Raw genomic sequence first — 140,524 nt, forward strand, 5'->3', positions numbered from 1 at the left:
CCCAAACATAGTTGGCATAGGAAATCACCTACGAGTTGAAATTTCACGCAACCATTTTAACAGTACCTATGTAACTCCATTAGTTGCATATAACTAGATCATTTTAACTTTTTGCATTAATTTTATATTAATTTTGATTGTGTCTTCTTACTAATTTGCATAGACAAATGTTATTATATAAATGCTATTATGCAATGAAAAGGTTGAATTGGTTTTATGTCCAAGTTCAAGTTATAATCTTTTTAAGATTTACTAATAAATAATTAAAGACTAAAAAAAAGGTGCAACTTATTTAAAAATAGAGGAAATAGTTATATGGAAAAAGCTAACGAGTGCCCATAGTTAAGAGAAAAAGGAGAGGAAGGTAGGTAAGGGGAAGGGAGGTGAGGGAGGGAAGGAGGAGGAGACCTTTCATTTTCCTTCCTAGAATTTCCAACAATGGAGGGATTCCCTTTATTAAAAGGGGAAAGAAAATGGATCTTTCCAATTTCCTCCTCTTCCCTCCTTGCATTAGATATCCAAATAAAGAATGATGTATCCCTTATTAAGTATTCTCTTCTCTTCCTTTCCCTCCATTTCTTCCTATCCAAACATAATTAAGCTACAAAGTCTATCAAACTTAGCATGTCGGGCTTTCATGTTATAGTTAGTTTTAAAATGGGCTTAAAAAATTATTATTTCCATTTTCCAACTTGCTAACGTAAAGTTGCACAAGCCTGGACACATCTCCCCTCCAAAGCCTTTAAAAAAAAGGAACCTAAACCCTGATAATACTCCATTGGATGCCATTGTACAACCTAAATTGTGATTGGAGGCAACAATCTTTTTAAAGGTAAAAGATAAGGGTAAGAAACCCACTTGTCATGCATCTTTATTAGTAGACACATGTTATGCATTGACTATTTATGTTGATTTGTACTTGAGAATCAACATAGTTATGTGGATCTAATTAGATGTGTTATATAATATGCTCCGTACTTTTTAAATGTCAATATTTTTTTTTTATCGTTAACTTCTTTATGTTTAGTATTATTATGGTTAAAGCTAAACATTAACAAATGTTAAAGTAGAAAGGTTGTGACTAGAAAGGAGAAATTATCTCCCAACTTAAATGTTACAATCTTGGGATGGCCCATTTGTTATGACTTATGAGGTCTTCCCTCATTATATTCCTAACTTGTGACATGGGCCATGACCATTATAAAAGTAACCATTACTTAGCTTTCCTCGTAAAATCCTTCCAATTTGCATAGCTCCATTCTAATCACAACCCTCTTTCTCTCTCTTCCTCTTCTACTTTTCATTACACCATCTCTTTTATGGGGAAATTTTTTGTTAGAAGACCTGTAGGCTGCTTTTAGTTTGATGCCTGATGCCTGATGGCAAGGGTATACACTATATTGTTGATTTGTTGAGTATCATGTTACATACCTTCCTTGGGATGGGGGGTCTTGGGAAATTGACTTTGATCTATCGTATGTATGGGACATCATAGCTTCTGATAGAACCTAATGTGGTTCACTTGGAGGTTAGCTGGTTTTCCTATGTAGTTTTGGATGGCTCAAGGGTACATATTAATTTTTTATTTTATTTTAAGTGATGGGATACAAGGTGCAAAATGCATGACTTGATGCAATATATTCTTAAAAGTATATTGCGAGATGCACGATTTAGTGCATGATCTTGTAATTCCATCACACGAAATGCACTATTTAGTGTAAGATATGCTTGTGTATGCAGTGTAAAATGCATGATTTGATTCAATGTCTTCAAATTTGTAGCAATACACGATTCAAGCATATGTATAATTTATGTTCTCATATAAGGTCATCTTCTTATTATTAGGACGTGTAATGTGTGTTATCTAATCCAAGAGATTTTATGTTCATTGATATTTTTCATTATGAGATTATTGTTCAATGTAATCTGATTGTTGTGCGGAAATTTGTATTTTTAATCAAATGATCACACTTTGATTTTTTTTTTTTTTTTTTTTGAAGAGACTTTGATTATTTAAGTCTTCAAGTGTTGTTTAAAAGTCATGAATTCATGATCAGTGGCTGGAGATAAATTTGCTCCCAGATATGTAATTTTTTGTTTTTTACCCTATCATTTAGATCTCAATTTTATGAGTTCTTTTTATTTGGATTGACTTTAAAAAATATATGATATATCTGCCGTTCTTGATTAAACCCTTGGCAAAAAGCAACCTGTGAAGCTAGCCATAAGCCAGTAATACAACTCCCACTTGTTAATTGCTATACTCTATGTCCGACATTGATACGTGTAAAGTGACTGGCTAAATCAATAATGCTGCTCAATTATATTTTGGGCTTGTTTGGTAAATGACTTTTCATTGGCTTTTTGATTGACTTTTGGCTTTTTCATTTGGTCAGACATCCAAAATTTGTGTTTGGTAAACGGCTTTTTTAGCTAGCTGAAAAGCTGGCTTTTAAGCCAAAATGAGAAAGCTACTTGGAGTAGCTTTTGGCTACCTAAGTTATTAATAACATCCAACAGTCAATTTTACCAAATATGTTTTTAGACTAATAAAAAGTCAAACAACTAACAAAAAAGCCAATACAAACAGCCAGTTAAACCAGCCAATCAAACCAGCTAGCAGCCAATAGCCAAACAAGACCTTTGTCTATTTTTATCTTAGGGGTAGTAGGGTTTTTTTTTTTTTTTTTTTTTTTTTTTTTTTTTTTTTTTGAAAAAGGGGTAGTAGGATTTAATTCTTAACAATTTATTTAAATTTAAATTATGGTAAAGTACTTTCAAAAATCAAAAGTAGCCTTGGGCTTTTAGGTCATGCTCTCATGATTCGTGGACACTTTGGGGCACACATGACACATTACATGAAATTACTAGAGTGCTACACAATGTGTTGTGTGGTGTACTGGTGTGGTGTGGTGTGGTGTGGTGAGAAATATGTGGCTAAAGTTTCACATGCATTGCAATCACAACTATGGGACCCATTCCAATTGAGAGGACTAATGCCTTGTGCTTTTATTTCAATATATTCTTGGTTTATAAGTTGAGTTAAGTATAAAACAGGGGACTCAATTGTTGCAAAGTATGGGAAAAGGGGACTCAATTTATTTTATGGAGGAAAAGGGGACCGAGGTTAAATTTCCAGTTAAAGGGGTGTTTTTAGGTGACTTAACTCACATTTAACCCAAGAAGAATTAAGTCCCTTGTAAAGAATTAAGTCTCTCATTATTGTCTTGATTAAACCAAATGAATTTAATACCTTCATTAATCATTTTTTTTTTTTTTTTTTGAAAGAAACGTGAGGCTTAATATTAATCAAGGAGTTAAATTACATCCAGGTCCACAATAGTGGATACACTATGCGGAAAAGAACTCAGAAACAATTGTTCAACCCCACCCATAGAAACTAGCCTGGCAACTAAGTGTGCAACAACATTCCCCCCTTTCTTCAAGAAAAGGCATTAAAGTTACCATTCAAAACATCAATATCTTTTTTTTGAAATATCAAAACATCAATATCTTCAAGAACTAGATCAGTAGGAGTTCTTCCATTACGAGATAACACTCCCCTCGCTGCACAGTGCACACTCAGCTCTTACACCTCCATGTCCACCCGAGACAACAACATTATATGATCTGAAATATAATCGTTTGAAATTAAGAGAGTGCAACAACAAAAGCTTTGTTTTTTTAAAATTTGTTATCCAAAAAAATAATTCTTTCAATAATAATTTCTTAACAAAAAAAAAAAACCAAAGCATGTTCTTCATCTTCATGGTTATAGCTTATTTGTCTTTCTTTTGTAGCAGAAGCACACATCAGTAGTTTCAATAGATACTTGCAGAGCCCTGAAATTAAAAATAAATTATGGACTGTATTAAAATAAAAAATTAGGGACTCAATTCTTTACAAATTAAAATATTAACAAAAAAAAAAACATACTTTTTTTTAATTGGTTAACCAAAGGGACTCAATTGTTTAACCAAGGGGACTCAATTCTTTCCCCTTAATTAATTAAAACCCACCGATAACCCAAGCCCGTTCTAGCCCAGTCCCCTTTTCCTCTTTAAAATAAATTGATTCCCCTTTTCCTATATTTTGCAAGAATTGAGTCACCTATTTTAGACTTAACTCTTTATAAGTTTATACTTGTACGGAGTATTTTGTATGGTGTATATGAGCCTATTTGAGGGCCAATTTTGGAATTTAATTTTTGTTGAATATAATTTTTCATTTTTTTTTTACATATTTAAAAGCAATACTTCCTCCGTTCTGTTAATATTGCAACAAGGAGGAAATTACACATCCCAAAACAGATTTTATATGCTAAATATCTATAATTGTGTAAGAGTAAAAATTATAAAAAGTTGATATCGTGAAAGTATTTTATGAGACGAATCCAACAAGATTCCACATGACTATATTTTGCTTAACGTATAAATCATATTATATGGTCAAACAAGAGTGATGAATAGTGTAAAAAGTCTATTGTTGCAATACTAATAGAACAGAGGAAGTATATGTTTATACTTCACGTATATATTACATGATGATGGAGATTGAATCAGTATTGAGTATCGACTCATTAGCGATATTACCTATAACCCTTATTGTTATCACAAAAATTCTAGACATAATAGCGACTTTGTTTAAAGGGATAAGGGGTTTGGATAACGATTACTATTCTAAAAATTGAACATGTCCCTTACTTTTATTTGTGGGATTGAAATGAGGATTAAAGTCCAGATTATCAAACCAAAGTAAAAGGGTAGACAAATTTGTGTGGACTATGATTCTATGAACAAGTGTATACCACTAGATTCAATTATGTACCAAAAGAACATGTCTATTATTAAAAAATCATGTCTTGATAAAATAACATGAGATTTACGAAGCTTTAAATATTGTTTCCTTCATACTTTCGTAGTATGATTGATTAGAAATTATGAAATACATATTTTAAACAGAACTCGTGTTCTGTTATTATAATTTTATGTTATTAAATCGAAACATATGTGTTCTTTTGGTGCACACACAATGTAATCATGTCCAAAATGACTATACCTAATTTAGTAGTTTTTCTAGGGTTATGTATGTTACTAAATCAGGTCAATAAGGCAGGTAAAGAATCCAAAACAATGGGATGAAAGGTCTACTAGTGTGAAGAAGATATCCAAAAACATGAATAGTGTATATACACGTGTAATTGTGTAGTAGTGGGCAACCAACTGAAACCCTAGCTGAACATGAAGTGGAGTATATATTAATCTCCTCAAACAGCAGCCGCAACATTCCATTTCATTTTTGGGAGTAATTCATGAGAGTCATCTTTGTTGATCAGTTTCTTAAATGCTTTGTTATTTTGTTTGAATCTGTCTATTTGGTATGAGGGATCTTGGGAATTCGGCTACCGGGTTGTTGACTACAATGGTCGCTTGCTAGCGCACATGGCAATCAAGATTATCGTTTGCTTTCAAAACTCGTTATAGAAGCTGCCATACATTGTTCAATTGTATGTTACATGCTTATGTCTTTGGTTAAGAGGTATCTTAAATGTTTAAATATCGTCTTTCAATGTGGTATTTGTTTGATTGATTTTAGTTTCTGGGTTTAGTAGGGGTATGTTCATAGTGGAATATGATTCACATGAATTTTCATTTTTGCATAATTATGCTGTTCTCTAAGAATTAAATCTCTAAGCAATTATGTGTTCTGGTTATTACAGCTTGACATCGTTACATACGAAGTAAAATTTACCCGTACACAGGCGTATGCATCATGTCAAGGTTAAATTATGAACGGTACCATTTCTTCGTGGCATTTAGCGTAATTTTCTCGACTTGACTAGAGACCGAGTTGGTCTCTTAAGGGATAATTTTGGGTGAGCTGTAGAAGGGCGTAACATTTGCATATCATTTACAAATCTCCATGATTAAAGGAAACAAAGTGTTCGTAAACCATTAACTGTATGAAAGATTGTTGCATAAAAGCAAATGCAGCAACATGGCCAAAAAAGTTGTTGCCAAATGAAGGATAACATTTAAACATTTTTTTACCTCTTCTGGCATGAAAAACTGTTACAAAGAAAAGCCTTAAAAAAGAAGAGAAATAAAGATGACCACTTTTTTTTTCTTTTTGGCGTTTTATAGAGTTTCTACACTAACAATTTTGATAACGAACAGCAAACCAAAGTTAATTTTGATAAGCTTTATGTTCAGCTCTCTTCTAAAAACTCCTTCAAATGTCAATATATAGAGCAGTTCTGGGATATAAGGCATTAATACAAATTGCAGTTGCTACATTATATAGACGCGATTATAGATGTAATACATAAAAAATATGACAGTAGACTAGATGATCAGATTTACAGAACAGCTTAAAATGGCAGAATCAAACACTAATGAACTTCTTTTCGATCAAGCATTCAACAGCGTCTTTGAGGCTGGTTTTCAGGGGAGTGTATTTGATGCCTAAGCTTTCAACCTTTTTCTTACAAACCTTGTATGTTGGATCAAAAGGCTTGTCATCTGCAGGCCTGAAATCGTTCAAAGAGTTTTTTTTAGCAGTGAATGAGGATACTAAGCTCTGAAATGCTTAGAAGAATGAACGAACTTACTTGGTTGGAAATTTGAGATCAGGGTAAAGTTCTTTTAAGATTTCTACAACTTCTGAAACATGATTCACACTTTCATTTAACAGATATCTCCCATTTGCTGAAGGAATCTCGAAAGCTAGAATATGTGCTTCAGCTACATCTTTGACATGCACCCATCCAAAGGTTACATTTTGGTAGGTTTCTGATCCTGAAATAACTCAAAAAACAGTTGAATATATTCCAATAAGTTTCATATAAGAGCTATTCAAGTCCAATTAAGTTCAAAGTGCTAAGTTTTTCATGCCAATAAGCGAGATGGTCATACCATTAACCAAGCTTAAAACAGCAAAAGAACTAGCATTAACTGTTGGCTGCAGCAAAGGGCCTATTACGACTGCAGGGTTTATCGACACCATATCGAGGCCATATTCTTTGGCAAAGTTCCACGCAGCTTCTTCCGCCAATGTTTTTGACAGAAGATACCACTTCTGCATAATAAAACCTGGTTTCAGTTGGTCATTTTCCATCTTCTATACCAATTAGAACATAAATTCTCATCAGAATTTTATGGTAAGTATGCAAACCATTTGTAGTTTCTCACAGACTTCTGGGACAGAAAACCATGTTTCATCAACTACAGTTTCAGGAGTCAGAGGTCTACCAGTGAGCAGAACAGCAGCCATTGAAGATGTTAAAACAATGCGTTTAATGGTTGGAATCCTAGCACAGGTTTCTAGAACATTCAATGTTCCATTTACTGCTGGATCAATTAGCTCAGCCTGAAACAAGATTAGGTATAATAACGGTTCGTTAGAACTGCTAATTGCTATAGTTTATGCATTTGCAAGTATTGTAAACAAAGACAGATGGTATGGTATTATCCAAGTGAAGCAAGCTCCAGAAGTCCAGAAACAGCACAAGTGATCAAGGGATTACCTGAGGATTCGGAACATCCAGTTTAACAGGAGATGCAGTATGGAAAACACCGTCACATCCATGAATGGCAGCATCAAAGGAGCCTTCTTCCAAGAGATTAGCTTCGAATAAGTTAAGTCTATCCTTTGCTCCATCCAATGCAATCAAGTGATCTACCTTCTTTGGATCATCTGTACATTACAACAAAACAATTGTAGAATTAGGATTATCCTACTTGTATATACTACTACACTATGTTACTAAGACATGGAAACAACACATCTCAATCAAACATGGGATTCAGGGTTCATGTCCAAGTGTCATATTTGATTATTTTTTAATAAGATTATATGCTTTTTAGGTCCAAATTTAGTGTCAATAACCAAACTTGATGACATTTAATGGCTGAAGTTTATGCATACAGGTAATTCAGAATGTATCATGCATCTGTCTAGCTCTGGCAAAATTTATTCATATTGAAAACTTTGGATCTTGAACACAATAACTTAATCATGAAATTGGAAATTGAAATAACAAGAAATTAAACAACTGAAAATGGTTGACATGTATTTTACCCAATGCCTAAACTACGACTGAACTAAAACCAACCTGATCGACCAATTTGCTACTTAGCTAGCCATGTCTCATGACACTCAATTCTTAAGCCAAAGCACTTAGATAGTTAGATACATCGTAGGCATTCGATGCTGAACCACTTACGAAATATAAAATCGACAAATTGTAGATATTTTTGCTAGTGATTGTCAATTCAATCCATTTTTGAACACCCACAAGGCAATTACTTTCCTTCGTCCATAACCAGGGCAAGAAAAGTTCGTTACAACAAGTAAATTTCCAGCTAGAAACTTCTTGGGACCATCAATCAATTAACAAAAGAAAGATGATTATTGCCATAAAGTACCACTATACTCAACAACCAAAATTCCAAAAAAATGAAACAATACTATACTAATTAAATTCAAAAAATTATATTTGAACTACTTCAGTTGTAACAACAGTAAGTCAAGAATTAAACGAAACCTACCTTCATGCAAATGATATGTTTTCCTACTTACGTACGAGGAGTGTTTTCTTTTATTTAGAGGATCCTCTTCGGTTACTAAACCATCTAATTAATTACGAGATGATGAAGAGATTAAAATTAAAAAGAAAAGTTCATATATTCCTAAAATTTCACTTTTAAAATTGGATGGTCTAGTAGTTGATGAGCTAATGAGCATATAAAATTAAATTAAGATAATGAAAAGAATCTCGATTTTTTCTAACTAGCATATTAAATTCATAACTCATGTCTCAAATTTCACCCTTGAATCCTTGATCAATACGAATATACCAAATGTACAAAAAGACACTAAACCTATAGGGAAAACATCTAAAAATATTTTTATACACGAAAAAAAAAGAAATAGAAACCAATGTAACATAGATTTATTGATTCTACTTCTACCTACCAAAAGGGCCGTAAGAGTAAATCTGTAAATTAACATACGTACTTACTTAGACTACGAACAGTGGCATTAACTGTGTAACCGCGATCAAGCAAGAGTTTGACAATCCAAGAAGCAATGTAGCCTGAAGCACCTGTAACACATACTTTCTTCCCTTCTCCTGATTTTGAATTCATGATTAATTAACTAGCAATTATATCTTCAATTTAATTATTTTTCTACTCACTTTATAAACCTTTTTTTTTTTTTTTCCCTTTAATGTAAAGTATGAAAACACGAGTTAATATATAAACAAAAGAAGGAGAAGAAGACGTTTATATAGGAAAAACCTAAAAAAGGTTGTATTGAAATATTATTCGTACCAAAAAAAGAGAAATACTATTCGTACTATGCATGCACCCAACTACTAAAAGGTATTTTTACCAAGCTAAGCTTGGTCTAGTGGTAAGATTGTCGCCTTTCAATTTTGAGGTTGGGGGTTCAATCCCCACTGGAGACACTTTAAGGGTGAGGATCCTTTATAATTCCCCTCCACTTTCAAAGTGTCTGACCCATAAATACGAGACAAAAAAAATCGTGAGGGTTGAAGTATGGTCAGAGTCTTTCTCCTTACCTTAAAAAAAAAAAAATATCAAGCATTGAATAATTTTCTAACCAATAACGGCGTTTATAATTTGATTACTGCGTGGAAATTGATGGAATTTATGTAGGGAACTACTATTAGTACTATGAAAGTGAATTGAACGACTTGAAAATTTGAGAGTGACATGGGATTAATGTTGGATTAATGAGAATAAAAGGAACATCTTTTGAATAGGAATGATCAAACTATTTTTGGTCTTAAATTTACCTGCATTTCTTTCTTTTTTTGAAAAACTACCTTGTATATAATAATAAACAGAAAACATACTTGTAACTTGTTTGACATTATTTTTGGTTTTCATTTTCCTGTTTTTTTAAAAACCAAAAACCAAAAAACAGGAAACAAGAAAAAGGTGTTTTTACTTTTCTGTTGTTAGTTTTCAAAATTATCATGATTTTAATAAGTTTATATAATTTTTGATTTATTATGGGACATATATCATATAATTTTAAAAAACAAAAAACCAAAAAACAGAAAACCACAGCAATGCTAAACGAACCCTTTTAATTGATATGTTTTGACTTTTTTTTTTTTTTTTTTTTTTTTTTTTGATTAAAGATATGCTTTGACTTTTAATAAGAGTAGTATTTGAAAATCTTAATTTTGTTTAAAAAATATTTGATTCAAATGTAAAGTTTTTTTTTTAAAAAAAAAATCAATTGATTCATTTTGTCTTTCAAATTGGATCTATATGTAAATGTTATTGTTCAACAAGATTTCTTTCTGTATAAGCGGATATACATATTAACCCAAAAAGTTTTTTAACACTACCCGACGGAGTTTTCTTCAAAGTAACGCATCTTTGGGTAAATTAAATCTACTATTATTGTCACAAAAAAAATCTACTATTAACTTATCATAAGCACTTGTAGGAGTAATGAATAATTCTCCATAATTCCCTTTAGCACTTAATCTGTATTATAATTTTTTTTATTTATTTTATTTATTTTTTTTAACAAGCACTTATTATGGTGATATAGACAATGAATGTGACACCTTCATTTTATTAAAGAAAAGTTAGGCAAAATTAGTGGATTTTCTCGTAGAGTTGTGTAATGCTGGTAGAAAGTGATATCTGAAACAAGTAGGTTTGCGTGCACTTTCAAGCTATTCAAACTCACAGAATAACAGAAGCTTTTAATGTGTTACGATGATTAATAAAAACACACCCAAAAAAAAAAAAAAAATAACTACTTGTACTCTCTTCGTCCCTAAAATTTTGATCCTTTTGACCTAATTTTAGTCCCAAAATAATCGACCCATTTGCATTAAAATACCCACTAATTTACAACAATATTTGTGCAAAATTAGTTTCCTATATAAAATTTTGTTTTTTTATTTATGTATTTTTAATAATTTATATCTCTACTTGTTTACAAACCCATGTAAATTTATCTTTCTAATATGTTTTTATTTCTTTTTATTTAACTTTTTTAACAACTGCGAAATCAACTAAAAAAAGGTCAAAGTTTTGGGGACGGAGGGAGTAATACATTTTATTTTTTAAAAAATTTTGTTCAGAAACTGCAAGGATTTTACAACTCTTCACTCTTCAGAGTTGAGTTCTGCCACAATCTGAAGGTCCAAGTACTAAACACGAGATTCTTGTTCAATTTCATTTATTTTACAAGTGTGAGTAATCTTTTTGGGAGTTCGAATAAGCCACAAGAGCAATTACATATTATTAATCTCTAATTAAAAGTAGAGGACATTCAAATTTATAACATGAACATTAATGGTGTAAGTATGTTTAACGGAATCTCATGTCACTAAAGTAAAGATGATAAGGAGTAACAAAACTTTCATTTAACTATTTGTAAAGACAACAAACAACCTAACACTTTCCCTTTTTTTTTCTTTTTTTATTTTTATTTTTATTTTTATTTTTTAGTTTTTGCAGAAACTCTATTAATGAACCAACATATTTGTTTCCGATCAATCAATCATAGAAGCAATCTTCCAACTTTTCAATTATTGTCCATAATAATACTCATCTTATTGGCTAAAGTATAAGCAAAATTATCATATAGAGTAATTATAGCAAGTATGCTTTTATGTTCTAAGGTCCAAAATTTAATCATTGAATTTAATTACCATTCTCAAACAATCAGGCCCATCCCACATTATTACAGTAGATAATATCATTATCATAGCTACCAATTTAACAATCAATTATACCAACAATTAGAAAGGCATTCCTTTACTGTTGCAAAAACCATTCACCCTCAGCTGTGGTTGTAATGTTGAACTTCTCCTTTAAGCACTCTACGGTTTCCTTGAGCGCGATTTTTAAGGGAATGAACTCAATCCCTAAGGTTTTAACCTTTTCATTCGAAAGCTTGTAAGTCGCCTCAAGTGGCTCATCGTCTGCACACCTGAAAACAAGAAATGTAGGTTCATATTGCATAAACTAATTAACCTTAGGATAACAATCGTGCTTGTTATTTGGATTATAACGAGGAGCTTTTTACTTTATCTTTCAATATAGGACAATTAATTCGATATCTCACTCACATTTAATTTCTACCTAGCAAGTGACAGCACTAGTCACAAAATTTAAGGAGGAAAACATGAACTTACTTGTTAGGGACTTTTAGATTTGGGTATAGCTCGCGCAACAACTTGACTAAATCTGCAAAATGTGCAACAGTTTCGCTCAATATGTACCTCCCATTAGCAGTAGGGATCTCAAAAGCTAGAATATGTGCTTCAGCAACATCCTTGACATGAACCCACCCAAAAGTAGCATTTGAATATGTTTCTGACCCTGAATCAACTATAATATTAGAAGCAATCTAACATTGAATCAAAGCTCTTACAACACAAACTCAGAAAAGGACACTTAAATAGCAAGCTAAAGAAGTTATCATACCATTAATCAAGCTAAAAACAAAGAAAAAGGTAGTAATATTCGTGGTTGGCTGCAACATTGGGCCGATAACAGCTGCAGGGTTCATTGATACCATGTCAATGCCATTCTCTTTGGCGAATTTCCATGCTGCATCCTCGGCTAAGGTTTTAGAGAGTAAATAACATTCCTGTAAAAGACGATTATAGTAAGTACATCAGAATAAGTTCCTAGCTAATTCTACTGTGTAACAGAATCATACATACCCCTTTTTTGCCCTTGCAGCTCTCAGGAGAAGAAAACCAAGTTTCATCAACTACGGTTTCATTGGTAAGAGGTGTACCCGTGTGTGCTATTGCTGCAGTAGAAGATGTTAAGATCACTCGTTTGATAGACGGGGATTTTGCACACGAAGCAAGAACATTAAGAGTTCCTTTCACAGCAGGATCAATCACTTCTGCCTGAAATATCAAAAATTACAGAGGACTTGTTAATTTAATATGTAACTACTATAGGGAAAGTGCAACATCTCTTGCTAAAGAACATTCTCAACGCGTAACAAATTAACAAGTACATGTTCATTAATCAAATGAAACAATACTGACAACCACAAAAAAATTACAGAAACTACTTCTGCCTGAAATATAAGATATTACAGAATCGAAACAGAAATAATTCTGCTTATTACCAGTAATTTGTAAGTATTGTAGGTTGTGCAACATGTTTACTTGCAAAAGAACATTCTCAACGCGTAAGAGTTCCATGTAACACTGATCAAATGGAACAATACTAACAAAGTAACAAGTTACTCATCAAAATTAGAATTATTCATTTGTTAGCAATACAAAAACCAGCAGTTAAGTGACTTATATCAGCAATTAAGTGACTTATATCAGTGAAATTAGGAAGTAACAAGAACATGTTTAAAGGCTATAGTTGAACTTGAACCTCAGAGTTTTCCGAAATAAATTTAATGGGAGTTGCAGTATGAAAAACACCGTCACATCCATGAATTGCAGAATCAAAGGAACCTTCCTCGACAAGGTTTGCTTCAAACAGGTGCAGCCTATATTTAGCACCATCCAATGCAAGCAAGTGGAACGTTTTCGTGGGATCATCTGTATGTCCAACCCCAACAATATTAAAAACTAGCAACACACACATATAGTTTGGAAACTCAGCTTTCATATAATCTAACCAAATGTGTGACTTATTCTACCTCCGTTCATTTTTTTTTACAATTTTGGGGTATTATTTGTGAGATATAAAATATTATAAGGTTGTAAAAAATATGAAACTGAGTTAATATATTTTTAAATGCAATTTCGAACACCAATGAATAAGGAGCAACTTCTTAACACTTTTATCATAGTCCTTTAATTTTTTTTTTTAATTTTTTTTTTTTTGAGGAAATAGTCCTTTAATGTTTTATTAAAACTAAATTCGAACGCAAAAAAAAAGTGACAAATAATATTCCAACGATTTTCTGAAGTGGCAAAATAGCATTACACTAGTATAGCAACAAACCCATTTTCACAGAAATAATAAATGTCTATAAAACCTTAGCAATACATCCTACTAATAACACAATAATTATTGTCAAGTAATATTTTCTAGCTAGCTATGTGTACTCGTAATAACTAAATCCGAACAGAGGTAGTCAATCAATCAAAGCCCTTAATCCCATAAGTGATTATTTCGAACAGAGGTAGTACGAACTAAAAATCAGAAAAAGGGGAAGGATAAATACTTAGATTGCGATTTGCGAACAGTGGCATGGACAATATAACCTCGTTGAAGCAAGAGCTTGACAATCCAGGAAGCTATGTAACCTGAAGCACCAGTTACACACACTTTCTTTCTTTCTCCACTCATACTATTTTCCATACAGATTTTTTTTTTTAATTTTTAATTTTTTTTTTATTTTGTTTGTTTTCTTTGGAATTTTTGGGTTTTAAGGAGCTGTTTTTTCAACTCCTTATCCTCATATCGCCTAATTGTGATAGATGATAAGTATTGCCTTTTAAAGGCTGCATATGTAATTTTCGTTATTTTTAACATCAATTTATATTTTATCATTATTAACAAACCCTTTCTATTTACTAATAAAAATGTTAATTGTGTTTTATTACTCTATATTATAATTAATACTAGATGAAATTTTTTAAATAATTTTTAATATATATATATATATATTTATGTGCTAAAATTTGTTATATATTTAGATAAAATTCCTGATATCAAATGATAGTATTTTATATTTAATTAATTTAAAATGGAAAATCTCATTCGTCAACTTTGCTTACAAGTCATTTAAATTATTTAATTCTAAAAGAAATTAATAATCTCGTATTTAATTGGCTACCACTAAAATTTATCATCCTACATGGCGTTCTGAAAAAATTAAATCTTACGTGGCTCTCTAAAAACTCGGGCAAAAAACTCTCCTCTATATATATACTAGTTTTGTGCCCCGTGCAATGCTCGGGTTGTTTATTAAATTTCGAGATAAATTTTTAATCTATATGTCAAATTTCAAAATATATCTCTAATACAAAATTAGTTCGGAATTGATGTGTTTTTACGACGATTTAAACTATGTAGTAGACATGTAAATGACTAATAATAATATTGGTATTTATTTTAGAGTTATAATCTAATTTTTTTTGAATAAAATTATAATTCAATTTATACATATGAAATACTGGTATTTAATCGAAAATAAAACTCTCAACTAACAATTTTATCTTAAAATTCTATCCAAATTTGATTGAAAATAGAATTCTAAACTAATTTTTTTATCCTATGAAATCTATCTAAATATATCCAACGTGGCGCGGCACTTGGCGAAAAATTAAAATACCAAGTGTCGCTGTCTCATGGTCTGGCTAAAAATTTAGCTTTATATATTAGTTATATGATATTAAATTATATCTTTTTTTTCTTTTTAATATATCAATATAGTATCTGACTAACTAAAGAGTGGAGTAATAACTGCTTTATACTTCGTATTAATTTGTGGACGTAACACACTAACACATACTACGTATGATGGTAAATTGGTAATGGATAGAACAGGTTATCATTTTTTTTTTCTCTTACTCATTGTAAAATAAGTTTGTCTTCCCCGTCAACCAAAAAAAAAAAAAAAAAATTGTCAAATTTTGGTCATTTTTTGAAAACAGGACAAATGCAAAATTTTCAAATATAATTTCAGTCCAATCAACTTGATCCATTTCTAGCCAATTCTTCAATCTACTGAGGGCAGGTAGACCCAAACTACAGGGGCTTCAGGTGAAAGCTTGAACTAGTAGGTCCAGTCTACAGCTAACAAACCTCTATAGTTGTGATAGATAGGACTACTCTCTCTATTTCAACCCAATCTAATCGAAATATTTGTTAAGGTATAATTTTAATTAATAATATATGTAATTGATAAATATGAATTATAAAAAGTTGGTATTTGGAAACTATATATTTAGACTATTCAACGGATGTATCTAAAAAATGCAAAAGTTAAACTAAGACATTTATTTTAAAACGGAGGGAGCATAAGAGAGTGTTCCTTTAATATTTTAGAAAATCTAATTCAAAGTTCAATTACAAATTTTTTTTTCCTTCCATATATTCTAGGTCCTAAAATAGGCTAAAGATCCTTTTTTTTTAGTTTCTAGCTTAACTAAACTTTTTCCTTGAAAATAATGTTTAAAGCTCTAAAAATAATTAATAATTGCATACAATCGACATGAAGATAATAACATCTTGCATGACATGAAGATAATAACATCTTGCATCGATACATTATATTTATAAATTACGTAGTAAAATACATAGTCAAAGCTAATAAATGAATAAATAGTTCTAAATTCAAGCTATACAATTAGAAGAAAATAGAAGTAGCATAATTTATAAGTGGCATCATTAATTGAAGTTTCACAAACTAAACAAATTTCAACTCCTTCAGATTTTCCACAGTCTCTTTAAGGCTTACTTCGAAAGGTATATACTCAATAATGCCCAAACTTTTGACTTTAAAGTTTGAAAGTTGATAATTTGTTTTTGGTAGAGCGTCACCAACATCCACACACCTGAAAATAGTTTCAAAATTTCAAATCACATGATCTAAAATGTTTAACATCTAACCTTTAGACAAGAGGTGGTGTCTTAACAAGCTAAAACATCCCTTTCTTGTCTAGAAATTAGAATATTAGACATACAAAATTACTTAAAGTGAATAAAGTTTTGAAGGATTGAAAGAATTAGGGAGTAATAAATAGATAAAAATCTCACTTATCAGGAAGCTTTATAGAGGGATAGAGCTCATGCAATATCTTCTTAACATCAGAAAAATGTAACACCCTTTCACCTAAATTATATCGTCCCTTAGCTGAAGGAATTTCAAATGCACGTATATGAGCTTCCGCGACATCTTTAACATGTACCCATGGACACGCATAGTCTGGATAATATTCAGACCCTGATAATCGTCAAAAAAAACCAATGAAATTGAGATGACAAACTATGTCACATACATGTTTACCAAATCTAGCAGTCACTTGATGAAGTGTAAAAGTATCAATACCAATGAAATGTACAAAGAAATTAAATCCTATGAATTTGCCTATAAGAATTTTTGTTAAATACCTAAGACATTCCAATTAGAAAGGAGGTAATTTTTCTCTTTTATCGACCAAACAACACAGGATATCGAACTTCATGCTATCTACGAGTATTTATATGTAACCATCACTTAATTGAAGATCAGAAAGAGACTAACATACCATTAATTAAGTTTAATATTGAAGCTACACTATCATTAACAATTGGCTGCAACATAGGCCCTATGACCATGGAAGGATTGATAGACACCATGTCGATATCATTCTCTTTGGCATATTTCCAAGCCGCTTCTTCGGCTAATACTTTTGAGAGTACATAATACATCTGTACACAAAAACCAATAAGGTGGCGAACCATGATTACGAAGGGTGCAAAGTCATGAGACAATGAATGAATTAGATGGTTCCGATTACCAAATAGGCCTCCCTAGCCTAGGGACCATGGTCTTATGGAAAGCATATGAAGGATCGGACCTTGATGCCTAATTTTATTGGATTAAAAATGTTCTTCAGAAAGGTTATAATACACGAAATAAGACACGTTATAAAGATTTAATACACGAAATAAGACACGTTATAATGATTTTTGGGACATAATGTCAAAAAATTCAAACATTGGTGGGAAATGCATCTGGGAGTAATAAATTGTTGTTTGGAACCACATACGCCAACTAGTTGGTAGCCCTAGGTCAGCGACAGGGGGCATTTCCATGATTGGTTAAATTGATAGATGAACAGGGAGCAGAGTTTAAAAATTATATTGATGGGTTGTAGTAAAAATGCACCTATATACAGATACAAAGGAGATAGGCTTACCAGATCTGAACCCTTGCATAATTCAGGATCAGAAAACCAAGTTTCATCAACCACCACATCAGGAGTTAAGGTTCTACTAGTAAATATAGATGTAGAAATAGATGAAGTTAAAACCACTCGTCTTACGGTTGGAAACTTCTTAATGGATGCTAGAACATTAAGCGTTCCCTTGATAGCCGGGTCAAGTAAATCGGCCTGTATAAAATTTGATCAAAATATGTTATACTCCCTCCGTCTGAATGTAGTTGTTAAGTTACAAGTTTAACACGACTATCGATCTGATTCCGGACATACTAGAGGGAGATAAAATGCAAGTAATATATGGAGAGGAGTAGAAAATAATAAGAAAGGACCTGGGGATCTTTGGGACTAAAAACAACTGGGGAAGCAGTGTGAAAAACACCTTCACATCCAACAATAGCGGAGTCAAAGGAGCCTTCTTCATTTAGATTTGCTTTGAAAAAATGTAACCTTTCTTTTGCACCTTCCAATTTCAGCAAATGTTCTGTTTTATTGGGATCATCTAAATTGAAAAGCCAAAAAAGTCAACGATACATAATTAACTAACCAAATTTTACAATACTGTAGTAACAGTGTTCAAAAATCTATTCTTCTATGTCTACACATGTTATCATACTTACCTAGCACTGTCAAAACGGTTTGACAGTTCGGTTTCGGTTCGGTTTGAAATCGATTCGGTATTAAATCGGGTTGGTTTGAAATTGGTTTAAGTGTCTCGCGGGTCGGTTCCAGTTCGGTTTAAATAGTTATCGGTTCGATTCGGTTTCGGTTTATTCTTGAGCGGTTTTAATTCGGTTCGGGTTGTAAACAGTCCGAGTAGTAAACGGTTCGGTGCAGACGGGTTGCAGTTTGTTAACGGTTCGGTGTAAATGGTTTTTATCCCGGTTCAAACGGTTTCGGGTTAGAAACAGTTCGGTTCTTTTTCGGTTCAGTTTATAACTAGTTCGGTTCTTTTTCGGTTCAGTTTATAATTGGTTCGGTTCTTTTTCGGTTCAGTTTATAACTGGTTCGGTTCTTTTTTGGTTCATTTTATGGCAGGAGGATTTTTAGTGGCAGGAAGATATTTTATACTATGATAATAATTTGGCAGGAAGATATTTTATACTATAATAATAAATTTTCAATAAATATTAATTTGGCAGGAAGAATTTTTGTACTATGATAATTAAATTTCATTTAAAACACCTTTTAACTTGATTTTAATATTCTCTTTATAGTAAGTAGTTTGTAGCTGATTCATTTATAAGCGGTCCGGTTCATAAACGATTCGGTTTGCAAGCGGTTCGGTTTATAAGAGGTTCGGTTTATATACAGTTCGGTGCAAACGGGTCGCGGGTTGTTAACGGTTCGGTGTAAACGGTTTTTATCCCGGTTCAAACGGTTTCGGGTTAGAAACAGTTCGGTTTGATTTCAATTCGGTTTAGAACTGGTTCGGTTCATTAACGGGTTCGGTTCTTATACGGTGTAACGTATTCGGATCGGTTTGATTTCGGGTTCATTCACATACGGTTCGGGTCGGTTTTCGGTTTCAAAAAAACGGTTTTTAATTGGTTCGGTTCTCATTTAAATCGGTTTGTTTCGGACAGTTAAACAGTTTCGGTTTGAAATTTGACAGCACTATACTTACCCATTTATAAAATTCAAATGTACGCAATCAAACATATTCGACATCTTGTCTAGCAACCACTTATTAGCTCGTGCATGTGATTTTGTTTATAAGACAAAAGATTTTTGTTATGTCGATAAGTGATCAAAATCTTTTGACACTTAGCTAAATTGACCATTAACATAATACTTTGTACTTCAAATATATATATATATATATATATATATATATTACGTAGTAGTACTAATAGTTAATTAAGTGGGAGTTTCATTTAATCTCTAAGATTAACATCTTAAATCAGAACTTTATGCATTTTTTCCTGTGCCACTTTAATATTTTACTTTTATGATTTAGAAAATAAAACTAAAACAATATATTATGGGAGAAGATATATTTCCATACTTGAATTTTCCCGTTAAAGTTATCGAAATTAAGAAAGAAAAGAAAAGGATGAAGGACATACTTGGGTTACGAACAGTAGCATTGACAGTATAACCACGTTGAAGCAATAATTTGATAAGCCATGAAGCTATGTAACCAGATGCTCCTGTTACACACACCTTCTTTTCTTTTGCAATTTCATCCATCTTCTTCTTGTTTTTAGTTAATAGAAAGAAGATAGAGAAAAATAGACAGGCTAGCCTTTTATTTTGAACAATATTAACCAATTGTTTTTTTTGAGGACGTTTTTTTTTTTTTTTTTATTTATTTATTTTATTTTATTTTATTTTATTTTAAGACACTAAAAAAACTGTTAACCAATTGTTTCCAAGGGGCCACAATTAAGACACTAAAATTTTGAAAAGTACGATATCAGTATACCACTTCCACACGTACAAGTAAATCTGGTGGTAGTCTGGTAGATGGTTAAGTGTTAATCAAGAACATTTAAGACTATAGATTATTGTATCGTACATATTTTTCACCGAGTACATATATACTACTCCCTTCGTTTTTTAAGGAGTGTTTTGCAAATGGCTTTTGGTCATTTGGTGGCTATTTCATCAACTTTTGGCTTTTTATCTAAGTCAAATAACTTAAAAGGCGTTTGGTAAATGACTTTTTATTGATTAAAGGTTTTTTCAGCCAAAAATAAAAAAAAAAACTTACTACCTTTTACTCCGTAAGTATTGATTTTTGGCTTTTCACCTTTAAAATAACTTTTTGCACGGTTTACATAATCTACTTTTTTTTTTTTGAATAGTTACATAATCTACTTTGATACTTGTTGGAATCGTCATAATGATTAGTTTCCTAATATCAACTTTTTATAATTTATATACTTATTTAGAGTTAAATGAAAGGTTTCAATGTATGCTTTTAATGACTAAGGTCTTATACGAGTGTAAATAAGAAAACCCTTCTTTTCTGGACATGATGGAAATGCTTATTACTCTTCTTTGAATATTTAATAGTCATACATAAGCAAAATGACTCGTACCAATACAAAATGACTCATATTCAAAACTAGTTATTGATCGACTTAAATGCTGATAAACCCCTTCTCCTTCAGGCTTTCAACAGTCTCCTTAAGGCTTGTTTTAAGAGGAATATAATCGATGCCCAAACTTTGAGTTTTCTCCTTTGAGACCTGGTAAACAGGCTTCAATGGACTGCCGTCTTTGCACCTGAAATTATTTGGCGGCTTAAAACGTTACCAATAAGGAAACAGCTGTACTCTCTGAAGAGAAGGTAAGGTGCCTAATAGAAGGAATACTGAAGATAGAAACAACTTACTTTGAAAAGAGTACCGCGTTTGGATAAAGCTCTTTTAACACCTTAACTATATCTGAATCATAATGTGCAACAGTTTCAACTAAGCAGTACCTTCCTTTAGCTGAAGGGACTTCAAATGCCAGGATATGTGCCATGGCAACATCTTTAACATGTACCCAACCAAAAGTCATGTTATTAAATGTTTCGGAACCTGCATTATTGCAATAAGCATACATGTTAATTGCTGTAGTTTAAAAGGCTAGCTCAAATTGTCTTGCAAAGGACAACAGAAATTTCTCACATGACGCGTACCATCAAATAAGCTCACTATTATAGCAGCGCTTGTGTTGAGTGTTGGCTGCAGCAATGGTCCGATAACCACTGCAGGATTAATAGTCACCATATCAATACCCTTCTCTTTCACAAACTTCCAAGCAGCTTCCTCGGCCAAAATTTTAGAGAGCACATACCACATCTGTACCAACTCAAAAGACTTACAATTCTGAAGATTTATATGATGTTTAGATAATAAAACAATATTAACCATCTTAACACTAAATGCAAGCAATCAGCTGGCATTGGTTCATAGTTTCTATAATCCATTTTACCGGATCACTTAAATTAGTGATGGAAGTAAAAACATAAGTTTGATTACATGTCAAAAAAATTGCACACCTTTGATTCCCTAACGAGATTTGGATCAGTAAACCAGGTTTCATCAACCACCACTTCTGGAATTAGAGGTCTACCATTATGTGTAACCGAGGCCATTGAAGATGTTAGAACTACTCTTTTAATTGATGGGAATTTTGCACAGGATTTGAGGACGTTAAGTGTTCCTTTCACAGCAGGATCAAGCAATTCAGCCTGGTATGAAGAAGTGAAGAAAAACAGGTCAAGAAGAAAAGAATCACCTATAAATTAAACAAACACAATCAAAACATTACTGCTTAACATAAAACACATGCACAAAAATCAGCTGCCAATGCTATTCTGTTTCAACAAACTACTTGTGAGCTCCATCTACCTAGCTAGTAACACCGACAAAGCTAAACAATAGTAATAGTCTCTAATCGATCACAAAACTACAATAATACGAGTAACAATGAATAAAGCCGTAAAACAAACATGTACAACTACAATTCACCAAATAACCAATGTAGGTCAGTTTTATACGAGGCAACAGGACAGAAATGTTATTTATTTCATGAACCCCCTACATACACCCCTGCAACAACAGACCGTTACAAATCCGAATATTCTAAATGACCAGGCTTACAGAGAGCTAGTTGAAATAGAAACAGATGTTACGTACACTCGTGTAGTCCATAGGGCATTCATGCATTACAGAACACAGGTAAACACGACAGTGTCACCACATACAATATGCAATAGCATGGAAAGAATAAGAAAAGAAATGTGAAAAGGAAAAGTTGAACCTCTGGGTCTTTAATATCGAGAAAGAAGGGAGAAGCAGTGTGAAAAACACCTTCACAACCTTCCAATGCAGCATCAAAAGATCCATCCTCCAAAAGGTTCGCCGTAAACAAGTGAAGTCGGTCCTTAGCTCCGTCTAGTGAATGTAAATGCTCAACTTTCTTAGGATCATCTGCAAGAAAAAGCAATATTTGTCCATAACAAAGCTATTAAAAAGAACGAGAGAGAGACCAATGTTTCTTTGCAAGCACCAAGCAGTTTACATATTATATACTTTGTAAATAAGAAACAAACATACCAAAATTCAAAAATCGATTAAAAAAAAAATTATTTAAGAAAAAGAAAAGAGAGAAAGAACAAACTGAGATCACGAACGGTGGCATTGACAGAGTAACCCCGTTGAAGAAGAAGCTTAACCAGCCATGAAGCTATGTAACCGGATGCTCCGGTCACACACACCGTCTTCCCTGCTCCGCTCATTCTCTCTCCTCTCACTTGATGCTACTTTGTTGAGTGACTTTTACGAGATGATCAACCTTCCATTGTTCCGTTTATCGGTTGTTTATTTAAAAGAATAAAAATACAGAGTACATGTCAAACTATAACATCATTAGTGACGTGCTTATTTATCACTACCCGAATTCATGGGAGGTCACTGATGACGTGTTAATAAGGAGTTTAATTTGATTGTCATATTATATAAACTCATGATTACAAAGGGAGTGTGCAATTTCAAGTCAATGCATGATATTGACAGAAATTACATGATAAGATAAATAATAATGGATGAATTTACCATTTTCCATGACACTATTTTTTTTTTCCTTCCTACAACAAGATAAATTATTGTGTCCAAAACATGTCAAGGGATCCACAATTGACCATTCCACTTCACTAGTGACAATTTTTTGAAAAAAAAAAAAGGGAAATCACAAGGGAGCCCCGGTTTTATCACCTTAAAAACCGTAAATTAATTAACAAACATGTAAAAAATTAAAATATGTACTTGGTTAGCAAATTATTTTAAAATTAAAATATGCACTACAATGCTAGAGCTATGTATCTAGAATTATTTGGAAATTAAACAAACACATAATTAAATCACCTACCTTTTTTTCTTTTGGTGAAGGAGAGGGGCTAAGTGGCCTAAGTCCCATTAAATCACCTACTTAATGTGCAATTAATATAATAAAATGTCAACTACAAAATACGAGTCCTAATAGAAATTACAGAATATATATATATATATATATATATATATATATATATATATATATATATATATATATATATATATATATATATATATATATATATATATATATATATATATATATAGATAGATAGATAGATGCCATTAGACCTGGCAAACAGGTCATTCGGGTCGGGTTCGGGTCGGGTCAATTCAGGTCGGGTCAAGTTCGGGTCAACAAATGTTCGAGTCGGGTTCGGGTCGAGTCGGGTCGACTCGGGTTTCGGGTCAAATTCAGGTCAGCACTTCGGGTCAAGTTCGGGTCAGGTCAAGTTCGGGTCGGGTTAAGTTCGGGTCGGGTCAATTCGGGTCGAGTCTTTTCGGGTCGGGTCAATATTTAGGATCAATTTTCGGGTCAATTTCGGTCGAGTCAACTCGGGTCGGGTCTATTCGGGTCAAGTTTGTGTTGGGTCACCAATATAAATTCACTTAAAAAAAAAATAGTTGGAAAATAAAGTAAAATCGTTAAAAAAAAAAATCGTGAGTACCTATTACTTAGAAAATAAAGAAGCCTTAAAACAAGTAATTAACCATTTCATCCTATTCTCTTATTATTCGGGTCAATTCGGGTCGGGTTGATTGGGGTCAATCAATTCGGGTTAAAATTGGGTCGGGCCACTTCGGGTTTCGGGTCATTTTGGGTCGGGTCAAGTTCGGGTTTCGGGTCAATTTCGGGTCAGGTCATTCGAGTCGGGTCACTTCGGGTCATCGGGTCATGTTCGGGTCAACTCCATTTCGGGTCGGGTTCAGGTCGGGTCGGGTTAGTTCGAGTTCGGGTCATTTTCGGGTCAATGATTTCGGGTCAACTTCAGGTTACGGGTCGGGTTATTCGGGTCGGGTCAATCGGGTCGGGTCAGGATTGCCAGGTCTAGATGCCATACATCCCTGATCTGTGTATGGTGAGGATGTTAAGACAATTATGAAGTAATGTAGAGTAACCCTTACTATAAATGCATAAAAAGTTTCAAGACAAGTTTTGAGAATAATATCCAGGGGTACTTGCTAAAGTCATGCATAAGCAACATGACACACCAACACATACAAAGATCAATCAAAAGCCTCTTATTAAAAACCAGCTATTGATTTCTTGTGTAACTTAAATGCTGACAAACCCCTTCTCCTTCAGGCTTTCAACAGTCTCCTTGACGCTTGTTTTGAGAGGAATATAGTCGATGCCCAAACTCTGAGTTTTCTTCTTCGAGACTTGGTATAATGGCTTCAAAGGACTGTCATCTTCACACCTGAAGTAATTTGGAGGTTCAGAAAGTTAGCAATATGGAAACAAACATTCTCTCCTATCTGTCCATAAGATAGGGCACCTAACAGCAGGGATACTGAAGATGGAAATAACTTACTTTTCAGGGAGTTTGGCATTCGGATAAAGTTCTTTCAAAATCTTCACAATATCTGCATAATGGGCAGTGCTTTCGACTAAGCAGTATCTTCCTTCAGCTGAAGACACTTCAAGTGCCAGGATATGTGCCATGGCAACATCTTTAACATGTACCCAACCAAGAGTCATGTTTTTATAAGTTTCAGAACCTGCAAGATAGGGAATAAAAAAATTATCAAAAACAGCTGTATTTTAAAAAGGATCAGCTTGTCTTGATAGGAACAAAATAATTTCTCAAGACACATACCAAATAATTTCGCTATTGCAGCAGCACTTGTGTTGAGTGTTGGCTGCAACAGTGGTCCAATAACCATTGCCGGATTTATAGTCACCATATCAATGCCCTTCTCTTTCACAAATTTCCATGCCGCTTCTTCAGCCAAAGTTTTAGAGAGCACATACCACATCTGTATCAGCTCAAAAGATTTAGAAGTTTGAATATGATATTTTTAGACAAGGAATAAGTGCTTGGAATGTATGTGTCAGCAAACCGAGAGAATAAGCATCATAGGCCATAAACATCACCGTAAGAAATGCATGCAGCAAAAATATATGGGATTTGATCCAAATCCACAGTCCTCTTAAATTATCCTCTTAAATTAAAAAGTTGACATGCACAACCAGTGTTAACTATCCTAAGTTCCTAACATTGATTACAGCTTCAGTTCCTACACATCGAAGACTCAGCAAGCAGCTGGCATTGGTTAACTTACTTCTATGATCCCTTCCCAAGTCAAATTTAAAGCAGTTAAGCAGCAAAAGGTTGACATTTACGCACCTTTGTTTCCCTACTGAGATTTGCATCAGTAAACCAGGTTTCATCAACCACCACTTCTGGAGTTCGAGGTCTGCTATTGTAAGCAACTGCTGCCATTGAAGATGTCAGCACCACCCTTTTGATTGATTGGACTTTTGCACAGGCATTGAGAACATTAAGTGTTCCCTTCACAGCAGGATCAAGCAATTCAGCCTAATAAGAAGTAAAGAAAACAGGTCAAGAAGGAAAGAATCATCTATAAACCAAAGAAACATTAACATAACTGCTTAGCACGGGGCACTAACAAACTATATACATGCTACTTGCCAGCTCTGTTTACCTAGTAATCTAGTAAGGCACACAAAGCAATACAATATTAATAGAAAGATTATACATCATAAAAATGACAATGGGTAAAGCCATAAAAATAAACATATACAGACATGGTTCCCCACAAAAATGATGTGGGTACCAGGTTTATACTCGTACAAGGCAGAAAAACAACAATAAGTTGGTCTCGTCTTGTAAGTACTACTTGCAATTACATGAAACCCTCTATCCCCACAACAATGACCACTACAGAACGGTGTATTCTCAAAATTACGGTAGTTTCAAATGAGCAGACTTACAAAGAACCAGGCTAGCTGGTAACAGATATATAGTCCATAGGTCACTAGTACAGAACATAACGTGATTCTACAATCAAAGGCCTACTACCAATATGCCATATGTAATGAACAGCATGCAAAAAAAGAACAAAGAAATGTGCAAAGGAAAAGTTAAACCTCTGGGTCTTTAACATCATGGTAGAAGGGAGAAGCAGTGTGAAAAACACCGTCACAACCCTCCACAGCAGCATCAAAAGATCCCTCCTCCAACAGGTTTGCAGTAAACAAGTGAAGTCGCTCCTTAGCTCCATCTAGAGAAAGCAAGTGCTCAACTTTCTTCGGATTGTCTGCAACAAGAAGCAACTCTTCCATAAAAAAAAAAGCTATCCAACTTCAGTTACAAAATTGAAAAAAGAAAAAGAGACCATTTCATCTTTTCAAAAAGTTGATGAGCTGATAGAGAACAAGAGAAGATAATCAGGTTTGGGCATATCACACAACAATCTCAAAAAATTAGCAATATATGTGACCTATTCCTTCAAAAAAAAAAAAAAAAAAAAAAAAAAGATGCCAATGTACTCCCCAGTCTGCTAGATATAGACAGAGCATTGAATACTTTTTACAACTTGATTCTTCCCTCTCCAGCACCTCCCCAGTCTATACTAATTCAGTGTAGGGAGTGTATGACTAAATGAATAGCCAATGCAGATGTATTTGCTCTCTCAAAGCACACTCTTTGCATAGAGTTATCGCATTTAATACTTACATTCACGAATAGACAATGGTTTGCAGAAACTTTCATTTGCAGTTCCTGCACATCAACACCAGAAACACTTACATACTACTTCCCATTTCCCAATACCCACAAACCCAAGTAATCATAAGACAAGTCTACATTTGAACACTGTCCACTTAAGGGTAGTTGGTAGTATAGTATTAAGTAGATTGAAATACATGTTGGGATACTTTAGTAGCACCCTAACTGAATTGGGTATTTGGGTGTAATATGGAGCGGAAAAGCTAGTTAGTGATGGTGACCAAAAATATATAAACAAAGAGCTGGAGGAAAAGCAAATTTTAGGGTGTGTTGATTTTGCAAAAAGGGGCAAACAATAATTAGTATAAAATAGGATAAGGAAGTGCATAATTCCCTTTTCCTTTCCCTTTCTCCTTTGCTCTTTTTGTAGACCACAATAAGTGACAAGGGATGATACAGTTCAACTACAAGCTTAGATAATTTTCGGGGTTGTGTAAAACAAAAATCGATTGAATCAGATTATAAACGAGCTAATCAAGTTCAAGTCGATCAATTTTTTCTTTTCTTAAGTTTGATTAATGACCGAAGGTTCAGAAACCAGCATCTCTATGATCCAAACCAATCGGTCACCACTAAATCCTTTGTATAGGACTATATACAAATCATTTTCGACCTAATCTTCGACAACAATCAGCGTTATCTTCACTTCTTCAAACTACCTCCCACAACCCAAAATAATTTGACAAACAAAATCACAAATGAATGCAGAAAAGTTAAATACCCCTAAAATCATCCACAAAATTCAACAAAAATATCCCTAACAAACACAAAATTAATCCCAAATTACGAACAATACACACCAAAATTCAGCAAATGAAAAGCATCAAACGCAATCATCACCAAAAACCCTCAACACAATTCCAACCACAACACAACTCAAAATTCAACTACATCATCGATTATAAATACGTAACACACCCACCAAAATTCAATAATCGAAAAACAAAAACAATGAAATTCTGGAAAAAAAAAAAAAAAAAAAAAAGGAGAGAGAAAGAAACAAACTGGGATCACGAACGGTGGCTCGAACAGAGTAACCGCGCTGAAGAAGAAGCTTGACTAGCCATGAAGCGATATAACCGGATGCTCCGGTGACACACACCGTCTTCCCTGCCCCGCTCATTTTCTCTCTCCTCTTTCTCTCTCTAACTTGCTGCTATTTTTTCTGGGTGTGAACAACTGTGAACAGTGAAGTTGGTTGAAATGAAACTATTCACCTTCTAATTTTCAGTTATTTTCTTACTATAAATAAATGCAACAGAATTAATTGCGATTACGAGTAATCAAAATAAATTTGTGTCGGTCAAAGATGGAATGTTGTACATAATGTTAAGACCACATCATTAGTGACGTGTGTGTTTCGATAATTATGGTGAGTTGGTGAGGTTAAGATGTTGTGGTTAATATTGACAACCACTCCAATTAGGTTTTTGGCTTATGTGATCCACGGGAGAGAATCCGAATGTATCACGGTGTTCACCCGAATGTATTCTATATGATAAAGGCATAAAACCCTGTTTACTTCATCTTAAAAAAAAAAAAAAAAAAATATTAGTTCAGAAAAAATAATTTCAGTTCACTAAAGTTAAGGTGAAGTGAACGGGGGCCTAACTATTAGATGGAATCACGATGCAAAAGTGCATGAATATATTTCGGTGCTCATCCGAATGTACCCTACATTAATAATTGTTAGATGCAAAGGACATTAGTAGCAAATTTTGTAAGGAAATAAATAATTATGCTTAGGGATTAGGCATAATTATGAGTTTGGAAAAATTAAAAACTCAATATGTATTGATTTATTTGTAGATAAGGAGAAAGCGACCTATCAAGATAAAAAAGAAAGCGACTTATCAAACAGGAATCTCTCACGAGTCAATTCAGTTCGGATTAGCGAAAAAGGTTTTTTGAAGAGGTTTGAGAAAATGTAGAGAATTTTCGTTTCAAGTTGCCCCTCGTATTTATTTATACGATTCTTATCAATTGTTTGATCAAATATGTATGTAATAAAAAAAATAATGATAAAGATTAAAAGTGGTAGTACTTTATACTACAGATGTGAGAATGTGACACTATCACACTAGTGGTTTAAATGTTTATTAAGTCTAGTTGATCCATTAATAACATCAAAACTCAGCAATAATAAGCACTTGATCCATGATAATTTCAGCTCAATATCCAAACTAGCACTCACCAATGCAGCATACAGATACAATCACTCATAAATTACATTAGTTCAACATACACTCGAGGCCTTTCATATACTAGTTTATAATCTTCAAATGAATTTCAGAAGCTGATAAACCCCTTCTCTTTGAGGCTTTCAACAGTCTCCTTGAGGCTTGTTTTGAATGGGATATAGTCGACACCCAAACTGCGAGCTTTCTCCTGCAAAACCTGGAATGCCGGCTCCAAAGGACCATCATCTGCACACCTGTAGAAATTTGGTCCCTGAGATAAGTATCAGGAACAAGCAGAATACAGTAGGACACCTGACAGAAGAAGGAAACAGCTTACTTTTCAGGGAGTACGGCGTCAGGGTAAAGCTCTCTTAGTATCCTCACTGTTTCTGAGAAATGGGAGACAGTTTCAGCTAAGTTATATCTTCCATTAGCAGAAGGTACCTCGAGTGCCAGGATATGAGCATTGGCTACATCTTTGACATGAACCCAACTGAATGTTATATTAGGATAAGTTTCTGATCCTGCAGAAATCGCAGAATTAGTAACTATATCAGTCATTTGGCGAGCAATAACAACATGATTCTCTTAGGCATCAGACAGACTTATCAGTCCAATACCAGGGCAATTTCCTGCTAAAATCGGGAAGATTTAAACATGTAAGGAGATTACTTTGGGAGTCTGAAACACGATGCTTACCACTGAACAGTTGTGCAAATGCAGCAGAACTTGTGTTCAGCGTTGGCTGTAATAATGGTCCGATAACAACTGATGGATTTATCGTTACCATGTCAATACCCTTGTCTTTCGCAAACTTCCAAGAAGCATCTTCAGCCATTACTTTGGAGAGAGCATACCACTCCTGCAGAATAACCAGAGCACTCTGTCACATGTATACTCGCAATTTGATCAAGCTTCAACCGGACTAGTTAAGGATCGGTTTTTTAAAAGATTAGTAATATTAAGTACAAAGTAGATGATATTATGATAAGCACCTTTGATGTCCTACAGAAATCGGGATCAGAAAACCAGCTTTCGTCAACCACCACCTCAGGACTTAAAGGTTTGCCATTGTATACAACTGCTGCTATTGAAGATGTCAGAATTACTCTCTTTATTGATGGAACTTTTGCACAGGAGTTAAGGACATTAAGTGTTCCCTTCACTGCAGGATCAAGCAACTCAGCCTGATATAATCCGAAAAATAAGGAAGATAATTTATAAAAGAATGAAAGAAACAATAGAATCTTCTCCTGTTAAAATCAGGCTTTATCATACAATACACAAAGTTTACTACACAATTCAGCTACCATCAAGCCATTTATTCATGTCACTTTCTCCATATATATATAGCCAGTATACAACAATAAAACCGACTATTAATGGACTGTTTTAGGATATAGCCTGTATACAACAAACAAAATGCTTGAGAAGGTAATATAAAGCGAAGGATATATGTATAAGTACCTGTGGATCTATAAAATCGTAGGTTAAGGGGGATGCAGTGTGAAAAACACCTTCACAACCTTCGACAGCAGCATCAAAAGAGCCCTCCTCCAACAGATTTGCAGGAAATAAGTAAAGCCGTTCCTTTGCTCCGTCTAGAGAACGCAAATGCTCTACTTTCTTTGGATCATCTGCAGTAAATTAAATACAGTTTGTTACAGCTTAAAGAGTTGTCCAATTTTAGTCATTAAAATCATAAGAAATACTCTATAATCTCAATTCATCAGCAATCAGCTTAACCAAATTTAAACTATTTTGTAAACGAATAAAATGGTATTTATTAGGTAATGTCTTGTATGTTTTGGCCTTGTTAAACATCAGCCTCATCTAATCTTAACCCTTTTTGTAATATGATACTTGTATGATACAACTTATCAATATGATATTTGTATTAATATGTTGGACCGTTTTTTAATAAGAATTTGCACAATATGAGAAAATAAAATGGAATTTAGGAGGATATAATGAAAGAAAGAAAAGGGAGGAGAAGGAAACATACTAGGATCGCGAACTGTGGCTTTCACGGTGTAACCACGTTGAAGAAGGAGCTTCACTAGCCATGAAGCAATGTAACCGGACGCTCCAGTGACACAGACTACCTTACCTTCTCTACTCATTTTTCTCTTCTTGCTGCAGTATTAGGAGTTCAATTTTGATGTATAAGCGAGAAATTCAAATGGCTAGTATAAACAATGACGTAAATAAAGGTGACATATATGACTTTTCTTAGACAGGGTGCAATTTTTGACTTATGAGAGTTGTAGTAAGTGTGAGTTGGTGCACAAATTCTAAACAGGTTTTAATATTTTTAAAGAACAAAATACATGATACTTCACTGATTAAAGAGGATTTTTTTTACTATGAACGCCTAGTCTAGTCCATGGTGGAAATCCAAGGCCCAAAACACGGTAGAATCACAAAGGCATGAGGTACTCAAATACTGTAATCATTTACTTTTATGAAAAATCGACACGGGCTTGGTACAACACAACTTTTTCTTAATTAGGGTGTGCGTCCTTGCTATTCATGTTTAAGAAATCTTTCAGACTTTCAGTTTGATCTTATATTGTATCACAAATTTAGTTGTTAGCATTAATGAGAGAAAATATGTAAACAAATATTTCTAGCGGTATAAAAATCCGTATACAATTTTTAAAAGTTAAAAAATCTTGGGTGGACCTAACGTTTATATTCACGTAACTAAGGTTATATTAAACATAGTGACTCTTAATTTTAACATAGTCACCTTATTTTTAACATAGTGACATTTTTTAAAACTTGTGTACCTTTTAATGTCATTGTGAACCTAAATTACGATGTTTACGTTGAATAGTAACCCAATTTCAACATAATGATCTATATAATTCATATTGACCATTATATATTAAAAATTTCATTAAAAAAATATCACAATAAATTTTATTTTAACATAATGACCTTTATTTTAATATAATGACTTTTTATTTTAATAAAACAATCATAGTGTCTCTAATGTTGTGGTTTACAATAAATTAGTGTAAAGCAGGTCTATTTAAGAATTTATAATTAATATTAATGAGAGCAAATAAGTAAATAAACATTTTAGAGGCTATATAATTATCCGAACACTATTTATATCTGTTGTCTCAACCTTTTTTATAAGGTAGAGATTCGTCACATGCATAACTCAGTTAAGCACAATACACGTTCACACAACGCGTGAAATTACACTGCAAAGCCCAAGCCCAGCTTTTAAGTCATCCCATTTCATAACTGTCATAAATGAGAAATTCTAAAAGGAGATGAATCATGCACAAAAAGGTAAGCAATTATGCTATTTGATACTCCCTTCCTTTTTAAATATTTACTTTATTTTTTTATTTAGAAAGTTTTTGCAATATTTAATTAATTTCTCTCACCTATTGGACCCACCATAATTCATATTCTATTAATTTTATATTCCCTTTTCTTCAATTTTCTTCACTACTTTTATTTTTTACAATTTTTTATTCTTCCACCTACCCCTCCACTTCCATATTTTATTATTTCATCTAAAACTCCGCGCATAGAGAAATTGAGCAAGTATTTAAAAACCGAGAGAGTATCTCACAAATGGCAAGAAATTGTGTAAATCTTATTTGATAGTGCATTATGATTTTACACTCAACTAAGGAAACTAATCACTATCATAAGTAGTAACATTTTAATCTTGATTCATTTATAACTTAATATATTATTGCACCCAAATAAAAAATAAAAAAACAAATTAGAGTTTAATTAAAATCATGGAATTTTCAGGGGTGAAGTTGGTGATAATGTGGGTGGTGGTGTTGGTAACGCTAATGTTTGGTGGTGTTAACGGAGAGCTAGTGACTGTCGGAGGTAACGCGGGATGGAATCAAGGCATCAACTACACGTATTGGGTCTCTCAACAAACCTTTTACATTGGAGAATGGCTATGTAATTCTTTCTCTCTATATTAATGTATCTTGGCGTTTACAACTTTTGCTTTCTTCAATTTTATGTATTTGTTTCAAATATTGACGTTTTTTTGGCAATTCAGAGTGCGGTCCAAAATTATGATTTAGAATTTTGATTAAACCGAGGTTTTTGGTTTAGATGCGATTTTCTAAACTTTTTAAATCAAATCACGCTGCTGCAACCATTAAATAGCTATTATAAATATTTAATTTTATGAATATGTATAAAATATAAAATCTTAAAATACATTAGCATTATTGTACCATTATAAGAATGTTACCGAGTATATACTTGCAATCATAGCTGATATGTAGCGCTTTTAAAGATTTAAAAACCTAATTTATTTATTAATTTGTATGTTTTTTTTTTTTTTTTTTTTTTTTTTTTTTTGCGTGTGAATTGTGATAAGGCTTAGACTGGAAAAACTTTGTTTTGGATTAGTTGACTGGTTTGAGTTTGCATAAAACTATGGAGTAAATTTAATGGAAACTCAAGTTATTAGAGTCATTAATGACTCAAATTATTAGTGGCAAAAAATTCACGACTCAAGTTATTAGAGGTAGAGAATTAATGAATCAAATTCTCTGCCTTAACTTTTTTATTTTTGAGGAAATTTTCTGCATTAACTTGAGTTATTAATGACTCTAATAACATTTGTTACGTAGTTATAATGCTCACCACGGGAAATGAGCTGGAAAAAAGGTCATTGAACCACCACACAATCACCACTTATGACCTTTTGCCCAATGTAGGCAGATAATTTTATTAAGTGTAACATTTTATATTGTCAAAGTCATATGAACTAATGGTTGTGTTTCGTGCAAAACTAAAATGTTACACCTTTTAAGATTTTTTTGCTATCTACTAAACATGTTTGGGTTAATTTTTTTTTATCAGTATTCAGGTTTGACAAGAACTATTTTGATGTACTAGAGGTGAACCAAACAAGTTATGAGAATTGTAATTCTGGGAATTTTATTGCAAACATAACCAAAGGTGGCAGAGATGTTTTCCAGCTCACAGAGGCTAGACCATATTATTTCATTACCAGCAAAGGGTACTGTTGGGCTGGCATGAAACTCGCAATCGACGTCAAGAACTCGCCTCCTCCTCCTGCTTCTCCTCCTCAAGAAAACTATGCTATTGGTCAATCCATGTATGCAGGAAGCATGAATGTCATGCCTGTTTTGGTTTTAGCAATTTCAGTGTTTGTTGTTCTGTTTGGTTAAATTGAAATTGTAACTTAGTCATCAATTAGTCTGTGTTAGATGATCATTCTATAACGTTACAAAATGATCATTGTTGATTCAACTAGTCTGTAGCCTTGTACTACTGTTCTAGTGTACACTTTTGAGTTGATTTGGGTTTAATTGGTTAAGCTGATAATTGAATGTTTGCTAATTATATATGTATAATGTATGGGACTTTTTGCTAGATCATCATTTAGATAAAGTATAGTCTTATACATGCATAATTAGGCCTAATACAATTTGTCTCTTCAACAAGAGCTTATAGTGAGGGAAACTAAAAAACTATTAACATAAAATCCGGGATTAACAAATTTCACAGCTTTTAAAAAGTTAGCAACAAGATGTAAGTAAAAAATACTCCGTAGTTTTGATTAATAAACCGAAATTATTTCAGATTTGTAAAAATCAAGTAAAGAAAATTAATTTTAAAAGAGAAACTCTGAAAGTTGTCTAATAAATGTTTATAAAAAAAAAACCATAATACCATATGAACTATGAAGTGTATGAATCTAAGCATCCAAAATGAAATATGTATCAAAGCGTGACAAACTGAGTAATTAACTGACAAGTGACAAGCGTGAACAATGTTGAATATGCGACCTTCACATTCAGATAATCAAATTGATCCTATAAACCTAATCATGAGGTAGGATTTAATTGAGACAAACAATTTACTCAATTTAAATGGCCCAACTCAAGCATGTCTAGGATCTCAATAAATCTAAACTCGACATTGACACTTTGCAAGCATTAACATCATACCTAATCCCAACCAAAATTAATCAGATAATTGATGATCAACTCTATTTAGGGACTGTTCACTTCATCTTAATTTTAATTCAATTTAGCTCCTGATTTCTTTCTCTCATAAAATATTCATTTAACCACTATTTAATTCATTTCAGTTCCAATTAGTTCTGTTTAGGGCTGTATACAGTTTGGTCCGGACCGTAACCAAACCAGACCAAACCGTATTTTAGAGGTTTGGTTTGGTTTACGGTTTATAAAATTATGGTTTGGTTTCGATTTTTTTGTAAATATGTTTTATGGTTTGGTTTGGTTTTGCAAAAATTATAAACCAAACCAAACCGTAAACCAGTAAACCGTATTTTAATATTAATATAATTTTTAAATTAAAAAAATTTAATTATCATATATATTAAAAAAAAATAAAAATACATGAAAAATAGATAAAAACTATATGTTCAATACTACTCTATTATTAATTACTATAATAATGTAATACTTCATATGAATATTTATTTTTTGACAAATGTATTATGAATTTATGATTGTTATGTATTATTTTTATCACGTGTTAGCACTTGATTAGTGGATTGTTATTTTTATTGTAACTTTGTAGTACAATTTAATCGATTTGGGCTAATTATTTAAACTTTATTATAAATTAATGAAGTATAATTTGACATTTTTTAGAAAAAAAAGTAATCTCATCATAAACCGTAAACCAAACCGCACCAAATCGTATTATTACGATTTGGTTTGGTTTGGTTTCAATACTAATATAGTTTGGTTTGGTTTGAAAAATTGACCAAACCGTATTTTGTGGTTTGGTTTGGTTTGAACACAAACCGCACCAAACCAAACCATGTTCACCCCTAGTTCTGTTTTGTTCAATAAATATGAACAGACCCTTATTACGGATTACTCCAAAACTTCGAATATTATGATTATGCAGTACTTGTACTCCTACAGTCCTACTCCGTATGAGATTCATGACTTCGCGCGATATTCAATTGCTCTAAACATGAGAGAGAGCGCTCTCGCAACTTCGCAAGAGTCGCAACGGCAACTGTTACGCCGGCAATTGAGGTAATTCATCTCCAATAAAAACTCCAATTGATGATTTTTTTTCCTTTGTCTTCGATTTTTTATGGAAATGTTAAATTCTTCTGATTTTACTTATTTATTTAGTAAATCAATGAATATTAATGCCGTCTGTAATGTCTACTTCGATTCACTGATTATCACCCGAAATTTGGCGCCAACATTGTTAGGGTTTTTCAATCAAATCTTCAATTGTGACTGATTGTGAAATTTGATGTAATTTGAATTGGCTCTACAATGGTGAATTGTTTAATTTTGCTTAACTATGATTGTGCGGAAGCAATGTAATGTTACTTCGGAGTTGTTAAAAAAAAAAAAAAAAATTATTTCTTAGATCAATTTGGTGTAATTGACGTTTCTCAAAATTCATGAATTGCTAACAAAATCATACGGAGTACAATTGAATTTGTGTTTTTATTTAGATCAATTTGGTGTAATTGATGTTTCTCAAAATTAATGAATTGCTAACAGTATCAAACGGAGTACTATTGAATTTGTGTTTTTATTACCCTCATTTTATGCTATTTGATGATATATAGCCTAGGTAAAACAATTTTTTAGGTGGTGTGTTTTCTTGTCCAATACGACATATATATCTCGTGCACTTATTTAAAGTTTACTATAGAAAGAACAAAAACAAGTAATTGAAACATTTAAAATTAGGAAATGAGGCAAGTAATTTGAGATGATGAGAGCAATTTTTTTTTTTTAAAAAAAAATGTCCCTATCACATGTATACTTGTATCTATATCTATTTCAAAAAATATGTACATGTGTGATCCTAATGTGTAACCTTTTTGCTCATGATGTTTGTTAAAGGAATATAATGTTTGTTACGTGCATTCAATTATTCAAGGACAAGGATCAGCCGAGCACAAGCTTAGTGCGGATTAAAGGCTTAAATCCTTCTAGTTTCAGGTAAGCATTTATACTGTGGTAGTAGTGTTCTTCAATATTGGTGCTTGAGCTTCATATTTGGTTTGGATCTGGATACCAAAATGTATTGTAGGTTTTTGGCATTGGGGAATTAGGATTGTCTTTTTGTGTTGAATGTCTTTGCTGATTGATGGTCTTTTACTCTGAATTTTAAAGTCAAAAGCACATACAAAAGTTACAAAACAAATATATGTACATTTAATGAAACGACTGATTAAGTTATACATTACTTCTTTTGTCTAAGAGGAGTGGCCTTGGTTCAATTCCGCAATCCTTAATGCACCCGGCCCCTGTCCAAAATTAGTTACTCGTATCAACTTGTCAATTGCAACACTGTCCAAAATTAGTTACTCGTATCAACTTGTCAATTGCAACACTGTCAAAAATTAGTAATTCATAATATGACATGAGCTCTTTAATATACCCTGCATAATTTGTGTTATTTCTGCCCTTCCCTTATTACTTAATCTGAATAAGAGCAAAAGTCTTCTTAACCAACAATACAGTTCATCACATCAGTGTTCTTGCACACGTTTATGTCCAATGCATAGTTTCCATATCTAAAATCTTTAGCTCTAGTGTATTCTCCCCTTGGATAGTTTAAACGACTCTATTCGTACTCAAGTGGTTGTGTCCATACTCCATATAACAAGTATGGCTCAACTAGATATCCAATGATACCCTACTACCCTTTCAATTTTACTAGCATAATCTATGTTTAGTGTTGCAGTGTTAACCTGATTTAGTAATTGTGTTGGGTTGAACTTTGGTAGGGACACCAAAAGGTTGTATTACGTTATCAAATTAGGAATTAATGATTTCAAAGAATTGAAGAATAAATCGTTTGTTACATCTAATATAATATCCTTTCATAGTTACATGCATTTCATTAATTTATACTCAACAACCTAGCTTACAATAAGGGGTTGGTGGAATCTTAAGCTAAGAGTAATATGTTAATGCAATCATGGCACTAGTTTCACTTATAAGTTTTTTTTTAAAAAAAAAGTGCAATTTGTTTTGATGTTTTGTATATTGTGATAATGAAATTTGAATGGATATCAGGCAATGTTGTAAAAGATGGTGGCAGTTTGATTCTATGCTGAATCTGCTGGTCATACAACATGAGGGAAGCATGGCTTGAAAGCTTCTCTTTTTAAAAAAGGTACGCTCCACTTGTTTTTTTTTTTTTTTTTTTTAAAGCTTACAGGCAAATTTTGACTTTTACAGAATAAAACTAAAATGCACTCACATGATAGTAGGGTAAGCTTGAGATCATCATAACATCATTGTCCTGCGCTGACATTAGAACGGCAAAACCTTTTCAAGTTATGAACACATATCAAAAACTTACTCATAACTTGGAAATTGTTTTAAACTATTTGTGAGTGGTTTCTTGTGGGGATTCTTGTTAGCCAATCTCAAATCTTTTAGGACTATGGCTTTGTTGTTGCATTATGGTAGGGTATTTACACAGTGAAAAGAGAAAGATGAGAAAACATTAGGTAGAATAATTAAAGTATTGCAATGCAAAGTGTAGTAATTGAGTATACATACGAATTTTATTAGCTAGCAATGCAGAGTGTAGTAATTGAGAATACATACGAATTTTATTAGCTAGTATAGCCAAACTGAAGGTTGGTGGAAGAATTTTGTAGTGCTACAATTAATGATGACAATGCAACATGGTAGACATACAATCGTTGATGGAATATAGGTGGTCCGGATGGAAGCATTTGCACCTATGTGTATGGTTTTAGCGATCATGAGATTTGTTGATTTTCTTTAGTGTTACCAAAGTATAGATAGAGATTTAGTGACGTTTATGGTGTTCATTGATAAATTTAGGTCAAACTATTAAAATGGGAATTTTCTTTTTAAGCATGATTTAAATGCAAAGATATGAGCCTTTTTTTTTTTTTTTTTAATAAAAAAGAAAATAAAATAAAATTTTAAAAAATAAAATAGCTTGATTGTTTACCCCCTGGCCCCTTCCGAGGTTCCTTGAAGGTCATTATTGTGCTAGTTTTTGAGGTCAGGATCATATTGACCATTGAGACATGCGTTGCATAAAAAAGAATGTAGAGTAGAGGCGTTAATATCTTTTAACTAAAGCAAAAACTTTTTTAAACATCTAGAGTCCAAAAGCTAGGTGTGCAGTCATTTTATTTGTGTGAAAATACACCACTAATCTTTTATGTTTATGTGGGATATAAATTGGTAATACCAGTAATACAAACGAGATTTGACTTTAAACCCTGGAAACCACTAAGATTTTACCAAGCAAGTTAGCATTTACAAAGGAGTTATTTAGTGTTTTATCTGAAACGTCAATCCTTTTCCATTTCACTTTCTTTCCCTAATAACTACCAATAGGCAATAGCTAGAGTTACATTCCCATTTTAAACTCTGTTGGCTGTTTGGAATCTTTGGATGGATGGTCATGAAATGCAATAAGGACTTCATGAAAAGGTGATTGTTGGGGCCAACTAGATTGTAACTTGGTGAGAGGCCTCTTCATTGTGCGTGATTAAAGGTGGGCATGGGCTGTGGTGGCACAAATCCGGCACGGCACGGCGGCCCATTATAGGCCGTGGGCCGTGCCGTGAACAAAATTTTTGGACATTGGCACGGGCACGGCGGGCAGCACGGTCTTCGGCTTGTGGGAAGGCCAGCCGGCACGGCCCAACATGGCATGCGGCCCGCCGGGCACGGCACGGCCCGTGCAAATGTAGCCGTTAGAGAGGAGAAAGTAGTCGTTTTCCCCAACAACCATAAACGACTACTTCTTCAACGGCTACTTCTCCATTTTCCCACCCAAAACTCCCTATAAACGGCTACTTCTCCAACGGCTTGTGATATTTTCGCTATTCAAGTCTCCTCCATTGCCTCCAAAAAAGCTTTTAGTGCGTCGGGAAGGGTTTTAGACGATAGAAGAACAAGATTAAAACCCGAAACACTTGAAATGTGTGTTTGATTCAAGGATTGGTTGAATGTCGAAACTCGTTCCCAAGATCGTACTTATGCACAAAACGACAATGAAGGAACGTCGGGTTCTACTAGTTCTCAATCAATTCAATTGGCCGGTGAATTTGAACAAGAAGAAGACGAAGACGAAGACGAAGAATAATAATTACCTTACATATTATTGTACAATTTTGTATTATCGAACCCCGTATTCCGTATAATAAAATGAAGTTATTCACCAATTATCGTACGATTTTTAATTATCATTACAAATTATTGTATTATCGATTTATCGTACTGACATATAATAAAATAAGTTATTCATCAATTTTTGTGTTATTGGCTTATCACACTCGTAAATTTTTTTAATTACATGCATTGTTGTTTTTTGCTAAATAATACGGAGTAATATAATAATATAAAAACATAAACATAAATCAATAAAATTATTTATATATTTTCAACTTTAAAGTTGTTTAATATATATATATATATATATATATATATATATATATATATATATATATATATATATATATATATATATATATATATTAAAAAAATAATAAAAACTTAAAATTAAAATACCGGGCCGGCCCGCTGCCCGGCACGTGGGTCATGCCGTGGGTTGGGTGTGTCAAAAATTGGCACGGCCCGGCACGAGCCACCCCCAGGTACGGCCCGCGACGGTCTGACACGGCACGATGCCCATGTTTATGCGTGAATTATGGATTTTCCAAATCTGAGCAGTGTACCATATGAAGTCCTACTATAAAATCTGACTTGTATGCTCAAAAAATTTTAGCATGTGAAGTTTGATTTAGTTAGAATTAGCACGTCTCTTTTTAGGTACAGATGGTAGCATTTTGTAATTTTTTGTTGAGATTTTGGACCATTGTTGAAGAAGATTGGAAATCGTTGTTTGGGTCAGTAACAAAACATGCTGTAATCAAGAATAAATCCAAGATTCCGAAGAGTCATTAAATGAAAACATGTGATCAAGATGCAAAGGCTTGATTATTACGTGATAAACTTGTGCAATGCGAATGTTTCGAATCACCATAATTTATTCTTGGAAGTCAAAATAAAGAATTGCAAGAAGATTCAATTTATTTCTTCACATTCAAAAAAATTTGGAGGCCATCTCATATTAGTCATTGACTCATCGTAAATAACTTCTAAAATATTTCACTCAACAATATGAGCCCCAGATGAGTCCAGTACATTAAGTAGATTGGGGCATGTACGTCACTCTAAAAACCTGATATGAATCACACATATTGACATATACACAAATATCTCTAAAATAGGCATTTAAACAAAAAGTTACTAATGTATATTCTTAAAGGGGAAGAGATGTGTTCATGCAATACAAAGTAACAGATTGTTTTTGCTGTTTGTATGCATCTGTATTATGGTATCTATCTATATGCATGATGTGTTTAAACATAATTCATTCATTAGAAAAACTTTTGTGTTCCACCCTTATCTCTTACGTGCTACTGTCCACATCCTTCCTACTGTACATTAATACTAATAAATATCTTTGGGAATTAATTTACCTTTTGAATCTTTAAACAACCCTGGTGCTTTCTTCCTCATCAAACCATGATGTCTCACCATCATGCTTATGTGCTAAATTATACTTCTTCCAAGATGATGACATTTAATTCCTTTTTTCATGTACATCTCAAATTAGGTGCAATATTCATTTACGACCCCTTTGAGAGGTATTAGATGAAGGTAATGAGAATGAGTGTGTTGTTATGTAAGAGGAGTCATATATTAATGTCCATGATAATGCTAATTCATCTCAAGCATCTCATTTTATTCATTTTTGTCCATTATCACTTGGAAAGTGTTATGGGGTGGGATATAAGTTTGAAGATGAGATGATATTACCATGAATATATTTATGTTACTTTTCTTGCAAAGTTACACTCGAATTGATTCCCATTAGCGTCATTTTTATCAATTACTAAACAAGATGTTAGTGAACTTTTGCTTTCGTGTTACTACTTTTAATTTGTTGCAATAGACGTGAAAAGTTTAATGCAAAGAACAAAGCAAAAACTCACATAGATTTACATAGTTCACTATTTACTTTAACAGGCTTTGAGAGATTTTTAATGATCTTGAGGATAAAATAGATTAAAGGGATATCCTAACAAACCCCTATTAGTGTCAATATAAATTATTTTGGGTGGTGCTAGTGTTATGTTTCATTTGAAATTCTTTGCAAATGACGTCGGAATATCAGATGACAAAGATGTGATCGTAGTGAGTTCCTTGTATCTAAGGAGTCGTCCATTGTTTTTTGCAGTTTGCTACCATTGAACGTGAAGAATTATTATTTCTACACGTTTTTGTGTTGTTAACATCAACGAACATGTCTATGTTAACTTTAATTGTTACATTAAAGAATTTTTATCATAAACTACCTAAGCTAATAAATACTAAATTTTGTGAGAAACTACCTAATAAAAAAAAGTTTAAGAAAATTACCTAATAAAAGGTAAATGTTTGGTCAAAATTTCACGGTTGACCTAATTTTAAAGCGTTGACCCACCTCAAAACACCCTCAAAACCACCGTGGGGTTGGTTTTCAGGGTAGTAAGGTTATTTTCAGGGTGGTTGGAGGATATTACGAGTTGATGAGGGTGGTTTCGTGCTTCATGATGGTGGTTTATGGGGTTAGAGGTGGTGGTTTAGGAGTAGGAGGTGGTTTCGGTGTGGTGGAGGCAATTTCAAACAGGTTGTGTTATTTTGGGATGAAAGCAGTGGTTTCGAGGGTATTTTGAGGTGGGTCAACGGTGGAACTCCAGCGGAGGTAGTATTTTACAACGTTTTTATCTTTTATTAGATAATTTATTACAATATTTTACCTTTTATTAGGTGGTTTCTTATCACATGTTTTTTAAAAGGTAGTTTCTCACGAATTTTGGGTTTTATTAGATAATTTCCGACAAAAAATTCTTACTTTTTAAAACTTGGTAAAGATGAAAAACATATAGCCACCCATTTATTGGATAAAAACTTACTAAATACGGAGTATATATGAAGTATAGTTTGTCTAAATTTATTCATATTTTACCATGGTCGAGATAAGAGGAATTGAATGTTGTCATTTTTGGTATTGTAACCAATCCCTAGTTTCCTACCATAGTACCGTCTTGATTTGTTTGAAGCTTCAATAATGGATGTACCTTACACATAGGCCAGACCAAGTGAAGACAACCTAAGAGTTGGCATTCATTGTATTTTGGTTGTTTGGGTACTCCTAAAAAGCAAATGAAATTGGACCATTTTCCTTGTTCACATGACCATCCCTCCAATTAGTGACAGTTTGACTTTTCAATACGTTTTCATTCTAGTCTTCATAATCTAGAATATGATATGGTCTTAAATTATACTCTGTAGACGTGCTAATATGATTTTCTGTAATTTCACTTAATTTAAAACGTGACTTTTTAAAAAACGTTGTATATGTTACTACTTTTGCCCCTAAGTTTGTTTGGCTTAAAGTTTGTCATGAATTAAAATAATCATTTCTGGGACTATTCAGTAGTTTTTACATACTCTGTATGATTTTTATCAATCAAACCTCATTATTTACTCCACCTTTAATTGTATTCATCTGTAACCAACCAGACCAAACTCTAATTTCTTCTTTTTTGATGCATCTTTAATCATTAAACTTAACTACTATGTATTTATTTCACCTATCTAAACATGTTTTTTTTTTTTTTTTTTATTTGCCTATCTAAAAATGTGTAAACATGACATATTTTTTTTTTGAAGAAACATGACTTATATTTGAAGAAAGATGAAATGTTATTTTTGAAAATCTAGAAAACTTTTCAAAGTTTTTATAATAATGATATATGTGAATGTGACAATTATTCACTACGAAAGTAGCAAGTGTTTATTAATACAATAATTCGGATGGAATCATAAGCCTTGTTTTACTGTAATTTTTAAGCATTACTTCCTTTGCCCCTTTCTTATTGTTCCCTATCCTCATAATAAGATTTGGGTAAAAAAGCTGTATCATGTATTTAGATTGGTCTTTCCGTGCACATAAGGAGAGAGAGAAAGAGAGCTAGTAGGAAACATACTAAAAAATACAGAGTATTGAGATAAATTAAAGAGGACACCCCACACTAAAAAATACGAAATATATGAGGTAAATTAAAGAGGACACCCCACAGTAAAATACGTGACAATCTTTAAGAGATGATCCATTTTATGTTATGTTAAATTTTGTGGATCTCAATTAATACCAAATACCAAGTACCAGGCTGAACCAGCAAAATCTCTGCCCCAAACTTGGGAGTCATAAACTGACACGTTTAACATGAGGATCGCATTTTCATGTAGGTAAATTTCTACTTCTAATACTCCACTAAAAACTCATTTTGTAAGTGAGGTAATATTTTTGAGCAGGTAAAATAATGAAAGGAAAACGAAATAATCATGGATTCATGGTACAGTAATAGATTACTGTTTTTTTTTTTTTCTTTTTGCAAGAATCAGGTGAAAATAATTTTAGAAATTAGCTTCGCCAATTTAAGAACTATGCAGGACCTTATATTAAACATCTACTGTTTAATTCAACAGGGGACTGGTTTATGTAGGTAAGGCTTGATATATACAAGTAGCAATTTTATCGGTCAACATAGAGATGATTACTGCCTTACTGGTTAGTACTTATAACCCTTTCTCATAAGTTTTGTGCATAGTGCATACTCGTCATATACTAGGCAATGTGTTGTTTGGCTGAATGATTGAGCTTTTTTGTGTAGCCTGGCCAAAAAGCACATGTCCAATTTTTTTATTCTTTGGTCTGCTCGGCCTACCAGAACGTTTTATTTAGATGTTTTCCGACCCATAATCAACTCTACATAGTTATCACTTCCTTCGTAAATGGTTTCAAACTTAAAAGACTAGGATGTGCGCCCTTTTAAATTATTTTTCTTGTATTGTAGCCTTGTAGGCTATGATATGCCTCTGAATCTCTGATTCATGAGACAGTTATTCCACTCTCCAAAACAACATTGAAATTTAACGAAAATGTTACTAACTTTTTTTTTTTTTTTTGAAAGGAAAAAAATGTTTCTAACTTGAAACTTCTTGGAAATGGACTTGACTAAAATGTGATGGCGTTTGAAGATTAAGATGTTTTAGTTAGAGGTTAGACAAAAGTTTGTTTTTTCTTTGTATATTTTATTGTGCCTTGAAGAACTAGTATAGTATTTAGTATTTCACTTCTTTAGAGAATTAACCTAATTATCAGCCAAAGTCCCATCACAATAATATTACTTTGTGATTAATCAAATTAGATATCATTTTCACAATTCCAGATGGCATCATGGGTAAATAAATTGCTACTCCATATTGTTTGGCAACATTCTAGAAAAAAAAAAAAAAAAAAAAAAAAAAAAAAAAAAAAAAAAAAAGGATAGTGAAAAATCTTCTGAAATGACATTACTATTATGGGTAGTAGTTTTTTTTTGTTCCTTTCTATTTTTGGGATATCCTTATCTCATTGAGTGGCTAGATTTTAAAGATTTCTCACTAAAATCAACTTGAATCATTTATTATGTAACCCTACCATGCTAAAGTTTTCTTCAAGAAATTTCTTCAACTCATTGTGAAGTTATGGAGTATTTTGTACTCCGTATAACTAAATGTTGTCCTTTCTTATTTCATGTATCACATGTTTTTTGTCTAGAAATATTTACTGTACATATTTACCTTAATAATAATGATAGTGTGAGATATTATTATGTTGCTTGACTTGCTTCTGAATAATTTCTATAGTCCATGTTGCTATCAATGTTGGACCACTTTTTCTTGACATAAAATATGTGGCACTCTTTCGGTCTTTCCTCTCCATCTTATATAATAGGCCAAAATTTCATAAATTAACGTTAGAGATGCAATTTAGCTACACTTTGTAATATTTGTACAACATTATTAGAGCTCTTAGCTGTTATAAAACACTAGTTTAAGCTAGTATAAACTCACATATTTTCCTATTCTTTATCTATATTTTATCCTTTCATGGCTTGTCTAATATCCTCTCCTAACCTTGTTCAAGGCATGCTAGTAGAACAACCTTCCCACAATCAATTATTCTCCCATGCATGGAACCTAAACAAAACCTCAAATCATGGCTTGTTTTCTAAAAGATGCCGCTTGCCAGGACACCGTTCCTCCAAGTCTAGTAGAATGGTAAGAAGTGCATTAGTCGAAAGGTTACAGGGATCGTCGTCTGTAGAGGAAGAAATAGAGAGTGAGTTTATTCGTGAGCTGAAGCAAGACCTTCAAGCAGAGGAAGATCCAAGGCTTTTGCGAGAAATATGGAGGGAAGTTCAAGGACTCAACGATTGGGAGGGGCTACTAGACCCCTTGAACTCCAATCTCCGGCAAGAGATACTGCGATATGGGGAGTTTGCTCAATCTTCCTATGACTCCTTCGACTTTGACCCTCACTCCAAGTATTGTGGGTCTTGCAAGTATGGACGTGCAGAGTTCTTTGAGAAGATGGACATGGCACATTATGGCTATCACATCTGCCGGTATGTGTAGTAATAGAAACTTTTTGACATAAACGGGTAAAAATTGTTTTATTTTAGTCCTTGTTTTAAACTAAAAATCATCTTACGAATATTTTGCACATAAATATGGCTTAATTCTTTGCCTGCATCAATTTTTCAATTTATTACCGTATCAGTAAAAACATACTAAAAACACTTTTTCTTTGAGATGTTGGTTGTCTATCAATTGAAATTATAATAGGGTTGAATTATTGTTATGAGTTTTGGAAGGTTGTATGAAATTATTATTGTAGGTTGTCTAAAGGGTAAATTATAATTATGTGTAGAAGGTGCAGTGGTTGCAACTTAATTTTTATTTTAGCTAAGCATGTTGATTAATATGTTGGTTCCTGTTTCATCTTGTTTATAAATGAATAAAATGATTTTGTGGATGTTATATAGTTCTAACCTCCAAACTTTTTTGCAACAAACAGATACCTTTACGCAACCTCAAACATCAACTTAGAGAAATTTTTCCGAAGATCATCAAGCATCAGGAGCATATGGAGCCCCCATGCAAACTGGATGGGGTATGTCGCAGTCACCAGTGATGAAGAGGAGATCAAGAGGCTTGGACGCCGAGACATACTCATTGTGTGGCGGGGCACAGTCACGTACCTAGAGTGGATCCATGATCTGAAGAACATACTCCGCCCTGCCCACTTTAGAGATAACCCACATGTCCAAATTGAATCCGGATTTTATGATCTATACACCACCAAGGAGGAAAATTGCAAATTTTGCTCATTTTCAGCTCGTGAGCAAGTCCTTTCTGAGGTAAAGCGGCTTGTAGAGCAATTCAAAGGTGAGAAGCTCAGCATAACAGTGACAGGGCACAGCTTAGGGGGAGCCCTCGCGCTACTTAGTGCATATGACATAGCCGAGATGAGGCTCAACATCGTTCGAGATGAGAAGAAAAAAACCAAGAAAATACCAGTGACGGTATATTCCTTTGCAAGCCCTAGAGTTGGAAACCTTAAGTTTAAGGAAAGGTGTGATGAGCTAGAAGTTAAACAATTGAGAGTCGTCAATGTCCATGATAAAGTCCCTACTATGCCTGGCCTCATTGCCAATGAGAAGAACAAGCTACAAAAATATTTAGAGGACACGGTCCATTTCCCTTGGAGCTATGCTCATGTTGGGACCGAGCTTGCCTTAGACCATGCCCATTCACCTTTCCTCAAGCCCGCGGCAGACCTAAGTTGCGCCCACAACCTTGAGGCGCACCTGCACCTTGTTGATGGCTACCGTGGAAAGGGAAGGAAATTTAGCCTGGCCAACAAGAGGGATATTGCCCTTGTTAACAAAGACTCTGACTTTTTAAAGAATGGGTATGGAGTCCCACCTAGATGGAGGCAAGATCACAACAAGGGAATGGTGAGGAACAGTGAAGGCCGGTGGGTAGTGCCCGATCGAGCCAGGGTCGAGCACCACCCACCCGATACAGCCCATCACTTTTCCCTTGCCATGAAGGTTGCCCATGACCCACAATTCAACGTCTAAGGGCCCAACAACATGGTGTATAATGCATGCTAATTTGGTGTTACACCTCATATGTGGTTTGTGGTTCTTATTATATGGACAATATTACATTGGTGATGAACATGCTACCTACTGAATGAAATACTGACAAACTTTGGCTTCGGAATTTCTGATGTATAGATATAATATTAATAAAACTAATAACGTTGTCAAATGTCAAGTTGTATTGGTTTGATGGTCCTTAATTTTGAAATGTTGCCAAAAAGCTTTTGAACTGTGCATATGTATGTAATGTACAAAGTAGAGATTCCTCAGCTTTCTACTCAGTTGGATGTAGATGCTGAAAATAGCAATTACTCGTACAATAAATGTTTTAGTTACACTTGTATACTCTATCCATCCCTTAAATATTGTCCTATTACCTATGATTTTTTTTTTTTTTTTTGCCTCATTGTATATAAATATAGGAAACCACTAATTTATGAAAAACCTCCTTATAAAAGCATTTTTTTTTTTCGCAAAATTATACCTAAATCAATTTATTTTTTTTTGCGATATTATACCTTTATGCCAGAAAATGGGATTTGACTCCTTTTTCCAGCGTTGACCACCTTAATCCATCCACAAAACCACCTCCCTCCCCAGCCCCACCCACTAAACCACCTCCCTCCCCAACCCCACCCACTAAACCACCCTTTTCACGGCGTTGGTGGGGATGAGGAAGGGAGGCGGTTTCGTGGGTAAAGCTAATAAGGGGGTGAGTTTGTGAATGGGGTTGGGGAGGAGGGTTTCGTGGGTGGGGTTTGGGCCTTTGGGGTAGTCAACACCAGAAAATGGGGTTTGACTTCGTAAAAAAAAATAAATGATTATGGTATGACTTTGCAAAAAGAATTTATAAGGAGGTTTTTTAAAATAAAATGCTTTTATAAAGAGGTTTTTTTGTAAAATTTCCTAAATTATATTATGGTCCCTTTATCTTCTCAACCAATTCACATGCTTCACCTTCGTCATCTTCCTAAAAAGTGTACATAGGGTCATGAGGCTATTTTTGAAGATAGAGAGAGTACATTGTACATTGGCACTACTTATTGCTATATACATACGTCAATGACCATATCGATGATGATGTGTGTGAATAGACGTGTGCTATCTTTACAAAGATCTGAAAATAAGTTGCAATGAGCAATCAAATAGACATGAATAGGATATAACTTTGTTAATTTTGTCTTATCTTTTGTTTTCACTATCAGAGATGGTTCATACTCCATGATAACACTTTGAACCTTGAACCTTACTTACCTAAGGTGGTGATCAATATAATGATTCAACCACTGACTTTTTAGAATTTGAAACTAAAATGCTACGGAGTACGAAGTACCGAGTACTATATATTTTTATTTGTCAATCTCATCTGAATCATTTCACGTGAATTTGGTTTTTTTTTTTCATATATGTACAAAGTACTTTCTTTGGCTGATTTAGACGCATAATTTATATTGGAAAATGATAAACATAGCCCAAGGCTATGTATAAGAAGCTAAAAAAGGAAATATTAAAGATAAAGTAACATTAATTACACAGATCAACACGTGATTTTGTCATGAATTTCCAACTTAATTCCATTTTAGGAAATATATTAAATGCTTATATATATAGCCTTAAAGGTTACATATATCATTACCCATTTATATTTCCTCAAAATAAAAAGAAAAAAATGCATAATTTATTTTAAATTTTCCTTTGTCTATTTATTGCCTGTGAAAATACCCATTTGTCATAAATAATCTTTTAAATTATTCTCCCTTTGTCCCTACTACCCTTTATGAACTACCCTACATGTTACAGCCTACACTAAGGGCTTGTTCTGATTTACTGAAATGAGCTGAACTGAATTAATTGGAACTGAACTGATTTGAATTAAAACTAAGCTGAACTGAATATTTTATGAGAGAAGAAATAAGGAAATGAACTGAACTGAACTGAACTAAATATAAACTAAAGAGAATAAGCCCTAAGAAAAAATTGATATCACATCAAAAATTGTCAAGTTCGTGAAAACAAAAGTGATACATTATTATTACTTATAATGTGGTCAAGAAAAAATTGTGTGATATATGGCTATGATGCAGGTTTACACTCCCATGAAGTAGAGTTCGATTGCTTACTGTTGGTGATGAACTGATGATGCTAAGAGAGCAGAACCGTAGAAGAGAAAGATCTTGTGCACAACTACGGAACTACTTATAGTGGATTACATTTTGCTCATGCTTCATCTATCTCTTCCAACTTCCATTGAACTTCTCCTAAATTCCTTTTGGTAGCCAATAATAAATTGCATTAATGGTAATAGGTTATATGTGTAATATAGTATGGAAAAAAAATAAAATAAAACCCTATTATATTCGTGAGAACACAATCATCAATCAATAACAATATACTAAAAGACACACCAGCAATGACACATATCATGTTTCTGGTGTGTTTTTAGATTTTTTTTTTTTAAAAAAAAAAAATTCTATTTAGAAAACAAATAAAATCTTTCTACAATTGCATACAAATTAAAACAAAGATTTTGATACAACTTTTTTTTTTTTTTTTGGAAAAAGATTTGATATAACTTTCCACAAAAAACATATTGACAACTATAACTAAAGCAAAAAAATAAAAAATAAAAAAAATAATATTCTTAACATAATTTGTGACATATGGGCGATATGGCCTTTTTTTTTTTTTGGAAAGACATATTATGTACTACATATGTTTATTACAACAAGATTATATATTATTTATTTATTTTCTTGATTTTTTTGTAAACTTATGTAATAGAAGCTACAAGCTTAAGTAATGAAATACGAATATCAAATCAACAAATGATACTTTTGTCATTTCTTTGAATAATTTATGATTAAAATTTCAATCAATTAATACTCTACGAATACTTTAATAAGATTTGCCAAAAAAAACACATATTGATTATTGTTAGTGTGATATTTTCTTATTATTTTTGTTGTTCTTTAGCATTCAATTGATATGAATATAACACACGAAAGTCAAAAGAAATAATAGTGTTAATTTTAAAAACATCTATTGAAAATTACCGTGCATGGAAAGGAACCTAATCTAGTCTCATCTCTAAGTATGTGTTTTCTTCATGTTTTCTATAACCATTCATAACCACCTGAGAGGTGGTATTAAATAAGAATGGAAATTCATAAAAAAAAAATTAAAAAAAAAAAAAAAAAAAAAAAAAAAGCAATTTGGTGTCATCTCGAGTGCATGCAGTCTTTAGTAGAATCTCGAGTGATCATGAGATTGGACATGGATTTCTTCTAAATTTATAGAAGTATATAAATTTATTCTCATTACCATATCATTTTTTGTAACGGTTAACAAACAATAAGGCGTTTCATATCTTGGCTCTTGGGATGGGTCAAGTGATTGTTGATAGGCCATTAGTTTTATAGTATTGGCATGGTGCACAACTGAAGTGTATTGACTTGAACCACATATTTGAGTCATGTGACCCATGTCAAGTTTGGACGGTGGGACCAAATTGGAGTAATGTGACCCATGTCAAGTGTTACGTTCTTCTATTAGTATTATATATGGTTTGTTATCTTAATATCTTGGTGGGTTAGTGTGTAATCGACATGATTTTGGATGTATTTCATGATTTGCCTATCAGTGTGGTTTATTTGTTTGTTTTATTTATATATTTTTTTAAAATGAAGAAGATAAATAATTGGGAAAAAATGATGTCATTAATTCTAATTATGGGCATATTTCCTCAAAAGGTCTCAATTATCAATTGAAGAGTCTTTATTAAAACAGTTTCTAGCTTATTATGATCGGACAAATTAATTGTCACATGTTGAATTTTTAATGGTCAATTTTACTGAATATTATTGTTTTATGGTGAAAAGAACAGAGCTTAATGAAAGGGATAGATGTTTAGAGCGGTAAAAGGTTATTTTCTTTTTTAAGTACGCCTAACGAAAACAAGATACGTGATACTATTAACCGTTAAAAACCTTAAAATCTGTTAGACACCACTTTGTGAATGAACCCTCTAAAATTAAAAATCTGTTAGACACCACTTTGTAAACAAACCCTCTAAAATTAAGAGTGTCTTGTATTAATAGTTAGTTGAGAGCAGTGTTGAGATTTGGAACTACTGGTGTCAATTTTTTCCAAAACTATTTAGATTGTGGATTGGATGGGGCTAATCTAGCGATTGAAAATTTGGGCCTAAAATGCTTTTGGACTTGCAGTGGTATGTGTGGGCCATATTCATCACACTACTTAGGAGTAAAGGAGTAAAGTCCTTCCCAAATCAGTGGCATATTCTTAGGTGTAACCTCCTGCACCTAGTGTATGTAGGTGCAACAACATAAAACACAAAAATTTATGGATGAAACGCAGCCCAAACTCAAATCATACAAAATGTTTTTCCCGCATAAGTTTGTTTCTTTTTTAAAAATTTTAGTTTCCTTCTTCCTAACTCTATCTTTTCTCTTTTCTTTCCTAATTCTCATCAAAATTTTCGATCATAAATTTCATTATAATTTTCTTTTACTTTGTTTTTTCTCCTTCCTTTTTTTTTTATTTCAATTGATTCATCAAATCCAACCACGAATGTTGTTGAAGATTGTTCTTGATCAAAAATTTGCAATAATGATAATATAATTACAATCATCTTCATCCCTTTGTCATTGTGTGAAATGATTTTGAGTTTCAGAGAACTAATGGAGAAGAAGATGGGTTTTATTTTATTTTCTCTCTCCTCCTTTTCTTTTTTCTTTTTTTATATATATTTTTTATTTTTATTCTTAATCAATCATAGATCAGTAATTATTTTATCTATGATGAGTCAAGATTAGATTTAAGATATATAATCAATTTTGGAGTTGGAATAATTATAATCGAATATTTGTATAATTTATGTAAGAAAAATGAACATGTAATAATTTAAAATGAACATTTATTACAAAATGAACATTAGTACAGTAAACATGAACATTTTACTACAAAAAATGAACTTTTTTATTATATACAATGAATTTGAACTATTTGAATATGAAAATCATGTTCAATTTTAATATACTAATTGTTTATCACTTTGTTTATCATGTTCATTTTTGTACGTGTTCATTTAGTTTTTTTAAATGTTTATTCAATTGCAATTGTATTTTGTTAAATTTATATCAATTTGATCTATGTATGAATTTCGATTTATTATGTGGTGATTTTGTAATGAATTTTGATCAATTCGATTAGGTTTGTGAACATGTAATTCATATGAATTGAATTTACGACCTTTAATTATGAACACAAGAAAATTGAAGAAATAAAAAATAAAATGATTATGAAAGATACATATTATAAGTATTAAAAAAAATATGAACATGCATAAAAAATATGAATATACACATTTTAGAAAATGAATATACGTATTCAATATATGAACATATGCATTATTGGTTCATTTTTTGAATGCGCATGAACATAAGCATTTCAGAAGGTGAACATATACATAAAAAATATGAACATATGCATTGGTTCATTTTTGAATGCGTATGAACATAATTAAGCATTTCAGAAGGTGAACATATACATAAAAAATATGAACATATGGATTTAGAAAGTGAATGTATGCATTTCAGAAAGTTTATAAATGGATTCAAAATATGAACATATGAACTTCAAAATGTGAACATAAGTATCCGTTTGATTTCACTATTTTTTTTTTTACAATTCCAATAAAAAATTTCGAACAATAGAGTTTCGAACAATTTCAAACAAAATTAAGTGATAATCATATAATTCAAACAAAATTAAATGAAATTTACATAAAATTGCCTTTTTTTTAGGGAAGATCTTTTTGATTTTGCATCTCTTTTTTAATGTCCATTGATGTTTTTGCAGTTTTTCAGTGAGAGGAAATGAAATAGAGGAGAAAGAAAGTGAAAAAGAGGAGAGAGAAAATTATATAGAAGAAGAGTTTTGAGTTTGAAAGTGACGTTACATTTATTGGGTGTGGGTGGGTGTATTGGGTGTGAGTGAATATATTGTAGTTACCGTGTTTTTTTAGTTTTAGGGCCTTTTTTAATTGGGTTGTGTGTAATTGGGCTTCTGGACTGCTGTTACACCTATATAAGGTGCACAAGGGTGCACCTTAGACCAATTGCAAATCAATTACTGCTTACGAGCCCATAGACTAGAAGCCCATAACTAGTGGGCTACAAAATTTGGTTAATTTTACTATCATCATTTCTTTCCTTTCTTTATTTATTTTTGGGTTAGTATCACCATTTCTTTGATCACCTCACAGGCTCTCACACACACACATAATTTTTTTTTTTTTTAAAAAAATATTAAATTCTAAAAGGACAAATATATTTTTGTGTTAGGATTTGCAAGAAAATTTAGATATAAGACAAAATATTCGTATATTTTATGTCATTTCTAACTACCTATTCACCTATTTTTTCGATAATTATTTAAGAGAATCTTAATGTCAAAGATTGTTTTTGCGACAAAGAATATAACTCATACATAAACCCAAAACTATAAAAAAGTTAGACAAAATAGTTGAAGGAATGAGCTAACTAGCAACTACTTCTACTACTAAAAATTTCTTAAACAAGTAAAGAGAGTCTCACCTAATAACACACCTAATTTAGAGGAACTTTAATTCCAAACTTTGAAACCACCCTCAAAATAGTAAGTGCGTTAATCACACGACTTAAAAATCCTCAAAGTTTGACTTTAACTTACTTTTTCTTTCCCATTAAAATTGGAGCTAAAATTTTAGACCTAAAAAACAAACAAAACCACCTTTCGTTTTCTCTCTCCAAAATTCAAAAACCTTGAAAAAAACTCAACAATGGCGATCGCCGCCATGTCGTTTTCTCTCTCCTCTTCACCTTCCAACCCCAACCTTCACCATCGCCGGAATCTCTCTCCTCCGCTTCTTCCGCCGCCATTAACGCTTTCTTTCTCCTCCAAACAACTCAATCCTCTTTCCGTCTCCTCCAACCTCCTCCGTCGTTCTCCTTCTCACATTCGCCAACTTCTCCCTCTCGGTTACTCCGGTGGAGATTCCGGCGACGGCGGAATCTCCGGCAGCGGAGGCGGTGGTGGTGGTGGAGGTGGTGATGACGATGATTCCGGTGATAGTAAGAATAAGAAGGATGCATTTTTGATGTTATCGGAGATCGGACGATCGGTTGATAGTTTGCCGAAGGATTTGGCGACTGCGATTGAAGAAGGCAGGATTCCAGTGGAGATTGTGAGGAAGTATCTAGAACTCGAGAAATCGGCGTTTTTGCGATGGTTGCTTCAATTCGGAGGGTTTAGGGAAAGATTGTTGGCTGATGATCTGTTTTTGGCCAAAGTTGGTATGGAATGTGGTGTTGGTGTCTTCACTAAGGTTTGTTATTCTTGAATTTGATTTCTTCGTCAATTCTTAATTTGTTTTACATTTGATACTTATGATTAATTTGATGAATAAGTTTTATACTTATGAATAAATTTGACGACAATGTACTATTGTTTTCCCCTGATATTTCTAATTTAGACATAATATAGGATTATTAGAAGTACGTCATTGATCATTATGTAATGTTGAATGTTTTGGTAGTTATTACGTAGTATTTTGTTAATGGATTATCTTCGTTGGTTTTCGTGGTGATTGAAGCTTTTTTACTACCATAGAGCTGAATGCTGGGGAATATATTCCTTTAGAATGTTGTAATATACTTTTGAGAGTGTGGAAGTGTACATTTATGATTGTGGAGGTTTACTTTTTTAGTGTGATGATATCTTTTTAGGGAATATATTCATTTAGTGCGTGAAAATTAAGTACTTGGACATTCTTGGTGTTGAGGGAGGTGCTTTAGGTATCTAAATATGGTATGAGGAGATCAAGCGCAAATTTTTTTAGGTGGTTTATGGCTGCAAGTTCCAGCGGTGGGTTGTCTTCATGGTGCCATTTCAATCTTTTTCGGGAGACAAATTCTAGCATTTAAGAGTTTGATAGGTTGGGTAGCTTTTGCTATCTTTTTTTTCCTTTTGGATTTTTTATGCTCCTAATGATTTGGGGCATCCCGACAATCATATATTCGATGAAAAAGTTCAATCCAAAAGCTTTGCTTTAGCGATTAGGTCCATAATGATATCACTTTAAGGAGAAAATTGTGTTAAGCTCTTGAGATTAGTAATCCCAGGAATGTGTGGTCAATTCATAATATATGTTGAATCGGAAAATTTGAGTAGTTCAATAATTGTCATTGGAGCCCAGCCAGAGTCTGCTATACTAATTTCATAATTTGCAACCCACCAATGGTTTTGACAAAAACAGAGGGTATCAGTTTTCCTTAATAAAATGCTTTTTCATTCTTGGTAATCTGACTTGCATGAGTATGAGGTTTTGGATCGTAATTCGTAAGGGTTGGAGGAGGAAAATTTTTGTGGATGAACACACGGAATAATCAAATTTGATTCATGTAGCCGACCCCACTTATGGGATTAAGGCTTTGATTGTTGATTGATTCTCGGTAATCTGTTTATGTGGCTGTAAAGTGCTGTCAATGTTTGATTTCATATTATTGTGTCCTGCTTTAATCACAATAAAGTACGCTTGACTTTTTAATCCTAAATTCCTAATATTATACTACTTAGTAAAGAGGTGATCCTTAGTTTATAAAAGCTTACTGGTTCTTGTGATCTTCTTTCTTGTTATAGATGGACTTATCTCTTCATCTTCTTCTTTGGTCTCTATGTTTTGAGTCCCTTGTGAACTACCATGTGACACATTTGAACAATCAATAATTGTGTTTAATTTTGTTTTTGGGTTCAGACTGCTGCAGAATATGAGAAGAGAAAGGAGAATTTCTTCAACGAATTGGAAGTTGTTTTTGCAGATGTGGTATGTTATTTGCAATATGCTACAATTGATTGTGTTCACTGTTGCTTGTCATTCAGCCAATGGTTTAACTTGATGTATCATGCTCATCTCTATTGTTTATGCTTCTTCTTTCTCATGTGATTACCTGATAGTATATCTAGAAAATGGGATGTGTAATCGAGATGCCCTGGCTTCTTCCATTTGTATACATGGATGGAATCGTATAAAATGATCCTACTAATTCAGTAGTCTCGTCGCTAATCTCATCTTGTACTCCATATTCTTTGATGTCTGAATATTGGAATAGCCATTGGGAACAGCTGGTCAAGTTATTTACCAGTGTAAATCAAGTTATTTACCAGTCTTATCAGCTCCCCTCACCCTACTAAGTGAAGTGCCAAGGCTGGGGTAATAGTCAGGATAGGTTATGAATGCCAAATGAGCTCTCAGCTCTATGTCAAATTGTGGCGCTAATTGAATACTCATGTTCATCATGGACTCACAGTTTTGAATTTGCATGCAAGTGTTTTATTGATACTAGTTTTTGATAACTTCATTGCTTCTATAAAAGGTTATGGCCGTCATTGCGGATTTCATGCTCGTCTATCTTCCTGCTCCAACTGTAGCCCTCCGGCAACCTCTTGCATTGAATGCTGGACCTATTACAAAGTTCTTCCACAGCTGTCCTGATAATGCTTTCCAGGTCTTTAGTTGGTGCAAAATTACTTATGTCTGATTATTTTACTACGTGTCAGATTTGATGTAAATGTCTCTATTTCTAGATTGCTCTTGGTGGTGCTTCGTATTCATTTATACAAAGGATGGGAGCTATTGTGGTAAGTTCATTGGTTATGGTTCCATGGGTTTTATTATCTTTAACTTTTTGAGCATTGAAATATGTTGACAAAAGAGTTTCATGCTGAAGCTATATTTGATACATTTTGATGTATTTCTTTTTGCAGCGTAATGGGGCAAAGCTTTTTGCTGTTGGCACTACATCCTCTTTGGTATGCTATTGATTTTTGTGCTTATTCAGATAAACCTAGCACGTTCTCTAACTTCAGAAATATTGCTTGGATTTAATATTTGGCAATATATATCTAAATCATTGGTAACTTAAAATCATTCTCAACTAACTATGAGCTCATCTTCTTTATAGGAAGTATGGGACTTGGGCTATGGTTTATTCTTGATATCTAAGCTTTTTTGTCACCATTGAAACTTATCATTTAACTTTTTGGAAGGGATAAAACTGCAAATTTCACCATTCTTGACTTTCACGTGTCATTCTTCATAAAGCATGTTGTTGTATTATAGTCTATAATACATGATTTATGTTATATGTCCTCTTGTAAATCCTCTCCAATGCCCCTACATATTATTGTTCGGATTGGTGATTTTATTGCCTTACAGAGATCACCGAATGTCTGAAGCTACAAGCTTGATGATGGGTTTATTTTTTACAGGTTGGTACAACCATAACAAATGCCGTGATCAATGCACGTAAAGCTGTTGATAAGTCAGCTGCTGATGAAGTGGAGACTGTTCCTATACTATCCACTAGTGTGGGTTATGGTGTATATATGGCAGTTTCAAGCAACCTGAGGTACGTTCAAGTATTGGTTTGAATTTTTTTTTCCTTTTTTTTTTTTTTTTTTTTTTTTTTTTTTTTTTTTTTTTGCTGTGAATTCTGTCTGTTTACATCTGGTGGAACAAGGGGGGTTGCTGCACACACAAAATATTATACCCCGTATGTCCTTGTAGGCTTTTAGCAGGACATATCTGTTTCTATTAACTTTGTGATTATGTATTGATGTGGGTATCACAAATTCATTTACTCCGTAGGTTAAACTGGTGATATTTTTAATTGGCTGTTGCGCCTGTTACTGATGTTTCTTTTATGCAGGTATCAATTTTTAGCTGGTATTGTTGAACAACGGATACTGGAACCAATGTTCCACAACCAGAAACTTGTGCTAAGTGCTCTTTGCTTTGCTGTACGGACGGGCAACACATTCTTGGGTTCATTATTGTAAGTGTACTCTATGTTTTCATGAATACATTTTTATCCTCCTTTTCACTTCACATCCCTGCTCTATAATTCATCTTGCCTTATCTGGCTGCCTCATTTTCTGCAATGTTTACTGTATCTGTTAGGTGGGTGGACTATGCACGCTGGATTGGAATTCAGAAAGCTCATGATGAAAATCATGCTTAGGAGTAGATTCGCTTTGCATTTCCATCACACAGAACGTAGATCAACTGATTTGTCATACAAGAGGTTGGTGCTTCATGTTACAATGCTGTGTTTAATCTGCATACGGGAATGGAGCCAGTTGCATATGTTGATATACCCCTTTTGTTTTTTTCTATGTAGTATTTTTCCACATTTATGTCTTGAAAGTGAGGTGCTCTAGAAGACTAAACATATTTACAAGGTAAGTCGGATGGCAATTCCTGTTACATTTTCATTTCAGGGCCAGGAAGGGAGACCTTTCCTTTTGCTTTGCGCTAGATGGTTCTTTGGGACTTGACAAGGATTGCCAACAGTGTTTGAAGCTGCCTCTTGATTCAAAAATTATTTCAGTTGTGCGTTTGATTTGAGCTGTGAGCAATTTCAACAGACTTTGGAGATGCCTTTTGGTTAATTATTGCAATTATGCACTTAATTAGAGTTGAGCATTTTCTCCTTTCTATTTTCTGTTTAAGGGAGGGGAATACCTGAATGCAATTGTGTTATATATGATGATGATATGTTAATATTCAAAATTTGCCAATAATGTTAAAGATGTTTATGATATTATTGTGATATGGAAGTGTTTTGAGGATTTTTTTTCTCACAGTTGGGAGGTTTTATTTCTACTTTAGAATTGAGGTGTGAAATGTAATTCGTTCAAAATATTGTACACAATATGAGTGAGAACGGAGAAGTTTAGGGAGCATATGAACTACTCTATGCATCTGTTCATGTTGGTTATTTATACATTCGTAGGAATTTGATTCGAAGTTTATACTTGAAATTGGTACTATATGGTAGTAGTTTCAGTCTATTAGTGTATTCTATCTTGCCTTCCTATAAAGTTGTCTGACTTGTTCCCAAGGTTCAGTTGCTTTCATCTCTTCTCTACTTCAATCTGTAAATGCACCTAACTGTTAGGGTTATTAGGGTAAGTTTGAGTAACATTTTTGGAGTATTAGGGTCATTTATACTAAAAATTTAATGGGAACTATTTGCTAGACATAATCGCAATCGAGCCAAAGGTTGTATAGCCACACCATGTGACCCTTAAGGTCTACACTTCACAGACAGTTATCTTTGATAGATACTTCGTATATGCTATTAGCAGGTTAGATCATGGTGCAGGACTTTAACCCAATGAGGTTGTACAGAGGTAAGGAAACCATTTAGCAGATTTGTAGTTTCTTTTTCAAGAATTTTAGATATATCTTCAAGGGAATTACATGTATGACTTGCTATTTCTTGCTTGAGTTAAATAGTTAACCATTGAGTTTAGGGTCTTTCCAAATCTCACCAGCTAATGGATAACCTTTGGACACGGGCACCCATCCAACCCTGGAAGACAGTAAGAATGCTTAGCTTGAATGCTGTGTTAAAATGTAGTGATTGCACTTTGAGTAATGGTATACATCATACTTGTAAGATTAATACATTTTATGGTTGGTCCATCTTTCATGATCGTCAGTTCTATAGATTACACAATTGCTCACCTACAATACAGTGGCATGAAGAAAGATGAAACCAGCCATTCATGTTGACAATCTCTCACCTAGATCTGTGAAATGAAAAACCGCATATTTGGCAAACTAAACACTTGCAGACTATTATGTTGAGTATTATGTGCCAGAACTAGGACCATCAGAGTTCTGTATCTTTCTCAGATTCCAGTGCAGTCCCTCGTGGATGCTGCGCAAGAAATCACTGGTAGAATCAACTTGACATGCAGTTGGCACAGGCCAAGGAGCCATGCTACATATAAGTGTATCACCAGGACCCAACTCTTTTCTGTCTTTCCCATCGAATGATGCATATGCAGGACTTCTGCTGTTATATGGTACTTGCACTCTCACTGTTACATGCTCTGGCAGTATAAGGGGCCGAAAGGACAGAGAGTGGGGACAAATTGGTGTGAATAAAATGCCAGGAACCTGTCAATAGAATCATAGTCAGAAAGCTATGAAGTGTTCATTTGCGTTGAGCATTTGTACATGAAATTCTACTCAGTAAAATAATCAATTAGAAGAACAGTATAGAGGGATCAGTAGTGAACGACAGTTAAAGTGTGTACAATCAACAATTATAAACGAAGATCAAACCTGTGGATGGACCATAGATCCTCCAGCTGCCAATGAATATGCCGTGCTTCCAGATGTGGTGGATAAAATTAATCCGTCTCCTTGAACACACGTCATGAAATTGTTGTCACAATAGCATTCAAGATTTGTGAGAAATGGGGATATCCCTCGATCAATTGTAACTTCATTCAAAACAAGAATTGGCTCCTCTGCATCGAACTCATGTTTTGCCTCCTCTCGAATGACATGGCACATCAACCTGTGTCGCAATGTGATGCAAACAGGACCTCGAAGCACCGAATCAAGTGATTCCTTGTATTGCTCCCTATCTAAGATGTGTTAAAGAACAACTCTAAAAAAAAATAAAAAATTATTAGGGTTCTTGCATTTATTTTTCTTTGAAGGAAAGGGTTCTAGCATGTTGATCAACGTAAGTTACCATATCTGTTCAAAATCTGGGTTATTTAAGCGTCTAGCATACCAACAATGAAATCCCTAATCCTAAAGGAAGCGTGTGATTACCCTGTGACTGCTCCCAATAAAAATTTCATTGGGAATAGCTTTAAGAGGAGAGGATTGGAATGTTTGGCTAACCCTTTTAGACAAACTTCATGAGAAGAAAACATCAAAATTGCACAAGTTTAGAGAGAGAACATACCATTAAACTTTTTCATAAACAAAGTTTTCTCTCTCTCATGAATCATTCCCAGAGCATTAAGTTAAACTTGTTGAAAACACATTAAATGCTTATTTGGTTTCCTCAAATGACTTTTACTTGAAAACAAATACTTGTATTTATGAGCCAAGAGCCCAAAAGAGCAATATGGAAAGCACAAAGGATACGAAATGCAGTCATGAAGCCCAGAGATCCCATAGAAAGTGGAACTACAGGAGGAACTGGTCCTTTGAACAATGAAGCAGCCTGCAGCAAGAATTAGAAATTAGCCTAGGATTGCAAGAAATGAGTAACATTAAATCAATAGCTAGCTGCTAGCATTTACGTGTGTATGACTTCCTAAAAGATATATGTCAATAATCTAAGAGAACCCTGCCAATGGCTGAGTTGTATATATCTAAATCAAACAAAGCAAAAATAGCAAAACAGGCTAATCCTGAAAGACTCTAAAGACCTGAATGTTCAGATTTTGGAAGGGAATAGTAGAAAGAACCACTGCAAAAGCCCTCATGTTTCTAAGCTGTCAAGAGCTCTTTCATGAAAATGACTAAATGATTCTTTCTTATTTTTTAGTCATGAATTTCATTATTGAATTTGGCCATGATCATAGAACTCGATATTCTCAAGACAGCAATTTCTGGAGATAAACAACTTTTGCATGTATATGAGCAGTTAAGTGTATGAATTATTTTAGTGCAGATCAAGCTAATCCTTCTCATGTATCTAAACTCTTTTTGTCATTTGCAGTCCAATAAATTAAATAGAAAAGGAAATGAAACATACCCAAATTACAGTTCCATCCCCACCAAGAGTCACAACTAGATCAACTTTTTTATGCAAGTGCAAGATCTCATCTGTCAATTAAATACGAAAAAAAGAAATAGATTTAAAAACATAGTAAAGCATAGACTGCGTGAAGTAAATTGTGTTCCTCGTCTCGTCATCCATAAAAGGACTAACATAAAAAAACAAAAGCTAAAGAATGTCAAGGCTACTATGAGTAAATCAAAAATTCAAAAACTACATAAAGTGACAAGAAGCACAAGTGTTGTAAGTTGTTCTATATGGAAGTACTAATAGCAATATGCTAGCTTTAAAATAGGTACTGGCAATATTAAGTCGAAGTACTAGATCTTTCAATCTTACCATCCTTCCAGGTCTGGACAAAGTTGAAGAAAGATGATTCCTTTGTGAGATCAGATTGAACTCGTGGTTCCACATAAATGTTTAGATTCTTCTGTTCCTTCAACCATCTGCAAAAATTGAAATTATATCTGGGGTTTCTTGAACCTACAGTAGCTTCTCAGATTGATGGCACAAACAACTTCCTTAAAGGATTCAAATAGAATACAGGTATTGGATCCAAAAAGAACTTCATCACAGCAGAGCATTGATATACTGGCACATTAATAGTTAGCATTGTTTACCTGACTAGTTCAGAGCATAGAAGTTTCACAGAATCTGATTTTGGCTTGGTCAAAATAAGAACAGTTTGGGGATTACTGTCCCACTTGAGATATATCTGAAACATGGAACAAACAATCACTCAATTGAGACAAAGAGGGGCTAAACATAGAAGAACCCAATTCCTTAGCCACTGGAAAACCTTAGCATTGAGTTCTAAGCATGCAACAAGCAATCATTCGTGAAAGACGAGTTATTCTATACAGACATAATTAACTATTAGAATCTGCAAACTAGATCGTTTATTTATATTAGTTTGCAAGTTATGCAATACAGACATAATAACTGTGATCCACTAACTATTAGCAGCAAGCAGCATTGTTGTACATGTATACCTGTTTGCTACTGCGCTCTGTAGTTTTTATGTTTCCACTTTCAAAAGAGACTACATCATGCTTATACCGATTTCCCTTTGAACGGTTTCTATTCCATGAAAGTTTGAATGATGCCTGCATAAAAACAAAAAAGTAATTGGAGAGGGTACCATTAGCAAGGGAATTTCAATGCCCAACATAATGAGGAAAGAATTTTAATATTGATGGTCAATAAAATTGAAATGGATATTATGAATGCGAAGGATGGGTCTCTCAATTTCAGATCATTTCGATTGAACAAGAAACAGCAAGCTAAATCACATCCAAAGATGGTACAATTAACTATTACCTTCTTCACCATCTTTTTGTCCACAGACTCAGAATCTGATGTTGGTTCCCCATCAAGCACCTCATGATTGCAGATTCCATTTGCCCCACAGCAATGCCCGTTTTTCCCATTTTCCGGGAGACACTTTTCTGGTTGGTCAGGCAAGTCAGCTGGTCTCTTATTAGGGAGATCACAACCAGAATTAACAGACGATGATGCTGCAATGAAAGATCAACTCATCACAACACTTCTAGATACCAGAGGTTTAGTCCTTTTAAAGGCTAATCATTGACAGCAATGTTGGGAGCCTCTGGCAGAGTGGCAGATATACTGAATAAGGAAATACAATCTGAACATAATGAAGCATTTGACAAGGAATATCAAAATCTGCCCAACAGAAGACCTTCATAACAACCATGGATCTTCATCTTAGACCACTCAGCATAACTAATAATTTTTTGAGCACTTTAAATGTCTAAAGGTCCATCAGTTCCTTCAACCTAGTCATTGAAAAGTGTTTGGGTTTGTGAAGCTATGTTTTCCCTACAATTTAGTTAATTACCCGTATAAACGTGAATGCAAACTTCTATTACTTTAATGATTGAACTACAGAAAGGGACTGCAAAAGAATTCATTCTATGTATATAACTATATACATTAATGAATGAACTACGGAAAGAACTGCAAGAAATCATTCTACAATTAATATAACTCAGTACACCAAACCACAGCTGCAAGCAAAGGAAGTCATAAGCAAAATAATATAAGTTGTCCATGTATATATAGGAGACCTTTGCGTTCTAGTTGGAGAGTCTTTGCCTTCTCCAGCTCAAACATTCGCTTCCATTCAGCTGCCTCAGCTTGAGCAGAAGTTTTTCCTTCTGCAGCACGCCTCAGTGCCTTTGCAACAGCTAAAGCAGCAGACAAATCCATAAGCATTTTATCACAGGTTGAACGTAAGAACACTGAAAAATATGACTACTGTAAACTAGATATACTACCAGGATTTGACTAATCTTACTTCTCATAGCTTCAGAAAACTCTACAAGATTATTGTCTAATCCTTCGAGAGGTAGCTGAAGCATCTCTTGTATTGCCTTTTCCGAATAAGCCAGGGGAACCATTTCTGAAGTTCCATTTTCATGATATGAACTGGAAACCCTTCCATTTTCCTACATGCAAGGAGCAAGAATGGTAAGTGTAGCCCAAGCTTTAATGAGGCCAAAAATCACTTCAATGTCTAGATTAAATCTATCTATATCTATATCTATATCTATATCTATATCTATATCTATATCTATATCTATATCTATATCTATACTCTATACTTAGTATTTAAAAACACAAACCACAAATTTTTCATATGACACATGTCATCACAAGTCACTACTCACCCATTACCCCATATGACACATGTCACCTTTCTAAATCTTTTTGTTTAAGTGTTTATGCATTCTATAACTTGCAAATTCAATAAAGAAAATAAAGTGTTTTATTTCCGCCATAATAAAATCAAGTTGATCCAATTAATACACATCACATAAACATATGAATTATAATGAAAAAAAAATGTCTTTTCAACTCCTAGACTTAAAATATAACTTAAACTAATATGTCATTTCATATTCCACGATCTTTATGTATATATAACTAACTAAATTCCTTCATCTTCTTCTACAGTTCTACCTTCTCTCTCTCTCTCTCTTTTTTTTTTTTTTCTTTCTTTTAAGTTTTAGCAATGAAACAATTATTTCATATTTCATATCAAAAATTTCAACTATTGAAAAGCATATCTATATATGAAATAACCAAGTAACAACCCATGCATCGAACGGGTCAAAAGGCTAGTTAAAAATTATAGCGCTGCCTAGATGACGAATAAAACCACTTTCCAAACCAATTTATTCAGCAAAACAATCAGAAATGATCCAAATAAAACAGGGAAAAACAAATTAAATAACTTAGAGACTAGATTTTGAATTTTTATCCTCTTAAGTAAATCTATCTAATATTAAGGCATCATCTGACATTTCTACTCCTTTTTCAATATGGGGATCTCCTACCACCCCAATTTTATACAAGTCCAGCCTGGTCAAACCTAAGCACCCTAAGCCAAGACACCGAAGCATAAGCCTTAAGTCCATCAGACAATCACCACAGAACTCCTAAAGCACTAATCAAAGCGGTCACCGAGGTTCGGAACTTGGTCTTAATGATGGAATGCCTATAATTACCTACTTAACCAAGTTGGGTTACACCAAAATTTAGTACTTATTTTCATGAGAATGCTAATCAGCTCTCTTGCCAGCTTTTAACATAAACCTAACTAATAATACCCATTTTAATACAGCATTCAAGCTAAGCATTCATTACCATTTTAAAATAAACCCAAATGATAATTCCCATTTCTAACATTAATATAAAATTAATTGCTTTAAATTCAATCAATATCTTCAAATTCATCAAACTTTCTAAAACCAAATCAGCATTCACGATCACACATTGAAAACAATCCAAACAATTAACAATCAGCATTCACGATCACACATTGAAAACAATCCAAACAATTAACTTTAAAGACACGAACTTGCAGCTTAACCCACAATTCTTACAGCAAACTTGAAGTAAAATAACAGCAAAACAAAAAAAATCAAACAGAAACCCTAAACTCAACTAAATTGTGCAAAAAAAAAATCCAAACTTTGAACTATAAAATAGTAGAGATGATAAAAATTACCAGTTCAGGAGTCGTCATGGTCAAATGCAACCCAAAAACCAATCAAATTGTGAAATTGAAGTGATATAATGAAAATCAACTGCAACTTGAACTTTCTCTCTCAATGATTAGAAATCAGCAAGAAATAAATACAGGAGTTGGTAAGTTCTTCAATATTTGTTGGAGGGTAGAAAAAAAGTGGGGTTTTCTTGGTTTATTTATAACGAACGAGATTTTGACGACTCTCAAGTCTCAAGACTAGAGTAAAGAGATTAGGGAGTCCCCACTATGGGGCGTGGAGACTTTTGATCAATTCTTTGGAAGAGAAGAGTAGATGAGATCATGATTTCGGACAACGAGATTTGTTGACTCTTTTCGGTGTTAACAATTTTACCAGTGATTGGGACTATACTTGAAATGTGAAGTTTTGACGCGTAACGTCTATATGCTAATGCACACAATTAATATGACGTTTTTGTAAATAATAGAAACATGAGAAAAATGGTACATTAAATGTACCACTGTACCATTAAGAGAGAGAAAAAAAAAGTAATAAAAACCCTAAATTACCCTCCTATGTGCATGTAAAACACATAAACTCTATGCGCTAGATACACTCTACTTGGTTGGGTAAAAGCTTATTAGTTATTTCAAATCTAATGTGGAGTATAATTATATTTCCTATTTTTATTTCTAAGCAATTAAATGTATGTTTACAATAATACTTTGTTTGGTTTGGTATTAAATGTTACAATTAGAATACATGTGAATATCACTATCACACATCATTTGAACATAATTATCTCGGATAAAAAGCATTACAACTCAATATTCTTTTTTATCTTCCATGATTTTGTTAAACGTCGTGTTCTTCTTTCATAAAAAATTTTAAAACAAAAATTAAAAAAAATAATCATGCATTTTGCATTATTATGATTTATGAACAAGTACTTGTAAATTTTTAATCCATGGAATGAGTCATGTATTTGGAAGGCTCGGGTTATGCAAAAATGAGATAGAAAGGATTTTAAAAAAAAAAAAAAAAAAGAGGAGACTTGTGTTGCTATGAAAAGAGAATGACGAAACTGATGAATTAGATGATGTTCCAGTTATTTAGAAATATTATTTAAAAAATATATTTAAGTTATAAATTTGACATTACAATACAAAGTAATTTATTAACGAGTTGTAATATTATAGCCCATTATCCAAACTTGACTAATAATATAGAATTACTTTGTATTTTATATGATTATAATATATTATAGCAAAATACATATGAGGTGTATTGATTTATTTATTATTTTTTTAATTAAAAAAATACACAATGTTGAAAAGTCATATCTAAGATTATAATATGAGGTGTATTGAAATCTATTCTTTTTAGCTACCTCAATCCCCTTAAAATCAAATGTAAGATCAATTTTCAATAATCTGAATTTAAGTTGGGCAAGGCTTCCCTTAACGGAAGATAAATCTCCACATTTTTATGCTTCGTATTCGATTCAAGCCCGTTTTGTAACATTAATACCATTAACTTAGAAATGAAATACTTCGTATAACTTAGAAATTTTATAAGAGGTTCGAACCCTCAATCTCTTATAACACATATGACTATTTAACCATGTAAGTCAATATCAACTATGTTATTTGTATGGGAAAAAAAAAATCAAAAATCATATAAGTGCAAATCATAAGTTATGATTAATTGTACGTGTACAACAGTAAAAATCCGGGACAACGTCCGGGTCACTCACTAGTTGTATGATTAATGGTGATGGTGGAAATGATGATTGTTGAAATCAAACTATGTATGTATTGTCAAGATGTGAGTCGTTCATTAATCATTATAATGTTTTTGTCTAAGATTTTAATTGGAATCTTACTTGCAAATGATACTTTTGTTCTAGAAGAAACGACAACACAGCAAACGGAATTTTCCTCTCTTTTCTTTATTTGATTACAAGCAAACAAAAAATAAATACGAAAGTATATTTTAACTACATAAAATAAAATTAAAGAATTTTAAAAGATTTGCAAAGATGTATGAAAACGATAGGAAAGATACCCCCGCGTAAGACGACTAATAGTTTGGGAGTTGGTACTTTGATAGCCACATTCATGGAACTTTTTATTTTTTTTCTTTATTTTTTTTTTTTTTGGTGGACATTGATTGAACAAAAAAAATTATAAAAGGCTGCGTTTATTTTATTGCAAAACGGTTAATTTGAAAGTAATTATAACAATTTTTTTGAAAACCTTAATCCCTTCAATAGTGACTTTTAATTTGTACTGTATTGAATTTTTTTTTATTTTTTTTTTTTTTTGGTCGAATCTTCAAATGCTAAGGTGACTAAATATTTGCACAACTCTTCCATAAAAATAAACTATTTCATAATATCACCTAACAAAATGTTGGTCTTTTGATCCATATTTTATCATATTTTCTCATGCACAAATTATTGTATGTTGTTGGCCACACAGTGTGACCAGTTATTATAGGGGTTACTTTGTTAATGTAATAGGGGTTACTTGGTCAGTGTTATAGGGGTTAGTCGGTCAGTATTATAGGAATTACTTGGTTAGTGTTTTAAAGGGGTTATTTTGTTATTTTATAAGTGGTCATACCTGACCAGCCACACACAAAACGAACTGATTCTCATGTATCATAAGTTCATAACCTTATTTCCATTCTCTAGATAACTAAGTTCAATGCGACATATCACATCTATAAACTATATTTGTAAGGTTTACTATTGTTGTAGGAAACAACGATGACTTAATTTAAAAAGTTTAACTGATACCGTAAAAATCAATGATTTATCATTCACAATCAGTACAAGTACAGCGGTACAAGCCTTTAATTTTTGTTTTTGTCATAAAACCAAGACCTGATTAATACTGTAAATGATATTTCGTATAAAAACTTAACTAAAAGACAAAAGCTAATATTAGTAGTAGTTATGCTCGCAAATGACCAACATCATCTAACAATATTCCATGCATCTATATCAACATAATTCCTTTCACTTGCATTATTCCATCTATATATCAATTCCTTTCACTCATCATTCCATTTATACATAAGACAATAATAGATGTCATTGTATTTTTTGTACAATCTTTTAATTTTAAATCTAAACCTTCGTATGGTTTGCTATAAAAATCATCATATATCAATCAATTGTAATACGAATACATAAGAAACCGTCATATTTGGGAATTTTATTGGTATGGCCATGTCATGATGCTAACCTTCACTAATACTCTATAATTATTCATTTTTTACAAAAATTATATTACCACAAGGCTAGCAATATAAAATAAAAAAAAAAAGTAAAAAAAAAAAATGAGCACATTATTTAATATGACACTCAAACTACGTACAAAACGTTTTTTTTTTTTTTTTTCAATCTACCAACTTATTAAAAAAAAAGGAATGATTTTGCTTAAGGCAAAATTTACTTTTCTCCCTCCATGTCTTTATGGTTATAAAATTATCAAGATCAATAATAGATTTATAAATTTATTTTTGTTTTTTATTCCACTTGGTATATATATCGAGAGTATATTATAGAAGTTCAATCAATATACCATGGAGTATATATTTATTTCAAGTTTTACTAATTGTTTTAAAATAAGAGAACTTTACATGACACCTTATAATTTTATTATTTTGACAGATTCAATCCCTTATTATTTTATATGTATATACAAAGCATATTACTTGTATTTACAAATTACCCAAGGAAAAAAAAAATTAAAAAAAAAATCATCTGTAATAGCGACGTTTGTTCCCCCACCAAACTCCAATTATTGACCAAAGAATTGTTTTTGACTTTTCTCACATAAACAAAAGAGACTCCACAATTGACTTGCCTCCAAATTTTCTAAAAATAAAAAATCAAAGACTATTGAAATTGAACATTCCAGTTATTCAACACCATACACTATTAACACTAAACACTTTCTTAAATAATATGGTGGTTTCCACCTAAATGACTGGAACCGAAAGTAAAACTCCTAAAAATAGAAAAAGACTTGCAAAGTGAATAAACCAAAATGTTGACGTAAAAACCACTTAATTTCGGACAAGATATCAAGGAAGCAAGGTACTACCTTGTGTGTTTTTTTTTTCTAAAAAACTTCCTCCATATGTAAATGGAGAGAACTGAAGCACTCTTTAAAATACTAATAAATCGATAAAAAAAATATTATGAGTAATAAATTGATAGTGGGCCTCACTATTCACTAACGGAATTTTTAACGGTGGGATAACGGCAAGGTTACCGTGTGGAAACAAAATGTACCTTGGGGTTATAGTATAGAAAGTGATATATGTTGGGACACAAAGTAGAAAAGCGAAATTAATAGGGTTATTATATAGAAAAACCCTAGATAAAAAGTGCTAAAGCTAGCAAAAAAACAAAAAAAAAAAAAAAAAAAAAAAAACACAAACCGAAGAGGGACTATATACACTAAAGTATAATGGGAGAATAGTGAAAAATAAACTAATCAATAACTGTGATTATATTTTTCAATGTACAAACTGTATTAAGGGGTTTATCTCAACCCTATATATATGACAACATACAACTCAACAAGTAGTGTATTGAGACTATTGACAATAGAAATTAATGGGAGAAAGTGAAAAACCCTTAATAATTCTTCTATTTAAAGGGTTGAGATTAAAATTTAATTATAGTGTCCGGTAACATTTTTTGGTTATCCAAAAAATATAATCACAGAAGATTGATCAAGCTTAATTTCAAGCAATAAACAATTTCAAACATTTATACATATATTTTTTTTTTTGTTGCTAATAATGACTTATTAAATTAAAGATGATCAAAACTTCACTTGTAAAATAAAAACCTCAATACATAATGTTGTACGTATGTACCACAAAACAAGCTAATAAAGCAATAAGTTGGACAACTAACATTACATTGAGAAAGAAAATCAGTTGAGTTTAATAAAATCTAATTAAGAAAATAACTAAACCTAAGATCGTTTAATTAGAACATAGTACTCAAAGATAAAGCCATCACACCCATAGTCATCACAGTAGCAGCAGCAGCAGCATCACAATCAGAATCAGATCTAGATTCCTTCCTCTTGGGTGGTGGAGGCGGTTCTTGGTAAGGGATCACGTTAATCCTGGTGTTGATCCACCCACCATGCACCAATCCGCCCTCAGCCTCGACCTTATTAGCCTTAGCCTTAGCTGCCGGGCGTTTAACTTCGAGTTTACTAATGTAATAGGTTGTTCATCATCGGGTATGGCCTGAACCTCTAAGGAGGTTGTACCAATGAGGCGATCTTTCATCATTAATCTGACTGCAGCAGAATATATTTCTATGTTTATGTTACACTTTTGCATTTGGTTCTTCGCTAGATAATAGCGGAACTTGCCGTTCCAATTTGGGTTTGAACCACCGTGCTTGTCAATCCGGGTGAACCGCTTTCGAGTCGGGTCATTCCACACCACGGCGTATGTCCGCATTCGTCGACCAAGTCTTAGTCTCCGGGACCTAGGTGGAGGGTCTAGGTCTTTGCCTGACTCCAAGGTGAACTCTATAACCCAACTTTGGCTCTTTGTTTCGGTTGATGACTCTACTGCCATAATGTTGTATGTAGTTTAACAATATTTTCTACTATTCTTTTGTGAAGGAGTGAATTCCATTGATTATTATATTTATAAAGGTTGTTACAAAGATAGTTTTGTGTTTTGACGTGGGTTAGCCGACCACATAAAAAACGCGCTGAAAAATTTAAGGTGTTTAAAAAATTGATAGTTTAAATTAATTATAAAAATAAAATATTATCTTTTTCAATATTTTTTTTTTTTGTGGTGATCTTTTTCAATAGAATCTTTATCATATAAAATATTTTATTTAAAAGCTCATATACATATTACTATTAGGAGAAGGAAAACTTTTGAATACACCCGGTTTTCAGTAATTTACTGTACACCGGGTACACTTTTGTCAGATTTGTTTTCACTTTTGTCAAATTTAGTGTCAATTTTGTCAAATTTATCAATGAAGCATAAATAACTCATATATATCAGGGTAACTTTTATGCATTTTAGTGTAACTTTTGCGTATTTTATTGCCACTTTATAACGGATGTTCAGTAATTTACTGAACATCCGTTTTATTAAAAGTTTGTGTTAGGAGAATAATCTAGTCCGGAAATCTATAACTAATACTAAAGTAGGAACCGTTGATGTCATTTTTTTTCAAAGTTGTACACGTGGTGCTATCTCATGTAAAGATTTCCCGCTCAAATGCTATTCTTTTTTTAAATAAAATGCTAATTACTTTTAAATAGATAATATCTATTATTTAGGTAATGAATTTAAAATAGAGAACGATTTGCTAATGAGGTGTTGAAAAATAAAGAAATTACTAAAATAGTATTCATCTAAAAATATTTCTCAATTTAGTGTCCACGTAGGTTTGGAAATTACAAACCTAGGTTATGGTTAAAAAATCATTGAGAGAACTTTTTTCTAATAAAATCCTAATAAATATGTATACCATCAAATTATTTTTTTATTTTTTATTTTTTTTTTCACCCGAAGAGGGTTTTTTTCTATTAATTACTCAAACCTTAATCAAGGAGAACATAAGAGATTACAGTTGGTAGGATTTCTTCAAGCCAAAATTTCATTTATGCATATAAGATATATTTTTATCAAGTCAAACATCAAATCGTTTATTTTAAATAATGCTTACGATATCTTAATTTTAATTAGCATTGAGCCTCATCATTAATGCTTTTGTATTTTATCAATTGTAAAAATGGATATAAGCACTATGGAGTATGAATATGATGTAGTAATATAAATGTTTAAAAATTTTCTAGCATTTTTCTTTGATAGCAAGTAACCAAGAATATTATTAAGCTAAGCTAGAAATATCTAGCAAAATAGCAGAGCTAGTAACCAAGAATTTTATTAAGCTAAACTAGAAATATCTAGCAAAATAGCAGAGCTAGTACAAGAAGGATAGTCTTCCACCCAAACTCACAAATCCTCATAGTTTCTACTATTTTGAGCAAGTTTGTGGGCAGCCACATTCCCACATTGCTGACTTGCGTGTAATCAATAAAGGAGCACAAAGCAGCTAGCTTAAGGATGTCCCTAACAATAATATGACCAAAGCTAGACATTTCATGCTTCCCCTGCTTCAAATAATTGAATTGATTGCTGCATTCCATTTGTAGCATATTTGTTATGGATTTAAATTCTCAAAAAAAATATTTAACATGAAACATCAATGTTTGGAACAATGGTGAATTAAAGTTTGTAAAAAAAAAATAAAAATAAATGGTGAATTAAAACCCTCAGAGAATAGTATTGAGACTCCAATGATTTTTTTATTTAGACTTTAAATACAAAGCGATAAAAATTAGGTTTAGAGTTTTCCAATCTTACGTGAACACTACTTTGAGAAATATTTTAAAGTGAACACTATTTTAGTAATTTCTTTATTTTTTAACACCAATTTGGCAAATCATTCTAAAATAGATACAATACCTATTATATTTGTAATTTATGTTGATATTAGGTTGTTGGTGTCTTTATAGGAGTTGTTAGGTCAAATAAACTGAACTTATGAATATTTTGAACTCAAAAAAATATGAAAATAAAATTTACAAAAATTCAAAGATAAATTATTGTGAAACCCGTGCATCGCATGGGTGCTATCCTAATAGCATAACAATATACAACCCATTAATTTGTGTATATCTAGATAATTGTTGGCTCCAGGGTCGTTTCTGACTTTTGTGAGGCCTATGGGCAAACTACCATTTAGGGGCCCTATAAATTTAATCATACATGCGATATACACTAAATATTTATTGAAAGTGAAAGTACTTTTTATGAGGCTTTTTATCTTATATTTCCTTCGAAAGTTATTATAATTCTAACGTTTCGAATTACATGTTGGAAAAATCCCATATATATACACTCCTTTGATCATTTCTTGTGATTTATATGTTGGAAAAAATATATAACATCTTGTTAGATTTTCCTTGAAATATACTTTTATTAAGTATATACGATGTACAACTTAAGATGTTTAAGTTATAAAATGTGCATTAGCATTAGCAAATGTGAAACCTCCAACGTTGCATGTGTGATTAAAAAAGAACAAAGTATAAATCATAACTTTATTACAAAAATAAAGTCATATGAAATTACAAAAGTATCTCATATAAATGCTCAAAAAAAAAAAAAAATAGTGTAAGAAATTTTGTATAAGAATAATTACATGTTGTCATATTGAATAATAAGAAAATTAGATGCAATATAAAAAATTATGAATTAGGAAAGAAAAAAAGAGTAAGAGAAAAATATAGTACTTAAAAAACGGGTAAAATAAGTGTAACAGATTGTTCTTTGGAGTAGTAACTAAGGAGAAAAAAATGAAAGAAAATTAATAGCTAATGGGTTTCGAACCTGAGACAATGTGAGGAAGTACAAAACAAATCTTACCAATGAGCCACTTTGTCCTTTCGATCATTACAAGTTGGAATTAATTTTTATACGTAGGCTTTTAACAGGTTAACGGAAAAATGGGCTTTTGATTTGGGGCCCTGGGCGACCGCCCCGGTTGCCCTGCCCCAGATACGGCCGTGGTTGGCTCATAATAAAATCTTTTACGATACATATTTTTTTTTTAATTTTTAAATGTGGAGGATTTATGTAATTTTGACAGTATTTCCAATGATGAATGCATGACTTTGGGACTTTGGGTACAATGTTGATAATAATAATTGGCTATTCGATTCTTAGTTATCTCGTTCTAATTACTAAAAAGTAAATAAGACATTCCTATCTCAAAAGTTTATCGTTTTTTAGTTACATCTGAAGCACGAATAAGTATTATTAGAAAAATAATAATTCTGAAGCTAATTTATAAACATTACAGACTTCGATGTTCATGATTAATTTCCACTATTATTACAATAGAAAACATCTTGATATCAATATGAAATCCATGTAAAACGTAATTGGTTATTAGTCTTATTACTGTGAAAATCGATCATGTATCGTTGATGGATAATAAAGGAGTATGTTTATTTATTTTTTTTCCACAGTTTTTTAACTTAAGTATCACTTAAAATCAAGATTTTATGAGAAACTATGTAATAAAAAAAATTATTATAAAAAACTACCTAGTAATAAGTAAAATGTTAGTACACTCATGTCTAGATTTTCAATTTGGACTTAATTTTCCGGCATTAACCCACCTCAAAACACCCAAAACTACCACCTCATAGCCCGAAACTACCCCACCAACTCAGAATATCCTCAACCACCTCGAAAATAACCTTATATCACCTCTAAAACCAACCCATAGTATTTTACAACATTTTAATTTTATTAGATACTTTCTTACAACATTTTTTTATCAAGTAGTTTTTCACAGTATCTTAGTTTTAAGAAGTAGTTTCCGACAAAAAAAAAAACCCAAAAAATAAAATTAAACACCAATATTCCAATACACCGTGCATTAATGTAGCAAATAAAACTTTCTATGTACAACCTGTATTAAAGGGGTTTATCTCAACCCTATATACTTCGTATATGGTACCTAAAAGTTTGAGATTAAAAACCAGTTATTATATAGTAGCCCCGGTTAGGGCTATTCTCATTGATTGAACTGAAATGAAGTGAAATGAATATTTTATGAGAGAAGGAAATTAGAAACTGAATTGAATATGCCCTTACTTTTAATTATTTTGTTATCCATACATTGAAAAATATAGAAGATCGATCAAGCTCAATTTTAAGAAATAAATATTTTCATGTATTAGACAAAATTCTCTCTGATACCAATAATCAATCATTAAATTAAAGATGATCAAAACTTCACTTGTAAATATAAAACCTTAATACATACATAATGTTGCACACTTGTAGTACGTACCACAAAACAAGCTAATATATCTGATTTAAGAAAACAACTAAACCTGAGATCGATTAATTAAAACATAATGAAAGATAAACCCAACATACCCATAACAATATCATCATCAGAATCATATTTAGGTTCCTTCCTCTTGGGTGGCGGAGGCGATTTTTGGTAAGGGGTCACGTTAACCCTGGTGTTGATCCACCCACCACGCACTAGTCCCGCTTCTGCCTCGGCCTTAACTGCCGGACGTTTAACTTCGAGGTTGCAAACGTAACCTGCAGGTTGTTCATCATTGGGTATGGCCTGAACCTCTAAGGAGGTTGTACCAATGAGCCGGTTTTTCATCATTAACCCGACTGCAGCAGAATATATTTCTATGTTTATCTTATACTTTTTCATTTGGTTCTTCACTCTATAGCGGAACTTGTAGTTCCAATTTGGGTTTGAACCACCGTGCTTGTCAATCCGGGTGAAAGGCTTTCGAGCCGGGTCAATCCACACCACGGCGTATGTCCGCATTCGCCGACCAAGTCTTAGTCTCCGGGACCTAGGTGGAGCTTCTAGGTCTTTGCCTGACTCCAAGGTTAATTCTATAACATAACGACTTTGGCTCTTTGTTTTCTTTTGGTTCATCATATCATGTTACGTTGTAGTTTAACCATAATTTTCTCAATTCTTTTGTGAAAGAGTCTATTCCATTGGTTGTATTTATGAAGGTTAAAAAGATAGTTTTTCTCTCAAAAGAATGATTACAAAGATAGATGTAACAGTGTTAGAAAATCTGACATAATACCGATATATTTACATAAAATCTAATCTAATTTAATATTTTAGCTTATCTTATCACTATTAAATAAAGCCCGTGACTTGATCAAATTTAGGATAAAATATTATTTTAGAGTTTTATTGTTGAATAAATTTTTAATATTTTAGAGCTTTGATGTATCCCATAATTGGATTATTCTTGAATTTTTTATCATCAATCGAGCCAAAGCAGAAAGTTAATGGGCTTTTTCCTACTCTTTATTATAACCTGTGGGCTAAGTTGGAGACCATATATATTAAATAAGTTATTCACCAAGCACGATCATTAATTTTAAAAAATATTTAAAATCTGTTTCAAAAAAAAAAATAAAAATAAAAAAGATATTTAAGATCATGTTCAAATTAAATCTCGTTTGCAAGCGTTTTTTTTTTTTTTTTTTTGTTCTTCCCATTGTCTTTAACTTATACCGTTACACTAACAATTTAACACTTTGATTCGATAAACCCTAAAATCAGTAAATCACCCCTCTTTTAATTTTCCCTCGCAATTCCATAAACCCTAACTTCATCTTCCCCTTTTCTCGCTCTCTCTCTCTCCTCTACAATGGATACTTTGCAAAATACTTACAAAGACGATGAAGATGAAGAACCAGAAAACACCCCACCTCAAATTTCCCCAAATCGAAACGTCCCAATTCCTGAATCTACTACAAACGACACTGATGAACTCAATACAATCGAAAACAACGACATTGTTGTTTCAAACCCTAACCCAAATCCACCTTCAAGCCCGAAAATCGCTACAACTGAACCCGAAATACAGCCCGAGTCAATGGCTGTGGAATCGGCGGAGAATCCGACCCAATTGGTGTTGAAGTCCGAAACTTTAGGGTCGGAAGATATTTCCTCTGAATCAATCTCTGAAGATGAGCAAAACCCGGAAAAGAAATCATTAGGTTTGGGGGAAGATGAAGAAGAATTAGACCCACCTTCGAAGAAACTGAAATCGCTTTCGAATTTTGAAATTGATCAATTGGATTTGGATTTACAATCTGCGATGAAATCGACACCGGTTGTTGGGAATGGTGGTGGGAGTAGCAAGAAATCGTCGAAGAAGAAGAGTAAGGGGAACAATGTGTGGACGAAGACGACGTCGAGGAAAGGGAAGAAGAAGTCTAAGAATAACAACAATAACAGTAATCACAATCACAATGCTGTTCCCCCGAAATCGGAAGATACTGTGTTGATCACTCCGATTCCGAGGTTTCCTGATAAGAATGATGATTCCCCTGAATCGAAGATATGTCTTTCCAAGGTTTATAAGGCAGAGAAGGTGGAATTGAGCGAGGATCGAATGAGTGCCGGGAGTTGTAAAGGGTATAGAATGGTGAGGGCGACGAGAGGGGTGAGTGATGGCGCTTGGTATTTTGAGATTAAGTTGATTAGTTTAGGAGAGACAGGGCATACGAGGTTGGGGTGGTCGACGGAGAAAGGGGACTTGCAAGCTCCGGTGGGGTACGACGCGAATAGTTTCGGGTATAGAGATATTGATGGGAGTAAGATACATAAGGCATTGAGGGAAAAGTATGGGGATGAAGGGTATAAAGAAGGTGATGTTATTGGGTTTTATATCAATTTGCCTGAAGGAAATTTGTATGCTCCGAAACCGCCTCATTTAGTTTGGTATAAGGGGCAGAAGTATGTTTGTGCCCCGGACCCGAAGGAGGATCCCCCAAAGATCATTCCTGGTGAGTTGCTTTCTTCCCTGTCCAACTTTTATTATTCTTGGATTTTTTAGCCTGCAAAAGTTTTTTAGTATAGATATATTGTTTGTTGGTTGGTTTTGTTTAAGCAACAACATTTTGGGGTTATGTTATGATTGTGTTTGTGCAAAGTGTAGGTTAAAATGAAGTGTGTACAAATTCGAATGTTGTTTTAATTCCATGACTCAATTAGCACTTATACAGAGTAGTTGGTGCATTGTATTATCAAGTGATTATTGTTTAGTGCATCAGTTTGTTGAGTACTTCCACCAAAGCAGTAAGGCATAGTGTATGGTATAGCAAACAAACAGGTATGTTTACATAGCTGCTTCCTAGTGTCACTAGATAACTTGCTTTCCTCAATATGGGTTAGCTTTACCTCCAATTTATGATGATTGGTGACTACCGAAGAACCTTAGCCACGGCCATGTACTTGTGAACAGCATTATGTTTTCTGCCTAGTTGGAACAATGAACCCAACTAGTATACATGATGAGTGATTCCCACTTAACTTGGATTGTAAAAAGTTGGCCTTTGGCATCTATCTGTATCATTATTCGTTTTCAGCAAGCTCGGATCTCATTTATTATTGATCCCCACAAGATTCTCCACCCAAAGGCTTTAGTACACAACATCATGTCTCACAGAAGATGTTAAGCTTCTGAGAATTTTAGTTTAGATCATGTTTGCTAAAGATATGAAGCTGATGCAGGGAAATTTACCATGTGTATCTTGTATCTATTTCATGGAAGGTTGTGGTTATGTGGATGTTAAGTCTCTTATTGGATGTGCTCTGATGATTTTCATATCATGCTAGTTGATTTTCATGATAAAGATTGATCTTGTTTTTGGGCGGGATGTTGTGGAAAGAAAGAAGACATATTTAGATGCTAATGTCATGAGTAGGCAAATGGCCAAATGTGTCAAATTACGGTGACTTTGAAAACCTATTGAAGAAAGTGTTTCTAGAGGAGTATTGGGTGATTGACAAGCTAAAGGGAAGCTTCTGTTGGTTGATGGATGATATGTGTATTTTGGTCACTAAGGCTGAATTTTATTATGTATGCAGCATCTCCTCATAGAGGCTTAGGATATGAGAACTTCTATTACATATCAGAGTTATGCAATGAACAGCAGTTGCTTGCATCTGTGAGAAGGAAAAGTTGTGAATATAAATCAACTTAACGGAGTATTAGGAGGCTTGCTACCTTTGATAGGGTGATTAACTGATTACTGAGAAGTATAGTAGGACTAATACTCTCAAGTTGTACACTTATAGGGCTGTACTAGAGTATTAGACCTAGTAGGAGCACATTACTGGATCATATAATTTGAATTCTTGGAACCTTAGTACACCAGAAGCAAGGCACCTTAATTTTGACCCTCCTGAAATTGATCCAATCTGACCTGTAAATAATTAATTGAATTTTCTGCAGAAACTGACTAGCTGCAGACTTCAAATCTGACTTGACCCAAAATAACCTAAATGATAACCATATGTGTCATAACTCATAACCCAAATATGACGTGAATTGTCAGTTTGACGTCTTGAACCATCTTTTTCTCAGGTCTATAGGACTGTAATTTTGTCCCGTTTCATAGTTGTGTATGTATGTACGTATGTGAAATGTGGCAATTGGACTATTGGAATTATAATGCCTTTGTGTCTTTTATTCTGTTGAGTTATCTGTAAGATTTTGTGATCTACTAACAAACATCTATGTATGTGAAATGTGGCAATTGGACTATTGGAATTATAATACCTTTGTGTCTTTTATTCTGTTGAGTTTATCTGTAAGATTTTGTGATCTACTAACGAACATTTATGATGATTGTAATTAAGAGTTTTTCCTTATCCAATTTGCAATGCAGGAAGTGAAATATCCTTCTATAAGAATGGCATTTGTCAGGGAGTTGCTTTTAATGATCTTTTTGGTGGACGCTACTTCCCCGCTGCATCAATGTATACCCTTCCTAATCAACCCAATTGTGTGGTGAAGTTCAACTTTGGTCCTGATTTTGAATTTTTTCCCACGGAATTTGAAGGCCGTGCGGTTCCAAAGCCCATGATCGAAGTTCCGTATCATGGATTTGACAATCGAGTTGAAAATGGTGTATTAGATGAGGACAAGCAGTAGGATGTTTTCTTATAGCGTTGTATGAAATATTTGGTGCTAGGGATCCTTATCCTTTTCTTTGCTTATTTGCTTTGAAAGGAAAAAGATAATCCTCGTAGGAGTGCCCTCATGCTTCAGAGAATGAGTTTGTACTATGATTAATTATTCATCTGAAATGCTTTCTTGGTGAATACAAATGGTTATTTTTATTCGTTGCATCCTAAGCAAAAAAGTTAATCTTTATTCTTTTTTTTTTGACGATTTCTCATTCCTGCCATGTTACTTTGAAGTATCTATGATTTAACTTTAAATTTTATTTGGGAAATTTCTTATGTGAAGTGATGAATGCTATTTCTAATACTATCTGTTGAAATTCTGATGCTTCAGAGCTATCACAAGTGTGTATTTTTTCAGTTTTCTATTTTGATTTTACACCATTGAAGTATAAATTGATTGCCTAAGTATCTGCATGGACCTTGACTATATTTGTATCTACTTCAATTGAAAATATTAATTGAATATATTAAAGGTGATATGGCTGTCTTTTATTTTTATCTTCACAATGATGCTACCTCTTACTGGCAGGTGTAGCACACTAGCACTTGCACCTGCAGAATGTCAGACATTTTAACATTTCTCAGGTCACTCAACCCTGTATAATTCATGGCGTTCTTATCATCTTCAGGCAGGTTTCCATGAGATAAGGTGAACTCAGCATGAAGGAAATTCACTCTGACTGCAATGTAGCCAATGCGGCTGATTTGAGGATGATGGTCACCAAGGTAAGAATTATTTTAGGCCTCTAATTTGGTTTTTAACTAATCTTTTTGCTGTAGTATTTAAATCGAATATGTTTCTCTAGTATGCATTAATGACCATAACTAGGCTTTTTACCAATAGTTGCATTTTAACTGAAGTTGTTATTAATCCACTGATTGTCCTGCACTGGGTTTACATCCCTTCTGGCATTCCTGGAATGACAACAAGGGCCAATGGGTGAAATTTTGACAAGTGAATTTTTTTTTATAACTTACCTGCTCCCTTTTGCCATAACTGCTAAAAATATCTAAAAATCACTCATACTTTCTGCTTAGATGCTATGGGAAGGGCTTTTGCAAGTGTTCAACATATAAGTATATAACTATAATTTACCTTCCCTCTTTTGCTGTGTTAGTTGCTAGGACCTTTGCCAATAGCTACTTTAAACTCTGTCCACTATACACAGCAAAATTTAATTGTTGAGAGCTTATGTTTCCATGGTATCTCACCCTTGTTCTCTGCATAATACCAGTTCAGCATACTCATTTTTTCCTTCTCCATTTTTCACTAAAAATCCTCATCAAAATGAGATTTTATCCATTTTGAAGTATGGACCTGTTGGTGATACTTATACTATCTAACTATTCGTTTCTTGTCAATGTGTCTTTCAACTCTTTCATGATCTATGATGGCTGACACTGCTTCTGTACCATAGTCTGTACTACTAGCTTATTTTTTACAATCAGAGCATCGTTATTGGTTGATCTTGTGTTGCTGTATAAAGTAGATGGTGCAAGTGTGCAAAAGAGAGATTGAGAGGGAAGAGCCTGGGGACATGGAATATTATTTTGATCATATTCATATATCAGTGAATGACTATAATTGTCTGTGACTTATAAGAATAATCAATCTTTCTTCTACATTACGTGTCTTCTTGGTTCAACATGTATTCTGTATAGACTTGCATTTCTGTTACAGAAAAACTTTGTAACTTGATTTGTTTCCTATATATTAGGATAATTCGTACTGCTCTTCAACTTGAAATTTGTTTCCAATGGGCCTAACACCATCTTTGTGTTGAAGGTCTTGAGAGATGTAAAACCATAGGTAAAATGCACAATGATAGAACTCTCCCATGAACAATAAGCTTACGGAATTGACACTGTAGATACACTTGAAAAATTTACTATAGCTTCTTCTAGGGGATTGGAGAACTAAGCCCTTCTTGATATGACAATGGATATTGAGGTTGATATCTCCTGGAAGGAAAAGCAGTCCTCCTGAAAGAGGGTCTCTTCTTTAGATGGTTCAGAGTCTTCTTTCTGTAAAATGTCTGAAACATTGGTGTTGCTTTCTCTCTGATCTTGAAGACGACCAAAAAGAGTAGCCTGTAAGTTAAGATGAGCAGGAAAATTCCACCCAAGTCCCACCACTTGGACCGGTCCAAGGGAACCCCAAACATTTTTGTGACAATATAACTTCCCGTTAATTTGGGATCACCAGGTATAAGTGGATCAAACGTGAGACCAACAAGATCGTTTTTGTATCCACCCTGCATTTACAAAACTTTGAATTAGTGAAAGTCTACATTTAATGTGAAGGTGGTATGATGTATGAACCCTCTGACCTGATTGTTAAATGATCTGAACTTAGTGCCAACATTAATATATATTAAAGTGTAACCTATGTATGAAATACTCTTTAGTATAATTTGGCATGCATAGTAGCATACATTGATAATTATTACCTGTATTGCCCAGGATCCAAAACTAAGGTATGAAATAGGATAGCGCCAAAACACCTTAGGAAGATCAGGTAGTAGACGGAAAAAGCCTGAGGTCATCATCATTATTCCCTGCATAATAACAATTTGTGATCAGAAAAGACTTGTATTCTAAGTACGTGAAGAATAGTCATAAAACAATTAGTTCGTCTTACAATGACTCCAGCCCCTGTGACGAGTCCCATTAAAAAGTTGGGAACTAGTGAAGCCACCACCATCATACAGCTCTCGACTGCTGAAATGCTTGCAAAAAGACTGAGGCAGTAGTATACGTAGTGAGAGAATTCTGGACGGAATTTCACCATGTACCAAGTTATAGTCCCTGAAGCTGTTGCTATTGCTACCAGGTATGGGAATGAAGAGAGAAAGTTTGATAGAATATAAACTACAACTCCATAGTACCCACTGAGCCTCTCGCGATAAAAGATCTGCAATAGAAAGAAACTTAGAAGCATGGCAATATGGCATCATGATTTAAAACAAAAGTCCTTTCCTAAGAATTTAGAATGCAATTCTTGCCTTCATTTCTTCAATGAAGGATGGAAAACCTCCAATAGACATAAAAGTCATGAAACCTGATACGAATCCACCACACGCTCCTCTAGCCAAGATTGCACTGTAACCAGTGCCAACATCATAATAGATGGTACCCACACATATAGATACTACTATGTAGACAACTATCCGTAGCCAATAATATCCGATGTCTCTGGACATATTTACAAAAGACCTTCTAGTCAGTGTAGTTAATTGCTTCCACCAGCTGGCTTGGCTACCCTTTGGTGCTTCTGTTGGTAGTCCTGCCTGCAAATAGATGGTTATCATTTAGGATTGACATAAGGTTTTTTTTTAATTTTTTTTTTCATGTTTAGATGAATTTTAGACTACATCGACTTAGCAAGCTTGTGTCTAGGATGCTTACGATTGATGTTATTTCTTGGATCCTTGCTCGGGTCCGTTCTGCATACTCTGATCGCCTATACTTCTCAATAAGCATTGCTTTTATCTGTGCTGTTTCCATTTCCATCATAGGATCTGATAACGTTGTGATTTGCTGCAGAAATCGGACAAGGAAAAGGGGAAAACAATATTAGATTGAGAAATAATTAAGTTTGAAAATCTTAGGATAACATGATCTTAATTTGTGCACATACTCGGGCTTGGTAGGATCCCTTCAGTGTAGCTGTAACCTTATCAAAGTCTGAGTTGATACAGCGCAGAAAATGGTCTGAGGGATTCCTTTTACTTGGGCATGGGAATCCAGCTTGTGCAAAGAACTGTAATGGTTAATTATAGATTATACATTTTTTCCTCTTTAAAATATCTGGAATAGAAATCATTATTAATTTTTTGCATTTAACATAGTATTCGTGTTCATTTCCTTACCAGAACAGCCTTTTTAGCATCGCCAAAGTAGACCAGTTCACCAGAAGACAATAGGCAAAGGTCATCAAACAAGGTGAAAACTTCACTGCTAGGCTGGTGAATTGAAGAAACGACTGTCCTTCCCCCATCTCGTGCCACGCTCCTAAGGGCCTGGACTACAAAGAAAGCTGAAGCACTATCAAGCCCAGTGGTTGGCTCGTCAAGAAACAAGAGACGAGGACGTGTGAGTATTTCAAGGGCAATGCTTAATCTCTTCTGCTCTCCACCACTTATGCCCCTCAGATGCCAATTGCCAATTATCGTATCTGCACACTCTTGAAGACCCATTTCCATTATGGCCCCTTCTACAATCCCTTCGATCTCTTCTTTCGTCAAGTTTGGTGGAAGCCTCAAATATGCTGAATAAGTGAGTGTCTCTCTTACTGTTAGGGTTCCAAGGAGTACATTCTCTTGTGTCACATATGCCTGAAATAACAGTTAAGTCAACAAGTTTATTCTTTCGTCGTATATTTATGTATTTTATGTCCAAAACTTCATATTAACTACTTACCACTCCACCATATTGCAGTCCTTTCTTCTTGCCATTGAGTAGAATATTTCCAGTCATGACAACATTTGCTGAGAGTCTGCCTGCAGAAGGGACAGTCGGAGAAACCAGATGCTGTCAAACTTGTATATACAAAGCAGATTTGCTGGTAAGCAATAAAACTCCTACTTCGTATTTCAATTCTTGCCTCTTAGCTTACATGTTAATTTAAGTTTTAGAAAGCTGTGTTCTTTTCTATACTACTTAACTATTATCTTCTTTTAATTCCATTTTTTTTTTGTAGTATCGAAAAATATACCACTTAGACTTAGAAGCTTCACAAATTATGGTTTTCCTTACTATCAGTTTAGCCCTGTTTTAAGCTAGTGTGGCCAAACATAGCCGAATTCCTTGTTATGATTATGAATTTACATTCAACAAATCAACCTGTAAATGAGTGATCCATGAATTTGCTTAATATCCAATAGTTAGTTATCTTTTAAGATATAATCTCTCCCTCCGATGTTACTATAAGTTAATACTACTAACAAGTTTTAAGGTGCTAGTTTTTGCACCGACACTTAAAAACTGACAAGTAATATACTAATATCGCACTATTATCTTAACCAAACAAATAATATTGCACTATATTTAATTTAAAACATAGTTAAATGGTCAAATATTGCGGAACAAAAGGAGTACTGTATAAATTTTCAACCACCATTTGAGTTGCAATCGACTTGTTGTATGGGACACATTCACTGCTAAAGCTCAAAGTTGAGCAGTAAAATGGACACAAATCTAGAGAAAAAATTCCAAGTTTTTGGCATACCCTACATTGGTTAGCTGTTAATGAAGCTGGCAGTGAGTTTGGTGGAAGCATTAAAACTGAGTTTATGGAGGGTAGTTGAAGTTCAGTTATCTCTTTACAACTTATTTAAGAGAGAAAGAGAAATGTCCCTTTTTTGCAGTTAGATAGATCTTAATGCTCTTGTTTCCCGGGCTGGTGCACTCCTTTAATTTAGGATGCTTAAAATTCCACCAGTTGTATGTAGACGAGATTAGTACTCATATCTTAACTACACTCGCTATATTCCAGCTGTTTCATTTTCATAGGCGTATTACTAAATTTATATAGTTAGTCTTTAGAATAAGGAGTAGATTGTTTTATTTTGTGACCAAAATTGAGTTAATTGCTCCTAATTTTGGATATGGTCCACCAAAATGGTCCATTCAAAGCAATCTAGATATACCTCTAAAAATTGCACCAAATAATTAATCAACATGTGCTCTTTAATGATTTGATTTATTGGTTACAAAAGGACCACTTAACATTAAGATTAGTCACCCAAATTCAAGAAAAGATAAAAATGTGAATAAATCCAAATGAAACTCAATAAAATAAAATTGAATCAAAATTACCTCCTCAAGAAGGAAATGACGCTTTAAATTGAGACATAAATGTAAAACACTATACACCTAGAATACAAGATTTCCAAAACCCATTTTTGGGGTTTCTTTTCTTTATTAATTTATTGGCATATGATTTGTTCATGTACTTGTTCCTATTTTAAGCACACAATCAATGTCTCTTCTTTTTGAACTAACGCAAAAAAATTGATAAGAGTTTTTTTTTTTTTTTTTTTTTTTTTTTTTTTGAAAGGAAAAAATTGATAGAGTTAATAAAGTTAAAAGAGATTCAAATCTTCAATATTACTATTATCATTAAGGACAAAAAATTGACTTATCATCTAACATTTACTCTAACAATACCCATCAAAAAGATAATAATTATATCACAAAGTTGAATATTCAATTTATTTATAGATCTAACTCCTAAACACAAATGGTGAATTATTATAGTGGTTTCCCAAATCCTACCATATAACAATTGCTCTTCTAACACCTATTGATAAAGTTATTTTAGCTGGTTTAATCTTCTAGTTTGGCAATCTGTGAGATTGAATTTCGTTTACATTAATTATACTCGAGTGATGAGAAAAAAATCAAGTGAAGTAGGAAGATAAGAAAGAAAGAAAAAAAAAAAACCTGCCAATGAATCAAGAAGAGTAGATTTGCCAGAACCAGAAGGACCCATAATAGCCATAATCCTACCAGGCTCAGCATAACCATTTATCCCTTGAAGTATCCTCTTTGTTGGCTTATTTCCAAAACTTGGTAGCACCACCGTTAGATCTTCCCATACTAGATACGCCACTGCTGCACCACCAATACCACCGCTTCCTCCACCGCTTGTCTCCGAATCATCGTCGTCTTCGTAGATCGCGTTTTTGTAATTCCTGTGTGAACCACCTGGTTCATTTGTTGCTAATGCAGCTGCTGCCTCGATCTCCATACTACTATTACTATTACGATTACTATTATTATTATACATAGCTCATATAAACCCTCTCAAAAGAATAGCTAAGTATATAGTATACGATCATATAACTTATAAGTCTTAACTCCTAAGAGTCCAACTGCCAACAATGTAACACTAGTTTTTTTTGGTATGATGTGATTTAACATTAATATTGATAATAATGTATTAATTATGAGAATGTGATGTAGTTGAAGTATACTAGTATTTGATGTTATGCACTAGAACTAGCAGTACAAATTCTAATTTACATAAGATTTTTAGAGAGAGAAAGAGACTAGTGAGTTAAAAAGGTTTAAAAACACACGTAATGTGATATATGGGTGGCAAGTGGAGAGAGAATTTAATGCAAACAACGCTGTTTTTAGGTGGAGGGGAAGAGTATGAATTTGTTACACCGCTACAAAAAAAATTAAATTGAATGTGGTTTTCACATTCTTGCTATTTATGGCTTCATCTACTATCCAATTCTTTCTTATTGTTGAGAGTTGTCAATTTGTTATGGGTCTACTTGAAACAATCAAATACTATCTTCATTCGTTTTGGTGGGTGGATTATATATTTTGATTTGTTGAATATTGATACGTGATTTAATGATTGTAGTCTGTTTTCGAGCTGTTTGTGGTGATGTTGGTTTGGGATCGATAAAGGTTGTGATCGAGTAGGTTTGAATGTACCAATCAAATGAAGTTATTGAGCTGTGGTTATCAGTATTAATACATATTAAGTAATACGATAGTACTTAAAAGTATCTCTAAATACTACTAGCATAATAAGGTTAAAAGTGTAAAAATACCATTGCGTATTTGCGTGAAAGAAGGATATATTCCAAGTTATTCCAAGGCTGATGATTTAAGGTACATTTAAGTTAGACCTAAAAGAGCTTGATTTTGAATTCGAGTATGTAATGAAAATTACAATGTGGATAAAAGGGACAATTCCTATATCATATTCTCATAGGTCGATAATCGAGATATGAGCTTTAAAAAAATGCGGAATACTAGAGACCATTTTTCTATCAATGAAAGGGACGTGGAGTAAATTCTTTACACTACACAAACAATGGAGTTGCAGAATTTTATTTTCATGAATTCTCTACATCCAAATATCTAATACGAAGTACAACGTAATTGCATGATGACAAATAGACATATGCACACATCATGGGTAGTGTGGTAGTAGTGTGATATTGTCCCTCATTAAATTTGGCCTTATCAAGGCCCAATACCACAATGATCAAGGCCCAATACACAGTTATTGGGTCCTGAAAATCTAGAAGTCATTAGGCCCACTAGGCCACTAGAATCATGGGTCTTGAACTATGTCAGACAGACGGACAGACACTTAGAATGTTGGACCTTGAATAGTTTTATTAGGGTCCATGTCAATTGTTTTTAGTATAATTAATGTGAATTGAACTCTGTTAAGGTGTTTGGGTTGAGCTTATATGAGCACAGTTTGTTAATCAACATTGCATCAACTTGGTTAATCCTGTATTACACTATAGAATTATAGAATTAAAGGGTGTGGCATGATTTGATCATTGTGATTTGAAGAATTCAGCTCTTTAAGCTTGTAAATTGCATCATGTGTAATTAACCTTAAACCATCCTTCGTTTTGGCCTTTGCTATATGGCAGTGACTAAGGAATCACTAATTCTGCAATGTTCTTGACGAGGTTGAGCAGTCAGGCCTTGTTACGATCATTAAGGTCGTTGAAACTGCTCCTTTTCACCAATTTATGTTATGTTGATAACTTGATATATTTATGCTCCACTATGTAATGGAGCATATATGGTGCTTTATGTTTGATTGATAATATGTCTGTTTATGATTTTGTTATGTTTTGATCCTTTTGCTGGATGTATTTTTCGCCAGCAAATTCATGTATGATTTGAATGTTGTCATAATTTCATGAAACTAAAGCAAAACTTTCTGGCTTACATAAGTTTCTCACTGTATATATATTGAGCTATGTCAAATTGCTGAATCTTTTTTGGTTCTGCATATGCAACGCTCCTTACATGTGTAAATGTAAATCTTACAGTTGAACTTCGTCTTTTAGGATTGAGCTGATGAAGTGCATTATAAGGTTGGAGACAAGACAGGCAGACACCCCTTGATCTAAGATATGCCTTTTTGTAAGTACTTTACTTTGCTGATTGTAGAAGCGTTTTGTTTTTGCTTTCGGGCTTGGAAAAGCTAGCAGTAAGAAGAGCCTTATGTAAGGCAGTGTTTCCCACTTTCACCCGGACCACTGCACCACTGTTAAATGTTGCAATGCAAGATCACAATTGATACATGAACTGTTTGTATGTTGTTCTGCAGTGCATTTCACCTCCTGTATCCACGTTGGACCCTCAATACATATGAACACTTGACAGTTCATATGATTTTTGTTAAAACAGCTTATTAGACACTTGGACACGAGTTTGTGTTTAGAAAGTGTACACACTTCTGAAGTAGAGGAATATCTGAATACATTTGCTGGTTTTGGTGAAATTAATTTCTTTTTCTGCATGTAGGAGGATGACCTAAGGACGTTTAACAATCGTTTAGAAGATCAGAACCATTACAGGTTAACATGTAGACGCGATTGTGAGAACTTGTTAGCTAGCCATTATAAATCTTGAATCATAACAATCATTATGGTGTACATTAGTACATAGTAAGAGTGATTATCAATTTATCACCATATTAGCGAAATTCATTCTATTAGACTTGACTGTTTTGTATTTTTGGTTGTTCCAAAATTCAAATCTACAATATCTACGAGTTCTCTTACTCCCTTCGTTTGAGATTAATCGAAATACGAAGTAGTAGATTAAACGAGAGGAGTTGTGTTTGTATCAAAACCAAACACTCATTATTCCACAAACTGCTAATTCAACGGCCACGTGTCATTACCTTACTAACTAAACAACCTTTTTCCAATAACGCGGGTTTTACTTTCATTTCATAACCGATCTTCCACTCCACCTCCCTTCATCCATTTTCACGTGCTTTCCACAAATCCTAGCCGTAGATTCTGTCATCTCATTTCCATCCTCCACGTGTCCCTATTAACACGTGTCATCATTTCAACGCCCAACCTATTTATCCGAAAATCCCATCAAAATTCCTATTTAAACACCCCCACTTTCACTTTCCATTTTTCAATCCCTACTTCATCACAACAAAAAAAAAAAAAAAAAAAAAAATCAAAATTATTTATTTACAATTATTACTTTTTGAGATCTTGAAATTTGAAAAAATTCAGTCCCACGTTAATGGCGATGAGCTTAACACACCAGATCGGAGCACTCTCAGGAACACCACTCCCGGTGGAAACAACCGCAACAAACACCGGAGATTCATCGTCAACACTGAACGCATCGGCGGTGTGGAAATCTCCAACACCGGCGTTAAAATGCAAAGTGACACGCCAAAGCGGTGACCTAACCGACATGCTATCACCCCCAGTGAGCCCATGTCGGTCTCCTCTAAGAGCGGATCTAACCGCAGCATGCCAGGCATTCGCTACTGGTACGGAACATGAAACCGCGGAGTACAAAATATCTTCAAAAGAGAAGCACGAGAAAGGCGTGCCGGTTTACGTGATGATGCCGTTGGATAGTGTTAAGATGGATAATAATGTGAATCGGAGGAAAGCGATGAATGCGAGTTTGCAAGCGTTGAAGAGCGCGGGAGTAGAAGGTATAATGATGGATGTGTGGTGGGGTTTGGTGGAGAGAGAGAATCCTGGGGAGTATAATTGGGGTGGTTATGTTGATTTGATTGAGATGGCTAAAAAACATGGCTTGAAGGTTCAGGCTGTTATGTCATTTCATCAGTGTGGCGGTAATGTCGGCGACTCCGTCTCGTATGTTTCTATTTTATCCCTCATTTCAATCAAATTTTACAAATGTTTATGATTGATGAATATATGATTTCTTTATATTTGTGTTTAACACGTTAAATTAAGATTGGATTTTCTACAATTACCATTTTTTAGGATCATTGGATCATGTTTGTGTTTGATTTGTTGATGAATTCACATTTCACATAAAAAATAAATAAGATGATTGCTTAAGGAGGAGTGTAGTTGTACACTAAATATATTAGATTGAGTTTAATTTGGGTTGTTTTGTGCACAAATCCAAAAATATTAAACTGGGTTCTTGTTGTGTCAAAATTGTAAACTGTAAACTAGAAACGTTGAAAGCAATGTGTGTAATGAGAATTTTTTTTCTTTGTTAGGTAGTGTTCTCTTCACCTACAATTTCACTTATTTTATGTGATTGAGTTTTATGTTGTCTAAACTTTCTAATTTAAACTATAATTATCTTATCTTATAAGAACTTATTAATTTTTTATTTTATTATCATCCTGTCTGAATCTATTAGTAGTCTTTTATTTTATCCGAAATTATTAGACCTTATCTTATTGTGCATAAGTGCACTCGAAGCTTCCGCCCAAATAGTACTTTTAACTAGGATTTGAATAATTTGGAGATAGATAGGTAGAACAATCCACCCATTTGTCAATATATGATTGAGAGTGTTAATGTTGATGGATATAATTTGTTGTTTGGTTGTAAGAGTTTGGATATGTGGAAGATTTTTGTTGATGTATTAGTGTAAATGTAATGGATCCGTAGATTAAACGATTCTTTATTAGCCATACAATTTTTTATGTAATTTATTTTGTTGTGGCTAAAAGGGTACTATAAAAAAGAGTGTACTTTTCTTGACATTAGTAACTATTTTGGCAAAATTCACGTGAGGCTGATGTCAATTAAGAGTTCATGACAAATTGACAATCTTGCGGTACTTGACAAAAGTTGGAGTGGATTGCTTTTGGGATTTTCTTCTTTTCTTGAGTTTGTTGGTTGCTTCCCCTTTCCTTTAAAAAATTTATTCGATTTCTAGTATTGAAGTTTGTTGTGGTGTAGACTCTTTAATTTTATAATCTTTTAAAGGATGTGTTTACTAAATGTATGCTAGATTTGATTAGGGGTCGGTTTACGAAATTGAGTTTATGTGCAGTAGTCTCCATCATATCATTAAAGGATGATAACGTGTGGCCTATCTTTTAGGAACGAAGAATCTTCTCTTTTTAATGAGCTATGCTCACATCAAAGTTTGTTTTGTGATGTTGATTGAATTATATATTTAATGACTTACTTTTTTGGGAAGTATTAGAAGTGTGAAATGTGTGCATTCACATACCTGAGGATGAACCCGGACTTGTTCCAAGCTGACAATTGGAGGAAATTTGTGGCATTTGTGAAGAAAATGAAAGAAGGAAAGGATGCAAAACGATGTTGGGAGCAAGTTGAGAGAGAGGCCGAGCATTATGTGCATGTTACACAGCCTCTCGTCCAAGAAGCTGCTGTTGCTCTCATGCACTAGGTGTTGTGTTTAGAGAATACAAGGAGTACTTACAACATCAATTTTTACTTCATTTATCAAAATCAATTTGTAATGTAAGCCATGATATAAATGTTCAACTTCTTTTACTTCTGATCAGTACCCCCTTTATTATTATGGGGGCTGTTTACTATGTAAAAATGAAACCATTATCATATAAATCTACGAAGCCTGAATATAAATTAAATTTGCATTAGCTGAAAGCTTGGTCTAAATATTTCCTCCAGGAAGACAAAAAATTAAATTATAATTATAAATTTAGTAATCCCTCTGAAATATTATAGATATTCACTATCTATATCCTATTTATGTCCTCTCTCATTTTTTTTTCTTTGTTTTTTGGCATAAACCGCGTAATTTGTGGGATGATGAGACATTCAGAAACTCAAAATTGCTTAACGATTGAGTAAAAAAAAAAAACTTATCAATCCATGAATAATTGTGTTGTAAATTACTTGGTGATTGACCTGTAATTGAAGTTTTCTGATCTGTGAAATGAAAAAAATTAATTAAATTTAGTTTCTCCCCTTATCAGAGTATTTTTTTTCATCAATTATAATCCCGTCATTTTCCTTGAAATCAAATTATAAATAGTTGATGTCATTTTTCTTTGATATTAAATCATCAATAATTGATATCCCCAAGCAAGCCAATGGCTATTGCCATCACTCTGTTCGTTGTGACATTTTTATCGATTAGCCTGCATTTTACGGGTATATGTTTCTTGCTAAATCTCGATCTCTTCGTTCTTTAACTGTTGTTTGAGGTCATGTATTGTACATGTTTTTAGGAAGAGTTACTTTTTGCATTGGTATTCAATACATTTTAATAGAGTTTCGATAATTTAATTGAATGAAAAAGTTTGTTACGTGATCATATATATGATCTTATATCATCTCAATTTGTTCTAATTTTTAATGACGATTTAATAATATAGAGGCATAAATTGGTGTATGCTATGGAATGATTGGAGACAACTTACCGAGTGAGAAAGATGTTGTGAGCCTCTACAAATACAATGGCATAGGAGCAATGAGACTATATAGTCCAGATATAGCAGCTCTCCAAGCCTTACAAGGCTCGGGCATTAAACTCGTGCTAGACGTCCCTATTGAAAACCTTCGGTCTCTAGCATTTTATCCCTCAGAGGCAATACGTTGGGTCAAGACCAACGCCGTGCCCTTTGCATCATCAATTAAATATATTGTTGTAGGGAAAGAAGTTAACCCTTCTCATAAATTTGCTTCATCAGTGTTACCCGCCATGAAAAATGTTCACAACGCATTAATATCAAACAACTTACGAGCCATTAAAGTTTCTACATCCGTTAGTACAGAAATTATGATGAGCACGTATCCACCCTCAAACGGACAATTTAATTACACATCATACATTACCCCAATAGTCAAATTTATAACTAGTAACAATTCACCTTTGTTAGTTAACATTTACACGTACTTTGCTTATATTAGTAATCAACGTGATATTAATCTCAACTACGCATTATTTATGTCCCCGGGGACTGTGGTTACTGATCCGAATAACGGCAAAAACTACCAAAACTTGTTTGATGCAATGGTTGATTCAATATATGCCGCTCTAGCAAAGGCGGGTGCACCTAACACGGCGATTGTGGTGTCCGAAACCGGATGGCCATCAGCCGGGGGAGTCGCGGCCACAGTGAACAATGCCGGGACTTATTATAGGAACTTGATCAATCATGTGAAGCAAGGGACTCCTTTAAAACCAGGGCAAGCAATTGAGACTTATTTGTTTGCAATGTTTGATGAAGATAAGAAACCAGGGGCTATAACTGAACGTCATTTTGGTCTGTTTACCCCTACTAAGGCTCCTAAATATGGCCAACTTAATTTTAAATGATCTATTTTCTAATACTTCAAGATTCACTGTTTTAATAATTGCTATTGTTTGAACATTTTTATCCTATTATGCATTTTGGTATTTGTATTGCAATAAAGAAGTTTTAGGCTCAATAATTATTCTAAAATATAACAATTACTTCGTATGTTTCATGACAACATTTTTTTTTTCCGAAATCTTTAGGTACATACAAGAAATAGACTAATAATTAGCTAGATTGCAATAGAAGTATTAGTTTTGTCGTTCAAGAGATAAGGTTCCGGTTGTTATGGATACTTTACGAACAAAGGCACCATATAACCATATATATGAACAATTCTAAATAGCCAAAGCAACAGTAATGATGTTGGTTTGTGTAGCACCAATATAACATAAATAACCGATGCAAGTATTGCGAGAAATCTCGTGAAGGACTCCCAACATCTTAATTGAACCGTTAAATGGCTAAATGCCAAATTAGTGAAAAAAAATCATTTCTTGTATTACTTGGCTACCACATATTACATGACTACGATAAGATTTCAAAATAGTCTTACGATATATATTTGAATCAGACTTGTTCATGGGATTACAATAAAAATAAATAAATAAATGAATAAAATTTCTTGTTGTGGATGCGTTATCTTTTCTTCAACTTGTTGCCTTGAGTTGGTCTTGCACTCATGCCTCGATCAAGTTCATTTTTTTTTTCACTATTAATTTTCTAATAAAAGACACTACAAGTATAAACAAATCTATTAAGTTGGAATATAATTCTAATAGTCTAAAAATCTAAATTATATCTCGTAGACCGTAGTATGGAGCAACGTTGCGTTGCCATATCTAGAATCAAAATAAGTCACATGACATACGTGATATATTAATTCATAGAGAAAATATATAGGATAGTAGTGGTCCATAATAAAATAAAAAAAAAAAGGGCAATACACCGTTTTCATGGCCGAAACACGTTCGTTGTTTTTGGATCAAAAGCCGACCACGACAACTATATACCGTCCTCTATATTAATCTCTCTGCCTACGATTTTCAATCTCCACAAGTTCAACCCTCAATGAAGCTCTTGATTTTATTTTGTTTACTTTATGAAAAAAATATTTATTTGGTGGTTTGTTGGTTAGTGAAAGGGTTTGAGGTGATTAAAACACCAATCTCATCTTATCCATTAACATATAAAACTAAGTCGTTCTCCTCCTATGATAGGAAGGGGCTTCCCACATATCTTATTGTTAAAAAAAAAAAAAAAAAAAAAAAAAAAAAAAAAAAAAGATAAATTGGTTTGATTTTGTGTATTATAGTCTTTAAATTTAGCCTTTATATTACATTTTTAGACCCGACAAGATTATGTATCTAAGTGTGTTCCGACTTCTGAGGCTCCCAAACTACTTAACTTTTATGAGAGACTCATTTGATACTTTGAAACCATCTCATTCATCATGTCTTGACACACCCTTCACTGTTATTATGACTTAAAATCTAAAATGTCTTACCTTGGCCTTGAGTTGGCCTTTTGGATTTTGTATCCATGCCTTGGCATTAGTACTAGGATCTATTTTAGGGTTATTTGTGAAGGATGGAATATACCTTGTGAAATCATAAGTCATAACATTACATATTGTTGAATGTAGAGCATCACAAGTTTCAATCTTTACGCCTTTTATAGTAGCTTTATAAGATGACCACTATTTGGATCAATATCCATTTTTCTCATTTGCTTAGACATGACCACCACTGCAATTCATAAACAAAATATCTAAACATAAGTACATATGAAGTGAGTGAAAAAACTCGTACTCCTCGAGTCTATTCACGTTCAATGCTTTATGTGTTGCAACTCTTATGTAGATTATGTAGTGATAAACCCAAATACACATGCCTAACAATTGTTGAAGTGACAAACACTTATAAAAAAAAAAAATAATAAAATAAAATAAAAAAAGAAAAGAAAGAAAAAAGGAAAATGATATATATAGTCCTTAGGGCTACATTGCCTACATATAAGCATTAAATATACACTAGAAAATCGTATGAAGTTAGGAAATCAAAAAATATAAACATTAATTACACTGATTGACGCGTGTTTTTGTCATGAATTCCTAATTTTATACAATTTTCAAGAGTATATTTAATGCTTATATATATCTTTTAGGGCTACATATAACATTACCCAAAAATAAATAAATAAATAAAATAAAATCATTATGAACACAAATGACTAACATATCTTCAACTTTCATACTCATATTAACTACTTGTAGTTAAATCATTCTTTTCTTTCCAACCCCAATTATAATCACACTTATTGTCTTTTTTAACTAAAAAAAAAGCTTAAGTTGTTTTAGGACTTAACTTTTAAAAAAAGAACCAATCAATCCAATAAAAAAAACCTCATCCAAAACCCACAAAAATAAAACCTATTCTAAAAAAAAAAATTAAAAAATAAAAGTAAAATCCTTTTAATCCCCCAAAAAAGGAAATAAAAATTTAGGAAATAGTTTGTACCCTTATTATAATAGGTTTCCTAATGTTTGTCAAAAAAAAAAAAAAATGTTTCCTAATGTAATTATATATATATATATATTGATCAATGGTACACACTTGTTTCACCGAAACCTAATTTGAACCCGAAAAGAAAAAGAGACTAAAGTGCTTCTCATAGATTCTATGACACTCCGGGATGGCATTTGGATGGTTGGAATTGTACATTTTGTCTTTAAATTGTTAATTTATGTACATGTCTCCTTCCTATATATATATATATATATATATATATATATATATATATATATATATATATATATATATATATATATTGATCAATGGTACACACTTGTTTTACCGAAACCTAATTTGAACCCGAAAAGAAAAAGAGACTAAAGTGCTTCTCATAGATTCTATGACACTCCGGGATGGCATTTGGATGGTTGGAATTGTACATTTTGCCTTTAAATTGTTAATTTATGTACATGTCTCCTTTCTATATATATATATATATATATATATATATATTGATCAATGGTACACACTTGTTTTACCGAAACCTAATTTGAACCCGAAAAGAAAAAGAGACTAAAGTGCTTCTCATAGATTCTATGACACTCCGGGATGGCATTTGGATGGTTGGAATTGTACATTTTGCCTTTAAATTGTTAATTTATGTACATGTCTCCTTTCATTAATTCAATGCCCTTACAAACTTTTATGTGATCAACTAGTGATCTCATATGGTTCCAAACAACATTAAATAACCCTACGACGCATCCTCTACCATCTTGTGAGTTTTCAACACCGAGTCCCAAAATATCATAAATTGGTCTGATTTTGAGTATTATAGCCTTCAAATTTAGGGCCTGTTCATATTTACTGAATTGAGCTGAACTGAACTGAACTGATTGGAACTGAACTGAACTGATTGGAACTGTACTGAACTGAACTGATTGGAACTGAACTGAAATGAACTGAACTGAATTGAGCTGAAATAAATATTTTATGTGAGAGGGAAATTAAGAGCTGAACTGAACTGAACTGAACTGATTGGAACTGAACTGAACTGAACTGATTGGAACTGAACTGAACTGAACTGAACTGAACTGAACTGAAATTAAGTAAATGTGAACAGGCCCTTAGCCTTCACATAATATTTTTGGACCCGACAAAATAGTGTATGTAGGTGTTTTCCAAGGCTCCCAAACAACTACGAGAGGCCTATTTGATACCCGAAACCATCTTATTATACATTGGCACACCCTTCACTGTTATTATGACTTAAAATCTAAAATGTTTTACCTTGGCATTGATTTGGCCATGTTGCCTTGCCTTGGCCTTTTGGATTTTTGTATCCATGCCTTGGAACTAGGATCTATTTTAAGGTGATTGTTGAAGGATGGAACATACCCTGTGAAATCATAACATTACACAGTGTTGAATGTTGAACATCACAAGTTTCAATCTTTACGCCTTTTGTATTAGCTTTATATAAGATGATATGACCAATAATTTTGTGTTCCGTTTGGGATCAATTTCTATTTTTCTCATTTGCTTAGACATGACCACTACTGCAATTCATAAACAAAATATCTAAACAAAAGTACATCTAAGAAGAAACTTGTACTCCTCGAGTTTATTCATGTTCAATGCTTTATGTGTTGCAGCCCTTATGTAAATTGACATGTATATATTTACACCAAATACACATGCCTAACAATTGTTGAAGTGACACACTAAAAAAAAAAAACCTTAGAAACACAAATGGCTAACATATCTTCAACTTTCATATTAACGTAGTTGAATAAATCTTTTCTTTCCAACCCCAATTATAATCACACACTTAAGGCTTAAGTTGTTTATGACCTAACTCTTAAAAAAGAACCAATCAATCCAAAAAAAAAAAAAAAAAAAAAAAACCTCATTCAAAACCCACAAAAATAAAACCCATTCTAAAAAAATTAAAAAAAGGAAATAATAGATATTATTATAGTTATAGAATGATAAGATTTGTTTGTACCTAGTGTATATTTTGTTTCCTTATCGTAATGATTTCCTATCGCTTTTCAAAAAAAAAAAAAAATTTATCGTAATTATATCCAGCCTGTAACACTCTATACATATTGAGCAATGGTAAAAAAAAAAAAAAAAAAAAAAAAATTGTACGCACTTTATAGTTTTCTGAAATCTAACAAGAAAAAAAAAATTAATAAAAACCTAAAAAACATCGTGATAATTCCCAATAATGGGTGACTTCTCATATTGCCAAGACTGCAAGAAGAGCACCGAAGTGGTGTTTGACCACGCAGCCGGAGACACCGTCTGCGTCGAGTGTGGGCTCGTTTTGGAGTCCCATTCCATCGACGAAACCTCTGAATGGCGGACTTTTGCTAATGAAGGCCAAGACAATGACCCAGTCCGAGTTGGTGGGCCCACTAACCCATTACTTGCCGACGGTGGGCTTTCCACCGTTATCTCTAAGCCCAATGGATCGTCCGGTGACTTCTTGACCTCCTCTTTGGGCCGGTGGCAGGCCCGTGGGTCCAACCCTGATCGTAATCTTATTCAAGCTTTTAAGTCTATTGCTACCATGGCTGACAGGTGTCAAACCTTTTATCTATTTTGGGTTTGATTTTTTTGTTGGTGGTTTTTTTGGGTTATTGATTAAATTTTGCGTAGTGTTGTGTAATATTGTTTGTCTAAATTGGTTATTGATTATGAATTTGAGGATTCCATTGTGTTATATGGATGATTGGTTTCTTGGCAAATTGCTGATTAATTTCTTAGGGTTTTTGGTTGTGTAATTGTGTTTCGTTGAATTATGGAACATTCTGTATTCTTTTTAATCAATTGGAGATGAGGGTGTTTGTGTGTGTGATTTTATAAGTGATTTGATACGAGGAATTGTCGAATCGAATCGAGTGATGCCCATATTGTTTATTACTTTGATAATGATATTTTGTGGCTATGGGTTTTTGGATATGTAGTGGATTGATTTTAGGGTTTTGGTTGGTATGATGAATTACAAAATCAATTGTGTGTTCTAGATTGTAGAATTGGATAAATTGTCATTCAGGGCTTAAGCTGTTGTGATTGATCCTATGTTCATTTCGATATCCCTGTATTGCATTGATGATGGGGTAGTTCGTGTTGTATATAGTTGATACAGGCGTAGTGGGATTTGTAATGAATTTATGATCTATTGTAATAGCTTTCGCTTAAAGAACTGAACACACAATAAGCTTGTTTAAAATGCATCAAACCTAGCACATTTATATCTTGGTATTTTAATATTTAGCTAGGAATGACCAATAAAGTACTAACTCAGCAACTTTCTTGTTGCAGGTTGGGTCTTGTTTCGACCATCAAGGTTAGTTAACCTGCTTCATTATGCTGCTGTAGGTTTTTATTTTAGATTCGCTTGCGTAATTGCATTCCATTATGCTATGACTCTATGAGTTATTGTCTGATATCAATGTCATCAGTGGCATATTAACTAATACCCTCATAGATTTCTGTTCTTTTAACTAATCTAGCCACATAGGAAACTGGAAAGGGATAAGGTGAATATCAATTATATTTGATTCCGGAGGTGGCATGTGTAGCCTGTTTGGGAGAGTCATCCCTGGCATATTGATCTATCTTCCATTGCTTTAGCCCTTTACTAGTGTTACTAATATGCTCACTTGTTTATAAAGGAACAAGCTTAATATGAAAGTAGGGTGTATCAGCCAATTCCATGATGAATTTAGCAATTTATTAGTGTATCCACACAGGAAAAATAAAGTCCCAAGTCAATTTTGCGAATTTTACAGCTTGTAATGTTTTGATCTGCCTTTTTTGCTGAAAGTAATCTTTCATGAAGTTGGTAAGATGAAAGTTAATGACTGGATATTAATCATGATTACACGATAAGTTAGCATCATTTTGACTTTTTGAGGCATGTATATATACAGGCTTCTTAGATAATATATCCTGAGTTCCTGACTACTGGGTTTTGGAAAACTTTGTAATATCTGATATCTGATTCTGTCACCATTCTATCATTTATTTGTGTCAAACTGGCAAATTCTCTTCTGTTTTGAATGTACAATAACTCATTTGTGCAAAGAATATCTTAGAATTGACTGTTATCTTCCAGGATCGAGCTAATGAGATATATAAGAAGGTTGAAGACCAGAAACCCCTTAGAGGAAGGAATCAAGAAGCAATTTTGGCTGCTTGTCTCTATATTGCTTGTCGACAAGAAGACAAACCCAGAACTGTAAAAGGTAAGAGTAAGACTAAGAATACTATTCACCTGATTTGTTCTGCCAGTAACTAAGTCCTAACTACACAAACACCAGAGATATGCTCGGTTGCTAGGGATACTACAAAGAAGGAGATTGGCCGTGCAAAAGAGTTTATTGTCAAGCAACTAGAGGGAGAGATGGGTCAGTCAGTGGAAATGGGAGCTATTCATGCAGGAGATTTCTTGGTTTGTCTACGAAAGAATATTTCATACATTGTGGCCTTCTAGGCATTTACTGCTTTAGTTGTGATCATTGGTCTAAGGTGTGCCTTTTTGTTAATATCTTGCTTTCATGATTGTAGAGGCGTTTTTGTTCGCATTTAGGCATGGAAAAGCAAACTGTAAAAGCTGCCCAAGAAGCTGTACAGAAATCTGAAGAGTTTGATGTGAGGTAGTGTTCTGCCACTCATGAACTGCTGCATTGAATTGATTGAAATAGCTAATTTAGAAAGTTTTTGAAATATGGAGTATTACTTATAATTTCTATTTGGAAATCTTGATCGTTCAATATTGTTGAGCTATGTTACTAAGATTACTACCTAAAGTACCCTTCTTGGATCTTCGCTACATATGGACATTGAACACTTCATTTTAGACAATATAGCAAATTTGACACTTGGACACGTGCCTTTGTCCAATAGAGTTATCAATTCTGGGTATAATAGTTGTTGAGCTAGGTTCTAGGTAGAGCCACAGAACACCTGAGCACATTTGCTATAGGCATTGATGAATTCTTGTGATAAAATTCACCTGTTTGAGCTATGAGAAGCATTTCAACCTGTGAAAAATTAGTTAACTCATGGCTTGAAATTTCTTTTTCTGCAGGAGGAGCCCGATTTCTATTGCTGCGGCTATTATTTATATTATTACCCAACTATCTGTCGATAAGAAACCACTCAAGGGTAAGCATACTGCTATATCCTCCTCCTATAAGTCTCTTAACTGCAAAGAACGATATTGATTCAATTTTTGAAATGTGACAGATATATCTCTTGCTACCGGGGTAGCTGAGGGCACAATAAGGAATTCTTACAAGGACCTTTATCCCCACATTTCGAAGATAATACCAAGATGGTATGCCAAGGAAGAGGACCTTAGAAATTTATGCAATCCTTGAGAACCATCTCAGGTTATAGAACAAACTTTAAGAACTTGTTAGCTAATGGTAGTGTAGAAGCAAGACATTTGTTTAAGGTGATTCATTGACCTTATCATCTCTTTTAGCTGGGTGGTTGCTGGTTAGGTTAATAGGTCTTGCTCATTTGTATTATATATGATGTCCGGTTCTTCCGCTGTTTACTCTTTAGTCGACAGGTAGTCGTAGCGTGTTTTCAGCACACACCATAGTGTTTTGAATTACTTTCAGAATTCAGATGCTGCTCTCTTCTGATTGATTCACCCTTTTCCCATTCTGTTATTGTCCGCATTGTATAGAAGAGGAATATTGAATAAGAGAGAACTGAGGGCCAATTCTTTATGGCCCTTTGGCTGTTCATTCAAAGGGAAAATTCATACGAAAAACGAGAGGATGTTTAACAGTTCCTCCTAGTCGCAGCGATTTGGTAAACCAACTTCAGTCACACAGAAAATGTGTAGTAGTTTCATACTTTGATCAATATTACTAAATTGAATTTCATATTTTTCAGCTTTAATAACTCCAAACAAACAATGACAAAAGGAAATGTTACAATATTAAGAACAAAAAAAGGCGGGAGGATATTAAATAAAGTGTATGATTAAGAAGAAAGGGATTAGCTACTCAACTTCCCCCTTTTATTTAAGAAAAGAGACAAAAGGCGTTAGTTAAATCCTACTTGTCTTTTCCTAAAATGCATTGATTGATGAGTCGATATTATTCAAAGTATTATTTATCTATTTACTAGTCGTTGGAGCACGCGCGTTGCGCGTGCTCCCTCGACGGCAAGATAAGTATGATTCGTGAAATTGTTCCTTTTTTGAGGTCTTCGTGATTTTGTTTAGGTTAAGTAATTATAGAGGCGTTTTAATTTATAAGTTGTTAGAAGGGGTAGTGATAAAGCTTGTAAGATAAGTAAAATTCGTAGTTGTGTTCGGTTATTGTAATATTCGTGGTTGTAACAAGGAATTTGTTAGAATTTAATGATTTTTAAAAAAGTATACTATTGCTTTAGATATTATTTCAGAACATAATATGGTTTATTGAGTACCTAAATAATATCGAAGAGCTTTATTTTAAAATAATTGTGATAATAAGGATTAGTAATAAGGAAATGCAATATTAGAGGTTAAAGTTATGTAAAATGGATTAAATGTAAAATATATAAAAGAATTGTATACATGTTTGTTAGACTATTTAAAGTAGAAAATTTTCGAGTGGTTCTTCTATTGAAAATTATAATTGTTAGAGTTTGTAACTGATACAGTACATTTAAAGGGCTGTTTAGTGAACTCTGTTTCTTGCAAAAAAACTTGTTCTTGATACCCCTCATGTATAGCTTTTCTTTGAGTACCAGAGGACCTTTCAATTGGTGGATAATCTAGGACCTCCTCCGTTTCTTATTACTTGCAACAAATGAATATTTTATATCTCACAAATAATACTCATTTGTTGCGAGTAATAAGAAACAGAGGTAGTAAATAAATAAATATAAATACATAAAATATAAAAAATTAGATGCTATGACTGGGGTGTGCAAAAGTGTGTGTTTTTATACTTCTCTTTTTTTGGGTGGAGGGGGGGGGGGGGATGGGTCAGAAATCTAAAGGCTACTTTCTTCTTGTTATCTCTGTACACCATGCTCTTTAATGGAAGAAACAAAATAGCATAAAAGCATAGTTGCCTAAGCTCGTCCTGAAATGATTAAAACAGGACAACAATAAAATATGCAAAACCCGAGATCAAGTAAAAAATGACTGATAATGAAGTACAAAACCTGAACCAGCAGCAACAAAAAAAGTATAAATTTTGTCCTCGATTGTTCAATAAAAAATTACTAAGCTCTTCAGAGACAAAGTACACAATAAAGAAGTTTAGCACTTCATAGTGTTTATACATCTACCAGCAGTCCACCAGGTACTGAAAATCATATTCATGTTCCATGGTCAGGACCTTTGTCCCGGATAAAAATACAGGTCAAAGATTACAAATATATATTTCATATATACTTGTATAGAAATGGAAAACATATAGACGCATAGTTCAAAGGTCAACAACAAAGTCTTAATCTTAATGTACTTGGCATTAACTTGCAAGTGCAAATCCACCAACTCTACAAAATTTTAGCTTAGTTTAAGAGCATAACAACAGTCATAATATAGTATCTTAATAACTGCAAGAGATACACTCATAAGCTTTTTGCCAACTATCAGCATCTACAATATGATGACTGATGAGATGAAATAATGCAGACTGACATTAAAGATAAGAGTTCCCAATGAATGAACCAGCCTCCATGTTCTACCCATGAAAGCAAGACAAAGCCTGTTGTAAACAAAAAAAGAGATAGTAAGCATGGAAAAAGATCAGGCATTAATTACTTTTCATTTTGATCAGAGAAACTTTGATTTCTAGTGTATGCCAATAGATCGAGTTGTACCAATATTTGAAAAGTCACTTCAAATGGTTACATTATCAAGACTTATTTTACCGTGGTGGACTGGTGGTGGTGGTGGAGGGGTATGTGTAGAAAGGGAGGGATGCCCTAGATTCCTAAACATCATCATCCATGGATTAGAAGCCAATATAAAGACCTTTACTTTAGCAAAAGAAATTTCAGGATCATCAGTTTACATGTTGACATTCACTGGTAATTACTCTTTCTAAAGTGACAAAGCATGCCAATTATGTACCAACAAGTAGCAACTCAAAACTTACCAATGTAGAACACTTAACTTATAATGAGGTAAGCAGATAAGAGAAAAAGGCTCAAACCTATCACACGCTTCTGGTAGTGAAGGCTCAACATTACAGGGAAGACCAAAGACAACCCAGAATAGTTGCAAAGCCAAATCAAAAAGATCAAAACTTTATCATCCAAGAAAACATTATGATCAAAAGTAGTTTATAATCCAAGAAGCATAAAAATCAAAAGTTCAAAACTTTATCACCCAAAAAGCATATAATATAATAAAAAAATCAAAACTTTATCACCTAATAAACTTTTAATCATTCAATTTAACCAAAAATCAAAACTTTATCATATAGAAAACTTATAATCATTCAATTCAATCCAAAAAATGAAGTGGGATACCTCAGGAGAGAGACGCTTGCAGTGACCACACTAAGGAGCGTGGAAATCAACGTAGACATAATCAAAAGAAGAAATGGTTTAACCAAAGTTTTTTGCAAAAACCAGCTTAGTTCACTAAACAACCCTTTAAATTTACTTCTTTTCTTTTCCATTATTATTAATGATTATAAGTTTTCTATATGATAAAGTTTTGATTTTTTGGCTTTATTCAAACAATTAGAACACGAGAGTGAAAGAAAAGAGAATCAAACCTGGAGATCAGAGAATCATCAAATAACCTCTCAAGCTTCTTCAATGGAGTGGAAAGTCCAGGAGTTGCTTCAGTGGAGGGTTGGAGAAACCTCAGAAGAGAAAGGAGAGAGAGAATTGTCCTAGAGATCAACAATTCAACTATGAATCAGACAATTCAACCCAAAAGAACGATAAGTCACTCAAATTCAACCCAAAATACGAAAACCAAAAACCAGAAACAAAACGATCAAATAAACCCTAAAATAATCGAAAACCAATTGAACAAATAGTCATTAATCAAAATTGGCCACATTTTAACTTTATAACTAATGTGTAAATAAATGGAAGAAGGAAAGACAAAATAAATAGGAGAAGCCCAAGCATTCATTTTAGCACCCCAACCAACTCAACACAACACCACCACACAGGCATCAAATGAGCAATAACAGCCCGCTGCGATAGAACCATGGTAGCAGACCACAGTAAATTCCAGAAGGCATAACTCCTAGCACACAACTCCAAATCGATAAATTCTTGAGCCTAGATTGAATAAATTTTCAAGATCTAAAACATTGATGAAGGGACTATGAGCTAAAAACAACTTCAGGTCGATGATTTTTGGACGAACAGAACAACAGTAACAGCACAGCACCAGAATAACAGCGGCAACAACGTTAAACAACAGCTACCCGCTATAGTCACTCACAACAACAATCATCATGATACTTGCACAGAAGCTAAATAGAGCAGAAATTCTCCAAGCTCATAAAATTAAGGTTCAATACTAAGACTAACTCAATTGCATCAACTCTAAATAGAAATCATATATAATAAGCCTTGAAAAATTAAACATGTATATGTTTTTAAAATTATTATAATAGCATGCAATTAGAACAGTACAACTATACTTGAAATAAAAATAATTCCTAAGCATAGCTAGAAACCAACACTGAGAAATACACAAAAAAAAAAAAAATGTAATACTTACAAAATAATTCCTAAGCAAATAATTTATGCTGGATAAGTGTTAATCAATTGCTTCCATACTCAAATTAAATTCAACTCTGCCAATGCCATTAACAAAATTTTAGCACAATTAATCCATAATTCCTTAATACATAACCCATAATTCTTTAATCAATAACCCATAATTAACCAAAAAATTCTTTAAACAAATAAACAGATAAAGCAAGTACCAATTACTGATTTTGGGTATCTATGTAAATGGCACCAATAGCTTGTGAATAGTACCAATTACTGTTTTTGAGTACCTGCTCGGAGGAGGCCTTTGTTGTTGGGAAGGGAGCCGTAAATGGGGGCAGAACTGATTATTTTTCCGTCCATTGAAGCTGAGGAAGTTATTTTTCACGCACAAATTACCATTACCTGAACCTGTAATACGAAGGAGAAAAAAAAAATTATATAGATAGATAAGGAAGTTATGATATTAAAGGAAGTTATGATACAATGCACCAAATTTAAGAAATAATTTAATCTAGCAACTTTAAAAAAGCTAAGCTATAAAGAATCACTCTACACTGCACAAGCTGCTAAATGCACCAAACAATAATAGTAAAAACACATATAGGAACACAATTCCAGATAGCTAAGCGACATCATGAACGCATAAAGCCTGGTAAGAAGTATATATATACCAAAAAAAGCACATGCCAGAAACAAAAGAGATACCTTAACAGATCTCCTAACCCCAACAGAACAAGCAACTCTGCAATAGCAGACCCACAAGCAATGCAATCAGCAAGCCTGTAACCCGGGAAAAGCACAAATTTAGACCGGGGACAAATAAACTCCAAAAGCAGTGGAAATAGAAGCTGTTCTCTTAAAATACAATTCGACAAACCATACAGCTAATATGCAATAGATCAATCTAGAACAAATAATCAATAAGCTCTTGGAATCTATACGCCATAATCAAAGCAGAGGCAAAATAGCTATCACCCACACAAACAATCTAGATCAAATTACGGGTAAACTGTCTCAATTTATTAATAATAATTTCATAAATTAAAAGTCCTATTTGTCAGAGATTCAAAATTTGTAGTCCAAATTACATCTGCGAGACCATAAAGAAACCAAAATGTAATGAAACCACCTCTCAAAAGAATACCTATGCACAGGCAACTCAGATAGATCAAAGGCAAAGAGAATTTGTAATTGAGCACAAATAAACCACCACATCCAAAAACAAACCCACCCCTCAGGCTATATATAGCCCACGGCAAATGCAAGCACAGCGAAGTCATCCCTTAGTCTCCTAAAACTATTATTTTTTAATTTTTCAGGAAAAGGACACTGGAGTAGAGCCCAAGTAAGGCAGTCCTAACCAAAAACCATACATCACCGACTATAACCTCCTAATTCAGAAACAAAAAACCAAACCTAAAACAGAACATAATACAATAACCCAAACCTACGAATCATAGGAACGGTAAAAAGCTAAACAAGGAAAACATACCAGCCATTCCTGCACAGGCAGCCGGACAAAAGCAGCCTACTCCCGCACCTGAGCATCCCAACCGCAAACTCCCAAAACAAGAGCGATACAAACCAAAGCAAAGGCTAAATCAACACAAAAGCAAGTCAGAACCAACTCTGGTAAGGAAAAGCAACAACAACAGCTGGCATTGGAATCAACGCCACGTGACCAAACAGGGGCAAAACCGTCAATTCCTTGAATTCAAGGACACCTCTGTAATAACACCAGCAAGAACTATTCATAAGCTACAGTAAATTTTTTGCATTTTTATAAGGTTTAAGGATTACCTGTATAATTGTATATCATAGTCATATTTACTTACACTATGAGCTCCTCATCCCATAATATCTCGTACAAATGTATATTGTATAAACGTATATGTACAAGATGAATGTTTCTTTTATTCTCGTATAAATCATAGATATATTTCGTTAGGGTATGAGATTTTTATACATGCATCCAATAACTTCTTGTATAAGTGTCTAGCTAGTCGTTGGTTTGAGTTTCCAATCAAAGTAGCTCTTTTGCCTGTAAAATGCATAAGATGTGTGCTTTTAATTATACTCTTTTCTTTTCTCCTGATTGTTATATCATCATGCAAGCTAAGCTAGAAAAGAGTGGCAGACGAATAAATTGTAGAGTCGTCTTTTTTGGGTATTGTATTATGTCCACACAATAAAAAGAAAATTGAAAGATCATGAATCATAATCAACATCATATTTATGCGATGAAAATAAAAATTATCATAATACTCGTATCATGCTTTATTATTAACTGAATGATATATATACTTCAATTCCTCCGTTCTTTAATTATTTGTATATATGGAGGGAACATTTTGACATTTGCATGGTTTATTTATTAACTTTGACCATATATTTTTTTAAGAAGGATTTATTTTGGTCTAATGGATGAGAAATACAAACAATAAACACATGAAATAAATTAAATGTAAAAAAATAAGCTTGGTTATGTAATTAGTAGCTTAAAACTAAAAATCAAGCAATATACTGAAATTTGCTTTATCATATCCTCTAATATCCCTACTTTATATCTATACAGCTGATCAATTTAAAAAGTACATGTGAGCTGCTTCAATTTCTCTAATTCGATTAACAATGAAATGCTAGATCGAGAAATGATTTTTGATGATTAAAAAACAAACATCTAAATTAAAGTTGTTGAGCAAAAGTCCAAGAAAAAAATTACAGCCTAATCTTCCAGAAATGAGCAATTTTTACATATTTCTATTCAACCACATCAAATTGAAGGAGAGAAAATACCTTACAAGTTTCTGAGTTTCATCAAATTTATGGCAGGAACTTCCCCACCACCATTACCTCCGGCGCCGTTCATCACAGTTTTTTTCCTCTTTTTCCCTTTAAGATCAAAAGGGCGAAAATCTTTGAGGGTTTCATCACCACTCCTTCATTTTAAAATAGTTCAAGTTATTAATCGAATTTGAGAAAATTAATTAAGAAGCTTAACGAAGAAACGTAGCACAAAAAAGGATTACTGTGAAAAGATTGTCAAAATTGATATTAGATGATTATAAAAATTAAAGGATAGAGATCTTACCTCAAGAATACTGCAGAGTAGGGATGATCCCAGATGGATGTCTCGACTGATCTACAGGTTGACCACCTTCCAAGCCCTGTTCTTCCATGTCAATTCCTCTTTCTTTCCTTCTGTTTAAAATCAAATTAGGGGAAATTACTAACTTATTCACCACTAAATTAAAATTAAACCCCAATTTCCTAACTACTAAGAATCTCTTTTTTTTTTTATGTTCTATTTCAATTCCATTCACTTTTAATTTCTGTTAAGAAAAAAAAAATTGACTAAAAAAAGAAATACCCAGTTCATCATCATGCTTGAATCAACGAAAATTGTAAAATAAAGAACTGGGTTTTTCAAGAAATTCTTATTTTTCCTACACACAAATACACCCACAAAAATTCAACCCAAAAAATTCGAAAACAACATTAACATATATGCAAAAATCCACGACAATCGAACAAGTAAACCCCAAAAATTTGAAACAAAATCGAGAAAGAGAAAGGAGATCGGACCTGATGAATGTGACGATCGAAATTCTGAGAAGAATCGAAGCCCCATCGTCGAAAGGGATGATCGGTGGTCTTGAGTTGCTGAAGTTTTAGTATTCTCTCTCTAGGTTCTCTCTCATTGTTTCCCCTAAATCTGACCTTTTTTCTTCTGAGATGGAAAGACAGAGGGGAAGAAGGTGAGGAAGTAGGTGAGAAAGCAAGGGCAAAATCGGCAATTCAATGAATTCAGGGGCACCTATGTAATAGCACCAAAAAACACTATTCATAAGGAATAGTAGAAAGTTTGCATTTTTATAATAGTTATGGATTGATAATAGAGAGTTGTGTGGCTTTTATCATACTTATCACGCAAATTGAAACACATTTGAAAGAGTGCAGATAAATATGTTTTTACCATTAAAGTCAAATATATTTCAAGAATATATTGCAGAGAAAAAGGGGTGAACGGAAATAATACAAACAGTTTATCGTAAAAAAAACGAGTATAATCCTTCATATCTCTGAAAAAAATTTTCTTTATTAATACTAGCACATACACAAAATCAGAAACCATCAAAATCAAGATATATAAATGTAGTGTATTATACAAATAATGGGAAATAATAAAGTCAAACATAAGATTCTTTGAATCAGCTCAAGATTCCAAATTTATGTGGGGCCTACCAAATGATCAGCTCTCACAACCGTTGGATGAAGGCTCCACCAACATTGGAGTTGACGTAGCTGATCATTGATCAATCAGTGATCAACTGTTAGAATCATTGATGATCATGTAGATTACAATTTAATTTATACACTTGTAACATTTCATTTTCACCAAAAAAGTTGAACTTTCTTTAGGTGAGATAGCTTATCTCAGCTGATACTTTCTCTTACAATATGGTCCATATTTAAGAAAATTTGGACTAAGACGGCAATTCATATCTTACACCCAAGTATACGGAACAATAACACGCATTAATTTGTAGGTGAGTGTGGCTTCACGTGTCAAATTGTCAATACTCAATATATGTTGTGCACACACTAATTATATGCGCTTGTACATTAAATTGTGTTCGTTTCTATTAAAGTACAACTGGTTGTATGATTTAATAATCGGATAAAACCCATAATACTGATGAAGGACTCATCTAGTTAAAGAGCATATTATATGGATGAAGATTGGGACCCAAAGGATAAATCCCCCCTTTGCTTTGCACAAGTGATGGAGATGAATCCAAAGAACTAAGCTACTCACTTTACGCAAAGAAGGTGGGAATAAAATAATGCTTCACCAATAAAGAAATAATTCTGAGCCTAAGAAATAAATAATGAGCTTAAGTAATCATACTAGTAGAAAGTCACCACATTAGGTATGGAAAATGAGGCTACAATAAACCCTTTTAAAAGTTCTCTAAAGCAATTCCACATGAATCTAATTTTTTTTTTTTTAACATGCTCCTTCCAAAATTAATATCACTGAAAAAAATCTTGTCTAATATTCGGATCAATATACGCAAAACAACATACTATATATCACCCGAACATAGATCATTTCGACTCAATGATATTTCAAGAAAAATGACTATTTTAGAAAAGATGAAAACTTTTCCGTATATTTCAAAATAAGGACATGTTCTATTCAGCTTAATTTCAGTTCATTTCAGTTCCGTTTCTAATTTCCTTCTCTCATAAACAGTTCAGTTCAGTTGTTTTCAATAAATCGGAACAGGCCCTAAGTGTACATATGACTATTAATTCCAAACCGAAAGAATGATTACCTTATGATTTAAGTCTTTAACCACCAACTCTCTCCTCCAACTCTTGTATTTCTGATCTACTAGTAGCTAGATCAGTAGATTGTGAAGACCGTTTTCTGATGATCAGATAACCCCACTTGAGTTCCCATTTTATGGTCCCCCCAAAAAATTTGCATATATAAATAAGCTTTCATAAAATATAGCTTGGACCGTTTTAGTTAAGGACCCCATATCATATGGGTCACCCCTCCATAACCATAAGAACAACCAACAATTCAAATACCTGCCTTTCTATCACAAAAATTGTCCTTCCTTTTTGTATTATAGTCTTGGATTTTTTCTTCCCCTTGTTTTCTGAATGTTTATGCATAATAATCATGTCAGATGCATACTTGGTGTCAATAATCTTGGTTAGCAGCTTATCATTGACTTGGTTTGCTGCTTTTGGGTCTGTCACAGCCCCTCCAAGGCCGAAAATCAACCGGTATTTTCGGTTTGATGAGAAAACAGACAGTTGGGTGCCAGTGGAACTGCCTTATGATCTGGTTACCTGTATCAATGGTAATTGTACCGTTGTAGGTTCTATCCGCCAAGCACTGGAGAAAGGAGAGAGTCAACCGAGGAATGGTGATAATACAGGAAGGAAAGCAAATAAGGAAATTTACAAAAGACTTTTACCTTTGAGGAAGCGCGTTTCTTTGACAAAAATGTCTGATGCATCAGTCTGGATCACCGGTGAGAGCGGGTCAATCTATGAGAGATTCTGGAATGGAGTACAATGGGTGATTGCTCCCCATGATTTGCCTGTATCTGCAGAGCCTGCAACATCTGTGTTCTTTGTCAATCAGACTATCCTTGCTCTTTCTGAAGCAGGGTATCTATATCAGGTACAGTTCTGTGAGTGTATAATAAGACTGGATATATCTAACAGTTAGGTGACAATCATCATGTGAATAGACTTCAATGCTCTTTTATATCAGGTGAAAATTTGAGAGCTATATTACTCGAACTTGGGTATTGTTGTCAAACATTGGTACCACTCCCAAGTGTCAATTGTTGTATTGTCGAGGATCTGACATGGGTACTTGAGATTACATGAGAGTTCGATTAGAAGTCTCTGAATATAATTTATTAATACTAGGTTGTTCTGCATTTGCTGTCAGTTTTGATGGTTCCTTACCTTTTCAGATGCAACTGGTTGAAAACTCGCAACTGGTTTGGATACAGCTTGAAGCTTCAGTTGATCACAATACAAGAGGAGAAATAGAGCAAAGTTTGATTAAGTCTGGAGTTGTTACTAAAGATGGGGAGTGAGTAGTTGGATTTTCTTATTGCTCAAGCTGTGTTGAGCATAACAGCTTCCATAATCAGAATGACTGACAAAATTTGCCCATCCCTCAGGAGAATTTACTTCTGCACAAAAAATGGATCACTGTTAGAACTTGCAGAGGTTGAACCTCTGAGGTATGCCACAAATTTCTGTTATAAATTCAATACTTGTACATCTATGAACTATATATATGATCAGTGTAAAATTTGCTTGAACTTCCTGTTCAAGAACAGAAGTTTCTAAAGCTGATGTTGAATGTGTCACTGATGATATTTACATGTTCTGTTTTGTGAACACAAACAGGTGGGTTAATTATGGGCAGCCTCCAGGAGCAGATGTTGCAGCAATAGCCGATGTTGGTACAATCAGATCAAACCTTATATTCACAATCAGGTGAGCTAATAAAAGTGCAAACAAACACTCCATGTGTCTCCAACAAACGTCCCTTCAATTACTCAGGAGCGAATATCCATAAATTGAATTTTATTTTTATCTGCTATTCTTTCCAGCAACTTCCTACCTGAATCTGCATAAATAGTGACTAAATACAAAGCATTGATGAAAATTGTGAATCATATGATATGAAATTTGCATACCATAGTTCGGCAGGAGACCTTTATGAGCATGATAAAAATACGAAACCACCATGGAAGAAGCACGTATGGAAAGAAGGGTCAGCAGAAGATACTTCCTTGCTACCATCAAGAGGTTGCAGTGCTCAGGGACTAGGAGGAGCGTCTTCAATATCACTGTTTCTGCTAAACAAGGTGTAGTAACCTCAAACATGGCAAAAGTGCACATTTTCTCGGGTCACAAACACAAAAATGTTCATCGCAGATGTTTTAGTCTCAGGGCTAAGATTTTCAACACTGCATCCTTGGGTCTTATCTTCTCACTGTAACTATTCCTTTATCTGCATATGCAGGCGGGTAAGCTGGTTGAGAGACGACTGAACCAGAGAAAATGGAAATGGATAGTACATGGATGTCCAGAAGATCAACTCCTAACATCAATCACACCAGTTCCAGATGATTTCAGTGAGAAGTATTCAGTGCTCCTGACAACAGCATCAGGCTCAATACTGGAATATCAAGCAGGAAAACAAACAGGTAAACAATCAGGAAAAACAGAATAAAGCTCTCTAGAGTTTAGACTTTTCACCAATTTTAACACAGAATTCCTCTTTAATATGATGATGCAATTTATGTAACAGCAATTTAGAGTTATAGACAATGCTTATATGAGATGTAGAGCATAGAATAGAGGTTAGTAGCATAGGTATAAAATTTTAATATGAAAGAAATCATAGCCTCTACAAGGAAATTTGTCCTTATAAATGTCTAAAAGAGTTCAGTCTTGGTGAAAATCTAATATAACACACCTTCCATCCAGAGTTAATAATCACATTGTCTCAAACCCTCATAATCTAAGATATGACAAGATTTTAGAAAAAGGCACGTTATATAATTGGGTCATTCCTATCCTCTCTCATCAATTAGTTTGGATCATTACTATAGTCGCCCACCAATTAGTATTAATAGTGGAATTTTATTCTTAAAAAAATATCATTAACCATTAGTATATGTAATAAGAAAAATAAAGTTAATCAGGAGATCCTAAAAGAAAATACTATGTAAGTGACTTTTATTCTGAAGTCTGGACAGAGGGAGTAATAAACTGGATGATCAATTGCATGGAGTCTCATCAAGACTCTAGGGAGCTTGTACGAGAGACATTTCCTAAATCATTATGCATTTATCGGCCTTTAATCTCTAATACATTGAAAAAAACATATATATAAACAAGGGAACTGATGTTTATATTTGTGTCCTAATAGGAGTGGCTCAAGAGTACCAACTACAAGAGCCATGGGTAAATCATATGCATCCACCACATGCAAAGGTAGCAAGAGGTGTAGAAGGGATACCATATCAATTTGGTAGGATCCTTTTCCCACTAGATGACGGCAGGATTGCAGAACTTCATCTATCAGGTTTAGGCGGTGAATATTCAGGACCAAATCCTCAAATCAGTATCCGTAAAAGATTGTCATTGAAGTATGTTTGGTCAATATTAGATGCCCCTGAGACTGAAGGATGGAATGCAGAGTATTGTACTGAGGACCGTGGACCCTCCAATTGCATAGTGGGTGTAAAGGATGAAACAAATGATTTCACAAACACAAGAAGTATGACAAGAAGGCGAAAGGGAATGCAACAGAACTACTTGATCCCCGATATGTCAGGCATCAACCCAGAAAAACCATTGGAAGAGCATAAATTGGAAGAGAATTGGGTGAATGTAAACTTTGGCATGAGAGTGATACAAGGAGGTAGATCATTTTTCCTGGTGTCAAGTAGTGGCCTGACTTTTGAGTATCTTTACAATGACAACATAGGACTATGGCTGAAGCATGACCACCCAACAGCCATGCAGGGTGCAGTTGGGAGCTATAATGGGAGTCTGTTCTTGATTGACATCCACGGTACTTTGCTAATCAGAGAGAGAAGCAACAATGAGTTGCAGTGGATAAATTGTACTGCCATGAAGAAAGGGAAAGAGATAATTAGTGGCCCTCCATGGGACAGGATCCAGGGTACAGGAAAGAAAGTCACGGCAAATGATGCAATTTATTTTGTAAGCAAGAAGGGAACACTACTGCAGTTCATTGTAAGTTGTGAAGCACTAAAATGCAAGATAATATTGTTTGCTCAATTGCATTTTCCAATAGGAAACAATCACTATTTTTTTACTGTTGCTTTAAAGCTTAGAGGCATAACTATATGTTTATTTCTTATTAGTCATTGCCATTAAAAATAAAACTAAAATAAGCATTCTAAATGCTTTCCCTGTGACAAAATAATGAAACCTAAACTACAGAGTTCAAATTAACTACATCTTGTCATCCTCTATCCAGGGATAATAGTCACATAGTATTTGAGGATGTCCAGGGGATTGTCATGTTTCCTAAAGTAGTACTGGTTTGTTATTGGCTTTCCCAAATCCCTAAAAAAGGTTGAAGATAATGAGAGTGGGGAAATCCAAACAATTAGATTGAAATTCTTTAGTAAAATTTTGTGCTTCCCTTTACAGGCTGGAACAATTTGAATTTATCTCCTCTCATTATGCCTCCCTAAAAACGGTTGCCAATATTTTTTAACAACGTAGTTTATCTGAGAGACTAACGGCAGACACTATTGTCTAGGTTGCTCTCAGGAGTTTTAAATGGAAAGACTGCAAAAGCCCTGCAGATACAGAGATTGCAACAATAGTAGACCAAGAAGTGTGCAGGGATAAGGTAATTTTTGTCATCGGAAGGAATGGAAGATTGTATCAATATAATAGATTGTCTGGATTATGGCATGAACATTATCAATCTCAGCACCTAGTTCTCTCAAGATTGCCTGGGACAGCTATGAGGCCATCAACACTATCTTTGGAGGGCTCTCTTTTCATGATTTCAGGAGATGGTGGACTAGTAGAATATCAATGGAACTCACTTGATGGATGGGTATGGGTTGAACATGGCACACCAAATGGGGTGAGAATAGCTGGAGCACCTGGGCCAGGCTTTGAGGGTCATCAGTTGTTCTTAGTTGGCTCAGACGGGAAAGTTTACCTAAGGCACTTCAACCAAGGAGAATGGAAGTGGAAAAACTGTGGATTTCCAGATTCAGAAAATACACCAGTTGAACAAGAAAGAGAGGAAAAGCTGAAGCATTGGAAAGAAAAAGGCATTTGTTTCGATACTGCTAGTGTGGACAGTGCAGAAGAGCCCAAACTAAGAAAGACAAACCAAAACTGTGATCCTAAGGTGAGTTTCAGATGTACTTATTAACTCTATTGCACAATTTAAACTGCTATGATAAGTTGATAACTGATATTGTGATATGTGAATCATCTGACCGTAGGTGGCATCAACAAGGCCAATTAGTTCAGCAGAAAATAAAGTAATATTTGAGCTAAGGGATGGCAGAGTAAGCATTTAATCACAAAGATATCAGTTCTTTACCTTTGTAAACTATTCAATAATTGCAAAATAACCATGACACAATTAACTTTTAAGGCAGACATTTCAATGGTTTCCATTGTATAAGGAAAAGTTTTAAGACAGAAAATTCAATGGTTTCCATTGTATAAAATTGAAGCATATAGACTGTGAATCTCGTAAAAAAGCTATATTGCTCACTAACAGTCGTAGCTAAATGCTCACCTTGTCATATGACAGTTGGCAGAGATGCATCAAGTGAAGGCACTCGATTGGATATGGTCAAAAATAATTGCAACTCCCACAAGCCTATGTACGGAAAATTTCTGGGCTGCTGCTGCATCATGAAGCTGGAAGATACAGATAGAAAAAGCACCTTAAAGATTGTAGCAAGCATACAATGCAGAAGCACAGAAGCTAGGAGATACTGAAATATACCATAGTAACCATACTGTACATAGTAAGGCAATGACACCAAACTTTTCACCCTCAATCTAGCGCGGCAGGACAAGATGAATCTTAGAAGCCTGATGCCTTAAGCTACAAGAGTATTGCCTGTAAAATAGTCTTCAATATTCACTGTACAGTTTCATACAAAGTTAGACACTTCATTTTCTTTCTTTCTTGTAAAATTGTCGCTATTGTATTTCTAATATTAAAAGCAGAAACTTCAACAATATCAGAATATGAAAGCTTACTAGATGCAATGAAAACTGGTGGGCTGAGTCAAATAAATTCAGAATTCTACTGATGTACTCTATAACCACATGATTATAGTTGTGCGTATGTCATTATTGTCTCAATAATCATATGATTACGACACATCTAGAATCGAATCGTGATGTTGGCAAGAGGCCCAACCTACTGCTGAACCCCCATCTGCAAGAAGAATAATAAATCATTAGTTTTCTATTAATATGAGAGACAAGTACATTTGCATTATGTTAATAGATAGTTGCTGATCTCTAAAATGAAAAGGACATATGGATGAGATACACAGTGGGACAAGATGGGAAATCCACAACATGTTCTACAATGCTACCCCTATATAAATTAATTAAATCCTAATCTCCATAGATCGCGGCTACTACTACCGCGATTAATTTTCTCAAGAGAAAGTACGTCATAACCAAATTTCACCAAATTAACACTCCAAAGAAACTTTCTTCTTCCATGTCTCAAAATTTTGTCAAGAAAATTAAAATTAACTATTGTACATTACACATTAATGTAAGCTTAATTATGACGTGTAGTCATGAGTTATCTTTGTATCATATCTCAATTAATAGTCAATGAATCAAGGTAAACCAATCTAGTAAGAAACACCTTTTAGAGCTTCTTTGTTCTTTCTAACAAGTCAAGCTACTTACATTATTACTCCTCAATTTTGATTCAAAAATCGTCAATAAAGAGAAAGTCTAAGTTAATATCCGATATTGAACAATCTCAATCTCACACCCCGTCAGCAAATCCCAACTCTATAATAATCACAAGCTCATTGAAAAAAAATCCACATCCTCCTCATCATCATCTTCTTCCTTATCCCTCTTCTCCAAATGGATGAAGAAGAACTAGAATCATTAGAATTCAACAACCTTCCAAAAGACATAATTTTCGACATTTTTTCAAGAATTCCATTAAAACAGCTCTATAAATTACGCTGTGTTTGTAAGAAATGGCTATTTTATCTACATCAAAACCCAGAATTCAGAGGTTTTTACCATCAAAAACACAAAATCAACCCAATTTTACTCTTCACTAAACAAATCATTGAAAACCCATCAACCCAATTATCTTCCTACTATATTGATGGAACCCCAATTACTCAAATTTCAACCAATTTTGATCAATCATTAGTTTCAACCCTAACCTGCAATGGAATCCTCTGTTTAATCACAAAAACCAATGCATTTCTCTATGATCCCATTACCATGAGAATCACTAATCTCCCTAATTCAAACTGTCGTCGTTTCGATTCATCATTTGGGTGGGCATTTGGGTTTTCCTCGTTTCGAAACGTTTTCAAAATCCTTCATTTTTACACCATAAAAAAGAAATCTGACAATTTTCATTACTGTCAAACTCAGGAAATAATGTGTGAAATTCTGAGCAAACCCAGTTCAGATCTCGGGTTCGAATCACAAGACGAGTGGAATAATCTTGGGATTTGCCCATTCGATTTTCTGGGTAGAAAAAACTATGCATTTGTTGATGGGAAATTTTACTGGTTAATTGGGGAAAAGAAATTCAACCCAGAAAACATAAAGATCATGTCTTTTGACATTGAAATTGAGGGTTTTGGGTTGAATTATTTTCCCAAATCATGCTCAAATCGTTCAGTTGAATGCTTGGATTTGGTGGAAATTAGGGAATTTTTGTGTTTAACAGATAGATTACCTTGGGAATCGAGCATGGATATTTGGATGATGGAGAAAGAAAATAAGGGTTTTCCAAATTTTTGGGTAAAGAAATATAAAATTGATCTTATGGGAATTAATCATCATGATGTAAGAATTTTGGGCCATTTGATTAAAATCAACGGTGGAGATTGTGAGAGTGAAGGAAAGATTATGATAAAATTTGGGAGTCAAAGTTTTGGGTTTTATGAGCTTGATAATGAGGTTTTCACAAATTTGGCGGGTGAAATCAGTTCTCAAGGATGGGATTTACAGTTGATGGTTAACAGAAAGTTTCTATTATAGAAGTGGTTGTCTAATTTTGTACTGTAGCTTCCATTTTTGGAGTGTCGTTTTGTAATCGTAGTTGTGAATCTTCGGTTTATAGAATATACGAGTAGTTGAGAATTTCCTTGTCAAAATTTCGAGATAGTTTTTGTTTCTTTGAAGCTGTATATATTTACTATACATAGTGGAGCCATCAAACAAGCATTCTTTCTTTTAGGTGTTTAGAGAGCCACAATCGAATTTCACCGGAGAGGTGATTGTCGTTCAAAACCCATCCACATCATGCCAATAAGCTTGGATGACAAGAGAACAAGAATTATATAATCTCATTAGCAGCCGCCAACCATCATTGGCTTGGTTTGCTGTAGAGCTTCAGAAATTTCATATCAGAGCATTAGATCCTTTTTTGGGGTGGGGAAAGGGAAAACACACATTAGTTAAAAGAATAATAACCATACAAATTCCACAAATATAAAATTAAGTCATACGGCTAAAAACCTAGATCAATACAAGTAAGAAATAGTGTACACTCAACATTGAGAAAATGATATCCAAACCACCACTCTTCCATAAGTGAGAATTCATTAACAAAAGCATGTATAAGGATGAATCATTCAGTCAACAAATACTCGTACACACTAATGCCTCACTATCATGGCCAAAAAAAAAAAAGTAGCTCCACCACATGCCTTGAACTCGAAATCAGGAGAGGTATCCACAACTTCCAAAAGCAACAAACAGATTTAATATCGTCTTCTAGGACTCCTTGACCGGTGACCGCGAGGGGATCTGCATTAATAAATAAAAACTTGTCAAACATGTGGAGGCAAAAGCATCTACAATAGGTGTGTAAAACAGCTCATTAGCAAAAAGTGCAATACAGATTATCTAGATATATCCACTAATGTAGTCGTTCATAGCAATTGAGGAACTAGTGCAGTGCTTAAACAAAGTGATAGAAGAACAATGTAACAGTTGTTAAGTTAATTAGATTTAAAATAAAAAAATAAAAAAACAAAAAAAAAGAAATGTCAAAAAGATATGCTACAACCAGTAGTTACTCTAGAAAGTAAAAATAATCAGGTACCAAATGGAGCTGGAAAGCCAATGAAGTAGCCATAGAATGAAACCAAGAAATCCCAACACTTAATAACTGTTAAAACTTATAAAGACAAACCTTCTACGGTTGCCCCTCCTCTTGTAAGGCCCATTACTGAAAGCCCAATCAACGTTTATCGGCTGCTCAAGCATTTGGGCACCACTCATCTCCTTTATTGCAGCTTGTGCTTCTTCATATTTCCCATACTCAACCAGGGCATAACCCTAAAGATAAACATCAAACAAGAGGAAAATATTATATGAGGAAACCAGACCAAAAACTGGAACATAAAAGGTGATGAAACAATAGCTAAACATTTTTTAAAAGAATAGAGAACGAAGCTAAATGCAGATTTCCAACACGTACACATAAAAAACGAAAAGATCGGATAAGCACCTCCACAGAACTACCAACACAACCACCTCAAAACCCCCAAGAGCTTTGTATAGAGTTTGTGGAACATCGCTATTTTCCACAAACCAGGTAGAGCAAAAAAAAAAAAGCTGATCTTCCAAAAAAAAAAAAAAAGAAAAGAAGCTGATCTTTTCTTTAGCAGGATTTGACAGATTCATATCAATAAACAGAACTTGGGGAAGGGAAGTGCCCAATAGAAACTCAACTTAAGCCCTTTACAGACTTAGTGTGTCAAACACAAGCCACAGAGAAGCATCACAGCCAACCAGGACAATAAGCATACATACAGAATCGCACATTTGCAGACCACCCCCCACTATCCACTTATCTGTAGGCAGCTGAAATGGCTGTATCATTTGCAGCAAGATGAACCTTTTGAAGTCTGTTCAAAAATTGACTCGCAAATCAGGTGCTTCTTTTCATTTCAAAAAGGAAATAATTACTTCGCATTAGCTCAGAATACCTTCCAATTATATCAAAACCAAGTCACCAAAATTCTTCGGACCCCCACAGCTCCAAGTAAAGCTTCCCATGCCTAAGGGCTTAAACCAAGATCAAAGCAACATCATAGCTAAAGCCTAAACATCTTATTAGACTAACGCAATTCAACAATCTGACTAGTTGAATTATAGTTTTCATACACATGCATCACATGCATTAACCTTTTCTTCTTTTTTTTTTTTTTTGTCTGTGTGTGTAGGTGGGTGGATAGAACATAGAGCTCCACAGAAATGTTTGCTACAGAGGCCTAAACAGTCCAACTGTCCAACAGTCTTTCTTTGCATGCACCTCTAATAAATTACTTACAAGTGTAATTGAAGTTTTATGATGCTGTTGTCCGTAAGGTCTCTCACCACTAAAGCTTTCTCAAGTGCCCTCCAAGTCACATCATGGATCTTTCCCAAATCTAAATGGCAGAATAAGCAATGTGCAAGCTTAAAATAAGACAAAATCTAACATTATCAAACAAAAAAAGGCTTCTTCTCCCTGTGCTTAAGCACACATCCTTCCCATAAACTGCTACACCCTCAATCACCTACAAATCAGATTGCAGAACATATTGTCCAACTGGCCCCAACCTTTAAAACTCGCCAAATTGAAATAAACTACAGCAAAACTACATTTGTTTAATCAAGTGAGATAGGGTACATACATATCTCGGGAATTTCACCAAATAATTAATCCTCAAATGCAGCGATCAAAACAGTTTTTTGTCATCAATCCCCATCAGCCAAACCAAAAAAATCTTCTGAACAAGCCAATGTATAATAAGTGGAGCGGAAGAAAAAGTTGACACCAATTATAAATCCCTTCCTCAGAAACTTCAGTTACCGTCAAAATCCTCCAAATTGTCCAATCATTCATCACGATATTTCATCCTCTTACCTCTAAATGCTAAGGGACATGTAACCCCTTCCTCTCTTCATTCTAAAAGGAACCACAGACTTTACTAGATCCTATGACAGACAGCACCACCAATATTCCTTGACAATAGATATAGTCTTGGACCACACCAATTATTTGCACTTACATGTATGCTTGACCAAATCAACAAAACTAATCATAACCAGACATAATAAAATGGACAGCAGACATTCAAGCAATAATCACTTCTGAATTCAGTTTCAGAGTCAGTATAGGAAAGAAAAACGCATCAAATCAAAACGACCAATACACTTTTAAGAGAGAATAACTATCGCACCTTGACAAATCCAGTACGGCGATCCAGATTCAAATGCAAGTTCTTAATCTCACCGAAATCTCCAAAGACATTAAGGAGATCCTCTTCCTGTGCCTCTTCATGCACTCCTGTGACAAGTACAATCCAGCCTTCGATTGCTGCAATGAAAAAAATTTGTTAGAATATTGCTTGAAGAAATTTTAATTAAAAAAAAAAAATCAAAAAACAAGAAAACCAAAATTCATTTCAGCTTCAAGACCTTTAACAACAAACAAAGAGACCGAGATAAATAGAAATCCACAACCACAAACTATCAGCAGTACATGAGAAAGTAAATCAAACAAAACTCTAGACGATCAAGGAAAGATAAGCCCGTCCACTTTTATAACTACTAATTTCACTAAGGATCAATATGTTACATGGAGTAATTTACCATTAGGAAATTTGTTCATACTTCCGGAAATTCGAAAAAAAAATTTCCCTTTCTAACCAATTTTCCATCCCCAAATCTCTCTTTATTCCCCACTTATAATGATCTTTACCTTCCCCTACCTATTCTTTTCTCAGTTAATCCAAAAAACTAAGAAAAATTATGGAGTAAATTTTAACTCGTGATGATTTGGTTTCTGGTTCTTCTCGCTTAAATAGTGTACACGAGTTATAAAGCATATAGGGTTCAACCATTATAAAAACAATTAGAGCAAAAAAATTCGGGACATCCAAAATACACAATCAATCCAAAGTTCCTAACTCTAAACCATAATTCAAAAGTCACAATTGCCTCCGTAAATGAATCTAAACTAACCAAAACATCTAATCAGAGTGGAGAAATATAAGAAAGTCGTAACTGTATTAAAAGTAAGTGACAGAAGAAATCTGATCTTCTATATATCCAAGCTGGAGGTTTTTGTTTAGAATCAGATTAAGCAGCACAAAACAATGAGGTCAATAAACTGGTTGAAAAACCTCATGTCCTTAACTATCAACACTGAGTTTCGTGGTCTCAGTACAGCAAAAAACTTTTTCCATGCAACAAGAATGGCAGATGGTTCCTATGTACTTAATGCAGGAGAGTGGAAAAAAACATAGTTGGATCCATGACATCAGGCTTTCAATAAGTCATCTTTTTACAGCCAGCTACAGACCTATGCTTCTCCAAAAGCTCAACTATAAGAAAATTAAGTCCCCAAGAGAGAATAACCTTGTTAAACAATGCAACCAATGAAGTAGACTAATTGCTCTTATAACACTTTAAATGTACTAATTGCAGTTCTTCGTCAAAAATCCCAACTTATGTCAGAGGCAGGAGTCGCTGGACAGCACTATGAATATATGCACCCTTATACCATGTTGCATGGCTTGGCGAGATCCCAAAATTACAGGTGCAAAGGTAAATGCCAATTCTTTCTGGGAGTGCAAGGATTAGATATGAAAATATCTATGAGTGTTGGATAATGAAAGAAGGGTTTCTAAGTAGTTGCTCCATCGTCAAGAGTAAATGTATTGATTCTTTCCCAAAAAAAAAAAGGAGTAAATGTATTGATAAAACTCACCTAAACATTTAAAATAAGAAAGTCGATCATAACCTTATACAGATATACCATAATACTACAAAACCAGTTTTATCCATAACTATATGAAACATCAAAAAAAAATTGAAATCTCAACATTGATGCAACTTCCACACAAGGTCAAGATGTTACATTTGTTTAATCTAATAAGAAAGTCCATGAAGAAAGTAAAAATAGAAAGTAAACAATAATTAGCTTCTGAGATCTTTACAACATTATTGTTCATATCGGGAGCAGCCTAAGAACCCTTAACACGATAACAGCCAACACCAGTAGACAAGCAAGATGTATACCTTCCACCAAGATTAAACAGAAAAACAAACTTGAAGGTGCTAAAATCAATGCAGGAATTCAGCCAAAGATGATGAACTTAAAAGGTTTCAATTGCTCCCTCACAATTCCAAGTAACAGACTCACAGTCAGACCTCAACCTACAACGTTTTAAAAATGATTTATAAACTGTAGTTCGCTGAAAAGTAAACTAAGTATAAACCAATTGGTTTTTCAACCATAAACTACAATTCAAGCTGCACCATTCAATCACCAACAGTAACAGTGAATACACTCCACTCGATCAAGACTATAAGATGCACATCTTGTAAGACACAAGAAAACACCAACCATTTTATACTTCGTTCGTTGTTCCACCGCCTACTTCCTCCACTAATATCAATCAATCACAACCTTACCTGAAATACAAAGTAAAAATCTATCTCCAAAACCCTGGCAATTCGAAACAAATACATTTGACATAGAAAAATGCTAGCTTAGAAGTTCGTAGTTTTCCAAAGAGCTAACTTGCTACATTTGCTACCAGAACCCAAAACCCTATACTTCGACAACTCGTAACCTAAACCTTAATTTCATCTGCAACATTCAATTAGCACTCAATCGAGACTAGTATACATTACAGTTTACAAATTAGCACACAAATATCTAAACATCCCCAATTACCACTTAATTCCACCATAAATTCAACAAATCACAACCTAATTCCCCAATTACACAACAACAACAACAACAAACAAACAACCAAAAAAAAAAAAAAAAAAAAAAAAACATCGATTCCCAAAACCCTAACAATCATAAACAAATTCAATCAACTAAAACCCTAACAACAACCATCAAAACCCGAAAACAACAATAAACACAAACAAATTGAGCAAATTAGGAAAATAAGAGAGAAAAAAACTAACAGCGAGCGGGACCAGGTCCACCATCAGAATCAAGAGATTCAAATTCACGAGCAGCCATACGACTATTACGCTCAGCATCAGCTTCTTCACGAAACCCACGACCTTTCGTCTTCTTGACGAATCCAGCAGCCGAGCCGCCAGCAATGGCGGATTTGAGCTTGGGATGCGAAGCCCTAGGAGATCCGTCGGCGTCACCGGCGCCGCCATCTTCGTCCATGAGATCATCTTCCTCTGGTTCGAAGTCGACTGCTTCAACGTCAGGTGCCGCCATTGTTAGAGCTTCGAGTTGTAGTTGTTGTTGTTGTTGATGATTTTCTCTCTCCTCGGTTTTACTGGTTTTTGTTTAAGCCGAAGTTGTGTTTTTGAGGAGGGGATTGTGGGAAGAGTAGAAGAAGAGAAGGTTGTTGTGTTGGGCTGGGCTGGGCTGGGTTGTGAATATGGGCTTTTAATGGTTGGGTTTTATTGTTTTATCTCCTAATGAGCATAGGATAAGGTTGAAAAAACTTGGAATATCTCAATTAAACGCATGGTTTTAGGGTCTATTCTCTTCCGATTCTTTTCAGTTCATTTCAACTCTGTTCAGTTCAGTTGAATTTCAATAAGTTCAGCTCAGTTGTATTCAGTTTTTAATTTCCTTCAGTCATAAAATATTCAGTTCAGTTCAGTTTCGCTCACTTCAGTCAATCAGAACAGGCCCTTAATGCTTTGGATGCCTAATTTTTCAACTTTGACCTAATTAATAATTTTATAAGTACGTGACTCGTGCGTAATAATATTTTATTATTTGAATTTTTAAATATAATCTCAGTAATGAAAATTAGCAAACAACATTGAAAAGAATGAAAAAAAAAATTCATAGTCAAGAGTTCAAATTTGTGTGACAATACGGCATGCTTTCAATGTGCAAGAGAGATGTCATGTAGCGCATATGCTTTCTTAAAGTGATTAGGTTGCTATGTATGATGATCACTAATGGAAATTTGACAATGCAAAATCTGAAGCCGTCAAAATGGTATGTAGTCCAATTCTCCAAGGCTAAGCTACTATTGATTTCACTTATATCACAAACTCTCTTTGGCTCTTTGCACTTGCTACATTATGTTGTAGCCTTTTGTTGGTGCTGAGATTGCTGACTTTCCAAGATTCAAGGCTTTTCTACTACCTCTTGGTGCATGCCATTGTTATCACTGCCCATCCTAGTTGTAGTTGTATAAAGACTATACTATTCATTGGTTCAACATGAAACTCTTTAACCATGCATAATTGTTCCAACGTCATTCTTGTATTTGAATCTATGTCACAAACTCGTTATTTCACTTAATTTAGTCTTCATAAATATCAACACTTCTACCTTACAACATGGGGTACATGCCGTCACACGAGTACTCAACTTTGTAAGTAATAAATATTTGAATTGTCATTATATCTCCTACAAAATTCATGAAAAAATTACGTAAAACACCAATAGATCTGCTTTTTATTAGAAAGCTGACATTGCTCAAGATTACATGCAACTCCATGAGAGGTATAATGAATTGGCATATGATGAAATTTTCACCAAGCAAATTATGAAACCTAAATTTGAACTTGGAAGGAGATGGGGAGGGACCTATTGTAAGCTCATAAAAATGGACCCATATCAACTAGGAGGAAATGGCATGTATTTTTTGCGGGAGACAATGATACGGAACAAACACAAAGTATCTTATTTTAGATTTGCATTGAAAGTGATATTGACTATGGCTCATCAATGCAATGTTAAAACTCTACTTTGTAGTATATTGGACAAACTATGAGTGGTATATTATACTATATATACAATTATTTATTCTCGTTTTATTCATGAATTATTAATTATACTTGTATTTGATAGACTTTATGTCGCAAAACATGTTCTCTTCATTTTATTTCCAACATTTTTAGCTTCACCTTGTCAAGTATAGACTAAATCTATTAAGATCAAAATAATTTGTTTGCTTGTTTCTATTGTATTTAAAATATTATAAGTAATATAACAATATCTCATCTTAGTATAAATTTTTTTTGTGCAAAAATACAATCATAATGTTAGTGTATCTGTTAACGGGTCATCTCAACCAAACCACTTAAAAGTGGGGGGTGGATGAGATTCGAATCTGTGACCTTTGTGTCACGTTGGCTCTGATACCATGTTAATGGATCATTTCAATCAAAAGCTTAATCTGATGGTTGAAGTATAAGAATATGTTTTATATTCTATCAGTATCGACATTAGACTGATCCTAGAAGATCCAGTCCAAACCTAACTATAAACCAGAATAGGAAAGATGAAATCCTTAGTTCTAACAGAATGACAACCACCCATTCACGAGATTTTCACTTCAAAAGTGAGATTTTTGATTTGTTGATTGGATTACATGTGCATGCATATATACAAACATCGTAGTCTCCCAGATAACTCATAAGACTCATAAGAGTAGTAATTATCCTATACTATAAGACAATAGTGGAGTTAGTAACTGTTGGATTTTTATGTTTCATAGACTCACACTTTAGCAAAATTGCCCCCACAACCCACTTCTCCATAGACTGGTTGTTATGGGAAGGGAAATTGAAACTAGGTTATGTCTTAATTAGGAAATTATGCACTAATCTATTCTTTAACATTTTAAGAACGTTTACTTTTAGTCTGTTGTTTAAAATATAAATTAATTATACACTCCAATAAGAAGGTCCGGACAATTTATTTTAAACCAAACTTTTGCTATTAAAATCTATGGTTCAAATAATTAATTTATTAAATTACTTTGTAAAGTTATTGATTTTTACTGAATCGAACCGCACTTACTATGTTGGAGCTGTTATGAAGCTGAGAAAGTAGAACAAGTTGGCCTGGGTTAAAGCCCAGTGATGTGGGCCATAAAATGGATTGAGATGTTTCTGTTTAGCATTAAGCCAGTGTTTGGGCTTTTTCGCGTAGGCCCCTGAAATCATATTCAACTGGGCAATCAAATTATGGACCCACATGCAATTAAGGAATTCCCAGAGGTAGTTATGTAATTTTTTGCCCACAATTGGCTTCATTAACTTGACTTGCTTCTTTCCATTCAAACTTTTAAGTTATTTTTTTTATATAAAAAACAAAATACCTCTTTGTATACAAGCAATAATTGCTACAAAATTATAAAATGACTAAAATCTATAATAATATATTAATATTAATAAGTGACTTCTTGAACTCTATGAGAAGCGGGATAAACAAATTATATACAATGACGAATTTTAAAAGACAGATATGTGACTAAACTCGTATGAAAAATGTAGTGAGTAATATAAGATGGGGCAAGAGAGATGTTATTATGTTCACCTGTGGAATGCCACAAAATTTGTGGAGGCAATTAAGAATAAGGCTCCTAAGATTGACGGTATGTCCAATTGGTCATCTAGACCATACTATGAAACTAGAATAAAAGCCACTCTCGTGAAGGTCTATGGCCTAACTAGTTAGTCAAAGAGAAATCATGATAGTAAAATGAGACGAGTAGAATATATTTCATAATATTTCAATATGTTATTGAAAACTATCATAAATATTATTACCAGGGGCATGAGTGGCGATTGAAATAGTTGTTCGTATGAATAGTATGTCCACGATTAAATAGTATAGCTTAAAAGGTACACAACATCAATAATGTTGGTAGATAACAAAATCTCAATTAGTAGTTAGGTACTTACTTGCTAATTTGAATATTGTTAATACATATAGCACTATCTAATAAGTTAAATCAGATCAAATCATGTGAATTAGTTCATGTCACTAACAATTATGGATAGGCTAAATTAGTGATTAAGAGGATAGTTTGACCCACCAATTTTCATCCCTACACACAAAATTAGCGAGGGAATTTCAATGTCCCCTCACCCTCGTGCTTATTTGTCACTACATCCATGCTTTAGACTATACTTTTCTGATCCCCTCTTATTTACTACCGTCCGATTGGATTTTTTCAAACCAAATCAATGGTGTAGATTATAGATGACCGTTGTTTTTAGATTTATAACAACACCAAATCTTAAATTATTTTGGGTTTGGGTTTAGGGGATTGCAAAGAAAGGTCAAATCAATACTTTTTCCGTCCCCATTTAATTTGCTTATTCCTAAGTGGTTTTCTAATTTGAGTTAATTTTTTATTGTGAGGTTAATGATAAGATTAAAAGCATTTTGACAATATATTATGATCCATCGTAAATCTTTATTGCATATATACATTTTGTAAGTCCGTATAATATGAGTATTGGACAATCTTTTAGAGACGATCGAATAAATAAGCCTAATAAGGTCCTATTCTTCTAAGCTTGTGGGCAAATAAAGTATAACAGATATCAGTAGAGCAAATTAAATCAGCAAAATAAGAGAATTACAGTTCAAAGTAATTAAAAAGAAAATGCCTGACAAAGTACGGTAAGGTTAATTATGTCAGATATTTGGGTGATCTTGGGAAGTGTATATGATTAGTATTTTATGCATTTATATACTACAGTACTACTTTATTTATAATTTTTTTAATATTCTGCATATATAGAAGGTTAAAGTAGTGATTTTCGCACGTGATGCCAAAAGGGGCGTGCTTATCACTTGCCACTTTATTTAAAATCCACTAGTTGATTGTTTTATGATACTCGTATTTTATTTTCTGATTTTTACTGACAGTATTAACATGACCCTTTGCCCTTTGGGTTATTTTATTCTTTGGTTTGGAACTTTGGATAATGATTAATGATACGGCGTATTCCGTATTTGGTTTGGTTGACCTTGACTAAGCAAAATACTTCAAACAAAGGAGTTGATATTAAAATTTGAATATGTATAGTGACTAAACAATTGGTTTAATGAAAAAGTTTACCCCTCACAATTGAGATTGTGCAATCAAACCTCCGTAAAAGGTACTTTAAGACTATGTTCAGTTTTAGGAGTTGCAATTTGGGTCAGCATGTCGTGTTCGAGTCAGTATGTCGGGTTTAAGTCAGATTTTGGATCGATTTTGAGTTATGTTTAGAAACTATCTAAAACTTAATATTATTACGAAATACGAAACTTAGTTCAAATCGGGTCGAATTCGGGCTGTTCGGATTCAGATCGGGTCGAATTCGGATTTCTCTCAATAACTTCGGGTCGGTCAGGGATTGCCAACCCTATTCAGTTCACATAATATAATTGATTCAATTTGTTCTTGTAAGTTTTAAAGTTGATCAAGTTTTAACTTAATGTGTACACTTTTTTGTATTGTACGGGCCTGTTCTGATTTACTGAATTCAACTTAACTGAACTGAACTGATTGGAGCTGAACTGAACTGAATATTTACGAGAGAAGAAAATTAGGAACTGAATTGAACTGAACTAATTGGAGCTGAACTGAACTGAAAATAAGCATAAAAGAACAGGCCCGTAAAAAAGTTATCAAAAGAGATATCATTAGATTCGTATTAATATGCGTTATCGAAACAAAATTCTTATGGCCAACCGTGGGTTACTACGTTAGTGTTATATGGATTACTCGATCAATGTTATAGGGGTTACTCAGTCGGTATTACATGCATTACTTTGTTCTTTTATAGGCAGCCACATAGTGTGACCAGCCGCACGCAAAATGCGTAACTATCAAAATAAGAAATTTTTATTATTTTGTAAATCATGAAATCCAATATATTCGATGATAAATACTTGCAAATAGAAAGATAATATCTAATCTATTTTTGATATGGTATGATATGATGTGTTCATTTATGAAATAAGTTGAATTGAACATATATAGCCTTTTTATCATTTTTTGCACTTTCAAGTGGTCTGATTCAATTGGCCAACCTAAGTTAGGATGACAAGTGAAAGATGTTGGTTTGGTAACTTACTAACTTACCTACAAATATAACTTTTTTTTTTTTTTTTTTTCTCCCAGAAAGAGTCACAAGAATAAATGATTTAGAAGGAATTTGATCCCGATTAATCATGAATACCGTCTTTCAAAACTCTAACCAATTATGCTAATACACCATCCATGTTCCTCCACTAATAATCATGTCATGTCTTGCCTTTTCAAGTCTCCCTCAAATAAGCAATATAATCACTAAAAGCTTCGAACATGTAACATTTGAGCTTAAACATTAACGGCGGTTTAAACATTGATTAACTAATCTTGTCAAAAAAAATTTAAATGATTGTGATGTTCTTACCAATGGCATTAATTATGTATCTATTGTGTATTCATAGTTGTTTACCCCTAATATGGAGCATAGACTTGTTTTGTTTACCTAATTACTCCTACTACCCTAGCATTATCCTTCATCTTAACATTATCATTCATTCTCTTTTTTTGCCCGAGAAGAAGCAAGAATCTCAGTATGATCATTGGTCATAATAGTTGGATATTATTTGCAATTCCTCCAAATATCCAAAATTTACAACTAAAAGCGAATGGTTGCACTCGTGCACACAACAAGGCAATACAATAATTGAGTAGTCATTTTCATTTTCTTTCTCTTTTAAATTTCGTGGGATTGGCATAGATAATATCACTCCTACTACCCTAACATTAGATCTGAATCCTGCTTTATCCCTAACAGTCATTACTTTGTCCATTACTAGTGAGAAGTTGAGAACTAGGACATACCCACATACTCTACAAAATTACTAGAGAGAAGTTAATAAAGGGTCATTAGTTCAACAAAGTCCTCCATTCGGTTTCAAAACATCTTACACTATATTATCGTTATTTTAATTCTCGAACTATGAATGTGAACTAATTTAATTGGTTAAGTCTTAGGGTCTCTTCAGCTTAATTTCAGTCCAGTTTAATTCTAATCAGTTCAGTGCCTAATTTTCTTATCTTATAAACAATTCATTTCATTTCAATTCAATTAAACTCATTTCAGTAAATCAGAAGTCCAGAACAGACCCTTGGGCAATTAATATTTAGAGAGTAAAAGAGATTTGAAACTCTATTTATATTGGTCATTGTCATATACTCTGTACATACTTGTTTGGTGTTTTCTACGGAGTATATGCACAAAAAATAACATTAATAGAACATTTCTATGGAGTAATTAATAGTGTGAACACCTTTTACAGAGACAACGGAGTATTTTTTTTTTTTTTTTTGAGGACAGAGTACATATTTAATTTAGTACTCCACAAAATACTTATTATGTTTTTGAGAAAGGCAAAATAGAATAATCTGATTTAAATTTGAATTCAATTAGCGAAATTTGTGTACATCATTATTAAGTGGGTAGTCTGAATAGCTTTTTTTTCAAGCTAACTAAATTTACTCCCTACAAGCTAGCAAGATATAGTTAGACATATGTTGGAATAAGATGGTCTCATTTCATGGGACAAATATCTCAACGGCTAATGCTTACGCCAACATAGTGTGGATGGACTACAAAGTCCATTATTATTATTTTAAATTTCCCACTAAATAAAACATCCAATATAATTTTAAAACAATTAGAAAATGTTCAAGTATTAATTAAATACCTGGAATTGTGGCGAAAATGGAAGAGATTTTGAATCCAAACACATGCTTAAGATGCAGTTGGAAAGAACTTGACCTCTAACATCAAAGTTACAAGTTGAATTTACAATTAACTATTACGAACATTTCAAACCTTACTCAACTCAATTAATGATCACGTTAGATGACACAACTAAATTACGGAGTAATAATCACTATTCACTAATAATTAATGAAATATAACATAATCATATCTTACCATATACTAATCTCACACAAGAATTACTTAGTAAAAAATGTCTCTCCAAAAAAATCCTCTTTTTATCCCATGGTAGCACGTATTGCACAAAAATGTGTTTCAAAAGTTGTCTTAGAAGAAAGAAAATAAAAATAAAAATAAAGAAGAAAACCCAACACAACAAAACACTACACTACCCAACTCAAAAAGAAAAAGAAAAAGAAAAGAAAAAAGTTGCAATTTTTTTACTCTCCCAAGGCTGCAACAGCAGATAGCATAGTATTAGCACTGCTTGCTGCCAAAAGTTGTGGTTCTTACATTTTCTATTTTATTTTTATTATTTTTTTAATTACTACTCCTCTAAAATAAGTTATTTTTTGACAATTAATTTATAAAATTATTTTAAAAATTACTAAACTCTCAATCTCTCTCCCCCATAAAACATCTTCACCATTTTACCAGAAATCTCTCAACTCCATTTATTTGTTTAATTTATGATTTTAATATAGTTTCCCTCTATTTTCCTTCCTTAATTGTTTTAATTCAAAAAAATATAAAAAAATAAAAAATTTACTTACCCTTATCATAATTACTACCTTTTTTATCTAACAAACTTGCTTCAATTCATTTCATTTCATTTCATTTTCCACCTTCTTCTTCCATAAATTCAAACCCATCTCTTCCTCTTCCCTTTCTCTTCTTCTTCTTCCCCCATTTTCTCTCTCCTCAATTTTTTTTTTTTTTTTAAAAAAAAAATTAAAGATAATCAAAAGTTGGGTTAAAGTTTCTCTCTCTACTGGTCTTCAATGGAGTCATATGAAGCAACAAGAGCAGTATTTTCAATGGTACAAAGCATAGATCCAGAAAACGCTTCAAAGATTATGGGTTACATACTGATACACCACACTGAGAAAGACATGATTCGCTTTGCTCATGGATCAGAATCACTCATTTTTTCTATACTTAACAGAGCCAAAACTGACTTAGGACTTTTATCGAACACTTCATCTGCATCACCTTCATTGGCTAATTCCTCCCATGCTTCTCACCCTATCACCATTTCTAGACCTAACCCACTTTCTCTCTCTCTTCCTTCTCCAAGATTACCCAACAATGGGTTCAACCCTTCTTCCCCTTCTTCTCCCTCTGTTTGGGCCCACCACCATTCTTTAAGCCCTAATTCTCTCTCCTACGCTGCTGTTGTCAATGGAAGTTGTAATAATAATAACAATACTAATGGGTCTTTTTCATCTTCTTCTGCAATTGGGTCTCCTCAAATTGGGTTTTCTGCAAAAAATGAGGGTAATTTCATGGATGATTACCATTTACAGGAACAAAATCTGGGTTTTTTGAACGACCCTTTTTCGAAAAATGTGGAGTTCTTTGAGCAAGTACCTTCTTCCATTGATTTAGCAATGAGCCCAGGTTGTAGAAGTGATTCAATGGGTGCTTACCCTTTCTGGGAAAACTCTTCTTCCGCAAGTAGCGCGGACAATAGCGCGCATTTTCATCGAAGAAGCGCGTCTTTCAATGATTGTTACTATGGAACTGATGATTCTACTTCTGGGTTTGGGTTTAAACCTTGCCTTTACTATTCTAGAGGCTTCTGTAAGAATGGTAACGCCTGTAAGTTCGTTCACGGCGGCGGTTGCGCCGGCGGTGGTGGGTTCTCGGATTCCGGTGATAATTCCGGCCCAATTGTTGGTTCTCCTTGTAGCAAATACGACGCGTTTGAGCAGTGTCAAGAAGAGATTTTTAGGTCTAAACTTGCTCAGCAACAAAGATTAGCTGCTCAGTTAATGTCTGGTGGTATGAATTTACCTTATAATAAGCTGAATTTCCTTCAAACTGAAGCTCAAAGGTAACTATATTTTAATGCAATTTGTTTGAATAATTTTGTTTATTATATGGTGTTACATGTATAATATATGATTGGGTTTAATGGGGGTAATTATAATGTCATGTTGTAGATCTGCAGCAGCTGCATTGATGATGGGTGATGAGTTTCATAAGTTGCACGGCCGTGTTAGGATGTCAAGAAATGATTTTGCTGGGATGGATTCTAACCCTGGTTCAAGACAGATTTACTTAACATTTCCTGCTGACAGCACTTTCAAAGAAGAGGATGTTTCTAGTTATTTCAAGTAAGATTTTTATTGTATGACATTTTTAGATGTTTAATTTTGTAATGATTAGCTATAATTTTATGTATAATGTAGTAAAATTAAAACAAAATTTTTGTTGTTTTTGGTGTTGTGTGTGTTTGAAGCTTATATGGACCAGTCCAAGATGTGAGGATTCCATATCAACAGAAGAGAATGTTTGGGTTTGTTACATTTGTCTATCCTGAAACTGTCAAGGTTATTTTAGCTAAAGGAAACCCTCATTTTGTCTGTGATTCTCGTGTTCTTGTTAAGCCTTACAAGGAGAAGAGCAAGCTCCCTGACAAGTAATTATCTAACCCGAAATCGTTATTGTTTTGTTTCATGAATATCGTCTCTGAAAGTATGGGTGTTTAATTGAATGTCATTGTTTGTAGGAAGCAACATCAGCAACAGATGGAAAGGGGTGATTATTCGTCGTGTTCTAGCCCGTCTGGGCATGATTGTAGAGATCCTTATGAGTTTCAGCTTGGTGAGTAATTCATTTAAGCTGTTGTTATAGCTTTGATTGCGGTTTAAATGACAATGTAGCTTAGTTATTTGTTTGTTGTATGAATAGGAGGAAGAATGTTGTACAGCACTCAGGAGATATTACTTAGGAAGAAGTTAGAGGAGCAAGTTGATTTTCAGCAAGCTCTTGAATTTCAAGAAAGAAGGCTGATGAACTTGCAACTGTTGGACTTGAAGAATCAGCAGCACCAGCACAATGCATCTGTCGGTTCTCCCATGTCCTCGCCGCATTTTGCCCCGGCTCCCTTGAATCAAAGTGTTCCGCCTCCTTCGAATGGGATTAGTCATGATGGTTCTGAAGGTTGTTTCTTAATCCATTATCCTTTAACTTTGTAATGTTATCAATCTATGTGTGTAGTTGATTTCTTCTTACTACGTAATTTGTTCGAGTTTTGACGCTATTTGTGTGGCATAATGCAGAGAATAACAGTCCAACTGGGGCATCAGATGAGCAACTAGCTGAGGATGGAGGAGTCAATGCTGCTCTGAGTGATTGTAATGGCAATGGCCAAAATAAGGAGGATAATAGACCTATAAATGAAGAAAATGAGCTGGCTGAAAGGTATATATAAAAAAAAAGTCATGATAATTTATTCAAGAAGTCCATAATGTTGCCTATATTTGGCCAATAGCACATTCGTGCAAATATTTTTCCTGAATTTTTCATCATCACATGGCTATTATTATTATTATTATTACTACTAACCCTTTTAGCATTATCATGAAATGCAGTGGCTTAGAGCACATCCTTCCTGACAACCTCTTTGCTTCTCCTAAGAAATCTGTCTCCGAGCATCGATCATCGGTTTTTCTGCCGGAGTTTGATAATGGTGGTGTTAATGCTATGGCCGGTTCATCTACTGCTAGCTGTGACACCTCGATGCCTGCCTCTTCTCCTCTCGGCTTGGCTCCGCATAAATTTTGTTACTTTGAGATGCCTAGGTATATGCTTAGTTTAGATGTTGTGGTCCAAATGACACTCAAGAGTTCATTTTTCTTTCGTGTCCCTAATCCTTGGTTTATTTTTTCAGGCTTTCGCCGGGGCAAGGAGCTCTAGGAATGTAGTTTTCAAGTTCAGCCGTGGATAGCAACTTGGGGATTTTCCTTTATTGTAAGGATCTATCTATATATACATATCTCAATATCTCATACGTATACTACTCGTCGAACCTCTAGGAATTCAAATTGAAGTTTAGTGTCTAAGTGACAAGGAACTAATGACTAGTATATCCAAGGACTAGACAAAATAATTTGGTTAGAAAAGTTGATTAGACACCGTTCTATGTTTGTTGTTAACACTTAATTTTACCAAAACACCCTCGACAATAGCTTCTTTTGTCCACCCCCGATGGACAGATTAGTAATTTCGTCGTATTCTTTCTAATTGAGGGCTATTATGAGTAACATCATAAACATCATTATCATAGATGAATTTTCACATAACAATAATATGTTTTGTAATATTTGTTGTTTCTTGTCCATGCAGAAAAGTTTGACAATGAATGTGCAAAAGATAGGAAGGCAAGAGATGGGAGGGAAAATCCCCAAAGTTGTACAGCCAAAAACACCCAACCCATACCCAACCCAACAACATCAAAAGGAAATCAAAGTAGGAAGGTCTTCTCAGAGATCACTATCATCCTTATCATCATCATTATGATCATCAAAATACATATAATAGTTTTTTTTTTTTCTTTTTTCTTAAATATTTTGTTTACAAGAAAATAGATAAATGCATACTTAGGGGTACAGATAGACTGATTTTATGAGAGTGGGGGTCTTTCATGACTTTTGTACCCTCTCTGTAGGTGTGTACTGGTACTGGACCACACAAAGATAAGCAGCAACAAAAAAAAAAAAAAGTGGGGGGCTAGTTATTTTACTAGTTTATGATCTAAAAGAAAAGGGCTAAGTTTGTTAGTGGTAACTTTTTGTTGATTATACTACTAGTTTATATCATGATATATAATAGAATTTCTACCTTTTCTTGTTCTTCTACTACTCATACTCTTTATTTTTCGAATTTAATTGAGTTTTATAACAGTTAGACAATTAACTGGAGGTAAATATCGATAAGGCTTGTATTTGCTTATCAAGGATAACATTTCGCCCTCTGTTAGATGCTTAACTAGTTGCGAGTAATCATTTTATGTGGAATAGTCCTATCTAATACGGAGGAAGTATCTGAAGCTGAAAGCAAATCTTTTTTAAGTAGGGGGAGTATAACTACTATACTGATATAGATACTCATAAAAGGTAAAGGAGTGACTCAAGTGGAGAAGAAAAGCTGTTTTTCTCAGTTACCCCTTTTTACTCTTTTTATTTAATTATTTATTTAGTTATAAATTTTAATTTTTTTGTCATTGCTAATATATTATTAGTATTATTATTAATATTATCTGTAGTGTAGTGTAACCCACTTAAAAGTTGGAACTTTGGGAGTGAAGAAGAGAATTTTCAGAAA

The 140,524-nt window shown here is 33.6% G+C and overlaps 18 protein-coding genes, 1 long non-coding RNA gene and 2 pseudogenes across 22 annotated transcripts; 10 read left to right on the top strand and 11 right to left on the bottom strand.

The window, feature by feature from the left end:
- Window positions 1-6,271: 6,271 nt before the first annotated feature.
- On the bottom strand, window positions 6,272-9,256 carry LOC145575891 (phenylacetaldehyde reductase-like). Its single transcript, XM_081633686.1, has 6 exons — window positions 9,023-9,256; window positions 7,526-7,695; window positions 7,174-7,368; window positions 6,915-7,077; window positions 6,611-6,797; window positions 6,272-6,529 (listed from the first exon to the last, which is right to left on the bottom strand). The coding sequence occupies exons 1-6, from the start codon at window positions 9,147-9,149 to the stop codon at window positions 6,385-6,387; spliced, it is 987 nt and encodes a 328-aa protein (XP_081489812.1). The 5' UTR covers window positions 9,150-9,256; the 3' UTR covers window positions 6,272-6,384.
- A 2,306-nt stretch (window positions 9,257-11,562) lies between these two features.
- On the bottom strand, window positions 11,563-14,456 carry LOC145574192 (phenylacetaldehyde reductase-like). Of its 2 annotated transcripts, XM_081631932.1 has the most exons (7): window positions 14,231-14,456; window positions 13,675-13,683; window positions 13,413-13,582; window positions 12,731-12,925; window positions 12,489-12,654; window positions 12,197-12,383; window positions 11,563-11,991 (listed from the first exon to the last, which is right to left on the bottom strand). In XM_081631932.1, the coding sequence occupies exons 1-7, from the start codon at window positions 14,349-14,351 to the stop codon at window positions 11,817-11,819; spliced, it is 1,023 nt and encodes a 340-aa protein (XP_081488058.1). In that variant the 5' UTR covers window positions 14,352-14,456; the 3' UTR covers window positions 11,563-11,816. The 2 variants fall into 2 exon arrangements, with proteins under 2 accessions (XP_081488058.1, XP_081488057.1); XM_081631931.1 differs by lacking the exon at window positions 13,675-13,683 and having other exon boundaries at window positions 14,215-14,391.
- Window positions 14,457-16,236: 1,780 nt separating this feature from the next.
- Window positions 16,237-20,158, bottom strand: LOC145575892 (phenylacetaldehyde reductase-like). The gene is made up of 6 exons (XM_081633687.1): window positions 19,990-20,158; window positions 18,253-18,422; window positions 17,900-18,094; window positions 17,246-17,408; window positions 16,755-16,941; window positions 16,237-16,552 (listed from the first exon to the last, which is right to left on the bottom strand). The coding sequence occupies exons 1-6, from the start codon at window positions 20,111-20,113 to the stop codon at window positions 16,405-16,407; spliced, it is 987 nt and encodes a 328-aa protein (XP_081489813.1). The 5' UTR covers window positions 20,114-20,158; the 3' UTR covers window positions 16,237-16,404.
- Window positions 20,159-20,979: 821 nt separating this feature from the next.
- Window positions 20,980-23,200, bottom strand: LOC145575893 (phenylacetaldehyde reductase-like). The gene is made up of 6 exons (XM_081633688.1): window positions 23,042-23,200; window positions 22,682-22,851; window positions 21,918-22,109; window positions 21,555-21,717; window positions 21,264-21,453; window positions 20,980-21,154 (listed from the first exon to the last, which is right to left on the bottom strand). Exons 1-6 carry the CDS (start codon window positions 23,157-23,159, stop codon window positions 21,010-21,012), a joined length of 978 nt encoding a protein of 325 aa, XP_081489814.1. The 5' UTR covers window positions 23,160-23,200; the 3' UTR covers window positions 20,980-21,009.
- A 1,648-nt stretch (window positions 23,201-24,848) lies between these two features.
- On the bottom strand, window positions 24,849-28,702 carry LOC145574193 (phenylacetaldehyde reductase-like). Its single transcript, XM_081631933.1, has 6 exons — window positions 28,512-28,702; window positions 26,867-27,036; window positions 26,103-26,294; window positions 25,572-25,731; window positions 25,287-25,473; window positions 24,849-25,172 (listed from the first exon to the last, which is right to left on the bottom strand). Exons 1-6 carry the CDS (start codon window positions 28,627-28,629, stop codon window positions 25,028-25,030), a joined length of 972 nt encoding a protein of 323 aa, XP_081488059.1. The 5' UTR covers window positions 28,630-28,702; the 3' UTR covers window positions 24,849-25,027.
- Window positions 28,703-29,659: 957 nt separating this feature from the next.
- On the bottom strand, window positions 29,660-31,854 carry LOC145575894 (phenylacetaldehyde reductase-like). Its single transcript, XM_081633689.1, has 6 exons — window positions 31,692-31,854; window positions 31,154-31,323; window positions 30,682-30,873; window positions 30,386-30,548; window positions 30,024-30,210; window positions 29,660-29,940 (listed from the first exon to the last, which is right to left on the bottom strand). Exons 1-6 carry the CDS (start codon window positions 31,807-31,809, stop codon window positions 29,796-29,798), a joined length of 975 nt encoding a protein of 324 aa, XP_081489815.1. The 5' UTR covers window positions 31,810-31,854; the 3' UTR covers window positions 29,660-29,795.
- A 1,602-nt stretch (window positions 31,855-33,456) lies between these two features.
- LOC145577052 (early nodulin-like protein 20 pseudogene) lies at window positions 33,457-34,881 on the top strand (annotated as a pseudogene).
- An 11,708-nt stretch (window positions 34,882-46,589) lies between these two features.
- On the top strand, window positions 46,590-49,125 carry LOC145574194 (phospholipase A1-Igamma3, chloroplastic-like). Its single transcript, XM_081631934.1, has 2 exons — window positions 46,590-47,237; window positions 47,690-49,125. The coding sequence occupies exons 1-2, from the start codon at window positions 46,720-46,722 to the stop codon at window positions 48,756-48,758; spliced, it is 1,587 nt and encodes a 528-aa protein (XP_081488060.1). The 5' UTR covers window positions 46,590-46,719; the 3' UTR covers window positions 48,759-49,125.
- Window positions 49,126-55,550: 6,425 nt separating this feature from the next.
- LOC145575895 (protein RETICULATA-RELATED 4, chloroplastic-like) lies at window positions 55,551-60,487 on the top strand. Its single transcript, XM_081633690.1, has 9 exons — window positions 55,551-56,169; window positions 57,598-57,666; window positions 58,217-58,348; window positions 58,428-58,481; window positions 58,608-58,652; window positions 59,112-59,251; window positions 59,552-59,677; window positions 59,803-59,926; window positions 60,023-60,487. The coding sequence occupies exons 1-8, from the start codon at window positions 55,624-55,626 to the stop codon at window positions 59,861-59,863; spliced, it is 1,173 nt and encodes a 390-aa protein (XP_081489816.1). The 5' UTR covers window positions 55,551-55,623; the 3' UTR covers window positions 59,864-59,926; window positions 60,023-60,487.
- Window positions 60,488-61,249: 762 nt separating this feature from the next.
- Window positions 61,250-67,593, bottom strand: LOC145575896 (NAD(H) kinase 1-like). Its single transcript, XM_081633691.1, has 11 exons — window positions 67,479-67,593; window positions 65,763-65,913; window positions 65,533-65,652; window positions 64,763-64,959; window positions 64,435-64,548; window positions 64,063-64,157; window positions 63,782-63,888; window positions 63,419-63,489; window positions 62,803-62,881; window positions 61,981-62,288; window positions 61,250-61,812 (listed from the first exon to the last, which is right to left on the bottom strand). The coding sequence occupies exons 1-11, from the start codon at window positions 67,494-67,496 to the stop codon at window positions 61,501-61,503; spliced, it is 1,572 nt and encodes a 523-aa protein (XP_081489817.1). The 5' UTR covers window positions 67,497-67,593; the 3' UTR covers window positions 61,250-61,500.
- A 9,687-nt stretch (window positions 67,594-77,280) lies between these two features.
- LOC145577053 (uncharacterized) lies at window positions 77,281-78,025 on the bottom strand. The gene is made up of 2 exons (XM_081634740.1): window positions 77,494-78,025; window positions 77,281-77,303 (listed from the first exon to the last, which is right to left on the bottom strand). Exons 1-2 carry the CDS (start codon window positions 78,023-78,025, stop codon window positions 77,281-77,283), a joined length of 555 nt encoding a protein of 184 aa, XP_081490866.1.
- Window positions 78,026-78,678: 653 nt separating this feature from the next.
- Window positions 78,679-82,169, top strand: LOC145575897 (protein TRAUCO-like). The gene is made up of 2 exons (XM_081633692.1): window positions 78,679-79,905; window positions 81,793-82,169. The coding sequence occupies exons 1-2, from the start codon at window positions 78,762-78,764 to the stop codon at window positions 82,056-82,058; spliced, it is 1,410 nt and encodes a 469-aa protein (XP_081489818.1). The 5' UTR covers window positions 78,679-78,761; the 3' UTR covers window positions 82,059-82,169.
- Window positions 82,170-83,632: 1,463 nt separating this feature from the next.
- On the bottom strand, window positions 83,633-89,242 carry LOC145574195 (ABC transporter G family member 15-like). Its single transcript, XM_081631935.1, has 9 exons — window positions 88,541-89,242; window positions 86,516-86,595; window positions 85,966-86,430; window positions 85,734-85,856; window positions 85,502-85,633; window positions 85,099-85,383; window positions 84,735-85,007; window positions 84,544-84,651; window positions 83,633-84,348 (listed from the first exon to the last, which is right to left on the bottom strand). The coding sequence occupies exons 1-9, from the start codon at window positions 88,884-88,886 to the stop codon at window positions 83,995-83,997; spliced, it is 2,166 nt and encodes a 721-aa protein (XP_081488061.1). The 5' UTR covers window positions 88,887-89,242; the 3' UTR covers window positions 83,633-83,994.
- A 2,773-nt stretch (window positions 89,243-92,015) lies between these two features.
- LOC145575898 (beta-amylase 1, chloroplastic-like) lies at window positions 92,016-94,485 on the top strand. 2 transcript variants are annotated; one of them, XM_081633693.1, is made up of 2 exons: window positions 92,016-92,733; window positions 94,049-94,485. In XM_081633693.1, the coding sequence occupies exons 1-2, from the start codon at window positions 92,141-92,143 to the stop codon at window positions 94,083-94,085; spliced, it is 630 nt and encodes a 209-aa protein (XP_081489819.1). In that variant the 5' UTR covers window positions 92,016-92,140; the 3' UTR covers window positions 94,086-94,485. The 2 variants fall into 2 exon arrangements, with proteins under 2 accessions (XP_081489819.1, XP_081489820.1); XM_081633694.1 differs by having other exon boundaries at window positions 94,055-94,485.
- Window positions 94,486-94,934: 449 nt separating this feature from the next.
- Window positions 94,935-96,163, top strand: LOC145575899 (glucan endo-1,3-beta-glucosidase-like; annotated as a pseudogene).
- Window positions 96,164-100,805: 4,642 nt separating this feature from the next.
- LOC145574196 (transcription initiation factor IIB-2-like) lies at window positions 100,806-104,333 on the top strand. The gene is made up of 7 exons (XM_081631936.1): window positions 100,806-101,245; window positions 101,990-102,014; window positions 102,786-102,915; window positions 102,991-103,121; window positions 103,238-103,326; window positions 103,761-103,837; window positions 103,919-104,333. The coding sequence occupies exons 1-7, from the start codon at window positions 100,890-100,892 to the stop codon at window positions 104,050-104,052; spliced, it is 942 nt and encodes a 313-aa protein (XP_081488062.1). The 5' UTR covers window positions 100,806-100,889; the 3' UTR covers window positions 104,053-104,333.
- A 1,746-nt stretch (window positions 104,334-106,079) lies between these two features.
- Window positions 106,080-109,095, bottom strand: LOC145575902 (uncharacterized). Its single transcript, XR_014098289.1, has 4 exons — window positions 109,085-109,095; window positions 108,667-108,781; window positions 107,416-107,535; window positions 106,080-106,395 (listed from the first exon to the last, which is right to left on the bottom strand). It is a non-coding gene; the product is annotated as an uncharacterized LOC145575902 (long non-coding RNA).
- A 4,887-nt stretch (window positions 109,096-113,982) lies between these two features.
- LOC145574197 (uncharacterized) lies at window positions 113,983-119,695 on the top strand. Of its 2 annotated transcripts, XM_081631937.1 has the most exons (10): window positions 113,984-114,587; window positions 114,889-115,010; window positions 115,102-115,164; window positions 115,334-115,423; window positions 115,632-115,797; window positions 115,956-116,139; window positions 116,868-117,700; window positions 118,236-118,844; window positions 118,942-119,007; window positions 119,259-119,695. In XM_081631937.1, the coding sequence occupies exons 1-10, from the start codon at window positions 114,078-114,080 to the stop codon at window positions 119,364-119,366; spliced, it is 2,751 nt and encodes a 916-aa protein (XP_081488063.1). In that variant the 5' UTR covers window positions 113,984-114,077; the 3' UTR covers window positions 119,367-119,695. The 2 variants fall into 2 exon arrangements, with proteins under 2 accessions (XP_081488064.1, XP_081488063.1); XM_081631938.1 differs by lacking the exon at window positions 118,942-119,007 and having other exon boundaries at window positions 113,983-114,587.
- Window positions 119,696-120,558: 863 nt separating this feature from the next.
- Window positions 120,559-121,897, top strand: LOC145574199 (F-box protein At3g07870-like). Its single transcript, XM_081631939.1, has one exon. It carries the CDS (start codon window positions 120,575-120,577, stop codon window positions 121,718-121,720), a length of 1,146 nt encoding a protein of 381 aa, XP_081488065.1. The 5' UTR covers window positions 120,559-120,574; the 3' UTR covers window positions 121,721-121,897.
- A 350-nt stretch (window positions 121,898-122,247) lies between these two features.
- On the bottom strand, window positions 122,248-127,968 carry LOC145575903 (RNA-binding protein Y14-like). Its single transcript, XM_081633695.1, has 4 exons — window positions 127,664-127,968; window positions 124,918-125,054; window positions 122,880-123,025; window positions 122,248-122,491 (listed from the first exon to the last, which is right to left on the bottom strand). The coding sequence occupies exons 1-4, from the start codon at window positions 127,932-127,934 to the stop codon at window positions 122,446-122,448; spliced, it is 600 nt and encodes a 199-aa protein (XP_081489821.1). The 5' UTR covers window positions 127,935-127,968; the 3' UTR covers window positions 122,248-122,445.
- Window positions 127,969-135,922: 7,954 nt separating this feature from the next.
- LOC145575904 (zinc finger CCCH domain-containing protein 53-like) lies at window positions 135,923-140,052 on the top strand. The gene is made up of 9 exons (XM_081633696.1): window positions 135,923-137,249; window positions 137,359-137,532; window positions 137,658-137,837; window positions 137,928-138,022; window positions 138,110-138,361; window positions 138,481-138,622; window positions 138,793-139,002; window positions 139,092-139,171; window positions 139,547-140,052. Exons 1-8 carry the CDS (start codon window positions 136,195-136,197, stop codon window positions 139,123-139,125), a joined length of 2,142 nt encoding a protein of 713 aa, XP_081489822.1. The 5' UTR covers window positions 135,923-136,194; the 3' UTR covers window positions 139,126-139,171; window positions 139,547-140,052.
- Window positions 140,053-140,524: the final 472 nt, after the last annotated feature.

This window comes from Chenopodium album, chromosome 13 (genome assembly GCF_948465745.1).
Source record: "Chenopodium album chromosome 13, dcCheAlbu1.1, whole genome shotgun sequence".
In the NCBI taxonomy this organism is placed as follows: domain Eukaryota; kingdom Viridiplantae; phylum Streptophyta; class Magnoliopsida; order Caryophyllales; family Amaranthaceae; genus Chenopodium; species Chenopodium album.

Excerpts from the sequence above, each read along its gene's own strand:
- LOC145575891 (XM_081633686.1), bottom strand. The coding sequence starts at position 9,149 with ATGAATTCAAAATCAGGAGAAGGGAAGAAAGTATGTGTTACAGGTGCT. Across the intron at positions 7,078-7,173 it reads TCTGTGAGAAACTACAAATG|AAGTGGTATCTTCTGTCAAA; the intron begins GTTTGCATACTT and ends TTTATTATGCAG. Across the intron at positions 6,530-6,610 it reads GATCTCAAATTTCCAACCAA|GCCTGCAGATGACAAGCCTT; the intron begins GTAAGTTCGTTC and ends GAACGATTTCAG.
- LOC145574192 (XM_081631932.1), bottom strand. The coding sequence starts at position 14,351 with ATGGAAAATAGTATGAGTGGAGAAAGAAAGAAAGTGTGTGTAACTGGT. Across the intron at positions 12,926-13,412 it reads TTATTTCGGAAAACTCTGAG|GCAGAAGTGATTGATCCTGC; the intron begins GTTCAAGTTCAA and ends TTGATATTTCAG. Across the intron at positions 12,655-12,730 it reads GCTGCAAGGGCAAAAAAGGG|GAATGTTATTTACTCTCTAA; the intron begins GTATGTATGATT and ends CGTCTTTTACAG.
- LOC145575892 (XM_081633687.1), bottom strand. The coding sequence starts at position 20,113 with ATGGATGAAATTGCAAAAGAAAAGAAGGTGTGTGTAACAGGAGCATCT. Across the intron at positions 18,423-19,989 it reads TGCTACTGTTCGTAACCCAA|ATGATCCCAATAAAACAGAA; the intron begins GTATGTCCTTCA and ends TTTTCAATTTAG. Across the intron at positions 16,942-17,245 it reads AATATTAAACTTAATTAATG|GGTCTGAATATTATCCAGAC; the intron begins GTATGTTAGTCT and ends GACGATTATCAG.
- LOC145575893 (XM_081633688.1), bottom strand. The coding sequence starts at position 23,159 with ATGAGCGGAGCAGGGAAGACGGTGTGTGTGACCGGAGCATCCGGTTAC. Across the intron at positions 22,852-23,041 it reads TGCCACCGTTCGTGATCTCA|ATGATCCTAAGAAAGTTGAG; the intron begins GTTTGTTCTTTC and ends TTTTTCTTGCAG. Across the intron at positions 21,454-21,554 it reads AATAGTGAGCTTATTTGATG|GTTCCGAAACATTTAATAAC; the intron begins GTACGCGTCATG and ends GCAATAATGCAG.
- LOC145574193 (XM_081631933.1), bottom strand. The coding sequence starts at position 28,629 with ATGAGCGGGGCAGGGAAGACGGTGTGTGTCACCGGAGCATCCGGTTAT. Across the intron at positions 27,037-28,511 it reads AGCCACCGTTCGTGATCCCA|ACAATCCGAAGAAAGTTGAG; the intron begins GTTTGTTTCTTT and ends TTCTTGTTGCAG. Across the intron at positions 25,474-25,571 it reads TGCAATAGCGAAATTATTTG|GTTCTGAAACTTATAAAAAC; the intron begins GTATGTGTCTTG and ends CCTATCTTGCAG.
- LOC145575894 (XM_081633689.1), bottom strand. The coding sequence starts at position 31,809 with ATGAGTAGAGAAGGTAAGGTAGTCTGTGTCACTGGAGCGTCCGGTTAC. Across the intron at positions 30,549-30,681 it reads ATTTCTGTAGGACATCAAAG|GAGTGGTATGCTCTCTCCAA; the intron begins GTGCTTATCATA and ends GTTATTCTGCAG. Across the intron at positions 30,211-30,385 it reads ATTTGCACAACTGTTCAGTG|GATCAGAAACTTATCCTAAT; the intron begins GTAAGCATCGTG and ends CGATTTCTGCAG.
- LOC145574194 (XM_081631934.1), top strand. The coding sequence starts at position 46,720 with ATGGCTTGTCTAATATCCTCTCCTAACCTTGTTCAAGGCATGCTAGTA. Across the intron at positions 47,238-47,689 it reads TATGGCTATCACATCTGCCG|ATACCTTTACGCAACCTCAA; the intron begins GTATGTGTAGTA and ends TGCAACAAACAG.
- LOC145575895 (XM_081633690.1), top strand. The coding sequence starts at position 55,624 with ATGGCGATCGCCGCCATGTCGTTTTCTCTCTCCTCTTCACCTTCCAAC. Across the intron at positions 57,667-58,216 it reads AAGTTGTTTTTGCAGATGTG|GTTATGGCCGTCATTGCGGA; the intron begins GTATGTTATTTG and ends CTTCTATAAAAG. Across the intron at positions 58,653-59,111 it reads TTGGCACTACATCCTCTTTG|GTTGGTACAACCATAACAAA; the intron begins GTATGCTATTGA and ends TATTTTTTACAG.
- LOC145575896 (XM_081633691.1), bottom strand. Across the intron at positions 65,653-65,762 it reads GTTTTCTGAAGCTATGAGAA|CTGTTGCAAAGGCACTGAGG; the intron begins GTAAGATTAGTC and ends CTGCTGCTTTAG. Across the intron at positions 64,960-65,532 it reads TCTCCAACTAGAACGCAAAG|CATCATCGTCTGTTAATTCT; the intron begins GTCTCCTATATA and ends CTTTCATTGCAG.
- LOC145577053 (XM_081634740.1), bottom strand. The coding sequence starts at position 78,025 with ATGAACCAAAAGAAAACAAAGAGCCAAAGTCGTTATGTTATAGAATTA. Across the intron at positions 77,304-77,493 it reads TGATGATGATATTGTTATGG|AGAGAATTTTGTCTAATACA; the intron begins GTATGTTGGGTT and ends TATTGGTATCAG.
- LOC145575897 (XM_081633692.1), top strand. The coding sequence starts at position 78,762 with ATGGATACTTTGCAAAATACTTACAAAGACGATGAAGATGAAGAACCA. Across the intron at positions 79,906-81,792 it reads TCCCCCAAAGATCATTCCTG|GAAGTGAAATATCCTTCTAT; the intron begins GTGAGTTGCTTT and ends TTTGCAATGCAG.
- LOC145574195 (XM_081631935.1), bottom strand. The coding sequence starts at position 88,886 with ATGTATAATAATAATAGTAATCGTAATAGTAATAGTAGTATGGAGATC. Across the intron at positions 85,384-85,501 it reads TCCAAGAAATAACATCAATC|GCAGGACTACCAACAGAAGC; the intron begins GTAAGCATCCTA and ends ATCTATTTGCAG. Across the intron at positions 85,008-85,098 it reads CCTTCATTGAAGAAATGAAG|ATCTTTTATCGCGAGAGGCT; the intron begins GCAAGAATTGCA and ends TTTCTATTGCAG.
- LOC145575898 (XM_081633693.1), top strand. The coding sequence starts at position 92,141 with ATGGCGATGAGCTTAACACACCAGATCGGAGCACTCTCAGGAACACCA. Across the intron at positions 92,734-94,048 it reads AATGTCGGCGACTCCGTCTC|TATTAGAAGTGTGAAATGTG; the intron begins GTATGTTTCTAT and ends TTTTTTGGGAAG.
- LOC145574196 (XM_081631936.1), top strand. The coding sequence starts at position 100,890 with ATGGGTGACTTCTCATATTGCCAAGACTGCAAGAAGAGCACCGAAGTG. Across the intron at positions 103,122-103,237 it reads TTCATGCAGGAGATTTCTTG|AGGCGTTTTTGTTCGCATTT; the intron begins GTTTGTCTACGA and ends TCATGATTGTAG. Across the intron at positions 103,327-103,760 it reads TCTGAAGAGTTTGATGTGAG|GAGGAGCCCGATTTCTATTG; the intron begins GTAGTGTTCTGC and ends CTTTTTCTGCAG.
- LOC145574197 (XM_081631937.1), top strand. The coding sequence starts at position 114,078 with ATGTCAGATGCATACTTGGTGTCAATAATCTTGGTTAGCAGCTTATCA. Across the intron at positions 116,140-116,867 it reads TCAAGCAGGAAAACAAACAG|GAGTGGCTCAAGAGTACCAA; the intron begins GTAAACAATCAG and ends GTGTCCTAATAG. Across the intron at positions 119,008-119,258 it reads TTGAGCTAAGGGATGGCAGA|TTGGCAGAGATGCATCAAGT; the intron begins GTAAGCATTTAA and ends GTCATATGACAG.
- LOC145574199 (XM_081631939.1), top strand. The coding sequence starts at position 120,575 with ATGGATGAAGAAGAACTAGAATCATTAGAATTCAACAACCTTCCAAAA.
- LOC145575903 (XM_081633695.1), bottom strand. The coding sequence starts at position 127,934 with ATGGCGGCACCTGACGTTGAAGCAGTCGACTTCGAACCAGAGGAAGAT. Across the intron at positions 125,055-127,663 it reads TGGACCTGGTCCCGCTCGCT|CAATCGAAGGCTGGATTGTA; the intron begins GTTAGTTTTTTT and ends TTTTCATTGCAG. Across the intron at positions 123,026-124,917 it reads GCCGTACTGGATTTGTCAAG|GGTTATGCCCTGGTTGAGTA; the intron begins GTGCGATAGTTA and ends GTTTATCTTTAG.
- LOC145575904 (XM_081633696.1), top strand. The coding sequence starts at position 136,195 with ATGGAGTCATATGAAGCAACAAGAGCAGTATTTTCAATGGTACAAAGC. Across the intron at positions 138,023-138,109 it reads TCCTTATGAGTTTCAGCTTG|GAGGAAGAATGTTGTACAGC; the intron begins GTGAGTAATTCA and ends TTGTATGAATAG. Across the intron at positions 138,362-138,480 it reads TAGTCATGATGGTTCTGAAG|AGAATAACAGTCCAACTGGG; the intron begins GTTGTTTCTTAA and ends GGCATAATGCAG.